This window comes from Balaenoptera musculus, chromosome 1 (genome assembly GCF_009873245.2).
Source record: "Balaenoptera musculus isolate JJ_BM4_2016_0621 chromosome 1, mBalMus1.pri.v3, whole genome shotgun sequence".
Classification (NCBI taxonomy): domain Eukaryota; kingdom Metazoa; phylum Chordata; class Mammalia; order Artiodactyla; family Balaenopteridae; genus Balaenoptera; species Balaenoptera musculus.
Window position 1 is genome coordinate 137,503,178 of NC_045785.1, and position 126,090 is coordinate 137,629,267.

General features: G+C 41.1%; 1 protein-coding gene across 1 annotated transcript; it reads left to right on the forward strand.

Annotated features, from left to right (window-relative positions):
- Positions 1-4,786: 4,786 nt before the first annotated feature.
- Positions 4,787-102,748, forward strand: LOC118880314 (regulator of G-protein signaling protein-like). Its single transcript, XM_036823968.1, is given in 21 exon segments — positions 4,787-4,799; positions 15,373-15,455; positions 19,282-19,356; positions 27,695-27,824; positions 30,436-30,597; positions 31,670-32,637; positions 42,161-42,223; positions 42,675-42,897; positions 45,666-45,773; positions 75,304-75,409; positions 84,040-84,233; positions 86,245-86,362; positions 86,790-86,904; positions 89,100-89,229; positions 92,786-92,957; positions 95,769-95,907; positions 96,151-96,275; positions 98,713-98,822; positions 100,565-100,657; positions 101,731-101,797; positions 102,712-102,748. Coding segments are annotated over 21 exon segments (3,231 nt in total).
- The last annotated feature ends 23,342 nt before the right edge of the window (positions 102,749-126,090 follow it).

The following is a 126,090-nucleotide window of genomic DNA, read 5'->3' on the forward strand; positions in this document are numbered from 1 at the left end:
GAGTGCAAGAGGGTTCCCTTTTCTCCACACCCTCTCCAGCATTTATTGTTTGTAGATTTTTTATTGATGGCCATTCTGACAGGTGTGAGGTGATACCTCATTGTAGTTTTGATTTGCATTTCTCTAATGATTAGTGATGTTGAGCATCCTTTCATGTGTTTGTTGGCAATCTGTATATCTTCTTTGGAGAAGTGTCTATTTAGGTCTTCTGCACATTTTTGGTTTGGGTTGTTTGTTTTTTTGATATTGAGTTGCATGAGCAGCTTGTAAATTTTGGAGATTAATCCTTTGTCAGTTGCTTCATTTGCAAGTATTTTCTCCCATTCTGAGGGTTGTCTTTTGGTCTTGTTTATGGTTTCCTTTGCTGTGCATAAGCTTTTAAGTTTCATTAGGTCCCATTTGTTTATTTTTGTTTGTATTTCACCTAACCTTACAGCTAAAGCAATTAGAGAAAGAAGAACAAAAAAACCCCCAGGGTTAGCAGAAGGAAAGAGATCATAAAGATCAGATCAGAAAGAAATGAAAAAGAAATGAAAGAAACAACACCAAAGATTAATGAAACTAAAAGCTGGTACTTTGAGAAGATAAACAAAATTGATAAACCATTAGCCAGACTCATCAAGAAAAAGAGGGAGAAGACTCAAATCAATAGAATTAGAAATGAAAAAGGAGAAGTAACAACTGACACTGCAGAAATACAAAGGATCATGAGAGATTACTACAAGCAACTATGTTGCAATAAAATGGGCAAACTGGAAGAAATGGACAAATTCTTAGAAAAGCACAACCTTCCGAGACTGAACCAGGAAGAAATAGAAAATATAAACAGACCAATCACAAGCACTGAAATTGAGACTGTGGTTAAAAATCTTCCAACAAACAAAAGCCCAGGACCAGATGGCTTCACAGGCAAATTGTATCAAGCATTTAGAGCAGAGCTAACACCTATCCTTCTCAAACTCTTCCAAAATATAGCAGAGGGAGGAACACTCCCAAACTCACTCTATGAGGCCACCATCACCCTGATACCAAAACCAGACAAGGATGTCACAAAGAAAGAAAACTACAGGCCAATATCACTGATGAACATAGATGCAAAAATGCTCAGCAAAATACTAGCAAACAGAATCCAAGAGCACATTAAAAGGATCATACACCATGATCAAGTGGGGTTTATTCCAGGAATGGAAGGATTCTTCAATATATGTAAATCAATGTGATAAACCATATTAACAAATTGAAGGAGAAAAACCATATGATTATCTCAATAGATGCAGAAAAAGCTTTCGACAAAGTTCAACACCCATTTATGATAAGACACTATGCTTTTAGACTTGTCTTCAATGAAGTTATGTGAAGCCACCCTCTACTCCTAATCACTGCCCCACTATCTTCCCTGCAGCTCAAAGAGGCTGATTACTGGAGCTATTAGCAACCAAATGGAGTGTTGTCACCCCAATAATAGCAAGGACTAAAAGCCAACAATGCTGGATAGAGGCTTGAATTACATGATGGTTAGATCCCTGATCCTTTCAAGACCTTCTAGTTCCCAAAGTGAAAGGGTACCGGATGTCTCCTGTACTTGTGTGATGATAAGAATCACCTGGGGTGCTTGCTAAACACATCCATTGGGCTTCCCTTGTAGTGCAGTTGTTAAGAATCCGCCTGCCAGTGCAGGAGACACAGGTTCAAGCCCTGGTCCGGGAAGATCCCACATGCCACGGAACAACTAAGCCCGTGAGCCACAACCACTGAGCCTGTGCTCTAGAGCCTGCGAGCTACAACTACTGAGCCCGCATGTCTAGAGCCCATGCTCTGCAACAAGAGAAGCCACAGCAATGAGAAGCCTGCGCACCGCAAGGAGGAGTAGCCCCCGCTTGCCACAAAAAGAGAAAGCCCGCGCGAAGCAACAAAGACACAACACGGCCAAAAATAAATAAATAAATAAATAATAAAACAAAACAAAACAAACAAACACATACATTACCATGTCCATACTCTGACAACTCTAGCTTAGAAGAGCCTGGGTGAGGCTCAAGGGTATTGTATATTTTACAAGTGCCCCAGATGATTATTATTATCAGGCAAATATAAACTATATTGTTTTTTTAAAAATTATACCTAAGTTCACGTCTCAGCTCTACCACTTACCAGTTGTGTGTTGGAGCAGATCCAGTGTGCAATGATTTCCCAAAGCTCTGGGCATCTCCTTTACTCCAGTGCACACTTACCCTGGAAATGGCAGCAGATCTCTTTGGCAAAAGATAGGAAGAGACTCCCAGGAAATACTTGCAAAAATATCGCAAGGTTCTTCCTAAGGGGCAAAATGCTTTCTTTTCATTTAAGAGCTTCTACGTCTGACTCAGGACTGAAAATTTGGTGAGGGGCCTGGAATGCTACATGACATCTCATTTTTGATTCGTATTCATATTAATTCATTCACTCAAATATTTATTGAGCACTTCCACGTGACAGAAACTGCTCTAGATGTTTGGGATGCATCATTTAAAAAAAGAGTACAAAATTCCTGCCACCATGTAGCTTATGTTCTCAAGTAGAATCTTAGTGAGTCCGCCACACATTGTTTCCAAGGGACCCTATGATCAATAGCCACCACAAAGGATCTGTGGGTTGGATCATTCTGATATCCATACACCATCGCTGCTATTATATCCACATATAGTTTGGTGGTTAGCACCACCTCCCATTGCAATCAAAGGCAATTTTCAACTACAGCATCTCCTTTCAGCCTTTGTGGACATCTCCACTGTGCCACTACTGCTGGCACCATCACCAATGAGCCCTTGCTGTAATAAGCACCACCATGCATAATCTCCCATTGCCCCTGAGCTTTTTTCTTTTGCTATTTAAAATTATTATAATTATTATTGTTTATTGGAGTATAACTGCTTTGAGTCACCCCTTCAAGATGAAGAGTTCTGGATGGAGGATCTGACTGCTGAGTCTAGGACAGGTGCCCATGTCCTTGCGGCCAGGACAGGAGAGGGACCGTCTGGCCCCTCTGGCAGGAGACAGTCCCTCCAAGACTCACACAATTTTTCATCCCAAGTAAGAAGGATGGTCAGAGACTGAGTGACCAAAACAAAGCTACACAAAACACTAATAAATGCACTTGCCCCTGACCCACTCGGTGCTCAGGATCCTCTTTGGGCTAATTTACAGGTATCCTAGGACAGTGTAAGGAGGGATCTAAATGTGGCCAATCAGACCCAGACCCGGGACTACCCAAAATCATTTGCCTCTCCTTCAAGTGAACAAGAACTTAGTCTTCAAACCCATTTGAAGGCAATAAAAAATGAGTAACAAAAGTTAATTTCCACATTAAAATCTTCTGAACACTTGTCTTACAGCAAGCTGTTCTCTGTGAGTAAATTCATGCTGAGTTCCAAATTTCCAACTTGCAACAAATGTTTTAGACCTTGCTAGAAATTACTTCTGCCTCCTTTCTCATCGGTTATTATTGTTCTTCATCTCTAATAAGATTCTTTCTATGTGGATGAAAAGTTTTCTGCTCTTTTCTTTGAGCTGCTCATGACCCCAGAAGTAGGCCTGGCCTGGTTTACAATAGAAAATCATTATACCATCCTGAGAAAAATTAAAATGAAAGAATTATAACTTCTTTCCCATATTTCCTCTTGCTTGCCTCTATTTTTCTGGAGTGATTGGTCTAGATGAATGAGGGATTGATCAGGATTAGAACATTTCTGGTCAAAATTGGTCACAGAAAATCTGCAGTTCTTTTGTGTGCTATGATTTGATGAAAATATTAAATGACTTTTTCTCAGTTTTATGGTAAAATTCTTAGATATGTGGGGTACCTTTTTCTAAGTAGCTCCTTTCCATATAGATATTGTTTATGTCTTCCTTTATAACATTTGTGGGAAAGAAAGTCTAATTAAACATATAAGGATACACACAAGAAGTGGCAGGAGAAATTATACAGAAAAATACATCATCGTGAGAAAGTCCAAGAGAGTTATTTCTAAGCCCATTAAAATATGTTTTTCATGTGAAAGGGAGGTTTGATTTACTGGCACATTTGAAATGGCATGGGCTCTTGAATCAAATAGGCAGAGTTCAATCTCAGTGTTGCACTTATTAGCTTTCATTGAAAAGGAGGTGATGATCATCCCTATTTTGCATGGCTGAGAATTGAATGAGAATCAAGTATAAACACCTAGTCTAATTCTTCCTCATGGAAGGCATTCAGCTAATGTTTATTCAATCTTTTTTCAAAGCCAATGGATAGTAACCCACAGTCAACCAGAGGAAACTATCTAGGAAGGAAGAGAAGGGGTAGAAAACAGCATGGATATTAGGTTGAATTTTCCAGATTCTCTGAGAGACAAGTCAAGTCATTAAACATTCACTGTGTACCTGTTAAATTTCTAGAAGGATATTGGATCCAAAAGACACATGAGAAATGAATGAACCGATTCCTACTCCCTCGAAGCATAAAATCAAGTTAAGAAGACAGAACTCAAACTCAGGATCTAGAATTAGAAAACAATTATAAAGAAACTGTTGAACCACACCAAATAGTATGGACTAAAGCCCTAAGTATGGGAAGAGTCTGTATGGTTAAGAGAATCCAGAAGATCAGGTAACATAAAGACTCATTTTCAGATTGAGGTCTCTACCAGAGGTATAGAATCTGGAACCCCAAGGAGAAGGTGTCATTGTGCATTCATAAGGAGCAGGGTTCTGTTGACTGGGGACTAATTCTGCTCCTAATCAATCACAGTGGCAGGAAGAGCAAAGCAACATGAGCAATGCTGGTGAGTCTCTGAGAGGGATGTCTCTGCGGCTTTGAGCCCCCCAAATAAGGCAAACCACTCACCTTCGTGGTCGTTAACAGGAATGAGTCATTCAGGGACACCACATGTAGATTTTATGTTATTCATGTCCATTGTTTTTCTTCTCTCTTCTCCCCTTCACCCACTTTATGCCACCACATCTTTTAGGATCAGAAAGGGTCCCATTCATAAGACAGCTAAGGCAACAAGGCGGGATAACTAAGAGGGAAGAATTAAAATGCATATTGGGCCATTGTATATCATACCTCCTCCAGGGAGAAGGCTGGCATGAGGTTTGGGGTTATCCAATAATTTCTCTGTTACCACATCAGTATCACTATTGTGTGGAACGAATGTTGAAAGCCTGCTCAGATTATTATATGGTTTGAAGGCAAAACAGGTGAGAATGGAAAAACAAGAATGGAGAAATAGGACAGGGAAGTGGAGGATATGGAGATCCTTGTTCCTATATCCCGTGAAGACTGTATTGTTAATGCCAAGCACTGTCACAGTCAATCCCCTTGTCCCCAACAGTATGTGTGACTATAGAAAACAATCGATTGAGAAATTTATCCAAAACCTCGCTTTCCTGCACTCAGATCGTCTCAATAATCTTATGCAGCAAATCCATGCCAGGATTTATGACTAACAACAAATGAACAAAAGTCCAAACGATTGAAGATCTTTTCTTGAAAGAACAATTCATTCAAAATTTACAGAACTTAGACACTGTGCAAACACTCTTAGTGTCTAGAGGAAGAAAGATGAAAAGACAAAAGTCCTTCCTCTCATGGAGCTCAGTCTGTTGAGGAAGACAGATGCATCAATAAGTAAAAACAGTGACTTGCTAATTGTTGTGATGGAAGTTGAACATGACCATGTGAGGTGGGGAGGAGCAGTGATCAATTTTACTATTGTGTAGATTCTACCATTCTTGGCTCACCAGGGAGATTAATGTAAACCGGTTCTTGACAGATAACTAATAATTTGCAAAGCAGACCAGGGTTGAGAGAACATTTCAGGGGATGGGAATGTGGGAACAAAGATACAGAGGTTGGATGTGAGAATGCATGGCATGTGCGGGAAAGAGCAATGTCTTGGCTGGTCGACAGGAGGCAGCACGTTGTGGAGTGATGGCAGGTCGGAAGGAACCCAAAAGCTTGATTGGGTGAAGCCTCACATACTGTACTAAGAAATTTAGCCTTTACCTTGTAGGACATTAAAGAGTCTCTGAAGGGTTTTAGCAACAATGTGGTGGCAGTGACTAGAAACAGGGAGAACATTTGAAGAAACAGATGCTATAGTCTGGATGAGAGATGATAGGGGCCTAAAATAAGAGAATAACTATATGAATGGAGATGCGAGAGTAGATTCCATAGATATGTAAAAGGAGAAACCACCTGCCCCTCCACTGCATAGGGGAGTATTAAAAGAGAGAGAGAGAGAAACAGAGCAAGAGGAATCAAAGATTTTCAAGTTTCTGGTTTAGACAATCTGAAGGTGGTTCCAGTAACTGAGACTGGGAAAACAGGAAAAGGAGCAGGTTGGGAAGGAAAATTATCAGTTCAGCTTTGAAAACATTGAGATGAAAGTGGTTGATGGGTGTTCATGTGGAAATGTCCCATAGCTCACTGGATATTTAAAACTAGAGCCAAAGAATGAAGTCTGGACTGAGAACATAGATTTTGAAATTATCCATGTGGAATAGATTAATTAAATCAGGGAATTCTCGGGGAGGAGCTTCAAGATGGCAGAAGAGTAGGAGGCAGAGATCAGCTTCCTCCCCACAAATACATCAGAAATACATCTACATGTGGAACAGCTCCTACAGAACACCAACTGAACGCTGGCAGAAGACCTCAGACCTCCCAAAAGGAAAGAAACTCCCCACATACCTGGGTAGGGCAAAAGAAAAAAGGAAAAACAGAGACAAAAGAATAGGGACGGGACCTGCACCAGTGGGAGGGAGCTGTGAAGGAGGAAAGGTTTCCACACACTAGGAAGCCCCTTTGCGGGCGGAGACTGCGGGTGGTGGAGGGGGGAAGCTTCGGAGCCACGGAGGAGAGCGCAGCAACAGGGGCGCAGAGGGAAAAACGGAGAGATTCCCGCACAGAGGCTCAGCGCTGAGCAGCACTCACCAGCCCGAGAGGCTTGTCTGCTCCCCCGCCGGGGCGGGCGGGGCTGGGAGCTGAGGCTCCGGCTTCGGTCGGATCGCAGGGAGAGGACTGGGGTTGGCGGCGTGAACACAGCCTGAAGGGGGCTAGTGCACCATGGCTAGCCGGGAGGGAGTCCGGGAAAAAGTCTGGAGCTGCCGAAGAGGCAAGAGACTTTTTCTTGCCTCTGTGTTTCCTGGTGCGCGAGGAGAGGGGATTCAGAGCGCTGCTTAAAGGAGCTCCAGAGACTGGCGTGAGCCGCGGCTATCAGCGCGGACCCCAGAGACGGGCGTGAGACACTAAGGCTGCTGCTGCCGCCACCAAGAAGCCTGTGTGCGAGCACAGGTCACTCTCCACACCGCCCCTCCCGGGAGCCTGTGCAGCCCTCCACTGCCAGGGTCCCGTGATCCAGGGACAACTTCCCCGGGAGAACGCACTGCGCACCTCAGGCTGCTGCAACGTCACGCCGGCCTCGGCCGCTGCAGGCTCGCCCCACCTCCTCTGTACCCCTCCCTCCCCCGGCCTGAGTGAGCCAGAGCCCCCGAAGCAGCTGCTCCTTTAACCCCGTTCTGTCTGGGCAGGAACAGATGCCCTCAGGCAACCTACACGCAGAGGCGGGGCTAAATCCAAAGCTGAACCTCAGGAGCTGTGCGAACAAAGAAGAGAAAGGGAAATTTCTCCCAGTAGCCTCAGAAGCAGCAGATTAAAGCTCCACAAACAACTTGATGTACCCTGCATCTGTGGAATACCTGAATAGACAACAAATCATCCCAAATTGAGGAGGTGGACTTTGGGAACAAGATATATTATTTTTTCCCCTTTTCCTCTTTTTGTGAGTGTGTATGTGTATGCTTCTGTGTGTGATTTTGTCTGTATAGCTTTGCTTTTACCATTTGTCCTAGGATTCTGTCTGTCCATTTTTGCTGTAGTTGTTGTTTTTATTACTTTTCAAAAAAATTTTCTTAATAATTTTATTTTTATTTTTTATTTTAATAACTTTATTTTATTTTATTTTACTTTATTTTATTTTATCTTCTTCCTTCTTTCTTTTCTTTCTCCCTTTTATTCTGAGCCGTGTGGATGACAGGCTCTTGGTGCTCCAGCCAGGCGTCAGGACTGTGCCTCTGAGGTGGGAGAGCCAAGTTCAGGACACTGGTCCACAAGAGACCTCCCAGCTCCATGTAATATCAAATGGCGAAAATCTCCCAGAGATCTCCATCTCAATGACAAGATACAGCTCCACTCAACGACCAGCAAGCTACAGTGCTGGACACCCTATGCCAAACAACTAGCAAGACAGGAACACAACCCCATCCATTAACAGAGAGGCTGCCTAAAATCATAATAAGGCCACAGACACCCCAAAATACACCATCAGACGTGGACCTGCCCACCAGAAAGACAAGATCCAGCCTCATCCACCAGAACACAGACACTAGTCTCCTCCACCAGGAAGCTTACACAACCCACTGAACCAACCTTAGCCACTGGGGACAGACACGAAAAACAATGGGAACTACGAACCTGCAGCCTGCGAAAAGGAGACCCCAAACACAGTAAGTTAAGCAAAATGAGAAGACAGAGAAACACACCGCAGATGAAGGAGCAAGGTAAAAACCCACCAGACCTAACAAATGAAGAGGAAATAGGTAGTCTACCTGAAAAAGAATTCAGAATAATGATAGTAAAGATGATCCAAAATCTTGGAAATAGATTGGAGAAAATACAAGAAACGTTTAACAAGGACCTAGAAGGACTAAAGCGCAAACAAACAGTGATGAACACCACAATAAATGAAATTAAAAATACTCTAGAAGGGATCAATAGCAGAATAACTGAGGCAGAAGAACGGATAAGTGACCTGGAAGATAAAATAATGGAAATAACTACAGCAGAGCAGAATAAAGAAAAAAGAATGAGAAGAATTAAGGACAGCCTCAGAGACCTCTGGGACAACATTAAACACACCACCATTCGAATTATAGGGGTCCCAGAAGAAAAAGAGAAAAAGAAAGGGACTGAGAAAATATTTGAAGACATTATAGTTGAAAATTTCGCTAATATGGGAAAGGAAATAGTGAATCAGGTCCAGGGAGCACAGAGAGTCCCATAGGAGGATAAATCCAAGGAGAAACACGTCAAGACACATATAAATCAAACAATGAAAAATTAAATACAAAGAAAAAATATTAAAATCAGCAAGGGAATAAAAACAAATAACACACAAGGGAATCCCCATAAGGTTAACAGCTAATCTTTCAGCAGAAACTCTGCAAGCCAGAAGGGAGTGGCAGGACATATTTAAAGTGATGAAGGGGAAAAGCCTACAACAAAGATTACTCTACCCAGCAAGGATCTCATTCAGATTTGATGGAGAAATTAAAACCTTTACAGACAAGCAAAAGCTAAGAGAATTCAGCACCACAAAACCAGCTTTACAACAAACGTTAAAGGAACTTCTCTAGGCAGGAAACACAAGAAAAAGAAAAAACCTACAATAACAAACCCAAAACAATTAAGAAAATGGTAATAGGAACATACATATTGATAATTACCTTAAATGTAAATGGATTAAATGCTCCCACCAAAAGACATAGACTGGCTGAATGGAAACAAAAACAAGACCCATATATATGCCGTCTACAAGAGACCTACTTCAGACCTAGGGACACATACAGACTGAAAGGGAGGGAATAGAAAAAGATATTCCATGCAAATGGAAATCAAAAGAAAGCTGGAGTAGCAATTCTCATATCAGACAAAATAGACTTTAAAACAAAGACTATTACAAGAGACAAAGAAGGACACTACATAATGACCAAGGGATCAATCCAAGAAGAAGATATAACAATTGTAAATGTTTATGCACCCAACATAGGAGCACCCAAATACATAAGGCAAATACTAACAGCCATAAAAGGAGAAATCAACAGTAACACAATCATAGTAGGGGACTTTAACACCCCACTTTCACCAATGGACAGATCATCCAAAATGAAAACAAATAAGGAAACACAAGCTTTAAATGATACATTAAACAAGATGGACTTAATTGATATTTATAGGACACTCCATCCAAAAACAACAGAATACACATTCTTCTCAAGTGCTCATGGAACATTCTCCAGGATAGATCATATCTTGGGTCACAAATCAAGCCTTGGTAAATTTAAGAAAATTGAAATCGTATCAAGTATCTTTTCCGACCACAACGCTATGAGACTAGATATCAATTACAGGAAAAAATCTGTAAAAAATACAAACACATGGAAGCTAAGCAATACACTACTTAATAACCAAGAGATCACTGAAGAAATCAAAGAGGAAATCAAAAAATACCTAGAAACAAATGACAATGAAAACATGACGACCCAAAACCTATGGGAGGCAGCAAAAGCAGTTCTAAGAGGGAAGTTTATAGCAATACAATCCTACCTTAAGAAACAAGAAACACCTCAAATAACCTAACCTTACACCTAAAGCAATTAGAGAAAGAAGAACAAAAAAACCCCCAAAGATAGCAGAAGGAAAGAAATCATAAAGATCAGATCAGAAATAAATGAAAAAGAAATGAAGGAAACAATAGCAAAGATCAATAAAACTAAAAGCTGCTTCTTTGAGAAGATGAACGAAATTGATAAACCATTAGACAGACTCATCAAGAAAAAAATGGAGAAGACTCAAATCAATAGAATTAGAAATGAAAAAGGAGAAGTAACAACAGACACTGCAGAAATACAAAGGATCATAAGAGATTACTACAAGCAACTATGTTGCAATAAAATGGGCAAACTGGAAGAAATGGACAAATTCTTAGAAATGCACAACCTTCCGAGACTGAACCAGGAAGCAATAGAAAATATGAACAGACCAATCACAAGCACTGAAATTGAAACTGTGACTAAAATTCTTCCAACAAACAAAAGCCCAGGACCAGACGGCTTCACAGGCGAATTCTATCAAACATTTAGAGAAGAGCTAACACCCATCCTTCTCAAACTCTTCCAAAATATAGCAGAGGGAAGAACACTCCCAAACTCATCCTATGAGGCCAACATCACCCTGATACCAAAACCAGACAAAGATGTCACAAAGAAAGAAAACTACAGGCCAATATCGCTGATGAACATAGATGCAAAAATGCTCAGCAAAATACTAGCAAACAGAATCCAATGGCACTTTAAAAGGATCATACACCATGATCAAGTGGGATTTATCCCAGGAATCCAAGGATTCTTCAATATATGCAAATCAATCAATGTGATACACCATATTAACAAATTGAAGGAGAAAAACCATATGATCAGATGCAGACAAAGCTTTCAACAAAATTCAACACCCATTTATGATAAAAACCCTCCAGAAAGTAGGCATAGAGGGAACTTTCTTCAACATAATAAAGGCCGTATATGACAAACCAACAGCCAACATCGTCCTCAATGGTGAAAAATTGAAACCATTTCCACTAAGATCACGAACAAGACAAGGTTGCCCACTCTCACCACTATTTTTCAACATAGTTTTGGAGGTTTTAGCCACAGCAATCAGTGAAGAAAAAGAAATAAAAGGAATCCAAATCGGAAAAGAAGAAGTAAAGCTGTCACTGTTTGCAGATGACATGATATTATACATAGAGAATCCTAAAGATGTTATCAGAAAACTACTAGAGCTAATCAATGAATTTGGTAAAGTAGCAGAATACAAAACTAATGCACAGAAATCTCTTATATTCCTATACACTAATGATGAAAAATCTGAACGTGAAATTAAGAAAACACTCCCATTTACCATTGCAACAAAAAGAATAAAATATCTAGGAATAAACCTACCTAAGGAGACAAAAGACCTGTATGCAGAAAATTATAAGACACTGATGAAAGAAATTAAAGATGATACAGATAGATGGAGAGATATACCATGTTCTTGGATTGGAAGAATCAACATTGTGAAAATGACTACCCAAAGCAATCTACAGATTCAATGCAATCCCTGTCAAACTACCACTGGCATTTTTCACAGAACTAGAACAAAAAAATTCACAATTTGTATGGAAACACAAAAGACCCCGAATAGCCAAAGCAATCTTGAGAAAGAAAAACGGAGCTGGAGGAATCAGGCTCCCTGACTTCAGACTATACTACAAAGCTACAATAATCAAGACAGTATGGTACTGGCACAAAAACAGAACTATATATCAATGGAACAGGATAGAAAGCCCAGAGATAAACCCATGCACATATGGTTAACTTATCTTTGATAAAGGAGGCAAGAGTATACAGTGGAGAAAAGACAGCCTGTTCAATAAGTGGTGCTGGGGAAACTGGATAGCTACATGTAAAAGAATGAAATTGGAACACTCCCTAACACCGTATACAAAAATAAACTCAAAATGGATTAAAGACCTAAATGTAAGGCCAGACACTATCAAAGTCTTAGAGGAAAACATAGGCAGAACACTCTATGACATAAATCACAGCAAGATCCTTTTTGACCCACCTCCTAGAGAAATGGAAATAAAAACAAAAATAAACAAATGGGACCTAATGAAACTTAAAATCTTTTGCACAGCAAAGGAAACCATAAAGAAGATGAAAAGACAACCTTCAGAATGGGAGAAAATATTTGCAAATGAAGCAACTGACAAAGGATTAATCTCCAAAATTTACAAGCAGCTCATGCAGCTCAATATCAAAAAAACAAACAAACCAATCCAAAAATGGGCAGAACACCTAAATAGACATTTCTCCAAAGAAGATATAAAGATTGCCAACAAGCACATGAAAGAATGCTCAACATCATTAATCATCAGAGAAATGCAAATCAAAACTACAATGAGATATCATCTCACACCAGTCAGAATGGCCATCATCAAAAAATCTAGAAACAATAAATGCTGGAGAGGCTGTGGAGAAAACAGAACCCTCTTGCACTGTTGGTGGGAATGTAAATTGATACAGTCACTATGGAGAACAGTATGGAGGTTCCTTAAAAACTAAAAATAGAACTGCCTTATGACCCAGCAATCCCACTACTGGGCATATACCCAGAGAAAACCATAATTCAAAAAGACACATGCACCCCAATGTTCATTGCAGCACTATTTACAAAAGCCAGGTCATGAAAGCAACCTAAGTGTCCATCATCGGATGAATGGATAAAGAAGATGTGGCACATATATACAATGGAATATTACTCAGCCATAAAAAGGACCAAAACTGGGTCATTTGTTGAGACGTGGTTGGATCTAGAGACTGTCATACAGAGTGAAGTCACTCAGAAAGAGAAAAACAAGTACCGTATGCTAACACATATATATGGAATCTAAAAAAAAAAAAAAGAAAAAAATATGGTCATGAAGAACCTAGGGGCAAGACGGGAATGAAGATGCAGACCTACTAGAGAATGGACTTGAGGATACGGGGAGCGGAAAGGGTAAGCTGGGACGAAGTGAGAGAGTGGCATGGACATATATACACTACCAAATGTAAAATAAATAGCTAGTGGGAAGCAGCTGCATAGCACAGGGAGATCAGCTCGGTGCTTTGTGACCACCTAGAGGGGTGGGATAGGGAGGGTGGGAGGGAGGGAGATGCAAGAGGGAAGAGATATGGGGACATATGTACATGTATAACTGATTCATTTTGTTATAAAGCAGAAACTGACATACCATTGTAAAGCAATTATACTCCAATAAAGCTGTTAAAAAAAAGAATCAGGGAATTCTCATAAAAAGATGAGCAGAGGGCTGAGGAGGAAGACAGAAAAAAACACATAAATATTTACAACACTAGGCACCGAAAAAAAAGACATCTATGGAGCAGAGGGCTGGAACTGGCATCAGTTCTGTTATAGTAGTGTTCGATTGTCTGGGTTTCTATTTCTATTTCTATTATAAGAAGACAATAACCACCAAAGTGTCATTAGGAAAAGTAATGAAAGGGATTGTTTAGTTTTCCTATGTTATTATAACTTCACCCTAGAGGAGTGGCACATGCTCTTCTCACCAGACATTTAGCTGGACTGAGAGATAGGACTAGTGTATAATATTTAGGTTTCTTATTTTATAAGTACTTTGGGTTTTTTAAAATAAATTTATTTATTTATTTTGGGGTGTGTTGGGTCTTTGTTGCTGCGCGGGCTTTCTCTAGTTGTGGCAAACAGGGGCTACTCTTTGTTGCGGTGAGTGGGCTTCTCAATACAGTGGCTTGTCTTGTTGCAGAGCACGGGCTCTAGGCGCACAGGCTTCAGTAGTTGTGGCATGCAGCCTCAGTAGTTGTGGCTCACAGGCTCTAGAGCACAGGCTCAGCAGTTGTGGTGCACAGGCTTAGTTGTTCCATGGTATGTGGCATCTTCCCGGACCAGGGCTCAAACCCATGTCCCCTGCATTGACAGGCAGATTCTTAACCACTGTGCCACCAGGGAAGCCCTATAAGTCTTTCATTATACACTTTAGGTATGATGGGAAAATGCTGGGCCATTGATAGAACAATTAAATTACTATTCAAGAGTTGACATTATACACTAAAAAGCAGAGACAGTGAATTAGAGTAAACTTAGAGAGACCAGCTAGGCTACCTGTGGTCTCTATGCTTGGCTTTGAGACAGTCAACACTTATTTCCTTAGATTAACTTGGGCAGCACAATGATCAAGCTTGAGAGAAATAATAAATATTTTACATTACCAATATATTCAAAAAACCTCTTTTGGGGCTTTAATGTTGGGCCCAAACCTACAAGATGAAATTTGACTTGGTTTCTGAAAAGTGACTGCATAAATTAAAGATGGTGGAGTTAATAGTATAACGTGAGAAAAGCTAACCCCATTTCCGGCCATGCTAATATAACACAGAACATAGGCAATAGTTGTCTTATGCTCCTCCCTGGGAAGGATGTGGAATGCTTGAGTTGTGGGTGCCCCTACAGCCAAGAAGAGAACCAGACGGAAAGGAGGCCATTTGATGAATTATTGAAGAAATGCTTAGCGCCTAGCCAGAGGGGGTGGAGGTAGGCAGAAGTTTGTAATGACTTTGTAAATATGGGATCTTTGTCCATTAAAAGAGGACTTAGATGAATTCAGTCAAGCTTCAGAGGGCAGAGTTTCAACAAACGGAAAGAAGGTAAAGGAAGGCAGTTCACGGTAGGAAAGATCTTACGAAACTATTTTCTCTCTTCATAAATGGAATGGGCAGTCCTGTGAGGTGGGGAGCTCCCCACAGCTGGGAGTGTTTAAGCAGAGCGATGTTGCAGACGAGGGTCCTGGAGAGGGGAGAAATTGAGTTAGATGACCCTAAAAGCCATCGTCGTGCTGAGATTTACCCTTGTGAAATGATCTATTCCATTGCTTAATTTTCCCATCCTAAATGCAATCCTGCTTATGAGAGTTTTTTTTTCTCCCCATATAGAGATAATTGGTTCTACAAATCTTATAATTCTGCTAGAGGATGAAGTCTTTGCTGATTTTTTCAACACATTTCTTTCTCTCCCGGTAAGCATTCTCAGACTTAAATCCAAATGTTTCATCAACAGCTGAATAGTGAATCTTACTGAGCTGAGTGCCTTTTTAAAAAAATTTTATTTTGTTTATTTTTTATACAGCAGGTTCTTATTAGTTATCCATTTTATACATATTAGTGTATACACGTCAATCCCAATCTCCCAATTCATCCCACCACCTCCACCACCCCGCTACCGCTTTCCCCCTTTGGCGTCCATATGTTTGCTCTCTACATCTGTGTCTCTATTTCTGCCCTGTAAACAGGTTCCTCTGTACCATTTTTCTAGATTGCACATATATGCGTTAATATACGATATTTGTTTTTCTCTTTTTGACGTACTTCACTCTGTATGACAGTCTCTAGATCCATCCACGTCTCTACAAATGACCAAATTTCGTTCCTTTTTATGGCTGAGTAATATTCCATTGTATATATGTACCACTTCTTCTTTATCCATTTGTCTGTCGATGGGCATTTAGGTTGCTTCCATGACATGACTATTGTAAATAGTGCTGCAATGAACATTGGGGTGCATGTGTCTTTTTGAATTATGGTTTTCTCTGGGTATATGCCCAGTAGTGGGATTGCTGGGTCATATGGTAATTCCATTTTTAGTTTTTTAAGGAACCTCCATACTGTTCCTCATAATGGCTGTATCAGTTTACATTCCCACCAACAGTGCAAGAGGGTTCCCTATTCTCCACACCCTCTCCAACATTTTTTTTAAAATAAACTTCTTACTAAATCAAAACTATTTCAATTTGAGCAAATAAATATGAAGTAGAAAATCCTCTAAAATCTCCAGGAGTTCCCATTACTGATATAATGGAATCCTAAATGCCTAGTCTCCTTGATCGCCTTTGCCTGTCCACAATTATCTCTCATCACATCCTTTGCTGGTACCCAGCGCTGCAGTGATGGCCGCTCTACCCTTACAAAGCACACCTGGCATTCTCCCACCTCTACACTTCTCCTTGGCTGTGTTCTTAGTTTCCATAGTTTCACCCACCAAACTCTTAACCATTTTTCAGATCTCTAGTTAAATCCTGCTCTCCTGAAGGAGTTTCTAGGTCCTCCCAATAGGAACTTATTTCTCCCTGCCTCTGTGCCCCTTGGCACTTTGCAACTCTCTTGTGTTATATGTGTGTATCTCCCCCACTGGATTGGGAAGTTGTGAATTCCTCCAGGAAAAGGACCATGGATTATTCACTCTGCTCTACTCTCCTCAACCGGTGTTTGGTAGATAGCAATTGCTGAGTTGTTAACTGGAACCAAATCTATATATGTTCTCAATCTATGCAACTAAAACAAACCTCAAACATCAAAATATTCTTAAACCCAAACTTACACTAATCCTGCTTCTTTTTTGGTTTAAATATTTGGTTACATCTGAATGCTGGTGCCTTATAAATAGTTGCTCATCTCAGTGCACCCTTTTCCATGGATGCTACCTGTTAAAATGTGAAATTTCACAAAACTAGGAAAAAACACTATTATTCCACAAACACCTATTGGGTGGTCACTTTGTGCTAGACACTGGGCTTAGTCCTAGGGACACAGATATTAATGATACCATCTATGTCTTCAAGGAATTCCAGTCTAATGTGAGAGACCAATATTTAAGGTGAGTGAACAAAGGGTTGTGGATGACATGATTGAAGTCTCTAAGAGGTAGTGGGGTACACTGGAGGAAGAGGCCACTCCTACCTGGAAGAGTCAGAAAGGTGCCAGTGAAGAGGTCACACAAACCAAGCCTGGAAAGAAGACTAGTTATTTGACAATTGACTGGGGACGAAGATGGGGAGGGAAGGTGGATAAAGAAGCAAGAGGAAAAGACTGGGGGGTTGAGTATCAAGAGAAGCAGAGGCCTTAGGGACAGAATAGAGTAAGTAAAGGCACCATTGAATACATTCCTATGGAACCTTGGGGGAAACTCTAAGTAACTCAATAAGGCTGATGAAAAAGTTGTAAGCAGCAGACATAGCAGGAGATGAGGCTGCAGAGCCAGGCCTCCGAGAGCAGGGAGGCCAAGCTTAGGAGTTTGGACATCATTCTGCGGGTGATAGAAAATCATCAGAGGTTTAGGTAAAGGAGTGACATGATCAGACTTTCATGTAGGAAAATTATTTCTGCAGAAGTCTGGCCATGGATAGGGCTGTCAGGGGGCCACAGTGGAGGCAGGGAAATTACTCAGGAGATTGTTTCAAGAGTCTAGGTAAGAGGTGATGAGAGTCTAAAGGCAAAATGATGAAGAGGATGGATAAATAGGAGAGATTTTTCACAAAGCGAAATGCAGGACCTATCACTTTGAATGTCAGACAGAGGTGGTAACAAGAAGAGAGGGATCAGGGTAGCAGGCTTGGGTGCCTGGGTGGATGGCGGTGCCAGCGACATGGTAAAAAAGGGAAGGAGGAAAAGGCCTCGAAGAGCAGGTGTTTGGGGGTGATCCTCACTCATACTCCAGCATCTGCCACTGTCTTAACGAAAGGTTTCAGAAGTAACCTTAAGGCATTTTAGCTAATCAGCTTGTCAACTTAACTATGCAGTCCACAATAATGTCATAGAAATGGCGAATGTAATGTGGGAAGTAGAATCCTGAGAATGTCCTGGCCATTTAGGTAGCTGTGGTCTATTTAGGAAGACAGTGGTATTTCATGTTGAATGCTGCTGTCAATTTACAAATTTCTACCATTTAATTTCCATAATCACCCTGTAAGGTCAACATCACTCCCTCCTTACACATGGGTCTCAGAAGTTAAATGACTTGCCTAAGATCACTTGGCAAATCTGGGGCAGTACTAGAGTTGACCAGGTTCTGTGGCTCCAGGCCCGGCATGTTTTCCACATCAGCCTCCTGTCCTCAATGGCACAAATGTCACATGGTGAAAATGCTCCCATGCACTACTCCCACAAAATCTCATGATTTCACAGTCCCACCACACATCCCATAAAGGTAACTTCACATGCCAGGCAGGGCGTGTCTTGTCCAACACTGAGTGCAGAGCAGGGAGGGGTCACTAAGGATTGAGTCTCCTTCATAGACCGATGTTTGTGAAGTGCAGGCAACACCATCACCTTCCATCGATACAGCCAAGGAGAAAGGGAAGGGAAGGAGGGGGCTGCCAGTCTCGGGGAGATGGTCAGAATGACGTGATGTGCTGAGAGTTCACTTTAGCCCCTCTGGTTTATCACAAATACTTTGGGGGCACTTTGAGACATTTTGATGCCTACGGTGTGACGGCTAAGCATAGCTACCTGTAAACATAGAAGCCCTTTCACATTAATCTCAAAGCTGCCTAGGTCACAGACCCTTCTCTCTGACAAAAGAGGACAGGAGCCTAGAATTTTCTATCAATTTTGGACACTCTTAATGCCCCCCTAAGTAATTTGTACCTTTAATCCTCACATCCTCTGTTCTCTCTACTTTCTCCAGTTAAAGAATTCAGGCAAATCCAAAGGTATTTCTCTTTATGAAAGGCTTTAAGCCTTTGCTCTTTCTAAGTCCTGTAGAAATGAATAATGCAATATACAAAATAAATACCTTTTAATGTCATGAGCTTTGGCCTTTGCACACAGGCAAGATAACTCCCAGGTCGGGGCAGGATGGAGCCAAAAGATAAATGAATCTTGAATTTAATCTTTCTTGGTGGTTTTACACAAAGCAAGTTGATTCAGTGGAATAAAGTTAAGAATTAATGTCCCTTGAAATAGAAAAACAATGGAACCTGTCTTCGCCTGTGGCTGCAGATGAACTGTGACATTTTCATGAAGAGAAACTCTAGACCCCTTTGGCTGTTTCTTACCTCTCTTTTGCAGGTCTTTGGTCAGACACCATTTTACACTTTTGAAAATTCACAGTGGAGCTTGTGGCCAGAAATACCCCATGACTTGGTGAGTATGATTCTTGAATGGTGTATAGTTTGGGATGGGGGAAGAGGCAGCTGAATTTGATGTGTGGATTGGGAGAGGGAGAGGGATAGGAGCTCCTGAGGGTGACTATGGAAGAAACTATAAAGCAGGTAAGTAGGACAAACAGCATCAAGCCAGGTAGACATTTCTGCTTTTTGCATTTTTACCACTTGGGCAAGCAACTGCTGGTGAGTTCTTTCCTCTATATTTTAGTCCATGGTTAGCAAAAGTGATTAACCTCTTGTGTCCACTGTGGTTGTTTGGTAGTAGATGCTTGGAGCACTGTGTTGAGAAGAACTCTGAGGCCACACCGAAGCCAGAAAGAGTCTGAGACTTGATTGGCGACGCTTGCCATGGGTGTGGGGTAGGCAGTGCATCCCATGGGCCACATAGCAATTATTTGCATTGTAAGGTGTAGCTCAAGTCAAGATGACACTCGACAGTTCCTAATGACTACTTGACCATGAGGCATATCTTTCTCCCAATCTTTTTTTCTCTTTATGTGTTTTTTCCTTGTCCTTGTCCACTGTCTTTCTCTTCTCCTTTTCCCCCTTCCTGTTCTCCTTTTCCACTCTGTAGACCTTGGACTCATCAACGGCTTCCTCGTGCCCTACCTGTGACATGTGGCATCAGGAAGATCACTCAGCCATGCTCACAACAAGGTTTTATTTTGCTCTGGGATCTGGAGAGCTGAGAAAGACACTCCACTCGATTCTTTTTTTTTTTTAAACATCTTTATTGAAGTATAATTGCCTTACAATGATGTGTTAGCTTCTGCTTTATAACAAAGTGAATCAGTTATACACATACAATATGTTCCCATATCTCTTCCCTCTTGCATCTCCCTCCCTCCCACCCTCCCCATCCCACCCCTCTAGGTGGTCACAAAGCACCGAGCTGATCTCCCTGTGCTATGCGGCTGCTTCCCACTAGCTATCTATTTTACATTTGGTAGTGTATATATGTCCATGACACTCTCTTACCCTGTCACATCTCACCCCACCCCCTCCCCATATCCTCAAGTCCATTCTCTACTAGGTCTGTGTCTTTATTCCCATCTTGCTACTAGGTTCTTCATGGCCTTTTTTTTTTTTCCTTAGATTCCGTATATATGTGTTAGCATACTGTATTTGTTTTTCTCTTTCTGACTTACTTCACTCTGTATGACAGACTCTAACTCCATCCACCTCATTACAAATACCTCCATTTCATTTCTTTTTATGGCTGAGTAATATTCCATTGTATATATGTGCCACATCTTCTTTATCCATTCATCTGTTGATGGACATTTAGGTTGCTTCCATGTCCTGGCTATTGTAAATAGAGCTGCAATGAACATTTTGGTACATGACTCTTTTTGAACTATGGTTTTCTCAGGGTATATGCCCAGTAGTGGGATTGCTGGGTCGTATGGTAGTTCTATTTGTAGTTTTTTAAGGAACCTCCATACTGTTCTCCATAGTGGCTGTATCAATTTACATTCCCACCAACAGTGCAAGAGTGTTCCCTTTCCTCCACACCCTCTCCAGCATTTATTGTTTCTAGATTTTTTGATGATGGCCATTCTGATCGGTGTGAGATGATATCTCATTGTAGTTTTGATTTGCATTTCTCTAATGATTAATGATGTTGAGCATTCTTTCATGTGTCTGTTGGCAATCTGTATATCTTCTTTGGAGAAATGTCTATTTAGGTCTTCTGCCCATTTTTGGATTGGGTTGTTCGTTTTTTTGTTATTGAGCTGCATTAGCTGCTTGTAGATCTTGGAGATTAATCCTTTGTCAGTTGCTTCATTTGCAAATATTTTCTCCCATTCTGATGGTTGTCTTTTGGTCTTGTTTATGGTTTCCTTTGCTGTGCAGAAGCTTTTAAGTTTCATTAGGTCCCATTTGTTTATTTGTGTTCTTATTTCCATTTCTCTGGGAGCTGGGTCAAAAAGAATCTTGCTGTGATGTATGTCATAGAGTGTTCTGCCTATGTTTTCCTCTAAGAGTTTGATAGTGTCTGGCCTTACACTTAGGTCTTTAATCCATTTTGAGTTTATTTTTGTGCATGGTGTCAGGGAGTGTCCTAATTTCATACTTTTACATATATCTGTCCAATTTTCCCAGCACCACTTATTGAAGAGGCTGTCTTTTCTCCACTGTATATGCTTGCCTCCTTTATCAAAGATAAGGTGACCATATGTGTGTGGGTTTATCTCTGGGCTTTCTATCCTGTTCCATTGATCTATATTTCTGTTTTTGTGCCAGTACCAAACTGTCTTGATTACTGTAGCTTTGTAATATAGTCTGAAGTCAGGGAGCCTGATTCCCCCAGCTCCATTTTTCATTCTCAAGATTGCTTTGGCTCTTCGGGGTCTTTTGTGTTTCCATACAAATTGTGAAGTTTTTTGTTCTAGTTCTGTGAAAAATGCCAGTGGTAATTTGATAGGGATTGCATTGAATCTGTAGATTGCTTTGGGTAGTAAAGTCATTTTCACAATGTTGATTCTTCCAATCCAGGAACATGGTATATCTCTCCATCTATTTGTATCATCTTTAATTTCTTTCATCAGTGTCTTATAATTTTCTGCATACAGGTCTTTTGTCTCCTTAGGTAGGTTTATTCCTAGATATTTTATTCTTTTTGTTGCAATGGTAAACGGGAGTGTTTTCTTAATTTCACTTTCAGATTTTTCGTCGTTAGTGTATAGAAATGCAAGAGATTTCTGTGCATTAATTTTGTATCCTGCTACTTTACCAAGTTCATTGATTAGCTCTAGGAGTTTTCTGGTAGCATCTTTAGGATTCTCTATGTATAGTATAATGTCATCTGCAAATAGTGACAGCTTTACTTCTTCTTTTCCGATTTGGATTCCTTTTATTTCTTTGTCTTCTCTGATTGCTGTGGCTAACACTTCCAAAACTATGTTGAATAATAGTGGTGAGAGTGGGCAACCTTGTCTTGTTCCTGATCTTAGTGGAAATGGTTTCAGTTTTTCACCATTGAGGACAATGTTGGCTGTGGGTTTGTCATATATGGCCTTTATTATGTTGAGGAAAGTTCCCTCTATGCCTACTTTCTGCAGGGCTTTTATAATAAATGGGTGTTGAATTTTGTCGAAAGCTTTCTCTGCATCTATTGAGATGATCATATGGTTTTTCTCCTTCAATTTGTTAATATGGTGTATCACATTGATTGATTTGCGTATATTGAAGAATCCTTGCATTCCTGGGATAAACCCCACTTGATCATGGTGTATGATCCTTTTAATGTGCTGTTGGATTCTGTTTGCTAGTATTTTGTTGAGGATTTTTGCATCTATGTTCATCAGTGATATTGGCCTGTAGTTTTCTTTCTTTGTGACATCTTTGTCTGGTTTTGGTATCAGGGTGATGGTGGCCTCGTAGAATGAGTTGGGGAGTGTTCCTCCCTCTGCAATATTTTGGAAGAGTTTGAGAAGGATGGGTGTTAGCTCTTCTCTAAATGTTTGATAGAATTCACCTGTGAAGCCATCTGGTCCTGGGCTTTTGTTTGTTGGAAGGTTTTTAATTACAGTTTCAATTTCAGTGCTTGTGATTGGTCTGTTCATATTTTCTATTTCTGCCTGGTTCAGTCTCGGCAGTTTGTGCATTTCTAAGAATCTGTCCATTTCTTACAGGTTGTCCATTTTATTGGCATAGAGTTGCTTGTAGTAATCTCTCATGATCTTTTGTATTTCTGCAGTGTCAGTGGTTACTTCTCCTTTTTCATTTCTAATTCTATTGATCTGAGTCTTCTCCCTTTTTCTCTTGATGAGTCTGGCTAATGGTTTCTCAATTTTGTTTATCTTCTCAAAGAACCAGCTTTTAGTTTCATTGATTTTTGCTATTGTTTCCTTCATTTCTTTTTCATTTATTTCTGACCTGATCTTTATAATTTCTTTCCTTCTGCTGGCTTTGGGGTTTTTTTGTTCTTCTTTCTCTAATTGCTTTAGGTGCAAGGTTAGGTTGTTTATTCGAGATGTTTCCTGTTTCTTGAGGTAGGCTTGTATTGCTATAAACTTCCCTCTTAGCACTGCTTTTGCTGCGTCCCATAGGTTTTGGGTCGTCGTATCTCCATTGTCATTTGTTTCTAGGTATTTTTTGATTTCCCCTTTGATTTCTTCAGTGATCACTTCGTTATTAAGTAGTGTATTGTGTAGCCTCCATGTGTTTGTATTTTTTACAGATCATTTCCTGTAATTGATATCTAGTCTCATAGCGTTGTGGTCGGAAAAGATACTTGATATGATTTCAATTTTCTTAAATTTACCAAGGCTTGATTTGTGACCCAAGATATGATCTATCCTGGAGAATGTTCCATGAGCACTTGAGAAAAATGTGTATTCTGTTGTTTTTGGGTGGAATGTCCTATAAATATCAATTAAGTCTATCTTGTTTAATGTATCATTTAAAGCTTGTGTTTCCTTATTTATTTTCATTTTGGATGATCTGTCCATTGGTGAAAGTGGGGTGTTAAAGTCCCCTACTATGATTGTGTTGCTGTCGATTTCCCCTTTTATGGCTGTTAGTATTTGCCTTATGTATTGAGGTGCTCCTATGTTGGGTGCATAAATATTTACAAATGTTATACCTTCCTCTTGGATCAATCCCTTGATCATTATATAGTGTCCTTCTTTGTCTCTTGTAATATTCTTTATTTTAAAGTCTATTTTGTCTGATATGAGAATTGCTACTCCAGCTTTCTTTTGATTTCCATTTGCATGGAATATCTTTTTCCATCCCCTCACTTTCAGTCTGTATGTGTCTCTAGGTCTGAAGTGGGTCTCTTGTAGACAGCATATATATGGGTCTTGTTTTTGTATCCATTCAGCCAGCCTGTGTCTTTTGGTGGGAGCATTTAATCCATTTACATTCAAGGTAATTATCGATATGTATGTTCCTATTCCCATTTTCTTAAATGTTTTGGGTTTGTTATTGTAGGTGTTTTCCTTCTCTTGTGTTTCTTGCCTAGAGAAGTTCCTTTAGCATTTGTTGTAAAGCTGGTTTGGTGGTGCTGAACTCTCTCAGCTTTTGCTTGTCTGTAAAGGTTTTAATTTCTCCATCGAATCTGAATGAGATCCTTGCTGGGTAGAGTAATCTTGGTTGTAGGTTCTTCTCCTTCATCACTTTAAGTATATCCTGCCACTCCCTTCTGGCTTGCAGAGTTTCTGCTGAAAGATCAGATGTTAACTTTATGGGGATTCCCTTGTGTGTTATTTGTTGTTTTTCCCTTGCTGCCTTTAATATGTTTTCCTTATATTTAATTTTTGACAGTTTGATTAATATGTGTCTTGGCGTGTTTCTCCTTGGGTTTATCCTGTATGGGACTCTCTGTGCTTCCAGGACTTGATTAACTATTTCCTTTCCCATATTAGGGAAGTTTTCAACTATAATCTCTTCAAATATTTTCTCAGTCCCTTTCTTTTTCTCTTCTTCTTCTGGGACCCCTATAATTCGAATGTTGGTGTGTTTAATGTTGTCCCAGCGGTCTCTGAGACTGTCCTCAGTTCTTTCATTCTTTTTTCTTTATCCTGCTCTGTAGTAGTTATTTCCACCATTTTATCTTCCAGGTCACTTATCCGTTCTTCTGCCTCAGTTATTCTGCTATTGATCCCATCTAGAGTATTTTTAATTTCATTTATTGTGTTTTTCATCATTGCTTGGTTCCTCTTTAGTTCTTCTACGTCCTTGTTAAATGTTTCTTGCATTTTGTCTATTCTATTTCCAAGACTTTGGATCATCCTTACTATCATTATTCTGAATTCTTTTTCAGGTAGACTACCTATTTCCTCTTCATTTGTTAAGTCTGGTGTGTTTTGACCCTGCTCCTTCATCTGCTGTGTGTTTTTCTGTCATCTCATTTTGCTTATCTTACTGTGTTTGGGGTCTCCTTTTCACAGGCTGCAGGTTCGTAGTTCCCGTTGTTTTTGGTATCTGTTCCCAGTGGCTAAGGTTGGTTCAGTGGGTTGTGTAGGCTTCCTGGTGGAGGGAACTAGTGCCTGAGCCCTGGTGGATGAGGCTGGATCTTGTCTTTCTGGTGGGCACGTCCACGTTTGGTGGTGTATTTTGGGGTGTCTGTGGCCTTATTATGATTTTAGGCCGCCTCTCTGCTAATGGATGGGGCTGTGTTCCTGTCTTGCTAGTTGTTTGGCATAGGGTGTCCAGCACTGTAGCTTGCTGGTCGTTGAGTGAAGCTGGGTCTTGATGTTGAGATGGAGATCTCTGAGAGATTTTTGCCGTTTGGTATTACGTGGAGCTGGGAGGTCTCTTGTGGACCAGTGTCCTGAAGTTGGCTCTCCCACCTCAGAGGCATGGCCCTGATGCCTGGCTGGAGCACCAAGAGCCTTTCATCCACACGGCTCAGAGTAAAAGGGAGAAAAAATAGAAAGAAAGAAAGAAAGAAAGAAAGAGGCTATAATATAGTGAAGTAAAATAAAGCTATTATAAAGCAAAGCTATACAGACAAAATCTCACCCAGAAGCATATACATATACACTCACAAAAAAAAAGGAAAAGGGGAAAAATTAATATATCCTGCTCCCAAAGTCCACCTCCTGAATTTGGGATGATTCGTTGTCTATTCAGGTATTCAACAGATGCAGGCACATCAAGTTGTTTGTGGAGTTTTAATCCGCTGCTTCTGAGGCTGCTGGGAGAGATTTCCCCTTCTCTTCTCTGTTTGCACAGCTCCTGGGGTTCAGCTTTGGATTTGGACCCGCCTCTGCGTGTAGGTCGCCTGAGGGCGTCTATTCCCCACCCAGACAGGACGGGGTTAAAGGAGCAGCTGCTTCGGGGGCTCTGGCTCACCCAGGCCGCGGGGAGGGAGGGGTACAGAGGCGGTGGGGCGAGCCTGCGGCGGCAGAGGCCGGCGTGACGTTGCACCAGCCTGAGGCGCACCGTGCGTTCTCCCGGGGAAGTTGTCCCCGGATCACAGTACCCTGGCAGTGGCGGGCTGCACAGGCTCCCGGGAGGGGCGGTGTGGAGAGTGACCTGTGCTCGCACACAGGCTTTTTGGAGGCGGCAGCAGCAGCCCCAGCGTCTCACGCCCGTCTCTGGGGTCCGCGCTGATAGCTGCGGCTCGCGCCAGTCTCTGGAGTTTGTTTAGGCGGCGCTCTGAATACCCTCTCCTTGCGCGCCGCGAAACAAAGAGGCAAGACAAAGTCTCTTGCCTCTTCGGCAGCTGCAGACTTTTTCCCGGTCTCCCTCCCAGCCAGCTGTGGTGCGCCAACCCCTTCAGGCTGTGTTCACGCCGCCAACCCCAGTCCTCTCCCTGCGATCCGACCGAAGCCGAGCCTCAGCTCCCAGCCCCGCCCGCCCCGTCGGGTGAGCAGACAAGCCTCTCGGGCTGGTGAGTGCTGGTCAGCACCGATCCTCCATGCGGGAACCTCTCCGCTTTGCCCTCCGCACCCCTGTGGCTGCGCTCTCCTCCGTGGCTCCGAAGCTTCCCCCCTCTGCCACCCGCAGTCTCCGCCCGCGAAGGGGCTCCTAGTGCGTGGAAATCTTTCCTCCTTCACAGCTCCCTCCCACTGGTGCAGGTGCCGTCCCTATTCTTTTGTCTCTGTTATTTCTTTATTCTTTTGCCCTACCCAAGTATGGGGGGAGTTTCTTGCCTTTTTGGAGGTCTGATGTCTTCTGCCAGCGTTCAGTGGGTGTTCTGTAGGAGCAGTTCCACGTGTAGATGTATTTCTACTGTATCTGTGGGAAGGAAGGTGATCTCCGCGTCTTATTCTTCCGCCATCTTCTCTCCTCCCCCCCACTCGATTCTTATATTTAGTTTTCTTAGGAGAACCCCAAGACTTAAAATTTTATTTTCTTTTCCTTTCTCTGGTAGTTACATCCTTCAGGGATCAGTCCCATATTCTAAATGATGTTATGCGTTAGTGTTTGTGTGTTTTTGTACACGTTGTGTAGGTGATATGGGTTGGGAGCTTGTGAGAAATTGTAAGTGTGCTTACAAAGAAGCAAGTTGAGTAGAGTTATTACTTGACACAACAGACCAAAATCTCTCTTGCTTCTCTTCTCTCAAGCAAAACTTAGATTTTTCTTTTTTACTTTGATCTTTTCTTAAACAACCTCACCCAGGAATGAGAGAGATTTTTCTGATGAAAAAACAAGCCTTTCCTTTCCTACCAATCAGCCCTTTGTGAACCTCAACCCCAGTCTCCGCCTCCCTTAGATACTATTTTTCATCAACACACCTCTCCTCTGGGCCAAATACTACAAACATGAGGTTATTTATTGCCCCTTGCTAAGCTGCATTTCTTAACAATTCAGCTCCATTTCTCTTTTCTGTTCCTTATTTGTTTGGACTCTAGGTTGCAAAGTACAAAGGATTATTGACCTGGTTGGAAAAATACCGGTTACCTTTCTTCTGTAAAACCGACTTGTGTTTCCATTACATTCTCTGTCAGGAGTTCCTCAGTTTCGTTAAGTCCCCAGAAGGAGGTAAGCACGCGGGTGTGTGTGGGGAGAAACCTGGGCAGCTAGGTTACACAGCATCCTGTGCCTGTCAGTCCTACAGTAAGGTACAAATACGGGCTGCCTTCATAGCCTTAGATGTACGGTTGGCTCAGGCTGTGTTGTGGCGAAATCTTAGGCTGAAAAATCGGAACCAAGAGCAACAAGCAGGAGTCTGATGGGCTGGGCTGTTTGTCTCACTGCAGCCAGAAATGAGAGAGTTAATGACGGCCAAATTCCTTACAATATGTTCAGAATCAAAGGTAGCACCACCTTCATTGTTCTCGCCTGGCCTAAGCCACCATCATTTCTCACCTGGCTATTGAAATCATCTCTGAATCAGTCTCCTCACTGCTGCTCTTGTTCGCCTGCTCCCAGCAGCCAGGGTGAGCTTTTTAAAACTTCCGTTAGTTCATGTCACTCCTCTGCTCGCTGACCCTCCCCACCACCACCACCAATGGCTCCCATCTCAGTGTGACATCCAGCGCCCCTAAAATGCCTTCCCAGGTCCTGGAGATCTGGCTCCATTACCTTTCCGACCTCATCTCCTGCTTCTCTCTTGCTCACTCCATTCCAGCCAGATTGGCCTCCCTGCAGTTCCTCAGACATAGGGACACATTCCCATTTCAAGGCTTTGCACTGGCTGTTCACTCTGCCTGGAACGCTCCTCCTCCAGTATTCACATGCACCTCCCTTCACCTCAAGTCTCTGGGCAGTTCTCACCTCCTCATTGAAGGCTACCCTGACAGCCCAAAGCCCACTCATCCAACCCCTGCCCTAGCTCTCCCTACATCCTCCTTTCCTGTTTCATTTTTTCCTGTAATGCTTATAACTTTCTTTCTCACTAGAGAATGTATTTACTATACTTATTGTTTATTGTCTGTCTCCTCTGCTAGAGTATAAGCTCCTTGAGGGCGGGGATTTTTGTTCTGTTTGTGGATGTATCCCGAACACCTAGAATGGTACTCGGCACTTAGTAGGCATATAATAAATATTTGTTGAAAGAATGAATGAATAAGATTTCCATCTAGGGTTGATTTGACAACTTGATTCTCAGCTCAAGTAGCCAAAGGAAAAAGGAAACCAGGGAACGTTAAGATTTGGGAGATCTCACTGAGTAAAATGTTGTAACAAATCGCCCATTATACTCACCTTCCTCCTTCAATATATTGATATGTATTGGGAACATCGCTGTCAGGTGGGGTCCATAGAAGGCAAGGGGCCTTCGTTGGAGGGTAACTTTGATCTGTGAATTGTACACATACTTCTGTGTCCATCCCATGTCATTGATGAATGTCACTAGAGGGTCTGGTGCCTAGCTTCAAAAGCACCACATAATCAGGGCCCAACTCATCTCACCAGTCACCATTTTTCCTCACTCACACTGAGCTAATGGGGGTCTGGCCATGTGCAAGGCTGAGAGAGGGACCGGGGGAAGAGCTCATTCTCAGTTTCTCACCATGGACTTTTCCTGACAGCCAAGATGATGAGATGGAAAAAGGCAGACCAGTGGCTACTCCAGAAATGCCTTGGCGGGGTCAGAGGGATGTGGCGCTTCTGTACCTACCTCAAGGGTAGTGCAGGTGGGTTCTTGGGGTTGTTCCTGGGGCCTTTGCAAGTTTTTAACAGCTTCCAGGATCCTCCGGAGCACTACTAACAGTTCTGTATGTCTGTGGTGAATACAAAAAATATATTATAATGCAGTTTGGGTAAAAGTCTTTGAAAACTGGGGTCCATCGTGCAGGTTAGGGCAAAAGCAATCAGAGTCCCTTTCATTCATTCATTCATTTAACAATGTTTACTGAGCACCACTGTACGGCAGCCACTGTGCTTGCAGGTGGGGATAGAAAGGTGAACAAGAGCCATAAAGTCCCTGCTTCCCAAAGCTGCCATGACAGTGGGGAGACAGAGAAGGAACAAGTCCATAAGTAAATCCCTGTAGCAAAAGGTTGGGGTGTCCTGCTTTCTGTTCTATTGGGTCCAGTAGTTGGTGAGTCTAGGAGGCTGGCAGTGAGCACTGGCTGACATTCCAGTTCAGCATCATTAAATTTCAGGGAGGAACAAATCCTAGTTTAAAGGTGAAATTCTGGATCTCCAGGGATCAGGCAGGGAAGAACTAGACCGACTGTCTTACAGTTTGTCACTCAGACTTCAGCCTGGCAAAGTTGTGAAGCAGGGAATGTAGTCTTTGGCACCTTTTGGCTCCAGTGTCCTTCTGCAGGCTGCTCTGGGCCATGATCTAGGAAATGTTCTTTTACCCCCGATCTTTATTTTTTGGACAAAACCTAAATGTCTAATGATTTATTCCCAGAGTCTCGTGGTTTTCCCTAAACTGACAGTTTTTCTAACAACCAAAAAAAACTCATGAAAGACTCCTATCCGTTAAGTCCCTTATTTCCGTGCCTCCCATCAGTTCCTGCATTAGGACGTTTCTGGAGATGATGCCTTAAGCCAAAGGAGTGGCTGAAGGTGATGTTGGAGGCACTAGAGCAAGCTGGTGGGTGGGGGTCGGGGGATCAGAGGTCACATGCAGATGCAGCCACTGAGGGGCAAGATTGGGGTGCAGCTCGGTGCCTATCCTATCCTGTCCGACCCGTAGGTGAAGAGCTGGTGGATTTCTGGATTCTTGCTGAGAAGATTCTGAGCATAAATGAGATGGACCTGGAAGTGAGAGACCACTACCTGTCCCTCCTCTTCATGCTGAAGGCCACCCATCTGCAGGAAAGCTCGCGGGTGGTGACACTCTGCAACATGAACATCAGTAAGAATTATAAAGTATATCTGAAGTGAAATCCCTGGGAGATATAAGAAAAAATCAATCCAGTGTCTGATAGTCCTCAGTCTCTTGCCTTGCAGACTGCTACCCTCTCCATCAGGGATATCAGTGGGAACCCCAACCCTAAACAGGGAAGGGCTTGAGAGAGACCAGTTGTCTGAAGCTGGTATGTGCCTGTTCCTGAGATAGTACTTGTCAGTGAAGAATGGCTGGCAAGAATGAAGGGGAATTGGGACAGGGTAATTGAACAGCTCCTGCACTTCTAAGCCTGCATGGCATGTTTTGTTTTGTTTTGTTGTTGTTGTTTTGTTTTATTTTTCAATTGGGATTCTTGAGAACAAACTACAGTCCACAGGCCAAATGCAGTACATGTGGCCTATGAGCTAAGAGTGTATTTGTATTTTCAAAGGCTTAAAAAAGAAGACGGTGCAACAGAGACTATATATGGCTCACAAAGCCTAAAATATTTACTATCTGGCTCTTTACAGAAAAACATTTGCCAACCCCTTCTCTAGAACATCAGATTCATTCCAATGTATTCATTTATTAAGTGAGAAGGCATTCCTAACCCAAATACAAACGTGTTCCAGAAGATTCACTGTTTGGGCTTAGTCACACTCCTCTTTATTCAAATAGATAATTGAGAACTGATGACATTAAAACCAGGGCTAGTTGGGATTTTTTCAATTTGTCCAGTCCAAACTCTTTCCTTCAGTCAGATCTAACTTTGAGAAATCCCATTCAGAGGTACATGTTTCCTGTTCTTGAACATGTTTTCGTGTACCTCTTGCTTTTCTTTACAATAACTTTCAGTAGTCTAAAAAGTAACTTGAGGAATCCCACAAAATGGTTATTTCTCTGGGGAAGAAGGAAGGTAATCAGAGTAAGGGGTCACTGTGTGCTGAACAAACCCTAAAAATGTGTTCACTATATATCTGACCTGTCTACACCCCAGGATTGCGTGAGGAATGAATGAAAGGCTATACACAAAAACATTTGGAAAAATTCAAAAACTTCACCATCCCACATCATTTTCATCCTGTATCTTTCTTTCCAGAGGCCCTTCTGAACTTTTCTCTCTGGCATCCCAACCAGTCAACCACCAGGAGGGAAACCCTGAGCCACATGCAAAAAGTGGCTCTGTTCAAACTCCAGAGCTATTGGCTCCCTAACTTTTACACCCACGCTAAGACGATCATGGCCAAGGAGGAATCCTGCCAGGCTCTAATGCAAGAATACGAGACTCGCCTGTACAGTATCTGCTATACCCACGTAGGAGGGCTCCCTCTGAGTATGAGCATCAAGAAGGGCCATCACCCCCAGAAGCGGTACTCGAGCAGGAGGGCCAAGAGGAAGATGTGGCACTTGATAGACCATGGCTCTTGGTCTCTGGAAGTGGATACCAATCCAGATACCAACACTTTGCTCCCCCAGGAGCTGTTTCCTCAAGGCAAGTTGGTTATACAAACGCCTTCCCCGAAAGAGACCTCTTCAAAGGAGAGAATCATCAGTTCTCACGAAAAGGATATTCTCTGTGCCAAGAAGTCCAACGTGAAGAACAAAGCCAAGAGCCACCTCCACATGGAGGGCCTTATTGAGACATCATTCTCTACCCACCTGAGGACTGTCACCCCCATTATCAATTACTCCCCCCACATGACAATCAAGAAGGCCGTGAAGCAAAACCTCTCCTTGGGGTACACCCACTGGGCCTTGTGTGCTGATGCCTGTGCAGGGAGTCCCTTCCGGGACCATCTGAAGAAGCAAAATTTGAAAGTGGAGGTCCAACTCCTGGACCTCTGGCAGGACCTGCACCATTTCCTCAGTGTCCTGATGAGTAACAGGAAGACTGGGAAAGCCATCTTTCGGCACATGCTGGGCAACCGGATCTGTGAGCTCTACCTGAATGAACAGATTTGTCTACGCCTACCACTAAAATCCCAAACCATCAAAGGCCTGAAGGAGCTGCTGCCGTCTGGGGATGTGAACCCCTGGATTCCCAGAGCCCAGAAGGAGATCTGCAAGGTAGGCCATACCTCACAGAAATGGGTTGGTATCTGGAAGATTAGGTCTTCTGACTGACCAAAAATCCTATCTGGTCCTCTATCCTGGCTAACTTAATGATATAAGAACCCACACAACCCTTTACATATTGAAGAGCTGGTTGGTTGATCTCTTAGGAACAAGTTATATAAATTCCCAAGAAGCAGCTAAAACTCCAAAGTAGGATGAAGGCGGAGGAGTAGTCTTCATTTCCCCCTTATACAGAGTCTCCCAAAACTGTGAACCTCGAACTGTTCTATTGAGGGAAGTTTTAAGAACTCTTTTCTAAACCTCATGTACTGAAATACAGGGTCTCCCTTTCCTAGACTAGCCATCACGGAAATGGCCAAGTGGGAGGGTTTATTCTTATCCCCAAACATTAGATAAAAGCACGGGACTATCCTGGTGACTCACAGGAAGTAATAGTTTGATGATTGTAAGTCAAGATATTGGCAGATAACAAATGGTGGAGCCAAATTGGGTAACAGATGAGAGCTTAATAAAAAGGCACTACTTACAAAGGAGGGTAGGGAAACCACAGTGGATACCCCGTGCAATACCCCAGGGCCAGTAAGGGTGGGCCACCTTCACCACTCTTAGGTCTGAAGAGTGGAAGAGAGGGAGCAGTTACCAGAACCAGGAGATAAAGAGCTGTGGAGAGTAGAGCACTTGGCAGGAGCTGTGATTGTCAGTAGAGGGACGTCTGGAAGGATCGGGGGGAATAGGTAGTCCAAGCTCACTCTCCACCTTTTGTTTCCCTTTTCCTACCAGCTCCGGATATATCCAATGAGAGGTCAAGGGAGTGTGTTGATGTGTCCATACAGGTTAATTTCCCCAGGCACAAGCAGGGTGAAGAAGGGTAGAGAGTGGATCTGGAGGGCAATGGCTATAAACAAAAAGCTATTTGGCACATTATAACATATTTACCTGATAAGCACACTCATTACCTCCTTTGGGCTTCTTAGCACCTCCAAGCAACAGACAGGGTAGTATTATTGCCACTATTGTACAACTGAGGAAAATGAGACTTAGAGAGGGTGTGTGGATTAGCCCAAAGGCACGCAGCAGGATAGCAGAGGAATCAGGGTCAGAATCCAGGAGTCCTTGGCTCTACGTCCAGCACAATTTCTAATGCACTTCAATTATCCAGGGTTGCACATCTGGGATGTGTAGGGATGAGATCAGTCCAGTGGGTCCACAGCCAAAGCTGTTTGCACAGTTCTTGAGTAGTAGAAGCTCCAGAGCCGTCCTCCCTCCCCTCCCTTCCCCACCCTTTGTAGAGGCATTTGGGGCTAAAGGCTTAGATAGGCTTTGCTTCCTGGAACAGCAAATCCACACAGTAAAGCTCCCTCTCTAGGCCTTTGGTCTTCAGCAAAGATATTGAAGGTATTTGTGTTATCGATAATGCTGGACTATCACCGTTTCTAAGATTAAAGATCTTGATATCATCTATGACTCTCCTCTTTGTCTCACACTCACGTCTAGTCTACCAGTGAATCCAGTTGGTTCAACCTTAAAAATGTATCCAGAGTCTGGTATTCCTCCCCTCACCCGTTACAACCACTCTCATCCAAGCCCTGTCCAAACTCGCCTGGATCACTACAGTGGCCTCCTATCTGATGCCTCTGGGTCTGCTTTTGGCCCTCAGCAGGTTTCTTCCCAGAGTGACTGCAGTGATTCTGCTAAAACATAAACTATGTAATTTAACTGAAAGTAAGTAAAAGAAAGTCAGTGAGCACCTTGAAAAGAGATGGCTGTCTCCAGTAAAAGCCAAAGCCTTTGCTAAAACCAACAAGGTCTACACTATCTGTCCTCTGCCTCTCCTCTCTGGCTTCATCTTCCTCTGCCTCCGTGCTCATCACATTGGCCAAGCCAGACACACCCCTAGCTCGGTTGTGCTGCTCCTGCTGTATGTAACGTGCAGATGCCTGCACGGCTGAGTCCCCCACTCCCTCAGGTCTTTACTCAAGTCATCTCAGTGAGGCCTTCCCTGCCCACGTTATATAAAACTTCAACCCCGTCTGCATTTTACTTTTCTCCTTAGCACTTATCACGATCTGGATCAATGCATCCATCCTTCCTTACATACATACATAGATACACACACTTTGTGTGCATGCATGTATAATACACGTAGAATCCTTACAATGCACATGTATGCATTTGTGTATACAATGTACATCTATCACATACACATATAATATACTTGTACTATATTTCAAATAAATACACTATATATATGTTATGTATGTTATATATATTGTGTTATATATATGTATATATAAATACATATATATTTAACTTAATTTGCTTATTTTCCTTCTCCCTATGAGGGCAGAAGTTTTTGTCTGATTCGTCAGTACTGTCTCCACAGCATCTAGAAAACTACTGGCAGTGCAGTGTTCAGTTCTCAATAGGGCTAATAGACAGGCAAATGTCAACAAACATTTGTTGAATCAATCAGTCCTAGTTGGAGATGGCCCTTCTTTGGGCTTTGTCACAATCTTTTCTGGTCTGAGACACCTGTCTCGGCGAGAACTCTGATTTTCATCCATCTGTTCAACCATCCTCCAATTATACAATCAGCTTTTGTTGAATGCTGATAGCATGCCAGCTAATATGTCTATATCCTGACTTCTGACTCACTGATGTGGAAACAGAGTCCACGTGGAATAGAGGAAAAGGGTTTTAAGTCCTGGCTCTGTCACCATTTGGCTAAGTGGTCTTGAACAAACTTGAAGTCAAAATTCTTTAGTTTCTCTATGTCTCTTTGTCCTCAGATGTAAAATGAGAATTGGGACAAAATCATATTTTGTTATTATATTTTTGAATTCAATAAGTTAATACTTATGTTGAGGATACTATACTGTAAAAGGTAAATAACTAGAGAGAAAAGGGTGTGAACCTGGAAGACAGAACATCAGCCTTAAAGTCTGCTCTTGGTTCTGTCCAAAGAGGGGAAGATTGAGAGATGGTGCTGAAGATGTCTGGGGTATGCAGTTTCATAGACACTGGCAGGAGACCAGGTAGGATGACAAGAAATTAAACTAAAATTTCCTTAATTAAATAAAATCTAATGGAAAATAGATTCATAGTTACCAGGGGCTGGGAGGAAGGAAAATGGGGAGTTGTTGCCTAATTAGTACAGAGTTTCCATTTGGAGTGATAAAAAGTTTTGGAAATAGACCGTGGTGATGGTTGCATAATGATGCATGTAATTAATGCCACTGAATTGTACACTTAAAAATGGTTAAAATGGCAAATTCATGCTATATATATTTTACAACAATAAAAAAGTTTCTTTTTGAAAGAGGGAAAGTAAGATTAAAGATACGAAGGACACTGAGTTTTAGTGAGGAGAGCAGACAGCAGTGAATTTGAATTCTAGTTTCTCCACTTTCACATCGTTTGATCTTAGGTAGAAGGCTGCTGGGCCCCTTTGATCCTTGTCTCCTCATCAGTACAATGGGGATTATAATGGCTCCCTCAAAGAAAGACACTGTGTGTATGGTGTTTGGCAAGTAGTAGTACACAAATGTTCATCCTCTTATAACCCTTAATCAGAACCATCGAACCTTAGAATAGGACGACGACCTCGAGTTTCCCTCAGCCTCCCCTCTGTTTTTACAGATGATAGAGCAGGGTCTAAGGTCCCACTGCTGTTTCCTGACAAGTGTGGAGCCAGCGTCCAGATTCCCTCAGTCTACTGCAGAGTCAGCAAACTTCAGTCCGGGAGACAAATCAGCTTACCTCCTGTATTTGCATAGCCAGTGAGCTAACAGTGGTTTTACATTTTTTAAATAGTAGAAAAATATCAAAAGAAGAATGCAACATGCCACATGGGTATTATATGAAATTCAAATTTTAGTGTCCATAAATAAAGTTTTATTGCAACACAGCTGTGCCCGTTTGTTTACATGTCGTCATGTGCTATAACTACACAGTTGAATCGTTGCAACAGAGACCGTTTGGTCTGTGGCCCACACAGACTAAAATATTTACTATCTAGCTCTTTACACACTCTTCTGAGGAGAGGCCAAAAAGGTTTAGCAAGTGATGGACAAACTCAATTCTGAAGGAAACTCTAATACATTCTAACAAAAAAGAGTTATAGAAAAATAAAAATACGTCAAATTTTAAAAAGCAATCATGGGGTTTTTAGATATTGTTTGATTTATTATTTATTCCTATCATTTTGCTTCATGTCTGATTATTTCTTCTAATGGAAAATGCTCTATTAAGCATTGTTTTTTATGAAATCAACTTGATCATTTATTCATTAGTTGTTAGATAGAATCATAAATATTTTATTTCCTTCCTTCAACTGACTTCGGGTTCTGTTTGTTCTTCTTTTTCGAGTTTCTTTATGTACAAAATTATATTGTTTATTTGAGATTTTTCTTGTTTCTTGAGGTAAGCCTATATTACTATAAACTACCCTCTTAGTACCACTTTTGCTACATCCTATAGATTTTGGTATGTCATACTTTCATTTTCACTTGTCTTCAGGTTTTTAAAATTTCTCCTTTGATTTCTTCATTGACTCAATAGTTGTTCAGTAGCATGTTGTTCAGTCTGCACACATTTGTGATTTTTCCAGCTTTCTTCTCGTAGTTGATTTCTAATTTTATACCGTTGTGTTGGAAAAGATGCTTGCTATGATTTCAATATTATTAAATTTATAGACTTGTTTTGTGTTTCAACATATGGTCTATGATTGAGAATGTACCACATGCCCTTGAGAAGAATGTGTATTCTGCTCATTTGAATGGAATATTCTGTACAAATCGATCAAATCCATCTGTTCAATGTTTCATTTAAGGCCATTGTTTCCTGGTTGACTTTCTGTCTGGGTGATTTATCTACTGATGTAAGTGGGGTATTAAAGTCCCCTACTGTTACTGTGTTGCTTTCAATTTCTCCCTTTGTGTCTGGTAATGATTGCTTTATATATTTTAGTGCTCTTATTTTAGGTGCATATATAATCATTGTTATGTCCTCTTGGTGAATTGTCCCCTTTATCATTATACAGTGTCCATCTTTTTCTCTTGTTACCCGTTTTGGCTTGACGTCTATTTTGTCTGATATGAGTATAACTACATCTGCTTTCTTTTGGCTGCCATTTGCTTGGAGTATCATCTTCCATCCCTTCACTTTGAGCCTGTGTTTGTCTTTAGAGCTAAGATGAGTCTCCTGGAAGCAGCATATAGTTGGGGCTTGTTTTTTAATCTGTTCAACCACTCTGGGTCTTTTGATTAGTGAATTCAATCCATTTACATTTAGGGTGATTATTGATAATTAAAGACTTAGTACTGCCTTTTATCTTTTTTTTTCTTATTGCTCTGTATCTCCATTGTTTCTTTTTCTGTGTTTTTCTGTCTGCCCTTTTAGTTTGGTGGTTTTCTATGATGTTTTCCTCAGTTTTCTCTCTCTCTTTTTTTTTTTTTTTTTTGTTTCATGTCTCTGCTCTAAAATAATGTTTTGTGGTCACCATGAGGTTTGTATAAAACGTCTCATAGATGATATAGTCTTTTTTCTGCTGATAGCATCCTATCTTGCTTATAAGGGTTCTGTCCTTTTCCTCTTCCCTTTTTATGTTTTTGTTGCCTCAAATGATCCCTTTTTATGTTGAGTTTATTACCAAACTGAAGTAGCTATAGTTATTTTTACTGATTTTTCCCTTTGACCTTTATGCTATAATTGTGTTTAACAACATATTATGATATAGAGTTGCAATTTTCTGATTCTGTCTATTTATCACCTCACACAAAGTTTTTTGTACTTTTATCTTTTCGTTTCAGGTAGAAGAGCTCCTTTCAACATTTCTTGTAAGGCAGTTCTCGTGGTGATGAAATCAGTTTTTGTTTGTCTGGGAAATCCCTTATTTTCCTTCATATCTGAAGGATAACTCTGCTGTATAGAGTATTTTTGGCTGGCAGTTTTTAAGCTTTCAATATTTTGAATATGTCATTACACTCTCTCCTGGCCTATAGATTTTCTGCTGAGAAATCTGCTGGTCACCTGATGGGGGTTCCTCTGTAGGTTACCATCCATTTTTCCCCTGGCTGCCTTTAAAATTCTTTGGCATTGAGGATGATTTTTGGTTTTTTTAACATCTTTATTGGAGTATAAATTGCTTTACAATGATGTGTTAGTTTCTGCTTTATTACAAAGTGAATCAGCTATACATATACATATATCCCCATATCTCTTCCCTCTAGTGTGTCTTGGAGAAAGTCTTTTTGTGTTGAGGTAATTAGGTGTTCTCTTAATTTCATGGACTTGTATATCCAGCTCTTTTCCCAGGTTTGTATTATTTCTTTAAATAAACTCTCTGCTCCCTTCTCCCGCTTTTCTCCTTCTGGGATACCCATTATCCTTATGCTGCCCTTTCTAATGGATCAGATAATTCTTGTAGACTTTCTTCTTCCTCTTCTCCTTCTCCTTCCTCCTCTTCTTTTTCTTCCCCTTCTTCTTCTTTTTCTTCTTCTTCTTCTCCTTCTCCTCCTCCTCCTTCACCTCCTCCTTCTCCTTCTCCTTCTTCCTCTTCCTCTTCTCCCCCTCCTCCTCCTCCTCCTTCTTCTTCTTCTTCTTCTTCTTCTTCTTCTTCTTCTTCTTCTTCTTCTTCTTCTTCTGCTTCTGCTTCTGCTTCTGCTTCTGCTCCTGCTTTTCTCCTTTTTCTGCTTCCCCTTCATCTTTTTCTCCTTCTAGATCTTAGTTCTCTTTCCTCTTCTCCCTGTATCATTTCTAGATTTCTGTCTTCGACCTTGCTAGTTCTCTTTTCCATCTGGTTGGCTCTATTTCCAGTGCCTCCTAATGTATTCTTCACCTCATTTACTGAGTTCTTCAGGTCCCGAATTTTTGATTGGTTCTTTTTTAGAGTTTCAACCTCTTTGGTAAAGTATTCCTTCTCTTTATTAATTTTATTCCTGAACTCATTGAACTGCTTTCTAAGTCTTGTTGCAGCTCACTGAGTTTCTCCATGACAGCTATTTTGAATTCTCTATCAGTTAAATGGCAATATTTCATGACTTTAAGTTTGGTTTCTGGAGAATTGTCGTTTTCTTTTTGTGATACCGTGTCATTGTGTTTTTCATCCTGCTTGGTGAGTTGTTCCTTGGCCAGTGCATTTGAAGTACCAAGCATCTTTCTTCTTTAGGTAAAGCTTTTTAACTTGATTCTAACAATTCAAAAAGTTAGTAATTAGAGGCTTTTCTTTTGTTTTTTAGTAGGTGGTGCTATAGCACAAGTTTTTGTCTTCTTTTACCTGAGCAGCCTCTGGCTGTATTTGAGAATTGGCACTTTTCATCCTCCACCACTTCTGCTAGAGTTGTCACTGGTGCCCTCATGGTTGCTGCTTGTGACTCTGAGGTTGCTGCTGCCTTGCTGCTGCCAGTGCCATTGCTGTCATGGGCATCACCCCCTGAGGCACTGGGATGTTGGGCACCTCCACTGTGTCTGGGAGAACCTGGATCATGGGCTTAGCGACTGGGAAGGAGGGGAGAAAATGGGGTAAGAGCTGGTGATGTGGGTGCCTCTGCCAGTCCACCCACACCCCCAGCTCTAAAGATCTGTACATCTTTAGATGTACAGATGTGTGGAACCCTTCAGCATCCTGACGTGTTGGGCAGAGAAATATTTGTTGAATTATGGATGTTTTACTGGTTGTAAATTGAAGGAGAGAGGTAAAGAGAGCGTCTCATAATGCCATGATGCTGCCGTCACCACTCATAAATCTTTGAAAACAGAATAGACATTAATAGGATAGTCATTTCACAAGTCTATTTTTCATATTTAGTGTAGATACTTAGAGCTTATCCATTAGTCAATAACACTATATTACATTTTATATTGCTATTATTCAATCACTGAGTTGAATTCTTTCAGGAATATACTTCACTTTGGTTACCCCCAGGAGTCTAGGAGATCTGATAAAGTTACTAACTCATACTCTTAAACTCACTTTTAGCAGCATGACTTGGGCAGTTTGTGGAGACAATCTTACAATCCTTTAAAATTATTATTGGCAACTTATTGCCTGCAAAATAATGTCCAGACTACTTACCAAAGCATTCAAGTCCCTCATGTATGGTACCAACCAACCTCCCCTGCCTCATCCCTTGCCACTGCCCCATCCCTGAGCTCTTTGCAGGAATGCTACACCTCAGTCATGCCGGAGTACTCATCATTCTCATACTTACATACATACATACATCCCTTCTCTGTGTCTTTTCTTAAGTTCTTCCCACTGCCTGGAATGCCCTTTACTCCATGTCCACATGGTGAGCTCCTACTTATCCTGCAAGGCATAAATTCTGGCTTAAATCTCCTTGCTTTATGAATTTTTCCTGGATTTCCTGAACTCAAAACATAGATAATTTTTCCTCCACTATGTTCCCAAAGAACTTTGTTCTCACCTCTATCATAGCATAAGTCATACTGCTGTTCATCATGCTAGAAGGTGAGCTCCTTGAGAATCAGTCTTGTAGCATATTGATCTGTATATTTCCAGTCATGTGCACAGTGCCAGGCACATGGGAGGCACTCAGGAAATATTTGTCAAATAAATAAATGAATAGGGCTTCCCTGGTGGTGCAGTGGTTAAGAATCTGCCTGCCAATGCAGGGGACACGGGTTCGAGCCCAGGTTGGGGAATATCCCACATGCCACAGAGAAACAAAGCCTGTGCGCCACAACTACTGAGCCTGTGCTCTAGAGCCCATGAGCCACAACTACTGAAGCCCGTGCACCTAGAGCCCATGCTCCACAACAAGAGAAGCCACTGCAATGAGAAGCCCATGCACCACAGCAAAGAGTAGCCCCCACTCGCCGCAACTAGAGAAAAGCCCGTGCGCAAAAACAAAGACCCAGTGGAGCCAAAAATAAAATAAAATAAATAAAAAATAAATAAATTACAGACAAAAAAGAATCTACCTGCCAATGCAGGGGACAAGGGTTCGAGCCCTGGTCCAGGAAGATTTAAAAAAAAAAAAAAAAAAAGAATAAAAGTGAGTACAGATAAACAAACTTAGCTAAGCACTGACTTGTAGGGGATTTTTTTGGTTGTTTGTTTGTTTGTTTTAAACTAATGAAATATTCATGTGGGTAAGTTCTTCAAGTGGGAGATATTAAGAGTAGACATACCAAAAGGAGATGCTTGGTTTCCAGGATCACTTTAAAAATCACATGAGATAGTACTTTGCAAAGGAACAAAGAAGTATGTAGATGTCAAATAATTGTCCTTCAGTAAATGATTTGTTATATCCCTTCTTAAGTAAATATTGATTATTGTTCTCTGAGATTCAGAGAGGCTGTGGTGGGAGTTGACATATTCATAGAGGCAAAGGAATACCTCCTGGGTGGTCATGGCTAATGTTTGTTGTTCCATTATATCTCCAAATTAGAGAATCCAGAATCTGCAGCCTACTCTTCTCCCACATGAATACTAACAGGAGAGATACAGCAAGCATCTCCTCATAATGCTTATGTTGTGTTTGGGTTTCAGATGCTTAGCCCCTTGTATGCTGAATTCCTGGATGAAGAGGACTACTGGTTTCTCATTTTTACAGTAAGAGGGACTTTGAGTTGGGGAGGAATCATGAGGTTGAGGAAAGAAAAGGCAGTAACTGCTCTTTTAAAAGTGCTGTTTGTTAAAGTAAATGAAATTTTGATTTTTCCTATGACATCTGGGGGTTGACATGGTCCCTGATGTTCTAAAGATAATCCTCTCAAGGAAAAAGATTCAAGTGCATAAGCTGACTTTGAAGAAGTCACATTCATATAGCATTTCTCCCTTATAGAAGATGAGTGTGATTTGAAGAGGGATGGCTGTGTGTGTGTGTGTGCATGTGTGCATGTGTGTGTGTGTGTGTGTGTGTGTGTAAGGAGCAATAGTTCTTAACAAATTGAAAATAATCAGACTCCATGTGCCAGGGAGGCACAGAAGGACTGGTGTAAAAATCTTGCCTCTGGTCTAGTTCCTGTAGCAAATGCTGTCTGCCCCCATCCCCTTCTCTTAGACTCAGAGCAGGCTCACCAGAACCAGGTGGCATCAAAGAGAATCTATAAGCAAAGAAGCGACCATTCTTCCTTATAAGAGATTTGAGGAATCTCTGGAGTTAAGCCAGGGTTTGGCTAACATGGAAGGAATGGAATCTATGCAGTGGCAAAAGATAGCTACTGAGGACTTGAAGCAAGGCGGGTCTCTCCGGCTAGAAAGGATGACTCCAGTGTTTCTGGCAGGTAAGGTCAGTCCCATAATTTTTTATCTTACACGTAAGCCACTGGGAAATATTAGTATTTAACATTTAGTGAGTATTTACTATGTGTCGGCACTGTGCAATGCAAAGATGACCTCATTTGATCTTCAAAATAATGTATGAAGTAGGTACAGAGTAACTGAGGCACAGAGAGGATAAATTACATTCTCAAGATCACACAGGAAGTGGCAGAGCCAGGATCTGAATCCAGACTGACTGACTGCTGAGGCCCCCACTGGATCTGAAGGGAGCCAGAGCTCTCAAGTTTGGCCAGACTCCTGCCCACCAAGCAACACCACAGTTACACTGACTACTTCATTTCATGCATCTGAAAAGCACGTTCCACCTCAGCACACCTCCCCCAGAATCAGGTCCAAAACACTTCCTTGAATATATTTTTAACGGCCACCTTCCTCCCAACATAACACACCAGTCACCCAGGCAGTGGAAAGAAGTGGTTAGGAGCACAGGCTCTCCTGTCCCAGAGATCTGGGTTACATCCTAGCTCTACTAGCAGCTGTGAGGACCTGAGCAATGTATCTAACCTCTCTTGAAGCCCCAGTTCTCTCATCTGTAAGATGGGAATAATAGGCTTGTTGTGAAGATGACCCAAGATCATCTATGAAAGTCATTAGCACAACATTTGGCAACAGTAAGAGTAGCCATTATTATTCAGATTGAACAAACAGCTTTAATTATCAATGCTGAGGCAGTCAGAGTACTGCAATATTTCTCAAACTTCAATGCACAATAAATACATTTGACTTCATGATCCAGAGAACATATACCTGTGTATAGATGTGAGCGTATATATAAAAAAAAATTTCACAAAGCAATACCTGCCCTTATTACTTAAGATGATACACTCTCATACTCTCTATTTTAGTCCATTTTATATTGTAAAAGCTGGTGATGACTCTATTTTTTGGCATACTATTGAGTCATGACCTTCACTTTGAAAAATATGGATACATATTAGTAAGCAAAAGCTTTGAATATTCATTTCCACCACTTCCTTGCTCTGTGAGCTTACTTGGCAAGTCACTTTATCTCCCTGAGCCTCCTTTCCTCATCTATAGAATGGGGATGATGGCACCGTTGAAAGCATTGAAGGTAATCCATTTGCACAGCAAGCAGGTCCTCAATAAGTAGTACTTGTTAGATTACACTAAAAAATGTAACCCTCAACTCTTAAAACTTTGATGTGCACTCTGTATACAAAACAGGATGCTTCGGATGCTTGTTCCTCAGAGCATGTTTGGGCGTGAGTTATTTAAATCTAGCATGAACAGGCCTTCTGTTTTACCTCAGGATTTCACCTTTTCTCTAATTCCCAAACATTCCAAATCCTCTCCTAGGGATCAAGAGTAAAGTGAAAGAATGGATGGCTGGTAAATTTGACCACATACATACTGGGCAAGGGACATTCCCTTGGTAGCCATGGAATGCCAGGGGTGGTCAGGAAGAGTGGGAATCACCTCCATGGAGATGCCCCCTCCCTCCCCCCAGCACACCCCATTACTTTCTCCACCAGTGCTTTTTTGAAATGCAAGTCTAACCCGATAAAAGGCCTCCTGTGCATTTGTCCAAGCTGGGGCCCTGACTCCCAGGTAGGCTGATGCCTCCACTCAGACTATCCCATAAACTCACTGAGCATCAGAGCTAGAATACTCTCATCTTTCATGTGGAGAAACTGAGCCTCAGCGTGGTAAGAAGACTTGCTCAAGGTTTCTCCACAAGGGAGGGATTGAGGCAGGACTAGAAACCTGGATTCTTTACAGCAATAATCCACTGCTTTTACCACTACAGATTCCCCTGGTGAGAGATGGTAATGATGGCAGTGACAATGCTGGCATAGGGACAAATGACATTCACAGGGCCACACCCCATATTCCTTCTAGACTGCACCAGTATAACCTCAAAAAGTACTTGACTGCCTTGGAGAGTTCCAGGGGAGCTGTGTGTGATTAGACTTACTCTAAACCCCAGAACTCACAACACAAATGAGTGTTTTGACCTTGGTAGGCAAGGCGCTGCTATTCTGCCATTGCCTAATACGTCATTAAAACTTCTCTTGCTGCCTCAGTCTTACTGCTCCATCTCATTTTGGATACAAAAAGGCATTCCCTCTCAATTCACCATGCATGCCTAGAAACAATGTACAGCTACCTCTAGAAAAACTAATTCACTCTCAAGGGACAATGATTCACAACTATGTATGATATTCAGTTATATATATGAGTTGTCAATTCTGAAAGTAATTTCCAAAGACAGAGCCAAGAAAGAGAAAAAGGTCTTAGCATGTTACTTGCCATCTGCTATCCATAAGTGCATCAAATTCTTTGACGCAGTAGCAGAATATGTGAAATGCATTTGCAGCTCCTCCCTATAATAGACGGGGTTTGAAGGGGTCAATATTCATTTGGATGAATTACTTCTTGTGTATGTGTTAACAATAAGTGCTTCTTTCAAAGTCATATCAGTTACCCGAGTATACCTTAGGCAGAAAATCTCCATGGGTCAGGTGTCTCCAAGAAGGGCAGAAGCCCCCATTCTGGAGGACAGGGGAGGCTGTGTTTTCTTGCTTCTAATTTGGCCTAGGAAACTTGTGTCCCTGTGTAAACATTCCATTAAAACACTATTGTCCTACTAAAATAACATTTTGAAGGCAATGCCTTCAAAAAAAGTACATGAATCTTTGAAACCAGAGTGGGCAACTAGATTCCATTCCTGTTTTTCCCTACTTGATAGACATAGAGAAAATGTCCTTTGAGGAACTCTGCTGTAAGTATCCAAAGGTGGCCATAGAGAAGATCAGTGATGACTACAAAATATATTGTGAAAAATCACCTCAAATAGGTAAGTGTTTAAACTCAGGGATAAATTTGAGACAACCAGGTAAGAGAGAATCTCCAAACTCAAGAGGCATAAGCCAAAAGAAGGATGGTCAGCAGAGAATGACCATGTCTTTATTCTCTCCTACAAAGCCAAAGAAGGGCATCATGAAAATCAGATGCAATTATAAATGAAGGAGGATGAGGATGAAATCGTTAATTCCTACCTTCTTACCTACTCATCACCCTGGGGTTTTAAATAATGCAGATTTGTCTTCTGCCAAGATTCCTGGAGTCAGAGATTTGTGGAAGGAGGTTTGTTGGGGGCGTGTCTTAGAAATAACAGCCATAGGGAGTGAGGAAAGCAGAACTGGGCAGATGTAGATGCTGAACTGTGAGGTAGTTATGATAAATGTCAGCAGATCCTATAGGAAGCTGTAAAGCTGGGATGGGCCTTCAGAGTTGTCCCTCACTGAGGCAAGAAACTTTTGTATCTTCTCATTGACTCAAATGTGGCTGCCTTTGGGAGGACATAACCTCAGGCTGGGCAGTGCCCTTTGGCCAAGACCACTTCCAGAGGGGACCTGAGCTGTGAGTGTCAGCAGCCAATGACTCCAGGCAGCTGGGGGAATGAGTGCTTTGCTCCTAAAGAAAGGAGCTAAGCCATGCCCACAGAACTCAGTACTGTCCACTTGCTTTGTAAGGAAATTTTACCCATCTTGGAACAGTTCTTCCAGGAGTCTGATTGGTTTCTTTTCCTAGGGAACTTATGCAAGAAAGGCTGACAAACTTTACTACAGCTTGTCTGGAGATCACAACAAATACTTCTCCCTGCTTTGCTACCCATGATAGATTCCTTTTATGCTCAGATAGTGGCTCTGCTGGTCTTGGGGGGCTAACTTGGCAAGATAACATAGACTTTCATCCCTGAGAACATGAGCCCCTGGTTATCATGACTTCTCAGGCTGTGACTGCTCACTTGTTAATTTATCATTAAAATTGGACAAGGGAATACCAAGAGTGCCAAATGAAAGCTCCCCTGCCCCTGCTGCATAACTGATGACCCTAATGATTATAGTCAATTGCCCTGTCAGTGTGGTGACTCCTTTGCTTGTCTGCTAGCCTCTTGGCATAAGAAACTTGAAGTGATTGAGCTCCTACTGTGTCCCTAGTAGAAGCATTCCCACTCTGGGAACCAGGACCTCTAGGCTGGTTCTGTCCTACACAGGAGCCACTAGCCCCATGTGGCCATTGAGCTCTTGATGTGTAGCTGGTACCAATAGGTTAAATAAAATATATGACTAAAATTAATTTCACTCTCTTCCTTTTAGCTTTTTAAATTTGACTACTAGAAATTTTTAAATTGTATACATGGTGTACATTATATTTCTATTGGACAGTGCTGGTCTAGACCCACAGAACCTAAAGTTGTAAGGATTAAAATTTTCCCTAAGTAAATCACTGTTACTGATGATAAATGGATCTCTTCTACTTTCATCCCTTGATTCTCATACTCAATATTCAACTTACTGGGGCCACAGCACCATGTAATATTCTTCAGTTTATCCTGGAGGACGTGTCCCAAGGTATCATCTCCAAGCTGGTTTCACAGCTAGACCTTCAAAAAAATGGTTGTTACTCTACCAGGCCAGCAGCTCTCACAGGTGACAAAACTAGTGAACCCCATTACCATATGCCCATTGCCGACCTCCTTTACTGTAAGTGTATCCCTTGATCAGAAGCAATGTTATGTGGGATCCTATTCAGGAGATCAAACACTTGTAAGCCCCCAAACATCAATGCTGACTGAAGCCTTGAAGTTAGAAATACATGTCAGTTCCAGTCCAGATGAACAGTTGCCGCCTCTGGAGTAAAAATGTCCAATGTCATCAACTTGTTACCAAGTGGGTAGTTGGTTTTCTACAAGCAACGTTGAAATATGTGAGTTTAGCATTTGTCTTTGTTGCTGGCAAGTTGAGCGTTTGGCTGCATTGGTAGCTAAGTCAGCCTTGGTGAGTGTGGGGCTCATGCTACTGGGTCCATACGCAGCCTCCATCCCTGCAACCTACATGCTCTGTTCATGAGCTCATTGTGCCAATGCTAGGGTGGATTATGACAGAGCCTTGATGATATCAACTGGCTAAGTCACTCTGTCTTCTTGGCTGTTTGGTGCCTCTTTCATAGTGGTTGTTTATTGATGGGCTTTACGATACAATACAAAGGTCTTCATACTTCAAATACATATATATTCAGATCATCTATTTCTTCTTGTATGATTTTTGGCAAACTGTGTCTTTCAAGGAATTGATCCATTTCATCTATGTTATTAAATTTGTGGGATAGAATTGTTCTGAGTATTCTTTTCTTATCCTTTTAATATCCATGGTATCTGTAGTGATATTCTTGCTTTCATTTCTGATATTACTAATCTGTGTCCTCTCTCTGTTTTTCTTAGTCTAGCTAGAGACTTGTTGATATTATTGATCTTTTCAAAAAGCCAGGTTTTGTTTTCATTGATTTTCTCCATTGATTTCCTGCTTACAATTTCATTGATTTCTGCTCTAAGTTCTATTATTTCTTTTATTCTGCTTACTTTGGATTTTAATTGCTCTTCTATTGTGGGTTTCCTAAGGTGGAAACTTAGATGATTGATTTAGATGATCTTTCTTTTATTCTAATATATGCATTCAATGCTCTAAATTTCCCTCTAAGTACTGCTTTTACTGCATCTCCCAAATTTTGATAACTTTTAATTTTTATTTAGTTTAAAATATTTGTAAGATTTCTTCTTTGACCCACGTGTTATTAGATGTATATTTTTAAGTCTCCATGTGTTTTGAGATTTTCCAACTATCTTTCTGTTATTGATTTCTAGTTTAATTGCATTATAGTCTGACAGCAGATGTATAATTTCTATTCATTTAAAACTTTCTAAGTATGCTTATGGCCCAGAATGTGGTCTGTGTTGGTGAATGTCTTATGTGAGCTTGAGTGAAATGTGTATTCTGCTGTTGTTTGGTAAAGTAGATTGTAACTATCTAGTTGACTGATCTATTTGATTGATGGTGTTGTTGAGTTCAGCTAGGTGCTTATCGATATTCTGCCTGCTGGATCTGCCCATTTATCATAGAGGGGTGTTGAAGTCTCCAACTATGAAAGTGGATTTACATATTTCTCCTTGCAGTTTTATCACACCTAGAGCTCTTGTTCTGGTCACATAATTTGACACTCCATTATGCACATACATGTTAAAAATTGTTATATCTTCTTAGAGAATTGACCCCTTTATCATTATGTAATACTCTTCTTCATCCCTGATAACATTCCTTTCTCTGAAGGCTGTTCTGTATAAAATTAATACTCTTGCTTTCTTCTGATTAGTATTAGCTTGGTGTACTTTCTCTATCTATTTACTTAGAATCTATGAGTTTTTATTTGTAAAGCTGGTATCTTGTAGCTAATATATAGTCGTATCTTGTGTTTTGACCCACCTTGACAATCTCTGTTCTTACTTGATGCATTTAGACTGTTAACATTCAAAGTGATTATTGATATAGTTGGTTTAATATCTACAATATTTGTTACTGTTTTCTATTTCTTGCCCTTGTTCTGTGTTATTATTTTTTTCTTCCACTGTTTTTCTGCCTTTTGTGATTTTAATTAAGCATCTTATATTATTACATTTCCTCTCCTTTCTTAGCATATTGGCTATACATTTTTTTGTTTTTACTTTTTTAGTAGTTGTCCTAGAGTTTGCAATATACATTTACGACTAATGTAAGTCCACTTTTAAGTAACACTATACCACTCACAGGTAGTGTGAGTACTTTATAATAACAAAACAATCTAATTCCTTCCTTCAGTCCCTGATATCATGGCTGTCATTCATATATATTTGGCCCACCTAGGCATATATATAATTGAATACATTATTGCTATTATTATTTTGAACAAACTGTTATCTATTAGGTCAATTAAGGAAAAGAAAAACAGTTTTTATCTGCATTATTCCTTCTTTGATGCTCTCCCTTTCTTTATGTGATCTGAATTTCTTATCTATATTTCTTCTTTCTAATGAGTTTCTTTTAATGTTTTTTGCAAGGCTAATCTACTGGCAACAAATTTCCTCGTTTTTGGTTTGTCTGAGAAATTCTTTATTTCTCTTTACTTTTGAAGGATAATTTTACAGGATACAGAATTCTAGGTTGGTGGGTTGTTGTTTTTTTTTTCCTCAAAACTTTAAATATGTCACTCCACTCTCTTGCCTGCATGGATTCTGAGAAGTCAGATGTATTGGGTTGGCCAAAGGATTCATTCAGTGTTTTGCCCATAAGATGACTCTAGTAGCACATAGATGTCTTTAACTTCATTCAAAACAATTTTGTTAGATTGTATATGACAGCTGTCATATCAGCGTGCATTTTAAAAAAGACATCAATATTGATGAATTTTTGTGTAGCCATTTTAATATTGAAGATGGAATTTTAAAAGCAACATTTTCAGCATATTTAGCTTTATTATTTCAAGAAAGGTAAAAACGCAACCGAAAGGCAAAAAAAGATTTGTGCAGTGTATGGAGAAGGTGCTGTGACTGATCAAACGTGTCAAAAGTGGTTTGCAAAGTTTCATGCTGGAGATTTCTCACTGGACGATGCTCCACGGTCGGGTAGACCAGTTGAAGTTGATAGCAATCAAATAGAGACACTAACTGAGAACAAATCAATGTTATACCACACAGAAGATAGCCAACATACTCAAAATATCCAAATCAAGCGTTAAAAATCATTGCACCAGCTTGGTTATGTTAATCGCTTTGATGTTTGGGTTCCACATAAGTTAAGTGAGAAAAACCTCCTTGACAGTATTTCTGCCTGCAGTTCTCTACTTAAACATAATGAAAATGTTCCGTTTTTAAAACAAGTTGTGACAGGTAATGAAAAGTGGATACTGTACAATAATGTGGAACGGAAGAGATTGTGGGGCAAGTGAAATGAACCACCAACTACACCAAAGGCCAGTCTTCATCCAAAGAAGGTGATGTTGTGTATAGGGTACTGGAAGGGAGTCCTCTACTATGAGCTCCTTCCGGAGAACCAAATGATTAATTCCAAAAAGTACTGCTTCCAATTAGACCAACTGAAAGCAGCACTCGACGAAAAGCGTCTGGAATTAGTCAACAGAAAACGCATAATCTTCCATCAGGATAACGCAAGATTGCATGTTTCTCTGATTACCAGGCAAAAACTGTTACAGCTTGGCTGGGAAGTTCTGATTCATCTGCCGTATTCACCAGACATTGCACCTTCGGATTTCCATTTATTTCGGTCTTTACAAAATTCTCTTAATGGAAAAAAATTGCAATTCCTTGGAAGACTGCAAAAGGCAATTCTTTGGTCAAAAAGATAAAAAGTTTGGGGAAGATGAAATTATGAAGTTGCCTGGAAAATGGCAGAAGGTAGTGGAACAAAAATGTGAATACTTTGTTCAATAAAGTTCTTGGTGAAAATGAAGAATGTGTCTTTTATTTTTACTTAAAAACCGAATGCACTTTTTGGCTAACCCAATAATTCTTATGTTTATTCCTCTATAATTAGGATGTTTTTTCCCCTGGCTTCTTTCAGGATTTTTTAAAATCTTTGACTTTCTGTAGATTGAAAAATGATATGCCTGGGTGTAGTTTTTTGGCATTTACTTTGCTTGGTGTTCTCTGAGCTTCCTGGATCTGTGTGTTGGTTTCTGACATTATTTGACAGGAAGGATTCTCAGTCATTATTGTTTCAAATATTTCTTCTGTTTCTTTCACTCTTCTCCTTCTTGTATTCCCATTAAACATATGTTATACCTTTTGTGAAGTTGTTCCACGGTCCTTGGATATTTTGTTCTGTTTTTTGTTGTTGTTGTTGTTGTTGTTGTTTTTTGTCTTTGTGTTCTTTGTCTTTCAGTTTTGGAGTTTTCTATTGAGATATCCTCAAGCTCAAAGATTCTCTGCTCAGCTGTTTTCAGCTTTCTAATGAGCCCATCAAAGGCATTCTTAATTTCTGTTAGTGTTTTTTATCTCTAGTTTTTCTTTTTGGTCCTTTCTTAGGATTTCCACCTCTCTGCTTATATGCTCATCTGTTCTTGCATGCTCTCTATTCATTAGAGCTCTCAGCATATTAGTTATAGTTGTTTTAAATTTTTGTTCTTTTATTTCCAACATCCCTGCCATGTCTGGTTCTTCTGCTTCCTCTTGTCTTCAAATTGTGAGGTTTTTTTTTTATTTTGGTATAACTTGTAATTTTTTTCTTGATAGCCAGATATGATGTATTGGGTAAAACAAACTGTTGTAAATAGGCCTTTAGTATTGTGATAGTGAGGTGCGGAGGGAGGACAAGCATTCTATATTTCTAGTTATCAGTCACAGAGCCTATGCCTCTGGTTAAAAGAATCAGGAAATTAACTCTGATACATTACTACCATTTAATTTTCAGGCTGTATTCAAGTTTCACCAAATGTCTCTTTAGTATCCTTTAGTATGAAGAGTTCCTCAGATTTTCTTTGACTTTTATATCTTTGACACTTTTGAAGATTGCAAACTGATTTTTTTTTTTAAAGATTTGATGAAAGTTCATAATAATGCAGTTGACAAGAAAATTAGTTATTTCTGAGATATACATTTTAAAGTAATAACTAGGATTATTACTTATAACATTTACCAGAAAATATAAGATTTTTAGAAATTTCATGTAATGTCTGAAACATTTATATTAACATATTTCCATACATATTTCCATACAAATACAAATATAAGATTTTTAGAAATTTCATGTAATGTGTGAAACATTTACATTAACATATTTCCATACAAATACCCCAGTGAAAGTTTAGTATTAGTTGTTTTGTTTGTTTGTTTTTTTATACTGCAGGTTCTTATTAGGCATCAATTTTATACACATCAGTGTATACATGTCAATCCCAATCGCCCAATTCAGCACACCACCATCCCCACCCCACTGCAGTTTTCCCCCCTTGGTGTCCATATGTCCATTCTCTACATCTGTGTCTCAACTTCTGCCCTGCAAACCGGCTCATCTGTACTATTTTTCTAGGTTCCACATACATGCATTAATATACGATATTTGTTTTTCTCTTTCTGATTTACTTCACTCTGTATGACAGTCTCTAGATCCATCCACGTCTCAACAAATGACTCAATTTCGTTCCTTTTTATGGCTGAGTAATATTCCATTGTATATATGTACCACATCTTCTTTATCCATTCGTCTGTTGATGGGCATTTAGGTTGCTTCCATGACTTGGCTATTGTAAATAGTGCTGCAATGAACATTCGGGTGCATGTGTCTTTTTGAATTACGGTTTTCTCTGGGTATATGCCCAGTAGTGGGATTGCTTGGTCATATGGTAATTCTATTTTTAGTTTTTTAAGGAACCTCCATATTGTTCTCCATAGTGGCTGTATCAATTTACATTCCCACCAACAGTGCAAGAGGGTTCCCTTTTCTCCACACCCTCTCCAGCATTTGTTGTTTGTAGATTTTCTGATGATGCCCATTCTAACTGGTGTGAGGTGATACCTCATTGTAGTTGTGATTTGCATTTCTCTAATAATTAGTGATGTTGAGCACCTTTTCATGTGCTTCCTGGCCGTCTGTATGTCTTCTTCGGAGAAATGTCTATTTAGGTCTTCTGCCCATTTTTGGATTGGGGTGTTTGTTTCTTTAATATTGAGCTGAATGAGCTGTTTATATATTTTGGAGATTAATCCTTTGTCCGTTGATTCGTTTGCAAATATTTTCTCCCATTCTGAGGGTTGTCTTTTCGTCTTGTTTATGGTTTCCTTTGCTGTGCAAAAGCTTTGAAGTTTCATTAGGTCCCATTTGTTTATTTTTGTTTTTATTTCCATTACTCTAGGAGGTGGATCAAAAAAGATCTTGCTGTGATTTTTGTCAAAGAGTGTTCTTCCTATGTTTTCCTCTAAGAGTTTTATAGTGTCCAGTCTTATATTTAGGTCTCTAATCCATTTTGAGTTTATTTTTGTGTATGGTGTTAGGGAGTATTCTAATTTCATTCTTTTACATGTAGCTGTCCAGTTTTCCCAGCACCACTTATTGAAGAGACTGTCTTTTCTCCATTGTACATCTTTGCCTCCTTTGTCATAGATTAGTTGACCATAAGTGCGTGGGTTAATCTCTGGGCTTTCTATCTTGTTCCATTGATCTATGTTTCTGTTTTTGTGCCAGTACCATATTGTCTTGATTACTGTAACTTTGTAGTATAGTCTGAAGTCAGGGAGTCTGATTCCTCCAGCTCCATTTTTTTCCCTCAAGACTGCTTTGGCTATTCGGGGTCTTTTGTGTCTCCATACAAATTTTAAGATGATTTGTTCTAGCCCCATAAAAAATGCCATTGGTAATTTGATAGGGATTGCATTGAATCTGTAGATTGCTTTGGGTACTATAGTCATTTTCACAGTACTGATTCTTCCAATCCAAGAACATGGTATATCTCTCCATCTGTTGGTATCATCTTTAATTTCTTTCATCAGTGTCTTATAGTTTTCTGCATACAGGTCTTTTGTCTCCCTAGGTAGGTTTATTCCTAGCTATTTTATTCTTTTTGTTGCAATGGTAAATGGGAGTGTTTCCATAATTTCTCTTTCAGATTTTTCATCATTAGTGTATAGGAATGCAAGAGATTTCTGTGCATTAATTTTGTATCCTGCAACTTTACCATATTCATTAATTAGCTCTAGCAGTTTTCTGGTGGCAGTTTTAGGATTCTCTATGTATAGTATCATGTCATCTGCAAACAGTGACAGTTTTACTTCTTCTTTTCCAATTTGTATTCCTTTTATTTCTTTTTCTTCTCTGATTGCCGTGGCTAGGGCTTCCAGAAATATGTTGAATAATAGTGGTGAGAGTGGACATCCTTGTCTCGTTCCTGATCTTAGAGGAAATGCTTTCAGTTTTTCACCATTGAGAATGATGTTTGCTGTAGGTTTGTCATATATGGCCTTTATTATGTTGAGGTAGGTTCCCTCTATGCCCACTTTCTGGAGAGTTTTTATCAGAAATGGGTGTTGAATTTTGTCAAAAACTTTTTCTGCATCTATTGAGATGATCATATGGTTTTTATTCTTCAGTTTGTTAATATGGTGTATCACATTGATTGATTTGCGTATATTGAAGAATCCTTGCATCCCTGGGATAAATCCCACTTGATCGTGGTGTATGATCCTTTTAATGTGTTGTTGGATTCTGTTTGCTAGTATTTTGTTGAGGATTTTTGCATCTATATTCATCAGTGATATTGGTCTGTAATTTTCTTTTTTCGTAGTGTCTTTGTCTGGTTTTGGTATCAGGGTGATGGTGGCCTCATAGAATGAGTTTGGGAGTGTTCCTTCCTCTGCAATTTTTTGGAAGAGTTTGAGAAGGATAGGTGTTAGCTCTTCTCTAAATGTTTGATAGAATTCACCTGTGAAGCCATCTGGTCCTGGACTTTTGTTTGTTGGAAGATTTTTAATCACAGTTTCAATTTCATCACTTGTGATTGGTCTGTTCATATTTTCTGTTTCTTCCTGGTTCAGTCTTGGAAGGTTATACCTTTCTAAAAATTTGTCCATTTCTTCCAGGTTGTCCATTTTATTGGCATAAAGTTGCTTGTAGTAGTCTCTTAGGATGCTTTGTATTTCTGCGGTGTCTGTTGTAACTTCTCCTTTTTCATTTCTGATTTTATTGATTTGAGTCCTCTCCCTCTTTTTCGTGATGAGTCTGGCTAATGGCTTATCAATTTTGTTTATCTTCTCAAAGAACCAACTTTTAGTTTTATTGATCTTTGCTATTGTTTTCTTTGTTTCTATTTCATTTATTTCTGCTCTGATCTTTATGATTTCTTTCCTTCTGCTAACTTTGGGTTTTGTTTGTTCTTCTTTCTCTAGTTTCTTTAGGTGTAAGGTTAGATTGTTTACTTGAGATTTTTCTTGTTTCTTTAGGTAGACTTGTATAGCTATAAACTTCCCTCTTAGAACTGCTTTTGCTGCATCCCATAGGTTTTGGGTCGTCGTGTTTTCATTGTCATTTGTCTCTAGGTATTTTTTGATTTCCTCTTTGATTTCTTCAGTGATCTCTTGGTTATTTAGTAACGTAGTGTTTAGCCTCCATGTGTTTGTCTTTTTTACATTTTTTTCCCTGTAATTCATTTCTAATCTCATAGCGTTGTGGTCAGAAAAGATGCTTGATATGATTTCAATTTTCTTAAATTTACTGAGGCTTGATTTGTGACCCAAGATGTGATCTATCCTGGAGAATGTTCCGTGTGCACTTGAGAAGAACGTGTAATCTGCTGTTTTTGGATGGAATGTCCTATATATATCAATTAAATCTATCTGGTCTATTGTGTCATTTAAAGCTTCTGTTTCCTTATTTATTTTCATTTTGGATGATCTGTCCATTGGTGTAAGTGAAGTGTTAAAGTCCCCCACTATGATTGTGTTACTGTTGATTTCCTCTTTTATAGCTGTTAGCAGTTGCCTTATGTATTGAGGTGCTCCTATGTTGGGTGCATATATATTTATAATTGTTATGTCTTCTTCTTGGATTGATCCCTTGATCATTATGTAGTGTCCTTCCTTGTCTCTTGTAACATTCTTTATTTTAAAGTCTATTTTATCTGATATGAGTATAGCTACTCCAGCTGTCTTTTAATTTCCATTTGCATGGAATATCTTTTTCCATCCCCTCACTTTCAGTCTGTATGTGTCCCTAGATTTAAAGTGGGTCTCTTGTAGACAGCATATATATGGGTCTTGTTTTTGTATCCATTCAGCCAGTCTATGTCTTTTGGTTGGGGCATTTAATCCATTCACGTTTAAGGTAATTATCGATATGTATGTTCCTATGACCATTTTCTTAATTGTTTTGGGTTTGTTTTTGTAGGTCCTTTTCTTCTCTTGTGTTTCCCACTTAGAGAAGTTCCTTTAGCATTTGTTGTAGAGCTGGTTTGGTGGTGCTGAATTCTCGTAGCTTTTGCTTGTCTGTAAAGCTTTTGATTTCTCCATCAAATCTAAATGAGATCCTTGCCGGGTAGAGTAATCTTGGTTGTAGGTTCTTCCCTTTCATCACTTTAAATATATCATGCCATTCCCTTCTGGCTTGCAGAGTTTCTGCTGAGAAATCAGCTGTTAACCTTATGGGAGTTCCCTTGTATGTTATTTGCCGTTTTTCCCTTGCTGCTTTCAATAATTTTTCTTTGTCTTTAATTTTTGCCACTTTGATTACTATGTGTCTCGGCGTGTTTCTCCTTGGGTTTATCCTGTATGGGACTCTCTGCGCTTCCTGGACTTGGGTGGCTATTTCCTTTCCAATGTTAGGGAAGTTTTCGACTATAATCTCTTCAAATATTTTCTCTGGTCCTTTCTCTCTCTCTTCCCCTTCTGGGACCCCTATAATGCGAATGTTGTTGCATTTAATGTTGTCCCAGAGGTCTCTTAGGCTGTCTTCATTTCTTTTCATTCTTTTTTCTTTACTCTGTTCCGCAGCAGTGAATTCCACCATTCTGTCTTCCAGGTCACTTATCCATTCTTCTGCCTCAGTTATTCTGCTATTGATTCCTTCTAGTGTAGTTTTCATTTCAGTTATTGTATTGGTCATCTCTGTTTGTTTGTTCTTTAATTCTTCTAGGTCTTTGTTAATCATTTCTTGCATCTTCTCAATCTTTGCCTCCATTCTTATTCCGAGGTCCTGGATCATCTTCACTATCATTATTCTGAATTCTTTTTCTGGAAGGTTGCCTATCTCCACTTCATTTAGTTGTTTTTCTGGGGTTTATTCTTGTTCCTTCATCTGGTACATAGCCCTCTGCCTTTTCATCTTGTCTATCTTTCTGTAACTGTGGTTTTTGGTCCACAGGCTGCAGGATTGTAGTTTTTCTTGCTTCTGCTGTCTGCCCTCTGGTGGTTGAGGCTATCTAAGAGGCTTGATGGGAGGCTCTGGTGGTGGGTAGAGCTGACTGTTGCTGTGGCAGTCAGAGCTCAGTAAAACTTTAATCCACTTGACTGTTGATGGGTGGGGCTGGGTTCCCTCCCAGTTGGTTGTTTGGCCTGAGGCAACCCAACACTGGAGCCTACCTGGGCTCTTTGGTGGGGTTAATGGCAGACTCTGGGAGGGCTCACGCCAAGGAGCACTTCCCAGAACCTCCGCTGCCAGTGTCCTTGTCCCCACGGTGAAACAGAGCCACTCCCCGCCTCTGCAGGAGACCCCCCAACACCAGCAGGTGGGTCTGGTTCAGTCTCCCCCAGGGTCACTGCTCCTTCCCCTGGGTCCTGATGTGCACACTACTTTGTGTGTGCCCTCCAAGAGTGGGGTCTCTGTTTCCCCCAGTCCTGTCGAAGTCCTGCAATCAATTCCCACTAGGCTTCAAAGTCTGATTCTCTAGGAATTCCTCCTCCCGTTGCCGGACCCCTAGGTTGGGAAGCCTGACGTGGGGCTCAGAACCTTCACTCCAGTGGGTGGACTTCTGTGGTATAAGTGTTCGCCAGTCTGTGAGTCACCCACCCAGCAGTTATGGGATTTGATTTTACTCTGATTGCGCCCCTCCTACCGTCTCACTGTGGCTTCTCCTCTGTCCTTGAACGTGGGGTATCCTCCCTGGTGAAGTCCAGGGTCTTCCTGTCAATGATTGTCCAGCAGCCAGTTGTGATTCTGGTGCTCTCGCAAGAGGGAGTGAGAGCACGTCCTTCTACTCCGCCATCTTGGTTAATCCTCCACAAGCTGATTTTTATAGATGTCCCTTAGTTCGTGTTTATCTGATGTTTCCTCATGATTAAACTTGGAGTACGCATTCAGTTATTTAGAAATTTCATGCAGTCCATTTCAGTATAGCAGGTGGTACATAATTTTGCCTTTTTCATTACTGGTGATGTTTCGTTTGATCACTTAGTTAAGGTGGTGCCTCCCAGGGCTGTCCACTGTGAATTTAATCTTTTCCCTTTGTAATGAATAAATATTGTGGGGGCCGGTTACTTTGGAATTATGTAAATATCTCATTTTTCATCACACTTTCAATTTATTCGATAGATAGATAGATAGATATCTGTATGGGCTCAGTGTTTACTGATTTTATTCAATGGGTTTAATCCATTACTACAATTATTTATTCTGATGCTCAAATTGTCCCCAATTTGGTCACTGGCAGTCCCTTCAAAGCTAGCTTCTGTTTCCTTTTGACATGTCTCTTGATCATGTTCTTGCTTTCTTCTATGAGATGTACTCTCCCTGCTCAAGCCCTAGAATCAGCCATTTCTCCAAAGACCATGGTTTCTTTTCTCAAAGATTGGTATTTTGAAGTCAAGATCCAGGAATTAAGGTTAACTTTTTGCTATTGTGGTGTCACTGCAATCAGGTTTTCTCAATAGACAGAGCTAGAGAACATACGTGCATGTGCATGTGTGTCTGTGTGTATGTGTACACACAGACACACACACACATATAACCATAACCATATATATATATATATATATATAACCATATATATATATATAACCATGAGATCACACCAATTCAATCCAACACCACTGGGCTCATTCTACTTTTCTCCTTTTCCATATTTTTACCTCTCTTCTCTGACAATGTGAAACCTGACTTCCATTGTCCTATATTTAATTACTTATTTGATTAACCCTCTCTATGTAAGTAATCTCCTAACTCCACTGTCACCCCATTTCCTTCTCCGGTGCTCTCCTACACTTACTTGGGCTCCAACACCTTATACCAGGCCACCTCCATGCATGGGCACCCTCCTCACCTTGCTTTAATTTCTACACCACTTTCAGGATGCTCCTTTATGGGGAAACTTTTCTCACTCTGCTCTCTCTGATTACGTGTGCCAAGATGCTGTTACATGTGGCCACCCTCCTCATGCCATTGGGGCTCTGACTCCCCACCTGGCTATCTTTCCATAAGATACCTGGCTATCTTTCCATAGGAATGCCTTCCTTATCCTTTTTAGGCACTGATTTTCTACACAGGCTGCACCCATTCCCTGTGTAGACTCCCTTCTCATCTTGCTTGGACTGTGCCACCTCCTACAAGGTAGTGACTTTTTTTTTTTTTTAACATTTTGGAAATTCTTTCTTTTTTTTTAATTTTTAAAAAAATTTATTTATTTATTTATTTATTTATTTATTTATTTATTTATTTATTTATTTTTGGCTGTGTTGGGTCTTCATTTCTGTGCAAGGGCCCTCTCCAGTTGCGGCGAGCAGGGGCCACTCTTCATCGCGGTGCGCGGGCCTCCCACTGTCGCGGCCTCTCCCATTGCGGAGCATAGGCTCCAGGTGCACAGGCCCAGCAGCCGTGGCTCACGGGCCTAGTTGCTCCGCGGCATGCGGGATCCCCCCAGACCACAGCTCGAACCCGTGTCCCCTGCATTGGCAGGCAGACTCCCAACCACTGCGCCACCAGGGAAACCCCGGTAGTGACCTTTTAACATGGACATCTTCAACCTGCTCAGGTTCTGACATCCTATCCTGGGCCACACCTGATAGGATTATCTTCCTCATTCTGCTCAAGTTCCAACACTCTATGCTGGCCTGTTCCCCTGTCCCCCAACATGGATGCCCTTCTCACCCCACGGGGAGTCCCCATGCTGGGCCACCCTTTATGTGGATGCCATACTAATCCTGCTTAAGTTTGGAGTTCTCCAATCCAAATTTCCCTTCATGTGGATACCCTCATCATTGAGGTTGGCTTTCAGCACCCAGTGTAGGGCAGTGCTTCCGTGGGGAAGTCCTCCTGACCCTGTTTGAGATCTGACTTCCCACAGGGCCATTGTGACTCTTTCTACCTTTTGGTGCTAACATCTCCCTGTTGTACCCTTACTAATGGTTTTAGAACTTAATTGTGTGGGGTATGATGCCATCACTTCAGTCTCTTAAGGGTGGCACTAGTCTCTGCCATTATCCTCAGGATATGATAATTGTTTTTAACATCTTTACTAAGGGGTGGGGGAGAGTTTCAGAGACTTCCACTTGATCTTTCTTGCCATGATAACTCTTATTCCTCAGGCTAAGAAAATAATGTGACAATCCTGTCAACTACCAAGTAATTCCAAATATATATGTAGAGATTGGAGAAATGACTACTGGGTGGATCTGTGGACCCAGTGGACCAACTGTGAGCTGGACCTGGGCCAGGATTCCATTTATTACCTAACCCTCATAAACACCTTCTCTAGTTAGATCAATGATGGCATTCTGGGGATCCAGATAATAGTGCTAACTGGCACCCTGTGTCCAATAGTCCTTGAAATGACTGGATCTTTCCCTTCCACAGGTGCACAGCTAATGGAGTAAATGGCCAAAGTTGTCCTTGGAGAGGGACTGTGGGGTGTCATTAGCATACACTTCCCATAGTGTCATAGGGTCTTCATGGAGACCTTTTTTAAGTCAGTGGATTTCAAGTCTGAAAATTGACTCAGGTCTAAAAACTGGGCAAGGGATTTGACTTTTTCTGGTACAACTGCTCTCAGTCCCTAATTCATCCTCGGTGTCTTTTAGTTGTATATATTAAGCAGTAATTTTGTTGACTGCCCATCTATTTAACCTCTAGGAACAGCATGTTCTATTAACCATACGCACACCTGAGGGTCAGGTCCTCCTAGCTGCCACTCTCACTTTATTGCCTACTATAATAATAGCACCTTCCTTACTTCTGATAGTAAAGTGCCTCAACCTCTTTGATTTGGGGATTCTATCCCTGTTGCTATTAGAGAACTCAATTTGGTAATAGTCATCTGTGACCTACAGAAGCAAGTGTGTTGGAAAACTTGGAGCTGGTGTGTTAAGAATATGCACACTACAACCTGCTGAATGAGAAGGCACAAGCCACCCACACGGGGTAGCAGGCAGCTCCCTGGACATCCAAACTCCCACTTTGGTGAAGTGAAAACCCCAGAGTCATTTTGACTAAAGATGCAGGATCAATACACTCACATAAAGGAAGTAAAGTTTATTACTTACAGGTTTATTACTCACAAGTCCCAAAATGGGGGCACAGTGAGCCAAGGGAAGGGCAGTCCTCTCTGCCAGGTCACAAGCAAACAGGAGAGAGAGCAAGCAGGGTAACAAATATCTATTACTTACAAGGAGGTTGGGGGTGGCAGTCACTAATTTTTCTCGGGCCCAACTCCAAGTGGTCACTTTTAAAGGTCCCCTGGGGAAAGCAAGGCAGGAACTTGGGACAGGAAACCTAAGCTCAGGTCCTTATTTAAATGTCCAGATTCTGAGTGTAAGGGGGGTTGTCATACTGCACAGTGTCGAGGCAGCAACTCAAAATGACTGTTTTCTCATCACAATTGACCCTGTGATGCCTAGGCATTACTCTTTAGGGAAAATCATGGGTACTGTTTTGAGTGATGGAGATATTAAAAGCCACTGGCATGGTTTTGGTCACCCAATGGATGAAACATTTGAGCAAAACAAAAATGCCAATCAACAATATCAATAGGCAAGTGATAATTTGAAATCCTGTCCATAACCATTCCCTCCATTTGTTGGGGTCCATCCAAGAAAATAAATCAAAACCACTGGATAAGGTTAAGGTAGGTATTTGATTGAAAACTTGGATGGGATTATGGAATATTTGTACCTGTTGGGCCGTCTTTTGTAAATTTGTCTGAATTAGTGTGGAATTTATTTATTTATTTATTTATTTATTTATTTATTTATTTTTGGCTGCTTTGGGTCTTCGTTTCTGTGCGAGGGCTTTCTCTAGTTGCGGCAAGCGGGTGCCACTCTTCATCGCGGTGCGCGGGCCTCTCACTATCGCGGCCTCTTTTGTTGCGGAGCACAGGCTCCAGACGCGCAGGCTCAGTAGTTGTGGCTCACGGGCCTAGTTGCTCCGCGGCATGTGGGATCTTTCCAGACCAGGGCTCGTACCCGTGTCCCCTGCATTAGCAGGCAGATTCTCAACCACTGCGCCACCAGGGAAGCCCCCTGGTGTGGAATTATTAACGTACATACAGCAAGTGGTACCCTTTGCAGCACCTATACCTCCTTCCTTGGCCAGTAGGTAAATGGTCATCCAGAACCATCTGCGCCAAAGAATCACGTTGTCGTTGCATTAAGGCTGGGCTTTGGTATAGCAGCCCATTGTGCTTGGCCAGGGTGGCTGACAGGTTGGTGTTTGCCTTAATGATTTGTTGTTGCATCTCTATAGTGGTGTTGCCTAACCCAGTTCTTGGGAGGGATAGTAGCAGACCTACTCCCAACTTAATGGGGATGAATACCACTCACTTTTTTTTTTTTTAAACATCTTTATTGAAATATAATTGCTTCACAATGGTGTGTTAGTTTCTGCTTTATAACAAAGTGAATCAGCTATTACAATAACCACTCACTTTTGACGTGAAGGAGTAGAAAGTCAGACTGGGGTTCCTGCTCCATGATTTGTGAGGGTAGTCCCGGGGAGACTAAACTACGTTGGTATGAACAGACAGGACTCCTGGGGGCCAGCAAGGAGGCAAACACGTTGGAAGTTGAGGGAAGGAGAAATGCGTAGGTGGAAAACCACTTACATATGACAGCCCCAGGGCACCGGACCCAGAGTGCACGCCAGGGAACACAAAGTAAGCTGGGCTTCTCCTGGGCAGCTGGGCCTTGAGCCCCAAGACCATGGGAGTCCTGCTCCTTGGGACGAGGTGTAGGCATATTCATCTGTGCAGTCTTGGTGTCTGGGCAGATATGGAGGATTATAGAGGACATGTGGGGCCTTCTGCCAGGCTCTATATGCTGTATTGCAAAGTGTCCTGTGTGAGAGCAACTGAGCACCACAGAGATCAGCCGGGCAAGCTGCAGGGATCCGTGGGGCAAATGCGGGCAGGGCCAGTGAGTCAGCCGGCTAGGCCACTAACTCTGGCAACAGCCTTTGTTGAGCCCAGTAACGTGACCAGCAATGACAGTGGCCCCCAAAATGATCCCTGGTGTCTGCTCATTATATTAAAATATTAACACTATTGGAGGGTTTCACAGGGAGGATTGTGGAGCCCTGAGTGGTGATGATGGGAAAGGGTCCTTTCAGGGTGGCGCAGGGGTAGAGAGGTGACCCTGTGGCTGTGGTCCTGGAGGGTATTGTTGGGGGCTGCTATGGTGGTGGCGGCATCCACAGCCAAGGAGGAGTCCTCCCAATAGAAATTAAACTCACGACCCCCCATAGGACCAGTCTAATTGGTGGGGTGAGGGCAAGCAACCAAGTGAAGTGTTTAAAGGGGCCCCATAAGGTGATGAGACTCAACACATACCTTGGTCTTCCGAAGCTCAAAGACTCTCCAAAAGCAGAGAGCAGCCTGGCAGTCAGTACTGCCTCACACTAGAGCAGCAAGCATTGCAGTCAGCAAGGAGGCCCTGGGGTAAACACACAGTTAACTCTGCATAAAGTCACTCAAGGGGGTTGTCAGCAGGGAATTTAGATAAACAAGCATGCAGTTCAGCAACCAAGTCCTGGGTCCTGGGGCACGCTCACCATCATCAGCCACCTGTCTTCCTGGGTGTCCGTTCTGCTATAGTGGGAGGTGGTGGAGGTGGCATTCGGGATGAAATCATGTCCTGCAGCGTTGTGGGTTGGGGCACAGTCATCTCCAGCATTGTCGCAAGTGGAGGGGGCCATCCCAGAGCTCATGGCTCTCCCAGGTAGCCACCCAGGAGGAGAACTGAGGGGCCAAGGGGCCTCACAGGGTCGCATGGGTTTAGGACTCCCTGATTAAGGTTTGCTTGCACTGTCAGGAGTGTCTACAGGTATTACAAATTCTCAGGAAATTTGGGGGGTTCTCAAGGGTGCGCCTCACAGATGATTGGGCAGTGCTCTCCTTCGAGGTGTAGGAGGTCTCCATCCATAAATAATAAAGTTGGAGGCACACGTGTAACCTTGGTTTAAAAAAATTTTTTGTTATATGCTCCTGACAATCTAATGTTTGGCCCTGTATTGCCAGAGATGGGTCTGAAGTGCATAAGGCCATCCGCCAATCAGGGTTAAAATTTGGGCAGTGTAATGGCCAGTGCCCAAACGTCAGGATGTTGGTGACTGTTTGGGCAGGGCTGGTGGCCTTGAAACATTTGTGCCCTTGGTCCCATTTAAGATAGAGGGAAGGAATCACCCAACTGGTATCCATACCTGGTGGCATCTCGGATGTAGCCCCTCCAGGACTGACCTTCAATACTTGCCGTCCCCCTATCCTGGGTGCAATTGCTGCGAGTGCTGTGCGGTTCCAGCACCTTTGTAGTGTCACCTCTCCAGGTTCAAGGAGAAGCCCCCTGACTCAGATGGCACAAAAGGTACAGAATAAGGTCAACAGCACCAAGGATTTGTATTTTGTAGTTTCGTGCCTGCCCACTGACTGCCCTATGTGAACATTTTCTATAAGGCCTTGTGGGTCAGCTTGTTGGGGGCCTTCTCAAAAGTGGGGTGGACCAAGTCTTGTAATTGTATCACCATGTTGTCATCTAATGTTGCTGCTATCAACAAAGCTGAGTGCCATTTTTCCCCTTTTTGAGATCCACACCATTTAATTCAGTAGGCCCAGGGGCAATTATTTCCACTTCTGTAGGGAGATATGGTTAGGAAAAATGAGCCACCCACCAAAGCCACTATACATTTGGAATTTCAGCTGGAATTTGCATATCAAGCATTAAGTGTGGCCCAGCAGCAGCATAGTGGTCTGTGTTCTCATGGGCCAGGGGGTCATAGCTGACCAGCTTCCCTGAGCAGGTTGCCAATGAATGTTGGAAGGCGAGATGATCAACATTTTAAATCTTTAAGGGGACTCCAAATTGTTGGGAAAAATGTAAATAATATTGTCCTATATGATGAAGACATCAGATTCCCCATGTTAACAATCATAAGCAACATCGCCTAGAGCTGAGAGTGGTAAGTGGCCCTGGCAGCAAGAAAGTTCATTTAGGCGTCCTTATACCACCCTGTAACTTCAGGAGCAAGGATTTTAGAAGACCACTGTGGCATTCAATAATGCCAGAGGCCTTTGGCCAGTATGGAAGATGAAAGTTCCCTTGGATGTCCTGTTGGAGAGCCTGTTATGTGGGCAGTAAAATGAGATAGATCCTTGATCTGAGTCAGTGATGTCAGGAGGGCCAAATGGGGACACTTAGAAACAAACACCTAGGAAAGAAAGAGATTACCTGCTCAGCAGAGATGTTCCTGGTGGGTGGAGCAAGCAGTAGCCCTGTGTAAATATCCACACATGTAATGGTGAAGCAGGTAGTGCCTGCAGATGGAGGCAGCAGCCTTATGAAATCAACTTGCCAGTGGCTGAAAGGGGTGGCCCCCTTACGGAGCTGCAGTATGGCGAGGCAGTTTCCAATGTTTGGTTTGAAGCACAATTTGCAATTTCAAACCATGTATTTTTCAAGGGCTGCCGTAAGAGGAACACCGATGCAGCAGGCCTGGTCACTGTGGGCAGCAGCTCACTCATGACTTGAAGAGATATGGGACCACTCAGCCAGAGAATAAGGAGTTAAGAAGTGTTGACTAGGAAAGGCCAAAATGGTGGAAGGGTAGGAGTTGGTGCTGTGTGGGGTTTTGCTGGTGAGTGGAGCCGATGGACTTGTGGGTGAAGAGTTGGTGGTTGAGAGCCCTGAACAGGTGGTGACCTGTATTTGGACAAGGGTCCCAGCCTTGAGGTTAAAGACAGCCTCTGGAGTGGTAGCATTTATGTCTGCTGAAACATGTGTAACCTTAATTGTGACTGGTGCCTGGGCAACATCCCTCCAAATTAGGGGACTCCAAATGAGACAGCCTTGAATGTAAAAATCGTCCCACTACCATTGGCCTTAACAAACCACTAGCTAGTTAGCAAGTACTTGTGAGTCAGTAGAAATATGCACAAGAGGCTTGTCACGGGCAGTGGCATTCTGCACGGCCATCTGTACCACCACAAGCTCAGGAAGCTGAGCTGACCCCAACCTGCTGTCTTTGATAAGCGTGGCGCCACTGGCAGGATGGGACACTGCCATCTCCAACAGGCTCCACCACGTACGATGGTGGTGCTGCCGTGCATGAGGTACACGGTCTGGTCTCCTTTTTTTGTTCTGTCAGCTTTTCCCAGGGGCTACCCCAGGTCACCAGAGGCCTAGCGACGGGCGCCATCACTGGTTCTTCAAGGTCTGTGGGCAGGGGTTTGAGGAGTGGGGAAGCCACATCCTCCTGTATTTGGAAAGACCTGCCAATCCTGTCAGGTACCATTTTCATTTAACAAGGAGGTGGATATGGTAGTGCGGAGCTGCTGTTGGGAGACGTCCCTTATCCACAGCATAATAGGAACAATGGGCACGTAGGAGAACACGTTCTCCATTCCCGTGAGGGCGTCTGTTTCTACCAAAGCCCAGTAAGCAGCCAGAGTTAGATGCTCTATGGGGGTGTAAGGGGTGGCTGTGGAGAGCAGCCATCTGGTCCAGAAGCCCTTAGGCAACCAGGAAGAGCTGTGTTTACTCCACAGGGTGTGGGATGCATAGTCCGTGGTGGTCAGTGCCTCAACCCAAAAGGAGGAGCCAGGGGAATCAGGGGGAGGGCTTGATGAATTGACCTTTGTGCCACCTATAAAGCTTGCTGTTAAGCTTGTCTCCAGTAAAATGTGGATTTCCATGTGACTGCATAAATGGGTCTAAGAATGATGGACAAGCGTGGTATGTGTTAAGATTAAAATGACAGTGGCCTAAATGAAGGGGCCTAAGACATGTTGTGTGAGGCTGAATTGTAAACAATTGACGTTTAACTGCAAACAAAATGTCCCATCCTTTAGAGGACCAATTAATGCCCAGAAATTTCACATCTGTGGCTTGCTCTTGAACTTTATGTGGGGCAGTAGCCCCACCTCCATGTTGTATGTGTTAGGGTCTCATGCACCACATCCTCCGAGGGGCACCAGATTAGGATGTCATCAACATAGTGCCAGATGAGAAAAAGGACACTGTTAGGGTGTCCGGGTCTTGCTGGCAAATTGTGGGCAATAGCCAGGTTGTTAATATAGCCCAATACACCGGGCAACGGTATATTGGGTGCCTTCAAAAATGAAAGCAAACTGCAGTCAATATTGAATAGGACATATTAGCTAGATTCATGGCAAAGTGAATCTAGAGCCCTTTGGATGTCCTTAGTTAACGGGACATTGTTGGAAATAGGAGCCTTCATGGAGGCACCTGAGTGTTTATATTTTGGTAGTAAGGTAGTAAGGTGTCACTCATTAGTAGAGGGTTTTAATGCCAGCCAAATGGGGAAATTGAACGGAGAAATGGTGTATTTAATGACTCCTTCCTTTGATAAATCTTGAATGATGGGCTGCAATCCCTCAGTCCTATGCTGTAAACTGTATTAGGTAGCATTTACCGTCTTAATCAGGTGTGGCCGTCTTACAGGCTCCCAAAGTGCAGTTCCCACCAAGAAGGCCAGGAATTTTGGTTATTTCCAAATGGTGTGGTGACACATCAAGGGATCCACACTTGTCACAGGAAAGGGTAGGACCAAAGGGGCCACCACCACTAAAATGTTTTTAATAAAGCATTCCAATTGCGACGTTCAATGGAAGTTGAATGCTGTCCACTACCCCTCCTGTTATGCCTTGTAATTTAAAGGGTACCCCTCATTTATGCTTGGAGGGGGTTCCTGGGAAGCACTGTAACTTGGGCTCCAGTGTCAATGAGTGCCATAAAATGTTTGTTGTGTGTGTCCCAATGGATAAAGTATGTGGGTGATTGTCCTCTAGAGAAGGGACAAACTAAGGGGAACCTCCAGGACCTTAGAGCAGGAAGTCAGGGTACAGGATCCTGGGTTCCACTGCCAGGGTTGCAGTGTTCTGAGGGGTGATGGCATTCTCCCACAGAGCAGGGCTGGCTGCTATTGACATGGCTTTTTACAAAACTCAAAAGGAAATCTTTCTCCACAGAAATGCATTTTTCTCAAACACTAAAAATGGAAGAAATTTTTTTATTTTGAAAGGCTCAATATTTAAGCCACTTGCATATGATAACATATTTTATAATAAAGACATAAATGCCATGTGCAAAGAATTAACATGGAAATTTAAAGTATTTTCAATCTTTAGACTTGGTACAGAGAATTTTGCATTTCTATCACACTATAGTTAGGTGTCTCGTTCTCTTTCACTTTTGTTGTTGTTGGACAATTTGGTACAATGGATAGTGATGGGGAACACCTGGGGAGGAGGTTGTCTCTTCCCCAACTCCTATGCTGCCACCTCCCCTACTAGGGTGTCCCAATCATCCTCCAAGGGATCGGGGTTCACCTCCTCCCAATAACATCAGCAATGTTAGCTAATGTATTAGGAAATCTCCCAAGCACCAAGCACCAGTGATTAGGCGTGTTGATATACCACTTCACTCAGTAAGGCCCAAGCCATTTGAGCAGGGGGTCTTACAAGCATCTGGTAGTTTTTGACCTCTTCTGGGGACATGCGAGGCACTGGTACCATGTACTTGGGGGTCCCATGTTTAGCCAAAATCTGTTTTGCTGCACCACACGAGGGGTGGGCTTCCTGATATCCCACGGGGCCAAGGGACGATTTGGGACAGCAGCAAGGAATGCAGCAACATAGGAGGCACTTGCTTCACCAGTGTTTGCCCACCTGGGGTGCCATGATGCCCCTGGTAGAGTTTCCTCTGTCAGGGGTTAGAGCAGGCTCTCCAAGCTCAAGACCCTAGTCTCAACTACTGATGCAGTAGGTCCAGCAGCCAGTCTCCCCTTCCAGCGCTAATCTAGGGGAACTCTCCTGGCCTTCCAGGACCTGCTAGTCCATACCCTGGTCCTTGCCTGAGGGAAAGAAGCAGAGACCTACCATCCCAGTTAGCTCATCTTGCCTCAGTGCCAGGACTTTCACATATAATATAGCCAATCACTTCCAGACCCCATACCCAGTCTAATGGGGAGTCTGACTTTTCACACCACCAACAATTTAGGGTGGGGATCCACAGTAACACCCAGCAACAGCATACCCAGCAGCACAAAGCGTCGCCGCAGACCGCCAGCCAGCAGTGGTTCCCTCCCAGAGACTGGGCAGCTGGAAGAGGAAGTTAGTCAGCCAGTTGTAGCTAAAAGCCATGCTATGAGAGTTCAAACTATGTCCACCGTCCCATTCTTGTCACCAATTGTGTTGGAAAACCCAGAGATAGTGTGTTAAGGATATGACCCGCTGAATGACAAGGCACAAGCCACGCACATGGGGTTGGCAGGCAGCTCCCTGGACACCCAAGCTCCCACTTTGGGGAAGTGAAAACCCCAGAGCTGTTTAGATTGAAGATGCAGGTTCAATACACTCACACAAAGAAAGTAAAGTTTACTACTTACTGGTTAATTTCTTACAAGTCCCCAAACGGGGGCACAGTGAGCCAGGGGAAAGGTAGTACTGTCCCAAGTCACATATGATCAGGCAGAGAGAGAGCAAGCAGGGTAAGGAGGTTGGAGCTGCAGTCACTAATTTTTCTTGGCTCAACTCCAAGTGGTCACTTAAAAAGGTGCCTCAAGAAAAGCAAGGCAGGAAACCTAAGCTCCGATCCTTATTTAAGGAATAAGGATTATTTTATCTTATTATTATATCTTATCTGTCTTATTTTAAGCTCCGATCCTTATTTAAAGAATCCAAGCTCTGGGTGTGGGCAGGATTGTCATACTGCAAAATGCCAAGACAGCAACTCAAAATGGCTATTTTTTTCATCACAGAAAGTCACCATTAAGCTTCTCAGTGATGCTAGTTTGCTCTCAACAGCGCTTTTTTCTTTCCTTTAGTAAAAGGATTGCTCTCTGGGACCTCTGTGGAACATTGTTGACTGCTGGATTTGGGGACATTATGTAATTTATCCTCTGTAGCATGCTCAGTTCTATGAGTCTTTTGATGTCTTCCTGAGCCATTTATTTACCTCTTTGGCCACTGGAGTGTCTACTAGTGTGGGCCATTGTTTTACCCAAACTTCGAAGAACCAGCCTAGCAACATTGTACTAACTCCCAGATCCTTGCCAGGCTCTGAAACCCTAAATCCTGGAAGCATGTGCCCATATTGATCAACTCTCCCTTAACCAACTTTATATTTTATCCCCTTTGATCCAGCACCCTCAGCATCAATCTCATACATCTTCTCGTAGCGTATGCCAAGCTTATGTTGGCTGGTCCTGCTGCTTCCTGTGGAAGAGGCATTTCCCTGAGTGAAGCACCTTCTCTTCCAGCTGAGGGCAGTATATGATATTTGTCTTTCTCTGTCTGACTCACTTCACTTAATATAAGTATTAAGGTCCATCCATGTTGCTGCAAATGGAATTATTTCATTCTTCTTTATGGCTGAGTAACATTCCATTGTCCATATATATATCTATCTTACATGTTCCTTATCCATCAATGGACCCTTAGGTTGTTTCCATATCTTAACTATTGTAAGTAATGCTGTGAAATGCTACAATGAACATGGGAGTGCATATACCTCCTTGAGTTAGGGTTTCATTTTCTTTGGGTCAATATTTAGAGTGGAATTGCTGGATCATGTGGTAGTTCTATTTTTAATTTTTTGAGAAACCTCCATACAGTACTGTTTTCTATAGTGGCTGCACCAACTTACATTTCCACCAACAGTGCACAAAGGTTTTCTTTTCTCCATATCCTTACCAACACTTGTTATCTCTTGTCTTTTGGTTAGTAGCCATTCTAACAGGTGTGAGATGATATTATGGCTTTTGATTCACATTTCCTTGAGGATTAATGATGTTAAGCATCTTTTCATGTACCTGTTGTCCATACGTATGTCTTTTTTGGAAATTTTCTATTCAGATCTTCTGCCCATTCTTTAATCAGGTTGTTTGTGGGTTTTTTTGCTGTTGAGTTGTATGAGTTCTTTATATATTGTAGATATTAGCCCCTTATTAGATATATGATTTGCAAATATTTTCTCCCATTCAGTAGATTGCTTTTTCATTTTGTTGATGGCTTCCTTTGCTGTTCAGAGTTTACAAGAAATAACAAGTGTTGTTGAGAACGTGGAAAAAGACTTTCAATTTTTCCTTCTTGTTATTTGAGGCTATACCACTAGATGTAAGCAAATTTTGGAGTTGTTATAGCTTCCTGGTGGAGTAATTATCTCTGGTAATGCTCCATACTTTATGGTCTACTTTGATTTTTTTTGTAGTTATCACCTTTATTTCTGGCTAGTGTTTGCTTGTTACATCATTTTCCATTCTTTTACTTTTTAATACCTTCTTGTTTATATTTAAGGTGAGCCTCTTTTAAGCAGAATCATTTTTTGTATTTGTTTACTTTTGTTAAGTCCAATTTGACAGTTGCATTTTAATTGAAGTAGTTAGTCCAGTTACATTTACTATAATTTCTCCTATTTTAAGTTTTAAATTCTGCCTTACCATTTTCTACTTGTTCCTTCTGCTGTTTGGTCCTTTTTCTCTGCTTTTGGCTTTCTTTTCAATTCTAAGGGCTTGGGTTTTTTCTGTTGTTGTTGTTAATAATTCTATGTTCTTTCTGTTTGTATGTTACTTTTACATGTTTTCTTCTTCTTCTAGTGGCTACTCTATGATTTCAAAATGCATCCTTGTTACATTAAAGTTTAATGCAAATTAGTACTTTTACTGCATATGTGTTATTATTTTATAAATCAATATTAACTTAGGCTTACTCACATATTTACTATTTTTTTCTTTTTCATTGCTTTCTGCTCCTCTAAGCTGCCATCCAGACTTATTATTTTTTCTGCCTAATGAACACCCTGTTTTATTTCCTTTAGTGTTAATAAAAAATGTCTTTATTTTTATTTTATTTTTGAAGAACATAGTCTCTGGATGTAGAATTCTTGTAGTTATTTTCTTTCAGCACTTTGAAGCTATTATTCCGTTGTCTCTTGGCTTTCTTAGTTCATCTGGAGGAGTCAGCCTTCAGTCTTCACTCACATTAGTTAGTAGAAGGAAGTGTTTCTTTTTTCCCACCCCCTTATTTGTCTTTGTCTTTGCCTTTGCCTTTGTGCAATTTTACTGTGATGTGCCTAAGTATTTATGCTATTTGTGGCTTTAGGACTTCTTGTGGTTCCAACTTGATGTCGTTTGTCAGTTTTAATTTCAGTTATTATCTCTTCAAATATTTGATCTCTTCCCTCCTTCTAATAATCTTACTACATATATTTTTGACATTTTAATCATATGTCTTATATGCTATTCTCTGTATTTTTCATATTATTTTTCTATATGTTTCAATCTGGATATTTTATTTTGATCTAACTCCTAGTTCAACAATTCTCACTTCAGCAGTGTAGTTTCTTATTAAACCTTTTATTCTTTTATTTTTTAATTAATTAATTAATTAACTTATTTATTTATTTGGCTGCATTGGGTGTTCGTTGCTGTGCACGGGCTTTCTCTAGTTGTGGCGAGTGGGAGCTACTACCCGTTGCAGTGTGCGGGCTTCTCATTGCAGTAGCTTCTCTTGTTGCAGAGCATGAGCTCTAGGCTCGAGGGCTTCAGTAGTTGTGGTTCGCGGGCTCTAGCATGTAGGCTCAGTAGTCGTGGCGCATGGGCTTAGTTGCTCTGTGGCATGTGGGATCTTCCCAGACCAGGGAACGAACCCGTGTCCCATGCATTGGCAGGCGGGTTCTTAACCACTGTGCCAAGGGAATTCCCGAACTATTTTTCTTAATTTTCTTAATTTTCATCATTAAACTTTTTATTTTTAGAATTTTCATTTTTTTCTTTTTTGTGATGTTCAGTCTACATTGATATTTTTCTTCTCTTTTAATTCCTTCAAGTATATTGATAATAGTAATTTTAAAGTCTACATTTGGATTTCCTATGTCTATTGGATATATCCATATGTGTCTGTATGTCAAATGTCATATTTTCTCCCCTTGGTTTTTGGTCAAATTTTTTTAAGTAGCTTATTATTTCTGCTTTATTTGTGACCATTTTTGATATAAATTTGTAGAGATGATTTGAGGCTCTCTCTGGGTGATATTATTTTACTCTAGAGAGGATTTTATTTTACTTCGGGCATACACTGAACTAGTAACCTTAATCCACCTAGGGACTGAGTTGGTTCAAAGCTAGCTTTCATTCCTTTTGATGGATGAGCTATTTCTGGTTTCCCTTACTCCTTGGGGTCCCAATTGAAATCCTGGGGTGTTTAACAGAGTCTCCTCTCCTTTGCTGTTTTGCAGTTTTTTGTCCCCTTCTGCCCTGAAAGTCTGCCAAAGCTTTGCTAAATTTCTCAGTAGAAATTGTCATAGTTATCAAATGCCCCAAGAGTAAAAGCAATACTAAAAGGTTTTTTGCCCATTTTCTAAAGGTCTATGGCCTTGTCTTCTGTCCTACTGTGGCTTTAGCACTGCAAATGCCTCTAAGACAACTAAATCATTGGTGTCAGCTTATGTTTCTGGTTTTTAACATTCCCTTTTTTCTAATCTCTATGTTTTTATTTTGTTTTGTCTTAATTTCTTACACACTTATGAATGTAAAAGTGTGTGTGTGTGTTTATGCAGAAATTTCTAGGTATTTTGTATTGGGAGATGTTTGGGGGTTTTTTGTTTTATTTTTTGTTTTGTTTTGTTTTGTTTTCTTATATCTAATTTTCCACTGTTTGGATTCAATTGGATTTATTTAGATTGAGTATATTTTTCTATTGTTTTCAGTCATTTTTGTATGTTGTCATTAAAAGTGTTACCAAACCACACAAAAATTTCCTGTGGGGTACATTCTAGTTAATAAATATTTTAAAGGATAAACTATGCCATGTTCTAATTTGGGGTGGTAGGATGAGTAATATTATCCCTGCCCATAATGAGTTGATAGTCTATATATTCTTCTACAATATTAACCTCAAAGGGCTCTTCTAATACTGAGATCCTTGGAATCTACTATTCTTCGATAGTAATGTTTTCAGGTATTTTTGAAATAATGGTTTCTAAATGACAATAGGGAGCCAGACACCCATGCTAAATTCTGTATGGTGTGATAGAATACCACTTGAGAAGCTTCCGGTTGAAGGAGTGTCCTCAGATAAGAGAATGTTTCAGTTAAAGCAAGAAGATGGAGGGAACTAACTCTTAATAAAGAGGTCAAGAATTTGTGAGTGTTTGCTGATTGCAAAGTAGGAGTTCCAGAGGGCAAGTGGAAGGGTTTAGGATGGGACAGCAGACGTGCCAAGGGAGACTGAATGTCATACGGAGTACGGTCTAGTAAAACATGGCTGACTGGGGGAGGGATGACATTTGGAGTTCAAACGAGAAGGACTGCTTGGTCTCAGCAGTCTTCTGAGGAAGGTAGGCTCTGTGTCTAATGGCCAGAAGACTTAGAAACACCGTCTGGACTGATATTAGTGTTAGGGGTAGAAATCATCCCTAAGTCTCTTCTCACACTAATGGCCTGAGATGGCAACAGTTATGGGGACTGTGGTTTTTCTACATGCACTCAGTGTATGATAAATGTCCTCACTACTTTGTTCCTTCTTAATGTCTGCAAGGTTCTTTATAACATGGTGTTCCCCAATTTTGTAATTTTTTTTAGATTTTACAGTAGAAATTGTCAGAGAACCAAGGAAGATTTCTCCCTCACATAGGAGAATGTCATTCTTTAAAAGGACTAATGTAAGGAAGCCTTTGATAAGACCCAGGTAAGACATAGGATCTGGCCACAGCAACACATCCAGGCACAAGCTCTCCTTAATCATACGTACATGCACAGGCACACTTTGTGTTTTAAATCATTATTTATTTTCTAAAATTGGCACCATGCAATATATATTATACAATAACTTTTTATTTTGTTAATTTTCATTTTTTTAACTTTTTAAAACTCAATAAACTATCATAGCTATCCTTTCATGTCAGTATGAATAGGTCTACCTTCTTCCACAGTATGGATGTTGCATGGTTTATTTAACTATATATTTATAATGGACATTTATATTATCTTTAACTTTTCATTGCTATGAATGTTACCCCAAGAAACATCTTTGTACATATGTCCTTGCTATTTGTGTTTTTCTGGATTGCATACTGCTGTAGTAGTCTCCTTACTGGCTCCTTACTTCTTGTCTCTCCCCCTTATAATCAGTCTTAGAGTCAGCCACTGGTAAGTTCCCATGGCTAGACAACAACTCTGTGGCCCCTTCCTTCAGGAGTGCCCACTCACTTTTCTTTCCACTTACCTTAGCACAAGTTCCAACTCTACATAAAAAGTTCTTCAATTTTATATCTGCTATGACTTCCATCTCCTCTGAAATACTAAACCCCCAAAATACAGCACCAAGAATTACCATGCACTATTTTTTACTGCTCTTTATTTTTTAGGTATGTTTTCCACCTTTTCGACTTGACTATATTTTTCTTATAATCCATGTCATTCATTCAGCCACTTATTTTTTTAATTCAGTATTATCTTTTAATGACTCTGGCTATATAAAAAGTCCTCTTATAGATGATAGAGATATATTAGCACATACCAGTTTGGAAGTCAATGTCACTGGCAGAATATTGTGCATAGATAAAGCTTCCAGAAGTATGCTTTCATTTACTGATAACATTCATTAAGTGTTATAAGTCCTCTGTCTCTTCTAAATACTCTAGATGGAGCTTCCTCTCCTTCAAGGAACTAAAATTATTCCCTGAAGGGCAATCATTTATCCCTTTAAGGAACTGAAATTATTCCCTGAAATTCAATCATTTATTCCTTTTGCTGTTCCAATTTGTATTATTCACCACTCTCCTCTATGTCTACAGAAATACCTATTTTCCAATTTAGTTGAGCATGAGTATCACAGAAGTCTTTTCTAAATCATATATTCACAAGATCATTACATTCTAGAGAGAATATACAAGGTCATGTAGTCCAGTTTCATGCCTTCACTTAAGACCACAACAGAATGGCTCAGGGATACCACAGTTGCAAATCTCTTAATCCTTGTCCCTAGCCCTCATTTAATGTAATATACAGTTTTTGATCATATACTATGTCCCAGACACTCTGTAGTTACTAATGATACAAAAACTAAGACATAGTCCTTGTCGTTACTCTAATACATAACTAAGTAAAATACAAAAGTAACCTTAAAATATTAGGATAAAGTATTGGAAAATTACTATGAGAGCATAGTGGAAAGAGAAGGAAGTTTTAAGTGAGGATTAGGAAAATTACAGTATCAGAAGGGGCCCTGAACTGCATGTAGAAATTTAATTACAAAGCAATGGGAGTATTTTGTGGGTATTTTCTAAGCTGAAGAAATCACACAAAGATATAAACTCATAAATATGAAAATAATATTCAAAGACTTGAAAATACCAGTGGTATTAAAGCACAGAAAGCATAGGGTGAAGGGACATAAAACATAAGATTAGAAAGCTAGATTGAGACTAAATAACTGAAAGAAAGTCTTGAGTGAATTATTAAAGAATTTGTATTTATTAAATGGCAATAAGGATTCACTGGGGTTTGTTGGACAGGGGTAACAGAGATACCTATTATATGTATTTTTAAAATATTACTGTGGCAGAAATAGCAATGATAGTATAAAGGGTCAAAGACTTGAAGATTGAAGGCAGAATATTTGGAAGTTTGTTGCTGTTGGTTGGACAAGTAATATTAAAGGCCTGAAGTAAACAGTGGCAATAGAAGTGGAAAAGAAGTTACAGCTTTTAAAAACACTGACAAGGAAGAGACAAACTTCTGGAATGGTGGAGTAAGAACTTCACAAATTGTCTCCCCAGAAAATCAATGATAAAACTAAACAAACCTATCAAAAAATTTCAGAACTCTGTAAACTCAAAAAATTTTACTTAAAATAATTATGAGACATACCCCATCCCTCAAAAAAAAAAAAAAAAACAAGACCCACTGGAAATTATGGCTTATACACAGAGGGAAAAAAGCAGTCAATAGAAACTGTGCCTGAGGTGATTCAGATATTGGAATAAGAAAGACTTCCAAGCAATATGTTCAGTGAACTAAAAGAAAACATGTTTAAAGAACTAAAGGAAAATATAATGACAATGAGTAATCAAATAGAAAATATCAATAAGATAGAAATTATAAAATAGAACCAAATAAATATCTATAGTTGAAAACTACAATAACTGAAATGGAAAAAAAAAATCACTAGAACAAATCAACAGCAGATTTGATTTGGCAGAAGAATCAGTGAGCTTGAAAATAGGTCCACAGACATTATCCACTCTAATAAAAAAAAAGAATACAGAAACATGAGCAAAAACAGAATCTCAGAGACCTAGGAGACACCATCAAGCACCCCAACATACAAATAATGGGAGCCACAGCAAGAGAGGGAAGAGAGATAAAAAAGCAGAAAAAAATTTTTAATATCTAATAGTTAAATACTTCCCAAATTTGAATAAAACACCCTAATCAGGACATACAAGAAGCTTAATGAACTCCATGTAGGATAAATTCAAAGAGATCCATCCACACCTAGACACATCATAGTCAAACTGTTGAAAGATAAACAGAAAAAAAATGCTGCAAGATAAAAATGATATCATTCAACGAACTACAACCAGCTTAAAATTTAATTCACATCAGAAGCAATGGAGAGTAGGAGAGAGATCAAGATGGCAGAGTAGGAGGATGCAAAACTCACCTTCCCTTATGAACACATCAGAAATACACCTACATGTGGAACAATCCTCACGGAAAACTAACTGGACACTGGCAGAAAGACCCCTGTACAACTAAAGCTGTAAGAAAGATCCACATGGAATTGAGTAGGAAGGCAAGAGAAGCACAGGCCCTGGGAGGAGACTCAGAAGAGGCAGGGGATTACACAGGTGGAGATCCTCCCAGTTCAAGCCGCATATTGGGCACCCCAGCCCTGGGCTCTGACCCTGGGAAGACAAGTCCCCTTGGCTGGTTGGAGGGCCAGTGATACTAACAGGAGGGCTTTGGGGAGCCTGGACTCTGCTGGTGAGGAACATGCGCATGTTTGCTTACTCCCAAAACAGGGCAGAGAGGGTGAATTGAAACTGTACAGGTTGCTGGCTGATTTCCCACAACTTCCTGGGCACACACCCCAGCCTGAGCTGAGTGACTGCACTGGTCTCACTTGCTTCAAAACACAATTCCACACTGGGGCAAGGGCTGCCATGACCGAGGAGAGAGTTCGGCTGTTTGCCACACAGGCAGCTCAGACTCGGAGAAATGGCTGGGCAGGACAGGGGCAGCCATTACTGGCACTTACACAGGCAGTGCATCAGAAGCTGTCTGGTCTCGGATGGAAGCCAGATTGCCACAGCCCACCCAAGTGCCTGCCACAGCCCACCCAAGTGCCTGCACCAGCCCATCTTTCTCCAGCATTGATTTCCTCTAAATAAAGATACCAGTGCTGGGAGGAAGGACAGCACACACTTAAAGGGAGTGGACCCGATTCAGACCTGACCATCAGGACTTCTGCTCCAGCAACGTGGAACTCACCTCTGCTCCTGACAGGGTGGTGGTGGCCACTGAGCATAGTAGCAGCCCTGACTCACACCTGACTCTGGACCTAGCCCTTTCATCTCTAGCCCCACCTCATACCAAGGTGATAGCTCCCAATAAACCCTGAAGAAAGACATAAATTATGTTCACATCAGATCCAGTGCTCCCACCAAAGCCACTGGGCACATGCAGACTGTATAGGGACACTCCCAAACAAGGACAGCCCTTCAAGGCTCTAATAGGTAACTGTTCACCTAATTTTGTAGAGAGAGAGAAAGCTAAGCAAAATGAGAAGATAGAGGAATTTGTTTCAATTGAAAGAGCAAGACAAACCCCCTGAAAAAACAGCTAATCATACAGAAATGAAAAATTTACCAGATAGAGTTCAAAGCATTAGGAACAGAATGCTAACTAAATTAGGGAAAACAATAGATGAACACAGTGATTATTTTAACAAGGAACTAGAAAATATAAAGAACTAGTCAGAACTGAAGAATACAATAACTGAAATAAACACACTATAAGGAATGAACAGCAAACTAGGTGGTACAGAAGAACTCATAAGCGATCTGGAGGATGGAATAACAGAAGTCACCCAATCAGAAGAGCAAAAAGAAAAATAAATTTTAAAAAATAAGAACAGTTAAGGGAACTCTGAGACACAATCAAGTGTACCAACATTTGCATTATAGGGGTCACAGAAAGAGGAGAGAGAAGGGGGTCAAAAATGTATTTGATGAAATCATGGCTCTAAAATTCCCAAACCTGAGGAAGGAAACAGATATTCAGGTGCAGGAAGCACAGAGGGTCCCAAACAAGATAAACCCAAACAGACCCATACCAAGACAAATCATACTTAAAATGGAAAAAGTTAAAGATAAAGAGAATTCTAAAGGCAGCAAGAGAAAAACAAACAGTCATATACAAGGGAACCCCATTAAGGCTATCAGCCTATTTTTCTGCAGAAATTTTGCAGGACAGAAGGGAGTAGCATGACATATTCAAAGTGCTGAAAGGGAAAAACCTGCAACCTAGGATACTCTACCAGCAAGATTAACATTTAGAATTGAAGGAGAGATAAAGGAATTTTCAGACAAAACTAAAAGAGTTCATTAGTACTAAAAACTGAAAGAGTTTGTTTATACTAAACCTGCCCTAAAAGAAACATTAAAGCATCTCTCTAAGTGGAAAAGAAAAGGCTATAACAAGAAGTAAGTATCTAGAGAAAAGGAAAAATCCTTTTAGTAAAGGCAGCTATATAGTAAAGACTGATGATCTACCACTTAAATAAGCTATTACAAATATTAATAGACAAAAATTTGTAAAATCAACTAGAACTACAATATCAGTAAGGGACACACATAAAGATGTAAATTATGACAGTAAAAATATAAAATGTGGGAGAGTAAAAGATGTAGATCTTTTAGAATGTGTTTGAACTTAAAGGACTACCTGTCTAAAAGTAGAAATAGTTCTAAGGAAACATATATGAATCCCATGGTAACAACAAATCAAAAACCTAAAATAGATACACAAAAACTAGAGAGAGGAACACAAGCATACCACTAAAGAAAAACATCAAACCACAAGGGAAGAAACTAAAAGAAGAAAAGAACAGAGAAGAGCTACAAAAACAACCAGAAAATAAGTAATAAAATGGCAATAAATATATACCTATCAATAGTCACTTTAAATATCAATGGACTAAATGCTTCTATTGAAAGACATGGTGTGGCCGATTGGAGGAAAAAAAGATCCATATAAATGCTGCTTACAAGAGACTCATTTCAGAGCTAAAGACACACACAGACTAAAAGTGAGAGGATGGAAAAAATAAATATTTCATGCAAATGGAAACAACAAGAAAGTGGGAGTAGCAATATTCACATCAGACAAAATAGAATTTTTTTTTAAAGCCTATACCCAAGACAAAGAAGGGCATTATATAACAATAAAGGAATGAATACAAGAAGAAGATATAACACCCTTTAACATATATGCACCTAATACAGGAATAGCTCAATATATAAAGCAAATATTAACAGACATAAAGGAAAAAATTGACAATACAATAATAATAGGAGGGACTTCCCTGGTGGCAGAGTGGTTAAGAATCTGCCTTCCAATGCAGGGGACACAGATTCGAGCCCTGGTCAGGGAAATCAGATCCCACATACTGCAGGGCAACTAGGCCCACGTGCCACAATTATTGAGCCCGCACACTCTGGAGCCTGCACGCAACAACTAGAGAGACCGCACGCCGCAACTACTGAGGCTGAGTGCTGTGGAGCCCATGCACCACAACTAAAGAGAAGCCTGCGTGCCACAACAAAGACCCTGCTCACTGCAATGAAATATCCCGCGTGCTGCAATGAAGATCCCATGGGCTGCAACTAAGACCCGACACAGCCAAATTAATTAATTAATTTTAAAAAATAATAGGGAACATTTAACACCTCACTTACATCAATGAACAGATCATCTGACATAAAATCAATAAAGAAATAGTGGTCTTAAATGATACATTAGGCCATTGGACTTTACAGGTATCAACAGGACATTTCATCCAAAAACAACAGAATACACATTCTTTTCAAGTGCACCTGAAATGTTCTCCAGGATAGATCACATGCTAGGCCACAAAGGAAGTCTCAACAAATTTAAGAGGCTAGAAATTATATCAAGCATTTTTAAGTGTCCATTAACAGATGAATGGATAAAGAATTTGTGGTAAATACATATACAGTGGAATGTTACTCAGCCCTAAAAAAGAATGAAATTCTGCCATTTGCAACAATGTGCTGTACCTAGAGGGTATTATGCTTAGTGAAATAAGTCAGACAGACAAAACAAGTACTCTACATTCTCACTTATATGTAGAATCTAAAAAATAAAGCAAATGAATGAATATAACAAAACAGAAACAGACTCACAGATGTAGAGATCCAACTAGTGGTTATCGGTGGAGAGAGGGAAGGGGGAAGGGACATGATAGGGCTAGGGGATTAAGAGATACAAACTACTATGTATAAAATAAAAAAGCAACAAGGATATATTGGACATCACAGAGAAATATAGCTATTATTTTTTAATAACTTTTTAAATTTTATGGAGTATAATCTATAAAAATATTGAATCACTATGTTGTACACCTGAAACTAATATAATATTGTAAATCAACTATACTTCAATAAAAAAGAAAAAATGGAGATTAAAGGTGGTGAGATGATACTTTCAAACTAAACTCAAGAGAAGTAGAAGGAAGTAAATAATAAATATTAGATGGAAATCAATAAAATAAAGAGAAAAAATAGAGAAAATCCAGGCACAAGTAGGTTTTTGTAAAGATCAACAAAATTGATAAACCATTAGCTATACTGACAAAGGGGGGAAAGTGAGATGACACAGATCTCCAAAATCTGGATCAAAAGAGAGGACGACTGACCCTACAGAAATTAACAAGTTTATAAGAAAATGCAAGGAGTAACTTAGACAATTAGATGAAATAGAGAAATTTCTAGAAATATCCAAATTTCTGAAATTGACTCAAGAATTAGAAAATGTGAGTAAATCTCTAAAACAAGAGAAGAAACTGAATTCATAATTTAAAATCTCACAGATAAAAATCTAGATGCAGATGGCTTCACTGGAGAAACGTATGAAATATTTAAAGGGTAAATAATACCAATAGTCTATGAACTCTTTGAGGAAATAGGGGAAAAAGGAATACTTGCTAACTTGTTTTATGAGGCCAGCAAGTATTATCCTGATCTCAAAGCCAAAGTTATCATAAGAAAACTACAGACCAATATCCCTCTCAAACCTAGATATAAAAATTCTCAACAAAATATTAGCAAACCAAATTCAACCACATATAAAAAGGATTATGTAGCATGACCAAGTGGGATTTATTCCAGGAATGCAAGGTTGATTTAAACATCTGAAAATAAATTAATACAATGTGCCATATTAATAAAATAAGGGGGATAACGTCACATGATTATCTCAATTGATGAATTAAAAGCATTTTACAAAATCCAGCACCAAGTTATGATAAATATTCTCAATAAAATTAGAAGGGAATCATTTCATCCTTAAAAGGGGCATGTATAAAAAACCTATAGCTAACATCATTCTTAATGAGATAGGTATGTAATGGAGGAAGAACAATTTGGACAACTTGTGCATTTGTATAGAGAGGTTTAAACAATGACAGTGACATAATGATGAGGTTCAATGGGCAGCTGAAAGTTTGAAGTGGAGCTCACAGAAACTAGAGATATAGTTTCACCGTATCAATGAAAATTGAAACCACTTCCTCCTATGAATGAAAACTGAAACCACAGAGAATGCAGAGATTACCCAGCAGGAAAAAATCATAAGGCAAAAGTAAAGAGGATTGAGTTGAAACATTAGGGACACCTGTATGTAAAGAACAGTGAAAGAAGAAATCAGCAATGGAAATTTAGAAATACTGGTCAATAACTGCTGATCACTCATGCTCTGCTTCACTGAAATGACTGCCAATGAATCCATAATGTAAAAAGAAGGTTTCCTTAGGAAAAAAAAATTGTCCCCTTTAAAATACCTCTTTTCTTCTTCCACTGGAGTTGTCAAATGATTACACCAAGCTTACGATGGGTACATAGAAGTTAATCTTCAAGGAAATAAGGAGAGTAACCAATTCATTCACCCCACTCTTCAATCACGGTTAAAGGCTTCACAGCCTGGGAGGTGCCATTTCCCATTCCCTAACTGGAGCAGAATCCAGAGTCACCATCCCTTTCTCTCCACCAATGATGCTTTCTTGTCTTCCAGAAACTTGACAGAAGTCCTCCTAAATACACAGCACTTAGAGTTCTTCAGGGAGTTCCTCAGAAAACGGAAGGCTGAAAGCCCATTGCAATTCCTGGTAGCCATAAAGAAGATCAGCGTTGAGACAAATGAAAAGATTTACAAGTCTCTCTTTGAAGACATGATCAAGACTTTCTTCCACGGCAAAAACTCTCCTGGTATGCATTCTCCTCTCCTGATAATGTTTCCTTCCCCTTTGGAATCTTAGGAGAAGAGTTTAGGAAAGAGCCTGCTCTCTCCCTGAGAGAGCAGAAGAAAGCAGCGTCCACATGGGGCAGTATTGAGACAAATATCAAGAGGGACAGTGAAAGCAGAGAAGATTAATAAATCCTTTTTTTAAAACTGAAGTATAGTTAATAAACATTATATTAGTTTCAGATGCAGAACATAGTGATTCTGTATTTTTATAGATTATACTCTATTTAAACTTAGTATAAGATATAGGGTATATTCCCTGTGCTATACAATATATCCTTGTATCTTGTTTATTTTATGCCTAGTTCATATCTCTTCATCCCCTACTCCTATCTTGCCCCACCCCCCCTCCCTCTCCCCACTGGTAACCACTAGTTTGTTCTCTACATCTGTGAGTCTGTTTATGTTTTGTTATATTCATTCATTTTATTTTTTAGATTCCACACATAACTGATAACATACAGTATTTCAAAAAAGAAAAAAAATCAAATTTATCATTCTTTTTCTTAAAGAAAAAAAGGAGAACTTAAAGAAAGAAGCATGGTTTAAAAAACCTGTATGTCTTCTTGTTCTTTTATATGTAACCATTCTGAAGTATAATGTTGAAAAGACAGAATGGCTGGTTGGTTAAAATCAGAATGTGCTAATAATCCTGAAGCAGGAGTTTTATTTAAATTCTCAACATGTGTTAGTATTTAGTTTTTTATAATAATTAAGAAAACTGTTGTAGAAAAACTAAAATAATACTACAATAATAAATCCAAAATATAATACTACTAGTAAAAGAAGCCAAGTGCAAGACACTTGCACTTAATATGTGAAATACATCCTCTCATTTAACTTTATTCAATCCTGAAAATAGGATTTTATTTAATCCTTAAAAGGTAGGGATAAACAACTCCATTTTACTAATGAGGAAGGTAAAACACAGAGAAGTTAACTAACATGTCCAGTTGGTGGAACTTGAATTCAGACTCAAGTCATTTGATGCTCAGATCACGTAGACTGTAGTTAAATACAAAAGCAAGAGTTAGCAGCATGCAAAGCTGGAGTGTCCACCATCTATGGGTTGTAAAGAGTACTGAAAAGTACCGAAAAGGAGAACTGTCTCCCTGAAAATGTTTGATAGGTTTTGTCTTATTTTCTTGCCTAAGGCGGGAGGGTAAATCTGACCCATGTAAATTCATCTTGTCCAGAAGAAGTTGCAAGTAAAATACTGATCTATAATTCTAGAGGAAAACAAAAGGGGGTGAGCATGATCCCATCCTGGAGGTAAACAAAACTTATTGCAAAACAATGAAGATAAAGCCTCCTATTTTGGCACAGATGAACAGATAGGTTGTGTGTGTGTTTGTTTTGCTTGTGGTAAACCAAGATAAGGTTATAAACTTTATGAAAGTAGAAAAAGAGGTAAAATTGACAAGTCTTTACTTGTAAGTAATATTTATTTGTTGAGTCTCAGGATATCAAGTTCTGTGCATCATTTTGAATGAGCTAGAAGTGAAAGAAGAGTATGCAGATCCTGTCCTCGATAAGTTTTTAAGTCTCATTAATGAACACAGTAGTCTTTGAACACCTGAAGGATCATATTGCCCTCAGAAGACCTATTGGTAATCTTGGATTTCCCTCTGCCTCAGCCATTTAACTTGAATCCTTTATTCTTCTGCTCTCTTCCTAAACTGAAAACTTCAAACTAACTGCAGAAATGAAGTCCTTTAAACATTTCTTTCCCCTTAAGCACTTATCTTTGAAATTCTAATGGAACTAAACTAGGACAGTATTTGCTCTACAAGTATGCTTACACATAACATTGCAAATGTGCTTTTGAGATTTTCAAACAAATTTTGGAGAGCTGAGTCTAGGCAGATTGGGAATAAGGAACTGTAAGGCCCTAAGATGAAAAACACCCCCAGTTAACTCAGAAATGGTACACAAGAAAATGATGAATTTTCTTCTCTCTCTTGCATTTTTTAGAAGAAATGCTGCAGTGTGATGCCCCTATTATCAAAGAAGTCTCTCGCATGCATCATGTCAGCATAACAACATTGTTAATGCTCCAGGGCTATGTCATGAAATCTCTGGAAGAAAAGTGGTGAGTGTTGCTGGGTGAAGGCGGTTTTTCCCTGGAGCTGCTCATTGGCTTCTGAAAGCCACGTTGGTCTCTAATCCACACTCATGGTTCATTGCCAGAGCTTCCCTGCAAAAGAAAAGCCAAACTTATCCTGAACCCTCTTACCTACCTGCCTACCTGCACACACACACACACACACAAACACACACACACACACACACACACACACATTTCTGTTCACCTGCCTGAGCAAGGAACACTACAGTATTGATCAGGAAGAACAGGTTGACATGGGCAAAGGATTGGAATGGTAAGAAGAGTATTTTTGAGTATCGCACCATTCCCCAAATCTCCCTTCCTCCAAAGGCTGTGATACTTTTTCCTGGATTGTTACCTTTTATGTGCCAGGTTTTTGCCTTCTTTGATAGTCTTGGTCTCCTGCTGGCAGGTTTAAAGATTACCAAGATCTCTTTCCACCTCATCCTCTGGAGAAGGAAACTGAAATACCACTAGCTTCGCCCAGGAAACCCTCAAAGACAGCAACTTACCTGCAGGAATCCCAGGTCAGTGAGGAAGTTGGTGAAGACAAGATATTGTGGACAAGGAAACCACTGCCGCGGCATTGTTGACCACACAAAATGTTTCACCGTTAGCTTATTTATTCACTAAAACAACTACTCTTTGGGATAGGCTTTCAAATCCCCATTTACAAAGGAGGAATCTGAGGCTCAGAGGAATTGTTGCAGTGAGAATTTAAGGAAATCCCTGTCTTCACTATCTGTGATTAGAACTAATTGAGTGATAGGCACAGGGCCTGGTCACATGGAGATCAAAATGTCAGGGTTTTTTTACTGCTGAAAACTAGTTTGGAGGACATGGATTGGCTATGAAGCCAAGTGGGTTTGATAATCCTCTCTGCACCCTTACTTACCTCCATGTGCAGTCACTGACATAGAGGAACAATTAGGCCTCCACTTACCTGGGTGAACCCCTTACAACATGACAAAGGGCAGGCCTGAGCATAGGTGTCTGCAGATAAGCAGCTCCCAGAGAGAATGCAAAAGTCTAAAGAGCAAAGCATGCCCATTTCCTTCTTCCAAACTCATCAATTATCTAACTCATTCTTTCTCTCATGGGAGGAGAGAAGAAGAAAAGAAAGAGGAGACAGGAATGTTATCAGCAAAATCTCTTCATATGGTTTGAGAAAAAAAATACATGCTCCTCTTAAATAATCACTTGCTCAATGTGTTGTAGAATTGGTCAACAGAAAGATATGAGCCCAGCTCTATCTGACTCTAAAGATCATGCTAAAGTATCTCTGAAAATAATGCCTGTGCCACTCACAGATATAGAGAACAAGCTAATGGTTACCAGGGGCAATATAGGGGTGGGGGGGGGGAAAGTGTTATTATGGGATTATATGACATCATGTGTGTGAGACTTCTGAAAATTGTAAAGCACTATAGACTTTAAAGAATCTTTCATTCAATTTAAAAAAAAGACGTGAGAAAAAATTTGTTTAAACCCAGCAGATCCCCAAATTGTATTTTTATAATCACAACATTATAAAATTATATACGCACTACGTGAAATAAAAACAATTATATTAGAATAGTGAAAAAAAATAACGCCTATGCCCACTGACACAATACCCCAGATATGAAAATGTGCTGCTCCCTCCTTTCTCTTTTTCCTTTCCTCCATATATGGATCAGCTCTATGTCAGGGTACCATGAATGATGATGTGGGAGAATAAAAAGAATACTGCACCCCGCATCAGGATGCTTCGTTTTAATTTCAGGTCTTCCAGTTGCTCTTAATTAAGAAAGTATAAAAAGGATTCAGCATGTACTTAGTGCCTACTTTGTGCCAAGCACTGCACATAGTGATTTACATATATTATCACTAACCTTCACCATAACCCTGAAGGCTGTTGTTTCTACCTTCCACATGGAGACATTGAGACATAGGTTAAGAAAGTTGATCCAAATTACCCAGTTAAGGTGAAGCTAGGCTCCAGACTCAAAGCTTCTGATACTAAATCCAGTGGTTTTTGTGCTTTACCACTGGCTCTCTAAAGCCATGCTTACACTAAGGTTCCCTCTCTATAGAATGAGACAATTGAACTAGTTGATCAACTAGATCTTTCTGGCTCTAAGTATCAGTTTATCAAGGGGTAAATAAACTGGAGAATGATCACTGGGTATCTATTAAGAAACAGATGAAGAAACATAACATGCATTTTTGTGTGTCCCTGTGTGTGTGGCGGGGGGGGGGGTGTATGAGTGTGTGCATGTAATTATATTTTTCTTTTATAATGCTTAGAAATTGTTTACTCATTTCCTTATTTCCTCAACATTTCAAAATCTGCCTGAGCCATTATTCCCTTCCTGTGAGTCATGCTTATCTCTGTCCTCTGTTTCTTTCTGTTCTTAGCTCTCACACGCTCTCTCCCAATCATGGCATCTCAAATCTTCACTGTAGAAAGACTATGGTAGAAAGAGCATTGCCAATGGCCCAAGCCATGCCTGGGTGAAGCCAGAATCTTCCACTTACCAACCCCTTATTCTGGGGAAGATTATACAAGTTCTTTGACCTGAGTTTCCTCACCTTTAAATTGGAGCTAAAATTTATTCTTTTTAAAAGAGATGTTGTGAGGATTAAATGTAATGAATGTCAAGTTTCTGGCACATAGTAGACTCTCAGTGAAGAGCAGGCTATGCTAATGGATATGTCATACTCCTTCCTCTTTCCCCAGAAAAGAGGCTGGCTGAAGATGATCAGCTTTATCAAGAGATTTTGTAAGTACCGCAGATTTATGTCTAATCCCCAAAAGCGCCGGGAGTTTGAAGACTATCTTCACCTGGAAGTACACAATAACAAGGAAAGTAAGTCAATTCTCTATTTACTCCTCTTCCCTGTTGATATTTTAGCTACAGGGGTTAACCCAGGTAAGAAGCTACAGAGCTTACTGCTTTGTGTCATGCTGTTAAGGAACCAAACCTGCGCCCTCTCACCTACCTGTGGTACAGCCAGTCTACTGACACTGTGTTGTGGTGAAGGAAAGTACAGCCTTTGTTGCAAGGCATCCAATATAGAGCAAACAAGGAGAATGGGCAGCTCATGCTCAAAAGACCTGAACTCCCATTGGCTTTCAGGGAAGGATTTTTAAAGGCAAGGTGAGGGAGAGGGTCGCAGGGTACCTGATCAGCTCATGGACATTCTTCTGATTGGTTGATAGTGAGGTAATTGGAGTCAACATCATCAACCTTCTGGTTCCAACTGGTCTGGGATCTACGTGCTGGTGGTCAGCATGCAGTTAACTTCTTTCACCTGGTGGAGGGTTTAGTGTCTGTAAAACAACTCAAGGATATGGCCCAGAATATTATCTATAGCCCTTGAAGAAGAACAAAAAGTCCTTGACTTTGTTGTATGGATAAACTACTATTATTTTATCTTGCTTGATTCTTTTCCTTTGTTTCTGCATTTTGTCACTTCTCTGATTAAATTTGTTCTTTGGAACTCAGGGAAGGCCTAGGATGCTAAAGCTTTTCTACAAACAAGAGGAAGGGAACATGGGGTGGAGGGCGGTGTCTGTCCCTAGGAAGGCCTCGCAGTGTTCTGTTTGGTTTCAATGCTTGTGTTAGCCTGGGGTCTAGCAAGAACTCCAGGTCCTGGGTGCAAAGCCAAGTCCAGCAGTCCCACCTAGAAAGGATGTGAGCCCAGTGCATTCTGTTCAAGGAGCCATAAAATGTAGATAATGATCAGTCTCAAGCACTTTGAGATCTCACATTTTACAAAACTACCTCCTTATGTTGTTTTTCCATAGTATAGATTTATTCAACTACTTCATTCATTCGTTCATTTGTTTGTTCAAGGCACTTTTCGAGAATACAGTGTGTGGCAGGCACTTTGCCAGGTGCTGGAGATACAGTAATAACTATGCAGCATATGATCTGCTCTCATGAGACCTACATTTCTGAGGGCAAGACAGAAAATGGAGTCACAGATGTTGGAGCCAAATTGCCTGGATGTGAATCTGCCAGTTTCTAACTGGAGGATCCTGCATAAGTGACTTTGTGCCTCATCTGTAGAATGGAAATAATAATTGTGCCTGTTGCATAGGGTTGTTGTGAGAATTGTCTTAATACATATAAAGCATCTTAGAACTGTTCTTGGCAATAGTAAGTGCCATAAAAGTGTTAGCCAGTATTCTTGCTATTTTTATAGAATTGTGATGAGTGATCCCAGTGATAACTGCAGAGAGCCCCTAATTAGTCAAGGAAGAGGGTAAGGGAAGACTTCTTCCAGAAAATGACATAAAATTGAGTTTTCAGAAATGAGCAAGTTAGGTAGGCAAAATAGGAGGGGAGCAACTTCTAGGTCTATATAGAATCCTAAAACAAGAAAGAGGATGGTGCAATTTAAGAACTGCAATCAGGCAAGTTGGACTAGAGGTTAATAAGATGGAGAAAGTGCCTGAGATAAACCTGGAGGGGTTGATAGTAACAAATCTCATCTCCCTTGATGATTTTTGTGTTGTTCCAACTCTCACTTTAACAAACAAAATTTTTTGTATGTAAGTTTTATGAATTGCTTCACAACCAAACATTTAGGATTTAAGAAGAGTTCTTTTGTTTCTTCTTTTAAATAAAATCAACTCAAACCTTTATGCCCCAGAATGGTGGGAAGTCCAATTTTACCCTCCTTTGACTTTCCACATCCCCAGCTTTGCATGAGAACCAACAACAAATGTACTACTGCAGCTCAACTGGAGATCTACTTGACCAGTGGTCTTCTTTCTATTACTATAATTAACATTTTCCAGGATTGTCATGTCCTTCAATTAATTGACCCATTTATCATTATGAAAGGACCTTCTTCATCCTGGGGGAATATTCTTTTATCTGAAATGTACTTTCAGATATAGTACATTTATCTGAAACAGCCACTCCAGCTCTCTTTTTGTTAGTGTTAGCATGAATACCTTTTTTCATTCCCTTACTTATAACCTATTTATGCCTTACATTTAAAGTGCTTTTCTTGGGACTTCCCTGGCAGTCCAGTGGTTAAGACTGAATGCTTCCACTGCAGGGGGCACAGGTTCAATCCCTGGTCAGGGAACCAAGATCCTGCATACCACGTGGCGTGGCCAAAAAATAATAGTAATAATTTTTTTTAAAAATAAAGTGTTTTTCTTGTAGCCAGCATATAGTTGGATCTTGCTTAAAAAAGAAAAACACCCTGACAAACTTAGCCCAATTAAGAGCCAATTGTGAGGCTCTCAGGAATTTTTTGAGCCAGTTGATAAACTACCAATAGCTTGAAATCAACCGTGGTGGGAATATTTACTACAGAAATCAGCAAATAATCCAAATTGTGTTTTCCCTTCCCTACCAGAGCCGGTTTACAAGTATACCACTGCTTCTAGGTTTTTGGGGGTAGATTTAGCACGCTCTTTTCCTAAAATGCCTGACCATCATATCAATTTCCACTGTTATCCAGACTTTTTTCCCTTCAAATTTAAGTCTAAGAGATAAAGATAGAGCGTAAGGTAGTAGAGAGGGACCTTATGTCATTCAGTGCTGTAACCCTAGGACCTAACACAGTGGGATATAAGAGGTGGTAGGTATTTGTTGAATGTTGTAGTTACCCTCCCATGCTATATGTAATACTGCACCAAAAGGAATCCTACTTACACCATAAGGAGCATCATGCCCATGCCAGTTATTCCATTCTGGAGCTGAATTAGACAGTTTTCCTAAACCAGGCAATTAACCAAGGTCTACTTGTCAGATCCTGCCCCAAACTGTTCTCAGCCCTGAATCCCTATGAATGGATTTCTTTGGATATATCTTATTTAGTCAAGAAACTTTCTAAAATAAGTGTCTTATTTTTCTGAGACACAGTCCAAACCTTCTAGAAGCTTCTATGCTTTTCTTTACACATTTCTGTCACTTTCCTACTCAGTTTCTTTAATAAACTTCTTTACTTTTTGTTTTAGCTTTTATTTTGCGCTGTTTTCCTAGTTTACTTCTAAATTACTTCCCTGATAAACCTTGAATAAGCATTATCAGAACCACACACTCCATTTTGAGAGTCACATATGCTGTTTCTGCAGAAATGTTAGGGATTAACCTAACTACTGTGTTGATTCTACTTCTATTAGTCAAGCACCAGGAAAACACCCTTCAGTACTCAGTTGATTTTTTTTTTTTTTTTTGGTACGTATGTTGTCATACTAATCTGAGCAAAAGGCTTTTTAACAGCGTTTCAAATCTAAGTGAAAGGTTGCACCCAGTGGTAGGAAACTACTATTTCAAAAAGCCCAAAGGTGGGTCCACAGTTTCCTTTTTTCATTTTGGTCATGCCCAGGTGGAAGGCTTCAGGCTTAAGAGTGACTTGATCAAACTAGATGTTAATTCCTTTCTCTTTCTCTCTCAGATTTCTCCACATCACCAAACATATCAGGACTCCCAATCACAAATCCCAACATCCAGAACGCAGATCACGAGAATGGAGACATAATCCTTATGAAGCGCCGGATATTTGGCCACAGGATTATTACTGTCAACTTTGCCATCAATGATTTATATTTCTTTTCTGAGATGGAAAAGTAAGTTTCCTATCTCTCTTTCGCCTCATGGCTTTCTATACTTAGTTCCTCCCAGCAAAGACTGGAGTGGCCTGGAAGTGATACAGGGATTTCAGCTCTGCCAGGCAGGAGTCTCCACCTGAAAAATCTCACTGAATGCTGTCCCTGTATCCATGTCCACCGTTTTTTCCTTTGGATCCTAAAAGCTCCTTAGTATTCTGCAGTCCCCAATATTGAAATGCACTTACTTATACCCAGGAAGTGGAGCAATTTTCTTCCTATTATTTATTAATATGATAGAAGTTCTCTTATGTCACACCACTGAGCCAATAGTTCTTTAGTTAAAGCAAGGAATTATAATAATAAAAATTGTGTGTGTGTATGTATGCATGACATTAAACAGATATTTTTAAGTTAAAACATATTAACGTACATTCACACACCTGTCAAACTTGAAGTAAAGCCAAAACCATTCCACTAATTGGAGGTCCACATATTTTTCTTATGTAAACCATACCTAAAATGCTATCTACTATTTCTAATTTCTTCTCTCCTTATGGTGGAGGGAGAAACTATAGTTACTGCAAAGCCATTTAATCCTTCTGGATTTTTATACTTGTTTTTACAATGTTTTAAATTGCCTTGCCACACCTATCTAACTCAGTAGCAATTTTTTTAAGGAACTCGCCTTTATTGGAACATCCCAAAGCATTCAAGTTTGTTTTCACAGAAACAACAAATTCCTTTTCTTTTCACGTTCATAGTTTGTCAATTTTCATAAATTACAAATTAAAGTAACAACAGGCAAAAACATTTGGGAAGAGATCTGAATAACTCTCAGTAAATATTTGCCTCAATTAGTTACAGAAAAGTGAGAGAGTTCATGAAAAGGTACCACCAGTGTGTACGCTGGGCGTGCCATCCATATCAGGCAATGTGTTCTTCAGACATGCAGGGCAGCTGGTAACTCCGCACACTGGTTAGGAGTGTTTGGTTAAGAGATCTTCCATGGTACCCTAAGGAAGGATTTAGCTCAGTTCCACAAATGTTCAGTGATTGTTTATTGTTTCTTAGGCACTGGATTTAGCATTGCAAATATAAAAAAACCAGCTAAGACATGTTCTCTATTCTCCAAGATCCCACAGACCAATGGGGATGGTAGACAAAACACACAAATGAAAGTTAGGAAGTAGGATGACAGTTGTCAAGTCAAGCCCAGGAAGTATATTTAGACAACTGAGTGCTTAGGAATGGTTTCTTAGGAGACAGGTCACCTAAGCTGAACTTTGAAGAATGAATAGGGGTTAGTGAGATTTTTTTTTTAAAGTGTGCAAGGGGCAGGCGAGTGAGAAGCAGAAAAAAGTACCAGAGTGAACAGCACTTTCTGCCACTGCTCCAATTCCTGTCACCATCATCTCTGCTTTCTCATTTGCTCTCTACAAACTGTTCTCTGCACAGCCGCCAGAGCAGCCTTTTCTCAGTGTAAACCACATTATATCCCTCTCCTGCTTAAAGTGTGCCAGCAGCTTCCCATTACCGCTGGGATAAAGTCCAAACCTCCTCTCATTGCCTAAAGGGCTCTACATGAGCAGGCCCTGCCTGCATCTCAAAGCTCACCTCGTGCTACTCGCCACTCACCCCATGCTCTAGCTATGAGGGTCTCCAGTCTGTCCCACTCGTGCCCCATGAGCTGGTGCCTGCCTCAGAGCCTTTGCACTTGCTCCCCACTCTGTGGGAAGAAGCCCCTGCCCTCAAGTCTTCAGATGACTGTCTTTTTCTTTCTCATTGTTCGAGTTTCAGTGCCCACCCCCTTCCCAAATCACTCATCCTCTTTTGTTGTCTTCATAGCACTCTACTGCGTATTGAATTATTCATCTATTCACTTATATGTCTTCTTCCTCTCGTTGATTATGAGCTCCTGGAAAGCAGGACTTTGTTTACTGTGTTCAGTGCTGAATCCCTGCTCCTGGAATGCCGCCTGCACAGAGTAAAACCATAATAAATGTCCGCTGATCAAATATATGAATAGACATGCAAAACAGGCTTTTAATGGGAAACCCTTGGTACTCCACTCTTAGGAAGATTTTAAATGGTTAAGATTTAAAATGGCCTGAGAGAAGTACATTGTGTATTTAAGATAAGGTATAACTGACAGATATTTTGGTTAGTAAATGAACATGTTGCTAGGAGACAAAGTAGAATGGTGGTTGCTGGGGGTTAGGGGAAGGGAGGAATGGGAGTTAGTGTTCAATGGGTATGGAGTTTTAGTTTGGGAAGATGAAAAAGTTCTGGAGATGGATGATGATGATGACTGCACAATTTATGTGGATGTACTTAATGCCACTGACCTCTACACTTAACAGTGATTAAACTGGTAAATTTTATGTTATGCATATCTTACTACAAGAAAAAAATTTTAAGAAAAGGAATATGTTGCTTCAGAAAGTGGTGGTAATTGTGAGAGGGTCAGCACAGGAGGGGAAAGAAAGAGCAAGATAGCCCTTAGCCCTTGAAATAGTCGGAGGCACAACTGATGAAGGGGCCAGGATGTGGGTAAAGACGGGAGGATGGGATAAATAAAGGAGTTTATGGTGAAGAAATACACTTGAAGAAGCACTTAGCATATCATCTGACATGTGGTAGGTGCTCAGTTAGTATTTGCCGATGGATGAATTATGATTGAATGAACGAAGTCACAACCTGGCCCAGGACTGGCTCTTTTGTTTTTAGGCCAGAAATAGGTCTGAGCCAGCCACCCTATTTAGTCTTTCATTTTCTCCTTGAAAGACTAACTTGATTTAGTCTGATTTCCTCTTTACTACCTCTTTTTAGATTTAATGGTTTGGTGAGTTCAGCTCATGTGCTACAAGTCAACCGGGCATACAACGAGAATGACGTGATCTTAATGAAGTCCAAAATTAACATCATCCTAAAGCTCTACCTGCATTCAGAGGTCCCTCCAAGGCTGAGGGTAAGGGGGAACCCCACTCCTCTCTGGCCTTTTGCCAAGAAGCATTTCCCCCACAAGAACCCTGAAAGCTAATTGTAAGGCACCTCCTAAGTCCGGGTCAACCAGATGTCCTTTACCTAGCAGCCCCATGAAAAACTTCTGCCTTCTGGGGAGGAGGTGGTCTTGAAAGTTCTGGGGGGCCAAAAGTGTTTTTCTTCCTTCCCTGGAGCCTCTGCCAGTGACAGGCTCCCACTCTGTGGGTAGGTAAACATCTCTGAGTCCCAGAAGGATGCCATCCTTGCTACCATTGCAGAGGGCCACCTAGATCGGAGCATCTTCCACGGGGCTATCATGGCTCTCTTCCCCGTCATTATGTACTTCTGGAAAAGGTAACTATCTCCCTTCACCTGAGGACCATGAAGTCAGGAAAGTACATTTGACTTTCTGGAGACTTTTCTGTCTTCTTCTAGCCCTCTGTTTCAGTTTCCAGTTTCATGGGAACTCAGATGGTGTAGTCTTATGGTCTTATGCTGTTCACCCACTCTGTCCCTCACATTCTCACACTGAACACTGAATCAGAGAGTAAAAGGCCATGTAAGACTGGAGATCAGGATGCCTAACTCCCACCTCTCCCTTAGGTTTTCTTAGGTGTAGGTTCCTCACCTAAGGATGAGGATAGACCACAGCTACTTGGGAGAAATTCTGTCAAGACTAACACAACTGTACTTGGGCTTAAGGAGCTTCACAGAGGCAGTAAGCAGAAAACCTTTGCTCTATTAGGCTCAGATCCCATGATTATCACTAGGGCCACAGTTGCTAGATATTTCCATTTTCAAAAGGAGTTAGACAGTCAGATTTGCATGCCATATCTCCCAAGATTAAAGTGGCAAATATGGCAATTAACTCAAGACAAAAACATGGTGAGGAAGCTGTGAAGGACAAAACACAAACATAAAACAAACAAAATTTAAAAAATAAATAAATATAATAAAAATAAAACAAACAAAATGGCTGCACAACAGATGCAACCTGAGGCCCACTGGTTCCAAACCTACCTGTCAAGGTTTGGGCTGAGAGACTAGCCCAGATCTTCCCAGCCGGTTATTGACTCCTTTGATCTACTCCAGCTCCAGCTCATACCATACACGTAGTGACTGGCAGTGCCCTGGGTGATAGTGACCAGAGGACAGCTGGCTGAAATGTTCCCAGACCAGGCTAATTTGGACATTTAGATTATTATGTGATTCTGGCCCTTAGGGATTCCCCTCTCCTACAAAAGAAAATGTTGCTTTATTAAAATAGAAGTGTAAAGGTTGCTTACCCATAACCAACGTTTAGTTTAAAAGAGCTAATAAATTATTTAATGTAAAATGTTTTAAAAATATAAAAATCTAAGATCAAGATCATCAGTTTAGACTTTTGTCTTATTTATTTATTTTTGTGGCAGTGCCATGCAGCATGCAGGATCTTAGTTCCCCAACCAGGGATCGAACCCGTGCTCCCTGCAGTGGAAGCACAGTCTTAACCAGTGGACCGCCAGGGAAGTCCCCAGTTTAGCCTTTTGAACACCAGTTGTTACCTAGCACTTAATTCTAGACTTGATTCTGGTTCTCCGAACCAGGACTCAATGGAAACTCATCCTTAAATTTTCTGGAGGTTCAGAAGCCCCTGAGAAATACACACTGCTCCCGGTTGGAGTCAGTGCTCAGCTCTCCCTCAGACCTACTGAGGAGTATAGCGGTGCAGGCTTTGAATCCCTAATCCTCATGCAGCTGGTTCTTTACTTCCCTTCCTGTATACTTATAAAAAGTTTCATATTGTGCAAACCCTGTCCATGCATATTATCTAAGATGAACCTCTCAGCAACACTGTGAGCTGGGTGGGGCAAAGTATTATTATCCCTATTTTATAGATGAGGAAACCTCGGTTCAGAGTGATTAAGGGACTTGCCTAGGATCACTTGGTAAGTAGTAAAACCAGGATTAGAAACGAGGTCTCTTGGTCTCTTAAGCACCCTAAAGAATGCATTTGTGGCACATTGCATGGCTCGTAATGAGAGGGAGACCCAGTTCAGTAAATGGAATGAGAGAAACCAACTGTAAATGAACAGAGTACCCCCTCAGTGAGGAGGAGGGAGGGTGGAACTCAAGACACCAGAGCCAAAGCAGGATAGAAAATAAATCCAGTCTTAGCCAAGACTGACCTCCAAGAGGTCCCATCCAGGGGCAGGCTGAGGGATAGCAAAGGGTTAGAGGCCAGGGAGGAAAAGATGGGGAGTGTCACAGGGCTTCTAGGGAGTGAGAGTTCCCAGGTTGCAGTGAGTCTGCATGAGGAACCAGGGTCTACTCCAGGGAAGGGGCTGTTAGGAATGAGGTGAGGGGATCATGGCCCTCAGTTAAGGGACAGGATGGAAACCAAGGATCTGGTCCCTAGAGGAGGCCAGTCAGACACTCTGGCTGCACCAGGTGGGATCAGATAGTGATCTCATCTCCTAGTCCAAGGCTGAAGCGAGCACCCCAGCAGTTAGCCCCGCCCAGGCCTGAGTGCTGCACATTCTTTACAGACTCCATTCACTGGTGGTTCCAGAAGGAAGTCCCAGCGTACTGCCCAGGCCAGACCCTCACTGGAGCCAGGCCTGGACAAAGAAGAGGCCTCAGATGAAGGGCCTCTGACAGGCAGCACTCTGAGGCCAATGGCTCTACTCCGCTCTGTTGGACACCCCCCTCTCTGTGCAGACTGGTCCTGACCCCATTCCCCGGTGCTCAGTGGTCCAGCCCTTTCAGCTAGTGGTTTTCTCCCTGTGACCAGAAGCCATTTTTCTCACAGGTTTTGTTCCTGGAAGGCAATCCGCTCTTACGTCCAGCACAGGGGGCAGAAGTTCAAGGACAAAATAGTTTCTCCTAAACCTGTGTACAAGTACCCTTCTTGGAGTGGAGGTAAGCTCCACCATGACCCACAGCCCCATTCTCTAGCAGACGAGACTCACAGAGGGAAGAGAGAGGTCCGGAAGGACCAGCTGTAAGACTTCACAGAAGGTGTTTGTTGGAGGGGTGACCATCTCATTAACTTGGCCCCCAGAGAAGCATTAACGCATACTTTATCTGTGGCTATCAGTGCTAGCAAAAGGGTACCCCACCCATGCATTGCTCCTTGGCAGTACCTCCCAGGATGCAGGTCACAGACTCCGTGGGGGGTAGATGGAGGTGGCAAGCTGCTTTACTGCTGTTGATGAAGCCCTCCTGCTCCAACTGTCTCCATTCAACCCTATCATCTGAAAAGCATCTATTGTATAGTGTTAAGTGAGAAGATGAAAAAACTGGATGTAGAGTGTGACTTTAGTGTGGTAAATATATATAAATCATTACGTATGTATGTAATTTTTATGAAACATGGGAAGGAACTTAGAAATAAAGTATTAATGAATTATCTCTGGGTAGTGTGATTATGAGATGTTTATACACTTAGTATTAACATACATATATTACTAATATATTTATAAATAAATATATACATATATATGTTTCCTTAACACAGAGCAGTTAAACTCAGCCCCTTTCCCCATACCTGCGCTGAGATCAGTACTTGAGCGAAAAAAAAGGGAATTTTAAAGAGAGGGAGGAGGAGGGTGCACAGGGAAGTGCCTGACGAGGGCAAGGCTGGATGTCTCTGCAGTGGAAATTTGGGGGAACCAAAGACAACAGGTCTGTGAATCTGGGAACAGTACCAGCATCAGAACAAAATATGGAGATAGGACAAGAATCTTAAAAACAGCAGCTAACTGTCCCGTGATGGAGCTGAGCGTTCTGTTGTTTCAGCTCAAACCTACCCCATTCTCGTGTCCATTTCCCCGGATACTCACCCCTGCCCCCATCCCAGCCCTCACAAGCAAGCACCCCACCCCCTGCTTGGAGTGCAAAGGGCCCTTGAGACCTCAGTCCATCTCTGGCTGGCCCGAATGGTAGGGGAAGCAAGGCTGGCTGGCTGTAGAGTGTCCTGCCCCTCTAAGAGGGTCCTCACCTTCGTTTGAAACAGATCACCTACCTTTTTGGCTGCAGCCACCCCAAGGGTCGATGAACATTGTTCATTATCCTTGTCTCAGCCATGTGGAATGTCACATCAGCAGGCGGAAATCAGCAATCTATTTAGTATATGGAGCAGAATGTCCCTGTGGGTGCAAGGGCTTATTTAGGATGCCGGTAGGTGTAGGGAAATAGGGGAGTAGTAAGAGGAAAAGGAGGGGGAGGAGGGCAGGCAGGGTGGGCAAATGATACTCACTCAGAGGAGCCAGCAAATGTCCCTTAGTGCCTGCCCCAGAGCTTCCAGCCTTTGGCTCATTTCCTCCTGCTGAGCTCCAGGGACGCAGATCCCCAAATCTTTTCTGGTATCTGAAGTTGGAAGAGGGCAGCAGGGTGTCCTGAGCTAAGGGGTCAGGCCACTTGGGTTCTCAGCCTGGAGTGTCATGGTGTGGGACTGAGGGACCTTGACCATCTTGCTTCCCCTCTCTCAGCCTCATACCCCTTATCTCAGATACCAAGGTTTGGATTTACATAATGTTCTAACACTAACATCCTATAATTCAAAGAATGTTAAACAGGGGCTTTCTTGCTTACTTACAAAGATTTATTTTGTTGGGTGTCACTGTAAGTGTTTTTAATGAGCCCCCTTCTTCCTTCCCCAGGAGACCATGCTGTCTTAAGATTCACCTTGCTCAGAGGTATTGAGTGGTTGTGACCTCAACTCCGGGATGCAGCCGGAAGCCCAGTCCAAAACTGTGAGTTGGAGTTGGAACCCCACTGATATCAAAAGTCTACTACTCAATTAGAGGGTGACTGGACGGCCGGCTCGGCCAGTCTCCTTACTGACCATGAGGAGACCGACACCTCCAAAATATGAAGTGACTCTGCCACTCACAAGAGATGGGGTGAAAACTGGGTCTCCTGGCCATCCTTCGGGGCTCTGTGCACAACTCCCATTTGAATAATCGTGTCTTCCTGATTATGGCCCCTGATAGAGCCCCTTGAAGGGGGGCGTGCCTTAAGCTTCTCTGTATCTCTCCTGGCTCCTCGGCCTATTTCCAGGTGTGGTGTATGACCTTTAATGAGACAATCATAACATCCGCTGGTTACTTCTTCCTCCCACTGAGAGCGCCCACTGGCTGGAACAGGACCTCCGTCCCACACCTCCTACTTCCCAGATGCTCCTGCTACTGACCTTCTTATCCTTGTAATAAACACTATGGCCCTAGCTTCGCATTTTGGGGTCCTTGTTATATCCTTTTTCTTCCCCATCTTCAGCCTCAAGGAGTCAATCCCACTCCCAAGCACTAAACCTGCCTCTGTTTCCGCATGGTCTCTCCCAACTAGCGTTTCCTGTCTATCCCAATTATCAGCATCTATTTCTAGGTTGGGGGATACTGCTTCTCTGCCTCTCGAAGGCATGAGATGCCAGTTTGCCCCGTCTGCTTGTTTGTATATGTCCACTCATTGCTTAATGGCGGGGAGGCCACTATAGAACATTGCCCGTGATCTGTAAGATCCAAACAGCCCTAAAGTCTTGTGATTCTAGTGTTCATCTGGCAGATTAATCTCCTTATTTTACTTCCTTGGGTCTATGAGGTTGGCAACATGACCTCTGCCTCCAGATGAAATGTCTCCTAGGACAAAAAAAAAAAAATTGCAGCATATAAACCAGGCCTTCTGAATGTCCCTGGGGCATTACTGCTTCCCCTTCCCTCTCCCAACTCCTTCCCTAGAGGCATTCCCTGGAAGCTGTCCTGGGCTGACCCTCCAGTGAGCGACTGTGCCATGAGTGCTGATGCATTTTTTTCTCTGTATTTGTCTTTAGCTTCATCTAGCATCCTTACCCAGTCAAGACATGCTCTCTCCGCCATGCAGTTGTGTCCTGTCCCAGGGTAGGCATGAGACAGAAGTCCTCTTCTTCAGTGCAGAGTTGCTTTGTCCAAGTGTATGATGGGAGATGGGGGAGAAACTTCCCTGAGACCTAGCTCCATATCCTGACACCCCTTGGCATACAGAAGCAAGAAGCCTCTTGAGCTTGCTGTTTCTCAAGAGGCATCTAGTCAGGGTAGCGAAGGAAGGGCTTTTCTGTGCGTTAGTGTCCCTCTCCATCAAGACAGCCACTTTGAAGAAATTGGAGCCCCTGACCCACCTCCCAGTAGAATGCTATTGTCGGGGGAAGTGTCCTGGATGATCTTTTATTGCTAGCTTCCCTAATACTGCAGTCCTTCAGGGCAAGATGAATAAGATGGGAAAGAAGAGCTATTCTTCTGCTTGCCAGGATATTGGCAATAAGGATGCAAAGGATTTGAGACTGTTAAAATCTGATTTAGCCTAATCCACTTCTGTACAAGCATCAGAGTGGGACTGATGCTAAGTTAGGGATATAGGAGAATCCCCAGGGGGTCGTGGAAACAGTGCCAAAAGGCTACTTGAAGGTCAAGGTTATAGACAGCAGGCTCTATGAATGGCAGGCCTGGTTTCTCACCAGCCATCCCACCTTCTCAGACTTGCTGCAAGTCCAACAGGGGCTTGGAGCTGCCCAGGCATTATTTGCCAGTGCTGGTGCCTGGAAGACAAGCAACTTGGGAGCTCTTTGCACAGAAGGGCGATGCATTGCTTCACAGTTACAAGTTCTTGAGGAAGAAGATGAGAATAAGAATGAGGGGGCCCTGTCCTGAAAGCAAAGGGTTTGAGCTTTGGCCGTCGCCATACTTAGAGGGGATGACAGCAACCAGCCGGTAGAGAATACAATCCCATTTACCTCAATGCCATTGTGATAACTGGCCACTCTTCTCCCTTCCTTCAGGCCAAAATTACCCAGCACCAAAAAGGAGAAGAAGTAATCAAGTCAGACCCCCCAACAGAGGCACATCATCTCTCAGGCCTCCTCCCACTGACAGAACTTTTTCTGGTCAGAAATGAAATGCCCTGAAGCCATCTGCCCTGGGAAGATCAATGGGGTGGTAGCCCAGACCTGGCAGGAACAGACTGCAGTGGCTAAGATGTGGGCGGAGAGCACGAACAGAAGCACCTCTGCCCCCACTGATCCCAGAGGTTCTATCAGAGATGGTCTTTCCATGGTGGGTGTGTAACAGAACACCTACGCTTGGGGTCAGGACACCTGGGTTCTAGTCTCACTCTGCAGCTGTATGGCCTTGAGCAAATCCCTGACTCAAGGTTGTTGAAGAGTCCCAGGAGAACTGTATGTAGATGGCATTAAACACCCTAGGAAGCAAGGTACTGTTTTTATTGGATGGGATCTTTTATTGCTAGGATCCCCTCATTTGGACGATGACTCACACCCATTGTCTCAGCAAATCCTCACAACCCTGTGAGTAACCATGTCTGAAATCATTTATTTTTAAATAGATGAAGAACTGATACACAGCGATGGTAAATGACTTTCCCAAGATCACTAGGTAGTAAATGGCAGGGTCTGGACTCGAACATACCACTTCTGATTCTTTGGCCAGTTCTCATTGCATGGTCACCATCTACACAACTCTTCACACAAAAGGAATAGTTCTTCCCTGGAATTCTGTCCATTTGCCAATTAATAGATAGAGGAGAGACTCGGGAAAATGTTTGACCTAAAAACCAAATTATTGTCATCATTTTAGAGTGACTTGGCCCATTTTCTGCCCTTTGAAGAAAATCGGGAGTAAAATGACAGTCAGAATATCCTAAACAAGCCCTCCACTTGGCTCATTGATTCCATGGTTTGCAGGATGACGAGAGACTAGAAAGCTTATTGGAGAATCCTTTCCAATTTCCAGACAAAGTTTCCTGCTATGCTGATGTCCTTTATTTCCTAGACTTTTCTCAAGATGATAAGTATTGAGATGTCCGGACAGGGCTCGCAAACACCCGGGACTGTGGAATCATCTGGGTGGGGCTGTGCCTGTGACAGGTCCAGGAAGACGGAAGGCAGACATGAGTAGGGGAGGTCTGGATGTAGGCAAGGTATGGGGAGCCTCTCAGGCACGGACAAGGTCCGGCGAAGCAAGCATTCAGCATAAGGGGGGCCCAGAGGAAGGGAGTAAGGCTTCCTCCCCTAACAGGGCCAGGGCTCCAGAAAAGGACTTCAATTAACAGAAGCAGCAGAAGGCATGAGACAGAATTACAGTTCCTAAAAATCAGGCAAGAAACTAAGGCAACATTCCAGGAAAAGAATGGAGAAGAGCCCTATTACTGGAATTGAGGTGCCAGGAATGAGCTTGGTCAAAAAGGAACAAGAGTTGGAGCGTGGAACTGGAGAGGATGTCAGGCCAGCAACAAGGTGACGGACGAGGATCTAGTAAAATACCGGGTCAGGGTCATTGCCTACCTACCCTCGCAGTGGACTGAGGTAAGGCTGAATCTACAGACTGGCAATAGGTGGGTCCCACTGAAGGAAGAGAAAGATTGTTCAGTGGACTCATTCGAAACTGTGATCTTTGCCCGTTTCTTAATTCTCTCTCTCTGTGCGCTCACCCATGGGTGTATTCATGCACAGGTATGCAAGCACACGCAAGCATATTATTTAAAAGGCCTCACGACACTTATGAGGACCACTCTGAGTAGAAAAAAATTCTGCTCTTTTATTGAGTCTTGCTGATTGCTTCCCACAGTTTCTTATGCTGTCACTTCAGAGATCCCAGATCTAGCATGTTCTAACACCAGAACTCGGTGAGTGTTCCAAAGTCAATCACCTATAGGATGCAGGCAAGTAATGTAAGCTAGTAAAGTAACCCCTGAGAGATAACAGGGGATGGTAGAGACTGTGATGAGCTGGAGAATACAGCTCAGAGGGTCGGCGACAGTCAGCTCTAGCCGGCCAACCCAGTGCTGCCAGAGCTGCTTACTTGAAAAAAAAAAAAAAATGAAAGAAAGAAAAGGAAGGAGGAAGAGAAGGAGGTAGGGAGGGAGAGAAGAAGGAGGGAGGGAGGGAGAAAAAAGGGAAAGAAGAAAAAGGAAAAAGAACAAAGAACAAGATGTTTAGAATTTTTCTAACACATTCAGGTCAAACAAAACTTGGCTGTGGGTGAGCTTGGTTCACAGCCCAACAAGTTGCAGTCTTTGCTTTAAGCTATCTCTTTCCCTGTGAAATTGTGTTTGGGTCCTGGGTCATCTTAGACAGAATGGAGGAAGAGACGTCCTGACAATGGACCCAAAGGGGCCACAGACAGACCTTTAAGGAAAGGGCCAAGAAAGAAGAACCAGGTAAGGAAGCTGGTCTACTCTAGTCCCTTGTATTCATTTTCTGTTGCTACCATAATGAATGAGCAGAAACTTAGGTACTTAAAACAACATCAAAGTACTGTCTTACAGTTCGGTAGGTGAGAAGTCTGACCTGGGACTCATTGGGCTAATGTCAAGGTGTGCAGGACTACATTCCTTTCTGGAAGCTCTAGGGGTGGATCCGTTTCCTTGCTCGTTTAGGTTGTTAGGAGAATCCAGTCCCTGCGGTTGGAGACTGAGGTCTTGTTACCTTGCTGGCTGTCGGCCTTTCTTTGCCTGGTTGAAAAAGCCTCCACTCCTTAGTGGCAGACACAAGACCATTGACAACTCGACCGCGGGCTAGGTTTCCACATTTATTTCTTGCCTCTCCCCCTCATGGACTTCATCCTCCAGCAACACCATTGTCTAAAATGCCCTTCCCTTTCTTCTCCACTGGGCAGTAAGAAACATCACAGTGGTGATGTCTTCTGGTTATCCCCTCTCTCTCACCCTTCTGTTTCTGCAACATGTTTTTCCCCCTTTTTGGAGATACCTATTCGTGTATGTGCCTCACCTACTAGACTGTATACTTTTATAGGGCAGAGACCATTTCCTATTGTTCTTCATACCTCCAACACCTCGCACAGTAATGCATGTAATAGTTGCCCCACAGATACACAATGAATGCATGAGTAAACGAACTGTGCCTGGCGCTGGGAATGGAGTGGAGAAAACAGAATACACAGCTCGTGGCTGCCCTGACCTTACAGCCAGTTACGCCAACCTCACAGGCCATTAGAGTAGATGGTGCTGTTGACCAGAAAATCAAATCAGTAACCAATACAATTGTGACGAGCCCAATAAAGAAGAAATAGCAAATTTTCCTTATGAAACATTTTTATACTCCAATAATGCTTTATGCTTTCAGAACTTTCTGTTTTTTAAGGAAGCTCACGTAACCCATTCAGACTAAAGGGTGACAGAAAGAGGCAGAGGAAAACAGAGCAAGAGAGCCCAAGAGAGATCTGCCTTCCACGTTCAGGAGCCTTTTCAGTTCTGTGTGCCTGGGAGTGATATAAATCGCCCCTCTTTCTACAGCAAGTGTGTCCCTCATTTTGAATGCCTCCAAATGATCCAGGTGTCACTGCAGAAGAGAGGCGGCTCTTGTGTGCAGCACCTCAGGGGGCCAGTCCTCACCCCTACACCTCAACCAGCACTGCATATCATTAGCCAGAATAAAAGACGTCCATGTTCACAATCGTGGGCCTACCATACTCTCATTAAAGGGCACAGGGAAACAGTACGTTGCTCCCTAGGGGGCTCCTAAGGTCACTTCCAATTCAAGAGCTTAGTGGAAATACTACTCCCCATCCTGGATCAAGACCAGGGGCCAGCCAGCGTTGTCCAGAGGCTCAGGAACATAGGCCCTCCCCTGACCAACAGAGTTCCTTCAGAGCTCCCGCTTTTCCCTGAAGCAGACTGGTTTTAAATCCTCTCTCCACTCCTGAGTAACTTTGTAATCATCAGCAAATTACTTAACGTCACTGAGTCCCGATCTCGACACCCTTGTGTGTGAAACAGAGGTGATAAGGTCTACCTCACAGGGCTGTCTGGAGACTAACTTGAAGTCTTGCAGGCCAAGTGCACTCCATGGGGCCAGGAACAGAGCTGGGGGCAGGGACATTAGTTGCTGCCCCTCTTTCCACCTTGTCCCCTAACTTCTCAGAACATGAAGAAACTGATTGACCAGGAGTGGTATACTGGAAGTGCTAAATCCTGAGAAAATTCTGAATGCACTTCCTCCAACAAGATACATGGTCTGTGGGGGGTTGAGTGGCCAGGAATCCACAGGTCCATTTAATTCCTAATGTATATGTAGTCGTTTGGAGGATTTCTATATGTTATATATTTACTATTAATAGGAGGTAAAAAGATTTCCTCCTGTGCCCATGGATTTCCTCCATGCACACCCGGAGCCCCTAGCCGATACTTCAAAATATTTGTGACCCTTTATTGAGCGCTTAACTATGTGACAGCTGGGATAGGAATTGTAAGCCTTTTTTTTTTTTTTTTTTTTTTTTTTTTTTTTAATTTTCTATAGCTATAATTTTTTTTTTTTTTTATTCACACACACACACACTGTATTTTATTTTTACAAGACATAAATAGACTGACACCAAGCATTGTACATGGATGACCACAACAAAAGCAACAATGATTGCAATTACCAAACATGAAACACACTCATACTATGTCATAATATTGACATTCAGTCCAGTAATCCTCCACTGTAACAGCTCCTTTACTTTGCAGTGAAAATTGATTTGTATATTCTTTGCCTCTGAGTCCTTGTGGGATTTTTTTTTTTTAAATTCAGACAGAAAGTCACAAAAATTATACTCATCCTCATCAGTTCACTCAGTCCCATGTAATTAATTTTTTTTTCATCTTGATCTTTTGTTAGCACTTTTATGAGTTCATCAGTTTTTCATTAGAGTTCTGAAAATGCTTATTCATTCAGTTCAGCAGTACAGTCAGTTACCAGAAACCTGTACTTGTCAGAGTCTTTTCCATGAATTTCTTGAAGATGAAACCCTTTTATAGGAACATATTTGCAAAATCATCAGAGTACACCCAGGACTGTCTGTAAATGACAAAAGACTTAAAAATGACCACGGTTAAAGATTTGATGAAAGTTCATAATAATGCAGTTGACAAGAAAATTAGTTATTTCTGAGATATACATTTTAAAGTAATAACTAGGATTATTACTTATAACATTATACCAGAACATATAAGATTTTTAGAAATTTCATGTAATGTCTGAAACATTTATATTAACATATTTCCATACATATTTCCATACAAATACAAATATAAGATTTTTAGAAATTTCATGTAATGTCTGAAACATTTATATTAACATATTTCCATACATATTTCCATACAAATACAAATATAAGATTTTTAGAAATTTCATGTAATGTCTGAAACATTTATATTAACATATTTCCATACAAATAACCCAATGAAAGTTTAGTATTAGTTGTTTTGTTTGTTTTTTTATACTGCAGGTTCTTATTAGGCATCAGTTTCATACACATCAGTGTATACATGTCAATCCCAATTGCCCAATCCAGCACACCACCATCCCCACCTCACCGCAGTTTTCCCCCCTTGGTGTCCATATGACCATTCTCTACATTTGTGTCTCAACTTCTGCCCTGCAAACTGGCTCATCTGTACCATTTTTCTAGGTTCCGCATACATGCATTAATATACGATATTTGTTTTTCTCTTTCTGACTTACTTCACTCTGTATGACAGTCTCTAGATCCATCCATGTCTCAACAAATGACTCAATTTCGTTCCTTTTGATGGCTGAGTAATATTCCATTGTATATATGTACCACAACTTCTTTATCCATTCGTCTGTTGATGGGCATTTAGGTTGCTTCCATGACCTGGCTATTGTAAATAGTGCTGCAATGAACATTCGGGTGCATGTGTCTTTTTGAATTACGGTTTTCTCTGGGTATATGCCCAGTAGTGGGATTGCTGGGTCATATGGTAATTCTATTTTTAGTTTTTTAAGGAACCTCCATACTGCTCTCCATAGTGGCTGTATCAATTTACATTCCCACCAACAGTGCAAGAGGGTTCCCTTTTCTCCACACCCTCTCCAGCATTTGTTGTTTGTAGATTTTCTGATGATGCCCATTCTAACAGGAGTGAGGTGATACCTCATTGTAGTTTTGATTTGCATTTCTCTACTAATTAGTGATGTTGAGCATCTTTTCATGTGCTTCGTGGCCATCTGTATGTCTTCTTTGGAGAAATGTCTATTTAGGTCTTCTGCCCATTTTTGGATTGGGGTGTTTGTTTCTTTGATATTGAGCTGAATGAGCTGTTTATATATTTTGGAGATTAATCCTTTGTCCGTTGATTCATTTGCAAATATTTTCTCCCATTCTGAGGGTTGTCTTTTCGTCTTGTTTATGGTTTCCTTTGCTGTGCAAAAGCTTTGAAGTTTCATTAGGTCCCATTTGTTTATTTTTGTTTTTATTTCCATTACTCTAGGAGGTGGATCAAAAAAGATCTTGCTGTGATTTATGTCAAAGAGTGTTCTTCCTATGTTTTCCTCTAAGAGTTTTATAGTGTCCAGTCTTATATTTAGGTCTCTAATCCATTTTGAGTTTATTTTTGTGTATGGTGTTAGGGAGTATTCTAATTTCATTCTTTTACATGTAGCTGTCCAGTTTTCCCAGCACCACTTATTGAAGAGACTGTCTTTTCTCCATTGTATATCTTTGCCTCCTTTGTCATAGATTAGTTGACCATAGGTGCGTGGGTTAATCTCTGGGCTTTCTATCTTGTTCCATTGATCTATGTTTCTGTTTTTGTGCCAGTACCATACTGTCTTGATTACTGTAGCTTTGTAGTATAGTCTGAAGTCTGGGAGTCTGATTCCTCCAGCTCCATTTTTTTCCCTCAAGACTGCTTTGGCTATTCGGGGTCTTTTGTGTCTCCATACAAATTTTAAGATGATTTGTTCTAGCTCCGTAAAAAATGCCACTGGTAATTTGATAGGGATTGCATTGAATCTGTAGATTGCTTTGGGTAGTATACTCATTTTCACAATGTTGATTCTTCCAATCCAAGAACATGGTATATCTCTCCATCTGTTGGTATCATCTTTAATTTCTTTCATCAGTGTCTTATAGTTTTCTGCATACAGGTCTTTCGTCTCCCTAGGTAGGTTTATTCCTAGGTATTTTATTCTTTTTGTTGCAATGGTAAATGGGAGTGTTTCCATAATTTCTCTTTCAGATTTTTCATCATTAGTGTATAGGAATGCAAGAGATTTCTGTGCATTAATTTTGTATCCTGCAACTTTACCATATTCATTAATCAGCTCTAGCAGTTTTCTGGTGGCAGTTTTAGGATTCTCTATGTATAGTATCATGTCATCCGCAAACAGTGACAGTTTTACTTCTTCTTTTCCAATTTGTATTCCTTTTATTTCTTTTTCTTCTCTGATTGCCGTGGCTAGGACTTCCAGAACTATGTTGAATAATAGTGGTGAGAGTGGACATCCTTGTCTCGTTCCTGATCTTAGAGGAAATGCTTTCAGTTTTTCACCATTGAGAATGATGTTTGCTGTGGGTTTGTCATATATGGCCTTTATTATGTTGAGGTAGGTTCCCTCTATGCCCACTTTCTGGAGAGTTTTTATCAGAAATGGGTGTTGAATTTTGTCAAAAGCTTTTTCTGCATCTATTGAGATGATCATATGGTTTTTATTCTTCAATTTGTTAATATGGTGTATCACATTGATTGATTTGCGTATATTGAAGAATCCTTGCATCCCTGGGATAAATCCCACTTGATCGTGGTGTATGATCCTTTTAATGTGTTGCTGGATTCTGTTTGCTAGTATTTTGTTGAGGATTTTTGCATCTATATTCATCAGTGATATTGGTCTGTAATTTTCTTTTTTTGTACTGGCTTTGTCTGGTTTTGGTATCAGGGTGATGGTGGCCTCATAGAATGAGTTTGGGAGTGTTCCTTCCTCTGCAATTTTTTGGAAGAGTTTGAGAAGGATGGGTGTTAGCTCTTCTCTAAATGTTTGATAGAATTCACCTGTGAAGCCATCTGGTCCTGGACTTTTGTTTGTTGGAAGATTTTTAATCACAGTTTCAATTTCATTACTTGTGATTGGTCTGTTCATATTTTCTGTTTCTTCCTGATTCAGTCTGGGAAGGTTATACCTTTCTAAGAATTTGTCCATTTCTTCCAGGTTGTCCATTTTATTGGCATAAAGTTGCTTGTAGTAGTCTCTTAGGATGCTTTGTATTTCTGTGGTGTCTGTTGTAACTTCTCCTTTTTCATTTCTGATTTTATTGATTTGAGTCCTCTCCCTCTTTTTCTTGATGAGTCTGGCTAATGGCTTATCAATTTTGTTTATCTTCTCAAAGAACCAACTTTTAGTTTTATTGATCTTTGCTATTGTTTTCTTTGTTTCTATTTCATTTATTTCTGCTCTGATCTTTATGATTTCTTTCCTTCTGCTAACTTTGGGTTTTGTTTGTTCTTCTTTCTCTAGTTTCTTTAGGTGTAAGGTTAGATTGTTTACTTGAGATTTTTCTTGTTTCTTTAGGTAGGCTTGTATAGCTATAAACTTCCCTCTTAGAACCGCTTTTGCTGCATCCCATAGGTTTTGGGTCGTCGTGTTTTCATTGTCATTTGTCTCTAGGTATTTTTTGATTTCCTCTTTGATTTCTTCAGTGATCTCTTGGTTATTTAGTAACGTATTGTTTAGCCTCCATGTGTTTGTCCTTTTTACGTTTTTTTCCCTGTAATTCATTTCTAATCTCATAGCGTTGTGGTCAGAAAAGATGCTTGATATGATTTCAATTTTCTTAAATTTACTGAGCCTTGATTTGTGACCCAAGATGTGATCTATCCTGGAGAATGTTCCGTGCGCACTTGAGAAGAACGTGTAATCTGCTGTTTTTGGATGGAATGTCCTATATATATCAATTAAATCTATCTGGTCTATTGTGTCATTTAAAGCTTCTGTTTCCTTATTTATTTTCATTTTGGATGATCTGTCCATTGGTGTAAGTGAGGTGTTAAAGTCCCCCACTATTATTGTGTTACTGTCGATTTCCTCTTTTATAGCTGTTAGCAGTTGCCTTATGTATTGAGGTGCTCCTATGTTGGGTGCATATATATTTATAATTGTTATATCTTCTTCTTGGATTGATCCCTGGATCATTATGTAGTGTCCTTCCTTGTCTCTTGTAACATTCTTTATTTTAAAGTCTATTTTATCTGATATGAGTATAGCTACTCCAGCTTTCTTTTGATTTCCATTTGCATGGAATATCTTTTTCCATCCCCTCACTTTCAGTCTGTATGTGTCCCTAGGTCTAAAGTGGGTCTCTTGTAGACAGCATATATATGGGTCTTGTTTTTGTATCCATTCAGCCAGTCTATGTCTTTTGGTTGGGGCATTTAATCCATTCACGTTTAAGGTAATTATCGATATGTATGTTCCTATGACCATTTTCTTAATTGTTTTGGGTTTGTCTTTGTAGGTCCTTTTCTTCTCTTGTGTTTCCCACTTAGAGAAGTTCCTTTAGCATTTGTTGTAGAGCTGGTTTGGTGGTGCTGAATTCTCTTAGCTTTTGCTTGTCTGCAAAGCTTTTGATTTCTCCATCAAATCTAAATGAGATCCTTGCCGGGTAGAGTAATCTTGGTTGTAGGTTCTTCCCTTTCATCACTTTAAGTGTATCATGCCACTCCCTTCTGGCTTGCAGAGTTTCTGCTGAGAAATCAGCTGTTAACCTTATGGGAGTTCCTTTGTATGTTATTTGTCGTTTTTCCCTTGCTGCTTTCAATAATTTTTCTTTGTCTTTAATTTTTGCCACTTTGATTACTATGTGTCTCGGCGTGTTTCTCCTTGGGTTTATTCTGTATGGGACTCTCTGCGCTTCCTGGACTTGGGTGGCTATTTCCTTTCCCATGTTAGGGAAGTTTTCGACTATAATCTCTTCAAATATTTTCTCTGGTCCTTTCTCTCTCTCTTCTCCTTCTGGGACCCCTATAATGCGAATGTTGTTGCGTTTAATGTTGTCCCAGAGGTCTCTTAGGCTGTCTTCATTTCTTTTCATTCTTTTTTCTTTAGTCTGATCTGCAGCAGTGAATTCCACCATTCTGTCTTCCAGGTCACTTATCCGTTCTTCTGCCTCAGTTATTCTGCTATTGATTCCTTCTAGTGTAGTTTTCATTTCAGTTATTGTATTGGTGATCTCTGTTTGTTTGTTCTTTAATTCTTCTAGGTCTTTGTTAATCATTTCTTGCATCTTCTCAATCTTTGCCTCCATTCTTATTCCGAGGTCCTGGATCATCTTCACTATCATTATTCTGAATTCTTTTTCTGGAAGGTTGCCTATCTCCACTTCATTTAGTTGTTTTTCTGGGGTTTTTTCTTGTTCCTTCATCTGGTGCATAGCCCTCTGCCTTTTCATCTTCTCTATCTTTCTGTAACTGTGGTTTTTGGTCCACAGGCTGCAGGATCGTAGTTTTTCTTGCTTCTGTTGTCTGCCCTCTGGTGGTTGAGGCTATCTAAGAGGCTTGATGGGAGGCTCTGGTGGTGGGTAGAGCTGACTGTTGCTGTGGCGGTCAGAGCTCAGTAAAACCTTAATCCACTTGACTGTTGATGGGTGGGGCTGGGTTCCCTCCCTGTTGCTGTGGCGGTCAGAGCTCAGTAAAACCTTAATCCACTTGACTGTTGATGGGTGGGGCTGGGTTCCCTCCCTGTTGGTTGTTTTGCCTGAGGCAACCCAACACTGGAGCCTACCGGTGCTCTTTGGTGGGGTCAATGGCAGACTCTGGGAGGGCTCACGCCAAGGAGAACTTCCCAGAGCCTCTGCTGCCAGTGTCCTTATCCCCACGGTGAAACAGAGCCACCACTCGCCTCTGCAGGAGACCCCCCAACACCAGCAGGTAGGTCCGGTTCAGTCTCCCCCAGGGTCACTGCTCCTTCCCCTGGGTCCCGATGCACACATTACTTTGTGTGTGCCCTCCAAGAGTGGGGTCTCTGTTTCCCCCAGTCCTGTCAAAGTCCTGCAATCAATTCCCTCTAGGCTTCAAAGTCTGATTCTCTAGGAATTCCTCCTCCCGTTGCCGGACCCCCAGGTTGGGAAGCCTGACGTGGGGCTCAGAACCTTCACTCCAGTGGGTGGAATTCTGTGGTATAAGTGTTCGCCAGCCTGTGAGTCACCCACCCAGCAGTTATGGGATTTGATTTTACTCTGATTGCGCCCCTCCTACCGTCTCACTGTGGTTTCTCCTCTGTCCTTGGACGCGGGGTATCCTCCTTGGTGAAGTCCAGGGTCTTCCTGTCAATGATTGTCCAGCAGCCAGTGGTGATTCTGGTGCTCTCGCAAGAGGGAGTGAGAGCACGTCCTTCTACTCCGCCATCTTGGTTAATCTCCACCAGTAATTCAGGAATTGTAAGCCTTATTTCACAGGTGAGCTAATGCACATGTAGAGAGGGCAGGTCTCTTCCAGCTTCTTGCTTACATGATTTCTAAGGAGAAGCCAGATATAAATCTTATCTTTGCCCCTTTATAGGTAAGGTGTTTTATTCCTCTGGCTTCTTTCAAGATTTTTTCTTTGATATTCTGCAGTTTGAATATGATATGCCTAAGTGTAGTCTTTTGGTAGATATTCTTCTGGATGTTCTCTTAGTTTCCTGGATCTGTGGTTTGGGAAATTCTCAGACATTATTTCTCCAAATATTTATTTTGTTCCTTATTTTTCTGGTTTTCCCATTATTTGCATGTTATATCTTCTGTGTTGTCTCACAGTTCTTGGATATTCTGATCTTTTTTTTTCCAGTCTTTTTCTCTTTACCCTTCAGTTTTGGAAGTTTCTACTGACAAATCCTCAAGCTCAGAAATTCTTTCCTCAGCCATGTCCAGTCTACTAATGAGCCCATCAAAGGCATTTTTCATTTGTTAGTCGTTTTTATCTCTTCCACTTCATTTTGATCCTTTCCTAGAAATTCCATCTCTCTGCTTACATTACTCATCTGATCTTGAATGTTGGCTGCTTTCTCCAGTAGAGCCCTTAGCATATTAATCATAGTGTTTTTAGAGTCATGGCCTGATGATTCCACCATCCCTGCCCTATCTGGGTCTGGTTGTGATGCTTGCTCTGTCTCTTCAAATTGCATTTTTTGCTTTTTAGTATGCCAGGTAATTTTTTGTTTAAAGCTAGACATGATGTACTCATTAAAAGGAATGTGGTAAATAGGTCTTTTGTAAGGTAGTGGTGAGGTGTGAAAGGAGGGTTGAGTATCTTATAGTCTTATGATTAAGTCCTAAGCTTTTAGTAAGCCTGTGCTGCTGAGCTGTCAACTTTACAAGTGCTTCTTAGGTTTTCCTTTTCTTCACCCTTTTAGGTGGTACAAGATGACCAGAGGGGCCTGGAGTTGGGTATTTGCCTTCTTCCACATGGAAGGCTAGAGAGGACCACAGTTGAGTATTTCCCTTCCCCCACACGGAAACCAAGGGAAGCTGAAGTTGGCTATTTCCCTTCCCGGACATTGGTTAGACTCTGATAAAACCCCAGTGTGTTAGGCCTGTTAAAATAGTTTCTTTTTCAGAATGCTCTGGTGTATTTCAAAATGGTTACTTTCCCCCCCACCTCCCTCTGCGGCAAGTCCAAAGGGATTTTTCTCTAATCTTTTCTCTAATCTCTAATCTCTAATCTTTACTGTGAGAGCCTGGTTTTTACCTCCTGGAGGTAAAACTCACAAAAGTGTGAGCCCTCACCACCCCTTTTAGCAGCCAGTCTCCCTGGAGTTTTTATCTCTCAGACTTGTCCACACTGAGCCTCCAGCAATTTGTTAGTTACAGTTTAGGTTTTCCTGCTCCGTTACTGGTTCTCACTGAGGTGGGTTTCTCTTCTGGAAGTTGTGATTCTCTGTATTCACCTCTCTCTGTCTCTGTAGTTTGGGGAGTAGTAGTTTGTCCTGTGACTTCATTTCTCTGACAGATCCAAAAAGAGTTGTTGATTTTTCAGTTCAGCTTTTTACTTACTGTTAGGACAGAGTGATGACTTCGAAGCTCCTAATGTGTTGGATCGGAAGCCTGACGTTTCCAGGAGATTTTTTTTAAAGCTTAGGCCTGGGCCCCACCAAGGTTCTGACTTGATTGGTCTAGGATGGGGCCCAAAAGATTCTAACATACATGCAGTTTCAAGAACGACGGATAGGTGCCATATACACTTTACTGCTGAAGGAGAGAGGTAGATAATGAGCACAGAGGGCTCTCTCCTCTGATCACCCTATTCAAATTTCACTTATCCTCCCTAACTTGCAACCCCTTACTCTGCCTTACTTTTATCCCTGGTCATTATCACCTTCTAGTGTGCTGTATCTTTATTAATGCTTAATTCCATCTTCCACCTCTCTAATTCCCCACGAGGATAGAGATCTTTGGCTGGTTTGTTTACTGTAGTATTTCCAGTGCTTTAATCACTGAAGATAGCAAAGCACTGTTCTCTCCATGACTCATGGGGAAAAATTGCCTACTTCCTGGACTGCTGGCCACTGAGGCTTTACCATGAAAGAAATACAAACCTATCTTGCTTAAGTCACTTTCATTTGGTCTTTATTAAAAGAGCTACTAAGTAAAATCTTACTTGATTATCTCAATTTTACAAAATCACAAAAACAAAATCCCACCTAATACTCCAGGAGAGGAGAGAATTTTCAAGAGTGAAAGAAAATGAAAATCTCTAAGTCAATAGTTCTCACTGCTGGGGTTCATCCCTTCTGCAGACATGAAATCACTTCAGAATTCCTGTGTTAAATTTCCATAGGCTTCTATTAGGGCTAAAGATACTGATGGGCACATACTAATCTTTAAAAACAATAAAAATAAATATTATTAACATCTAATCCTGTTAATGTTTCTCTAGAGCCTCAGAAAATCCAATGCCCCTGTTTTTTCCACCCAGTTCTCTCCATTTCTTATTAGCCTCTCTTGTCCTTAAGCTAAGCAAACAGGCAATGAAGCAATTAAAGCATGACTTCACTCTTTTTTCCCTTGATATTTCTGTTTCCTGTAATAGGAGAAGAGAGAAGGAGGATAAAACATTTGCTGCAAGCCTGTCATGAGCTAGGTGATTAACAAGAGCAGCAACTGATATTAAGTGCCTACTATATGCCAGGCACTGTGCTGGGCATGTTGGCAATCCTGAGAGCCCCACAGAAAGGAAAAGGGAAAATTGGATTTCCCAAGGTCTCCTCTGGTGGGAGGTTCTGCTGCACTTTACACAAAGTATGTTGAAACCCCACTGTCCTAAAGTGGAGGTGAGTGGAGAATGGGAAGAGTCTGCCCTTGGAATCAGCTCCAAGACTTACCTCTCTCCCAGGCTGCAGCAGGAACCTTCCAAAAATCAATTCCAGTGAATTTAAGAAGCATCTCCTATGCACCTATAATGTGCCAGGCACTGTACCAGGCTCTGGGGAAACAGGTATAAACGCCACCCACTACTGAATACAGCACATGGGGTAGAGCTGTTGCCTTAACTGTGTGCAAGCTGACACCAAGAAAGTTTCATCTGGAAACTGAAACTTCAGAGGGAGCTGGGCTTGTGGGAGGAACCACAGACTGTGAGCCCACGAGCCTGACTCTATTACTTCTTGGATGTTCCACAGGCCAGGGGAAGTTAGGGACCTAAAATCTGCTTGTCTTATGGGCAGATGTCTAGAAATAATTTGAGAGATACCAGAAAGCATCCTAATGTCCTTCCCTACCTCCCGCCATGACACCTGCAATCACACCTTTCAACTGTATTTTATTTGGGCTTTAGAGCCTCTGCATTCATTGAGAGACCCATATTAATATAACAGAGCCCCCTAGGGGCGGGAGGATCAACCAAACACAACAGATTTTATCAAGCCACCTATTCAGTGCCAAGCACAATGAACAAGAAAAAAAATCTTAACCTTCTAGATGCTTGTATTTTAAAGAAAGGTTTATAATGAGATAATTATAACTCAGTGAGATATTACACTCATAGAAGCATTTACTTCTCCATTCAGTAAAAATGTATTGAAATTTGCTTTGTTCCAGGCACTGTACTAGGTATCAGAGATGGAATAAAAGGCTGAAGAAGACAGACAACATCACTGCTGTCATGGAGCTTATGTTCTCATCATCATGAGGAAGAAATACAAATTTTTTTTAATGTGGAAAAACTGATAATTTCAGATAACGTTCAGATAGTGCTCTGGTGTCATCAAAAATAATGACAGCTGTGAACAACTTTGGATTAGGAAGGCCTATCAAAGTACAGACATTTATTTTCAAACATAAAACAATTGAGAAAATAATAAAGTTATAAACAATTTGCCAGTCTCAAATCATATACCTTCCTCAACTTTTAAAAATATTATTTTAAAGTAAATACAAAAGAGAATACTATCTTTCACATCCTGTATTAATATTGGGCTTCCTTTTAGTTATTTATTTTTAAATTTTTATTGGGGTGTAATTGATTTACAATGTTGTGTTAGTTTCAGGTGTACAGCAAAGTGAATCTGTTATACAAATACATATATCCACTCTTTTTTTAGGTTCTTTTCCCATATAGGCCATTACAGACTATTGAGTAGAGTTCCCTGTGCTATACAGGTAGGTCCTTATTAGTTATCTATTTTATATATAGTAGTGTGTATGTGTCAATTCCAATCTTCCAATTTATCCCTTCCCGTCCCCCTTACCCCTCGGTAAACGTGGAGTTTATTTTCTACATCTGTAACTCTATTTCGGTTTTGTAGGTAAGTTCATTAGTAGCCTTTTTTAGATTCCACATATAAGCAACATAATACTATATTTGTCTTTCTCTGTCTGATTTCACTCAGTATGAGAATCTCTAGGTCTACCCATGTTGCTGCAAATGGCATTATTTCTTTTTATGGCTGAGTAATATTTCATTGTATATATGTACCACATCTTCCTTGTCCATCCCTCTGTTGATGGACATTTAGGTTTCTTCCATGTCCTGGCTATTGTGAATAGTGCTGCAATGAACAATGGGGTGCATTAATCCTTTCGAACTATGGTCCTTTCGGGATATATGCCCAGGAGTGGGATTGCTGGATCATATGGTAGCTCAATTTTCAGTTTTTTAAGGAACCTCCATACTGTTCTCCATAGTGGCTGTACCAGTTTGCATTCCCACCAATAGCATAGGAGGGTTCCCTTTTCTCCACACCCTCTCCAGTATTTATTGTTTGTAGATTTTTTGATGATGGCCATTATGACCAGTGTGAGGTGATACCTCATTGTAGATTTGATTTGCACTTCTCTAATGATTAGTGATGTTGAGCATCTTTTTGTGTCTTTTTTAACTATCTGTATGTCTTCTTCGGTGAAATGTCTATTTAGATCTTCCACCCATTTTTTGATTGGGTTGTTTGTTTTTTTGATATTCACCTGCATGAGCTGTTTGTATATTTTGGAGATTAATCCTTTGTCAGTTGCTTCATTTGCAAATATATTCTCCCATTCTGAATGTTTTCTTTTCATTTTGTTTATGGTTTCCTTTGCTGTACAAAAGCTTTTAAATTTAATTAGGTCCCATTTGTTTCTTTTTGTTTTTATTTTCATTAATACAGGAGGTGGATTGAAAAAGATCTTGCTGCGATTTATGTCAGAGAGTGTTCTCCCTATGTTTTCCTCTAAAAGTTTTATAGTATCTGACCTTACACTTAGGTGTTTAATCCATTTTGAGTTTATTTTTGAGTATGATGTTAGCGTGTGTTTGAATTTCGTTCTTTTACATGTAGATGCCCAGTTTTCACAGCACCACTTATTGTAGAGACTGTCTTTTCTCCATTATATATTCTTGCCTCCTTTGTCATACATTAGGTGACCATAAGTACGTGGGTTTATCTCTGGACTTTCTATCCCGTTCCATTGTTCTATATTTCTGTTTTTGTGCCAGTACCATACTGTTTTGATGACTGTAGCTTTGTAGTATAGGCTGAAAGCAGGGAACCTGATTCCTCCACCTCCGTTTTTCTTTTTCAAGATTGCTTTGGTTATTCATGGTCTTTTGTGTTTCCATATAAATTGTAAAACTTTTTTGTTCTTATTCTGTGAAAAAATACCATTGTAATTTGATAGGGATTGCATTGAATCTGTAGTATAGTCATTTTCACAATATTGATTCTTCCCATCCAAGAACATGGTATATCTCTCCATCTGTTTGTGTAATCTTTGATTTCTTTCATCAGAGTTTCATAGTTTTCTGAGTATAGGTGTTTTGCCTCCATAGGTAGGTTTATTCCTCTAGGTATTTTATTCTTTTTTGATGCAATGGTAAATGGGATTGTTTCCTTAATCTCTTTTTCTGATCTTTCGTTGTTAGTGTATAGGAATGCAAGAGACTTCTGTGCATTAATGTTGTATCCTGCAACTTTACCAAATACATTGATGAGCTCTAGTCATTTTTTGGTAGCATCTTTAGGATTTTCTATGTATAGTGTCATGTCATCTGCAAACAGTGACAGTTTAACTTCTTTTCAAATTTGGATCCCTTTCATTTCTTTTTCTTCCCTGATAGCTGTGGCTATGACTTCCAAAACTATGTTGAATAAAAGTGGCAAGAGAGGACACCCTTGTCTTGTTCCTGATCTTAGAGGAAATGTTTCACCTTTTTGCCATTGACTATGATGTTAGCTGTAGGTTTGTTGTATATGGCCTTTATTATGTTGAGATAGGTTCCCTCTATGCCCACCTTCTGGAGAGTTTTTATCATAAACGGGTGTTGAACTTTGTTGAAAGGTTTTTCTGCAGCTATTGAGATGATCATATGGTTTTTATTCCTCAATTTGTTAATGTGATGTATCACATTGATTTATTTGTGTATATTGAAGAATCCTTGTATCTTGGGGATAAATCTCACTTGATCATGGTGTATGATCCTTTTAATGTGTTGTTGGATTCAGTTTGCTAGTATTTTGTTGAGGATTTTTGCATCTATGTTCAAAGTAATATTGGCCTGTAATTTTGTGTGTGTGTGATATCTTTCTCTGGTTTTAGTATCAGGGTGAGGGTAGCCTCATAGAATGAGCTTGGGAGTGTTCCTTCCTCTGCAATTTTTTAGAAGAGTTTCAGAAGAGTAGGTGTTAGCTCTTCTCTAAATGTTTGATAGAATTCGCCTGTGAAGCCATCTGGTCATGGACTTTTGTTTGTTGGAAGATTTTTAATCACAGTTTCAATTTCAGTACTTCTGACTGGTCTGCTCATATTTTCTATTTCTTCCTGGTTCAGTCTTGGAAGGTTGTATCTTTCTAAGAATTTGTCTGTTTCTTCTAGGTTGTCCATTTTATTGGCATATAGTTGCTTGTAGTAATCTCTTATGATCCTTTGTATTTCTATGGTGTCCATTGTAACTTCTCCTTTTTTATTTCTAATTTTATTGATTTGAATCCTCTCCCTTTTCTTTCTTGATGAGTCTGGCTAAAGGTTTATCAATTTTATTTATCTTTGCCAAGAACCAGCTTTTAGTTTCATTGATCTTTGTTATTGTTTTCTTTGTCTCTATTTCATTTATTTCTGCTCTGATCTTTATGATTCCTCTCCTTCTACTAACTTTGGGGTTTGTTTGTTCTTCTTTCTCTAGTTGCTTTAGGTGTAAGGACAGGTTGTTTATTTGAGCTTTTTCTTGATTCTTGAGGTAAGATTGTATTGCTATAAACTTCCCTCTTAGAACTGCTTTTGTGGCATCCCATAGGTTTTGGATCGTCATGTTTTCATTGTCATTTGTCTCTAGGTATTTTTTGATTTCCTCTTTGATTTCTTCAGTGATCCATTGATTATTTAGTAACATGTTGTTTAGCCTACATGTGTTTGTGTTTTTTTACAGTTTTTTTCCTGTAATTGATTTCTAAACTCATAGCATTGTGGCCAGAAAAAAATGCTTCATATGACTTCAATTTTCTTCAATGTACTGAGGCTTGATTTGTGACCCAAGATGTGATCTATCTTGGATAATGTTCCGTGTGCACTTGAGAAGAAAGTGTATTCTGCTGCCTTCAGATGGAATGTCCTATAAATATCAATTAAGTCTATCTGGTCTAATGTTTCATTTAAGGCTTGTGTTTCCTTATTAATTTTCTGTCTGGATGATTTATCCATTGGTGTAAGTGGGGTGTTAAAGTCCCCCACTATTATTGTGTTACTGTTGATTTCCCATTTTATGGCTGTTAACATTTGCCTTATATATTGAGGTGCACCTAGGCTGGGTGCATATATATTTACAATTGTTATGTCTTCTTCTTGGATTGATCCCTTGATCATTATGTACTGTCCTTTCTTGCTTTTTGTAACAGTCTTTATTTTAAAGTCTATTTTGTCTGATATGAGTATTGCTACTCCAGCTTTCTTTTGATTTCCATTTGCATGGAATATGTTTCTTCATCCCCTCACTTTCAGTTTGTAAGCATCCCTACGTTTGAAGTGGGTCTCTTGTAGACAGCATATATACGAGTCTTGTTTTTGTATCCATTCAGCTAGCCTATGTCTTTGGTTGGAGCACTTAATCCATTTACATTTAAGGTAATTGTCGATATATATGTTCCTCTTGCCAATTTCTTAATTATTTTGGGTTTGCTTTTGTAGGTCTTTTTCTTCTCTTGTGTTTCTTGCCTTGAGAAGTTCCTTTACCATTTGTTGTAAAGCTGGTTTGGTGGTGCCGAACTCTCTTAGCTTTTGCTTGTCTGTAAAGCTTTTGATTTCTCTGTCAAATCTGAATGAGATCCTTGCTGGGTCAAGTATTCTTGGTTGTAGGTTTTTCCCTTTCATCACTTTAAATATATCATGCCACTCCCTTGTGGCCTGCATGGTTTCTGCTGAAAAACTGGCTGATAACCTTATGGGGATTCCCTTTTATATTATTTGTTGCTTTTCCCTTGCTGCTTTTAATATTTTTTCTTGTATTTAATTTTTGTTAGTTTGATTATTATGTGTCTCAGTGTGTTTCTCCTTGGGTTTACCCTGTGTGGGACTCTCTGTGCTTCCTGGACTTGGGTGACTATTTCCTTTCCCATGTTAAGGAAGTTTTCAACTATGATCTCTTCTAATATCTTCTCAGACCCTTTTTCTTTCTCTTCTTATGGGATCCCTATAATTCAAATATTGGTGTGTTTAATGTGGTCCCAGAGGTCTCTGAGACTCATCCTCATTTCTTTTCAATCTTTTTTCTGTATTCTGTTCCATGGCAGTGATTTCCAGCATTCTATCTTCCAACTCACTTATCTGTTCTTCAGCCTCAGTTATTCTGCTATTGATTCCTTCTAGTGTATTTTTCATTTCATTTACTGTATTGTTCATCACTGTCTGTTTGTTCTTTAGTTCTTCTAGGTCCTTGTTAAACATTTCTTGTATCTTCTCAATCTGTGCCTCCATTCTATTTCTGAGATCGTGAATCATCTTTACTATCATTACTCTGAATTATTTTTCAGGTAGATTGCCTATCTCCTCTTCATTTAATTGGTCTTGTAGGTTTTTACCTTGCTCCTTCGTCTGCAACATATTCCTCTGTCATATCATTTTGGCTAACTTACTGTATTTGTGGTCTCCTTTCTTCAGGCTGCAGCGTCATAGTTCCAATTGCTTCTGGTGTCTGCCCCCTGGTGGGTGAGTTTGGCCCAGGGGCTTGCATATCCTTCCTGGTGGGAGGGATTGGTGCATGCACTCTGGTGGGTGGAGCTGGGTCTTGTCCCTCTGGTGGGCAGGGCCATGTCAAGGTGTGTTTTTGGGGGTGTCTGTCAGTTTAGTATGACTTTAGGCAACCTGTCTACTGATGGGTGGGACTGTGTTCCTGTCTTGCTGGTTGTTTGGCCTGAGGTGTCCAGCACTGGAGCTTGCAGGCTGTTGGGTGGAGCTGGGTCTTGGTGCCAAGACAGACACCTCCAGGAGAGCTCATGCTGAGTAATATTCCCTGGGGCCAGGAATTCTGTGTCGGTCCAGTGGCCACGACTTGGCGCTTCCACCACGAGGGTTCAGGTTCAACCACCAGCCAGGAAAACAAGGCCCTCCAAGCCACGCAGTGCAGCCAAAAAACAAAAAAAGAGAGAAAGAAAACAGACAAATAGACAAACAAAAAAACCAAGACAAACAATAAAAACAAAACTAACAAAAACAAAAAAAGACAAAAACAACAAAAAAAGCAAGGAAAACCAAAAATAAACACACAAAAAGGACAACAAAAAAACAGAAAACAAAAACAAAAAAGAGCAAAAACAAAGAAGAAAACAAAACATAAAAATAGAAAAATTAAAAATGTATTTTAAAATTAAATAAATAAGTAAAATTTAAAAATTAAAACAACAACAATAAAACAAGTCAAAACAAGAAAAATTCCCTGGGGCCTCTACTATCACTGTCCTTGCCCCCATACTGAGCCACAGCCAACCCCTGCCTCCCCAGGAGGCCCTGTAAGACCTCTAGGTAGGTCTCTGGACCTGCTGTGAGCACTGTGGGGGCAGCTCAGACTCTGACCTGGCCCAACTCCCATGTGTACTTGCCCCTAAATTCCACAGCTGCTGAAGCTAGACTGGTCTCAGCTGTGGGAGCACTCGTCCATTCAGATTTTCTGCAGCCGTTGGCTATACCAGGCCGATAGCAGGGGTTTAATCCATGGCGTGTGCAGCTGCATGGAGAGATTTCAGTTCCTCTTCCTTAGTTGCACAGCCCCTGGGGCTCAGCTTTGGTTTCAGCCCCACCTCTGATTGTGGGCCGTCTTGAGGCGTCTGCTTCCCACCCAGATGAGAGGGGGTGAAGGCAGCAACTGACTGGGCACACTTGCTTGCTTAGGTGGGAGGGACAAGAGGTGGCTACCAGCTGGGGTGCACGTGCTTGCTCAGGCAGAAGGGGGATAAGGCAGCTGTGACTGGGGTGTGTGCGCTCGCTCCCATGGGATCCCCCTCTAGGGCCCACGGAGGCAAGGGCTGGCAGGAAGCCGCGACAGACTGGGGCATGAGCGCTCACTCTGTTGGGAGTCCCACCCAGTGCCTGCAGAGGCAGGTGCTGGTGTGTGGGGAGAGAGGCCCACGATGGCGGCCCTGCCCTTTGCGTGCCACTCAACAATGGTGCCTCACTTCCAAGGCAGTCCACGCTTCCTCCAGGAGCATTCCCCACTGCAGAGGTCCTCACTCCCGTCCCTTCAGGCCATCTCCGCGCAGCCAACAGCAGTCCTTTCCCCAGGTCCACTCTCTTAACCCCACACTTCAACACCCAGGCCCTGCCAGCATTGGCAGACACCCATCTCAGGGTGGGGCGTGCAGGACTGTGGCCCAGACCATCTGTGCAAGTCTTGCTCTGTCCTGCCTGCCACAGACGGGCCACTGCACTTTCTTCTGATAGCCCCTGAAGCTCCCCCTCTATTTCAGCATATTTTGCCACTGGTGGGGGGCCTCCCTGGGTGCAACTCCCTGGGCCTCCTCCTCTCCTCTCCTTCACCTATCCACCACGGGTGCAGGTCCCAACCCATTTCCTCTTTTCTTTTTCTTCCCTTTCTCTCCTTTGTCCTACCCAGTTATGTTGGGATCTTTTCTTGTCCTTTTAGGTGTCTGAGGTCCTAGGCTAGTGTTCAGCAGGTGCTCTGTGCGAATTGTTCCACTTGTTGATGTATTCTTGATGTGGGGAGAAGTGGAGAGATGTGGGGACTTGTGGGAAGAAGTGAACCCCAAGTCTTCCTATTCCATCATCTTGACCTCGACTTGGTCTCAGCATTTTTGAGGAACAGAGATAAGGCCAGTGTGGGAGGAGTTGAGCCTGCAAGGTACGAGAGCAAAGCAATGGGCACGACGGTATAGACACTGTCAGCTCACATAAGGCCCTGTGTGTGGTGGGAACAGCTGGCTTTTATCCTAACTGCCATGGAAAGTCACTGAAGGATTTTAATCTGGGAAGCGACCTGACGTGATTTATATTTTTTCAAGATCACTTTGTGGAGAAAAGATTGTTGGGGCACGAGGATGAAAACACAATAGTCAGTTACAAGGCTCATGCTTCAGTCCAAATGAGAAATGACGGTAGTTTGAGCACAGAAGACACAAAGGGTTGTGAACAGATTTAGAATTATTTTGGTGAGAGAACCAACTGGACTTATTAATAGATTGGATGTAGGGCGTATGGGAAAAAAAGAAGCAAACAAGACTGATAATTTGTAGGCAATTACGTGGATAAATTTCAGAACGTGGATATCATCTGTCTATTTATGATGATACTTGTCATGGCATTTGAAAAGTTCATCCACGGAGAAAAGAGGAAAAGTGAATTGCTTGAGGATTAATTCGGGGGCACTCAATGTTTAGGGGTCGAGCAGAGAAGGAGCTGGCAAAGGACACTGTGGAGGAGCAACCACTGGGGAGGAAAAGCAGGTAAGT